The sequence below is a fragment of the Juglans microcarpa x Juglans regia genome, chromosome 7D (genome assembly GCF_004785595.1).
Source record: "Juglans microcarpa x Juglans regia isolate MS1-56 chromosome 7D, Jm3101_v1.0, whole genome shotgun sequence".
Taxonomy (NCBI): Eukaryota; Viridiplantae; Streptophyta; class Magnoliopsida; order Fagales; family Juglandaceae; genus Juglans; species Juglans microcarpa x Juglans regia.
This window is the reverse complement of record NC_054606.1, coordinates 21,038,812-21,154,244: the sequence shown is the minus strand read 5'-3', so window position 1 is coordinate 21,154,244 and position 115,433 is coordinate 21,038,812. Positions and strand designations below refer to the sequence as shown.

Here is a 115,433-nt window from a genome sequence, read left to right as displayed (position 1 = left end):
AATTCGGAGATCAACTTGGTCGGTTTTCTCTTTGTGACTTTTGATCCTTGAAATCAGTGATCTCGGCAGTGTGGATCTGAAAGAGAACAGGTAGAGAGACGCTTAAACGATGCCCTCGAACATGGATTTGGGCCGTCAGATCGAGCATATGATGGAGTGCAAGCCATTGCTGGAGGCAGACGTGAAGATGCTCTGCGATCAGGCGAGGGCGATTCTACTTAACAGGAAAAACAAGATTTAAATGCTTGCTGTTAACTTTAACGAGCAAAAATAAAAATAAAAATGTTAAAACAAGAATTTCTGTCTCATATGCTTTTTATATATATAAAGAGATATATATATATATATTATCAAATTCAACTCAGAATAGCGTACGTTATTAAAAATTGATCTTTGAAAGGCTTTCAGTAATATCACTGAATCCACAAATTAATACCAAACACATTTTATAAAACCAAATGGCAATAAAAACAAAATAGGCAGCCAACGTAAATATAAAACCGCTTGAAAAATTTCCGCGCAACTTAAATGCACTGAACATAATGAACGTACGTTTAATACCCAAAAAGTTCATAACATTCGGCTTTACTTCCAAAAACTCAAAAGAAAAAAAAAAAGGTTGAAGCCAAATATTTAGAAAAACAAAAATATTATTTTCTAAAAACTTGACCCCTACTAATTTTTAGATTTAAAAAGAAAATTTCTTTTCATAAAAAATATACACCTCACTCAAAAATCACATATCTAAAAATGGAATGCTATTATTCCAATATGAAAAAATGGAGTGCTATTATTTTTTTTATTCCATATCTAAAAAAGACACAAGCATGCGTGCCAAAATATTTAAAGAATAATGCAGATAAAGAGAAACATTCTATGTTTTATTTTCAATATTCAATTTAAACATTCCATCAAAACATAACCCTTGCCCACAAAAACTTCATTTTTTGTAATTATATGTTGATCAGATTCTATAGTTTGTTTGAAACCCATTTTGTTGAGTAAAAAACTCGACATCAAATTCTTCCTCATAGACAGTATATAAAGTACATCTTTGAGTATCAATATACATTCAGAGGTGAAATTCAGCTCAACCTCGCCACTCCCAAGAACCTTGGTTTTACTTGAATCACCAAGCATAATAATCTTATCTTCTTCAAATGAAGTAAAATTTCTTAACCAATTTTTATCATAGCAAACATGCCTATTGGCACCAGAATTTGCTCACTACCCTTCAACAAATTGAACCATGTTAATTTCTGTAATCATTACTACAAATGACTCCTCAGTTACGTTAACTTGATAATTATTTTCTCGCTTCCAGAACTTAGAAATTCGAGCAAGCGCCCACTTTTGCCACAGACAAAACAAGCTTGATTTTGTAAATAGTGTCATTGGTTCTTATCATTTTGACTTTGAAAGCTCTTTTTGTGAGGTTTATTAAATTTTTTGAAATTTTTTCTTTGCAGCTTTAAATGACTATTTCTTATATTTTGACTTTTGGGCAAGCTATCATTTTCAGAAATGAAGTTTACATTTGTTATGGAATCCTCATTGCCATTTGAAACACTAAATCATCTTGGCCTCTAACTCCTCCTCTACACAAATACTTTTGAAACTTCCTCCACGAAGGTGGTAGCTTGTCGATGATGCCACAAACAATTAGATTGTCTCCAATTTTGATAATTTCGGATCTAACTTCTGCTACAACCATTTGAAAATCTTGTGTTTGCTCTGCAACAAATTTTCCATCTATCATTTGATATCGAAAGAAGTGACTTGCCACATATTTCTTTGTTCCAGCTTCTTCCGTATCATATTTACTATGTAACACTTTCCAAATTTTCCTTATATAGATGTAAGTAGTATTGTAATAATCATAAAATTGATCCGTAAGATAATTTAAAAGATAACATTGACAGTTATTCTCATATTTGGTATATTTTTCAATCTTTTCTTCGTGAGCTTTCACTTGTGCTTCATTCATGTTCTCGATAGTGATCTTGCTAGTATTCTTTGTTGTGAGAACATAAGAAACGTTGAAAAGGTTTAGATAGAAGAGCACCTTGCACTTCCATCTCTTGAAATGAGCTCCTTTGAAACAGAATGACTTGTTGAGATCTCTAATATTTTCCGTAGATTTTTCAATTGTAAGCTCCATGTTGAATTCTCCTTAAAATTATTGATGAAATACACAATAATATAATAAAAATTGAATGAAATTAATATTCAAATGAAACCAATTTGAACTAAGGTATGGAAACATTGCTCTCTTTAAGGAGATTCAAGCACTCTGCGGTGTACAAAATCTTAAATTAACCGGTGCAGCAGAATTTCTCTTGATTTGACTTTTCAAAAATATAATAATCCAACTGATCGTCGTATGACTCAAACCTATTCTACATAAATGATTGAGTCTAAAACTTCACTCAAAAGAATCTCTCTCTTTTATCTAGAAATACACTCAAAAATATTTACTCACTAAATTTATTTTTCTTATCTCACTTCAGAGAAAGTATATATACAGACAAAAAAAAAAAAAACCGACCGACCTGCACGTAAAACGGGGAAAACAATTAAAGCAACCAACTTAAATAACCCTCTTTAATAACCCTTCAAAACCAACGTTCTTCCGAAAGAAAAAAACGGCAACTTAGTAAATCAATGAAAAAATAAATTGACAAAAAGTTGACGTTTTACAAAGGAAACGGCAAAATAGGCCATCAAGAGTAATAACGACAGCCAATCAACAGTCATTTTAATAAGCACTAAAAGCTAAACGGGTTGCGTACGTGCATCTAAATTCAAGAGAAAATAAAACCGAAGCAAGCAACGGTAATGATCTCTTAAATAAAATGTTATCAATAAAAAAATTATTATTAAGAAATACCAACAAAGTCCTAATCTGAGAAAAAAAAAAATTATACTTATCATTTCTAGACCATACACATGCTTTTATTTTTTATCTTTTTATTGTTTTCTCCTAACAAGTGTGTGGTGTAAAATTGATGAGTAGAATTTTTCAATATTATAACTTCATGTTTCTCTACAGAAAATATTCCTTTAACAATTTAAAAAGAGTGACGAGTAGCATATATAATTCATTGAAGCCAGTCAACAACACCCTAGGCTGGGGTATCAGTACTTGGTTTATATTTTGTTCCTAGGTTTTCTGGCTATATTTTATATTGAGTCGCGCTATACAAAAATTTCACATTCTACATATTACTTAAAAATATATGATTTTACTTTTTTATCCTCATAAATCTAACTGGCTATATTTTATATTGAATCGCGTTAACCTTACTTTAAGTGGTGCACAGAAGTGTAAGGCTTATCATGTTTAAAATTTTTCTTTTATATTAGTCGTGAACCCATGCAATGCTCTAAAATAATTAAAATAAAATAGTTAAGAGATAAGAAGGCAAAGAGGTAAATAATGATGCGTCAATTAAAATGAATAATTTTTTTTTCTTTATTGAAAAAGTAAAAATTAAATGGTAGAAGATATAAGTGTAGGAAAGTTAAAGATGCAAAAATCAATAACCACGGTAAGAAAACAAAAAACTTATCTCATTGAATTAGGTCCCGTTTAGATAGTAAAAATGTTTCAACTCATTACAATTTTTTAAAAATTTTCACACAAAATATAATAAATAATTCAACTTTTTCAAATCTTAAAACAATAATAATATTAAAAAATAATATTCTAATAATATTTTATTCAACTTTCATCTAAAATTATCTTCACACACACTGAAAATTCATCTAATCCCCTGGTATAAATTAAACAAAGATTCCCTAGGGATATTAGCTTAATTCTTTTTTTCTCTTTTTTGGGAAAAAGAAGGAAAAAGGTAAAAGTTCTTTTATTGGTTGATCACACAGATAAAGAAAATTACTCCTTGAACAGGAATAGATAGCCCATTTATGCTAACCACCACAATTCAGCACCCATTCCAACCTCACATTATTCACATGAATGAGTTTAAGAGAAACTAACTGAATTGCTTGGATTGCTAGAGTTAATCGTTTCCCTTTTCCCATGTATATATCCCTCAAATCAACAGTTGTTTTTCCCTCAAAGCAATGCCCCCCACAGCCACTGATGGCAGCATGACAGTTGATAGCAGTTGTCAAGGAGTTTCTCAGTCCTGCAACACCATTGTGTTGTTAGTAACTTCACTCTCTGTGCCTTGTGAGCAGCACTTCTAATTATTATAATCACAGCCGAATATTTATTCTCTCGGACATTCTTAAGATATCTGAGTAAATCTTGTCTCCTCCAATCTCTGCACCAGTGGCACCAGCAGCAACTCGTAAAACGTCTTCAATCAAAGCAACATTGCCCATGATGTCGACGTGCGCACCACTCTCCATACCCCTCCCCTCAAGTAGACTAGCCGGAGGCTTGTGCCGGTACTCCCTTATGTGTGTTGCCATGCCAGATGGGTTGAACCGGGTTCTTCCTCTCCAGCCTTTGGCACACATGAAACCAGCACTAAGAACAGGCACGCTTTCATCACCATCCACAAAATATACTCCACTTTTCAAGCAGCTGCCGTCATCTCCCTCTGCTGAGCTATCAATCCTGAAAGGAATGTTCTTGCACTTTTCAGATGGTGATGATTTGTACACATATGCTCTTTCAGTCGGGATCCCAACACCATATAAACAGTATATCTCCATATCAGGAGCATCAGGAAGCCTGAAGCAAATATACAAATTACACGCCATTGGCCAAGTTTAACCAAAGATAATGTAATATTATTAACCATAGTTTTACCGAGTGTTTTGTGCTCCACTTGATTGAGAAAAGCGTAACAAAATAACAAAGTTACTAAAGAACAAAAAGATTTGTCCATAGCTTTTGGAAGGGAGAAAGGTGGCGTTGGAGGGGAAGAAGAGAGAGGAGGAGAAGTATTAAGTCAAGAATGTGAAGATTATTAACCAAAGAAATACATAAATCTGAAACAATATGTTCTAGTTAAGATAGTTACAAATAGTTTATGGATCGATTACACATGCCAAAGATGGATTGTGTATGTTCAGTGCAAAAAGGCATGTATTACTCAAAACACTTTTCTGAAGTGGAACTTTTTAATCGTTACTTTTCTGAAGTAGAACTCTTTCAAGGATGATCATACGTATACTCACCTGGTCTCCAGTGGATTGGACCAGTATTTGTAATGGTCATATTTAGGATCATCAAGATTCTCGGAGATCCCATGAGAGAAATGAGCCTCAGCGCGTTGCATCATTTTTGGAGCCACAGACCGGAGTAGATCAAAAAGAGTTCTAGCTGTGTAAGCCTTATTTTCTGCAATTTTTCTGATCCTTTCCCTGCTCATCTCATCATACTCAGTCCACACCTCTCCACATAATGAGTTGAAATTAGTTGAGGTATTTGTGCGTGGAAATTCCTGCTGATGAACCATTAGCCTCATATTTATGCTAACATAAGCAAGAAAATTACAATAGTACTCTTTGATTGAAAGAGAGCATCCAACAACAAGGGCATTAAATTGGGATTATCCACAGTCACCATAATTTAAAAAAAAAAAGTTTTAGAACTTCCAAATGTGTAAGTTAAATTTAGCAAGCAGTGTATTCTATTTTTATTTGCTTTGGGGTAAATGAAATTTTCTGTCCATTTTGTTCTCCAAGACATACTTGACGCACACATATAGCCATTTGAATTGTCATGAAATGATATGCTGCCCTCCTTTCTTTAAAAACTGGAGTTTCAGAGGTGAAAAATTTTCAACAAGTCACTGCACGGTGAATAAGAGATTTTCGGCTGATTTCAGATATATAAGCAGTGATAATCAGGTATAGGTAATTAAGGAAATTCACATATACAATGTGTAAAGAAATCATTAACGGAAAAGGGAATACAATGCCGAGAACAAAATATGAATAACGACAACCTCCAAGGATTATTACATAAACTTTTTTATAAGGCAATCTTACACAACACAGAGAGGGGCGTAACCCAATTACACAAGACGTATACAGTAGGAATGACCCAACTAGGAGATTGTTACACTCAAAGTAGATTGAGGTTGTCCCTCAAGGATGTCTTTAGATGTAAACACAAGGCAGAATGATTTATTTTAACCATAGGATTTGGATACTATGCAACTGCTGGACCACGATTTTGTCTAAGATTCTCGATAGTGTTCAATTTCATCACTTCTAAATTCTAGAAGTAATTCCAAAACGATGAGGGGAGGCAGAGGTTGTCAAGAAAAGAGGACATATTAAAACATTTCCTGAACATTATGTGGAAACCGATACGCTATTGTTGTGTTCTACACAAGTATTCATACGATTTAGCATCTCTCACTAGTTAAGATCTTGATGTCTGTTATTCTAACACGTGATAAGAAGGAGAAACTGGTCATGTAAATGCTACCAAAATAAGAAAAATATGCATTAAAGCCTCAGTAATGCAAGTACCAATCCAAGCTCGATGAAAAAGGTGAACAACTTATGTTAGGTCCTCTGAAACCGAGAAAGCAAATGGGCTTTCAGACAGCAGGACTAAGACCTACTCTCACATCCAAATAGAAAATGCAAAAAGGCTAGAATAGAATACGAATTGTTAATATCATCGAACATCCTATTATATTTCCTCACCTTGCAAGCTCAAGAAATACTGTAGTGTACTTAGTATTTAAAGTAATTCAACAGAAAATCTGAAATATAAAAAAGAGAGAGAGAGAAAGAGTGGTACCTTTGAATCAAAAGTAGATAGCTGTGAAGAAGGTAATTGTGATGCTACCTTTCCAAAGGAAATAATTCGTCCATATTTCACAGGATCCTTCAGTTGGAGACTTCTCCTTCCATTACTGTTGTTCAAATTGTTGCCACTCATGGAGGCCTGTCCTTTTTTCGCAAAACTAAAACCATGCCCTTCCTCAGCAGACCAATCCAAGTTACCCCAGATTGTTTCACCACCCTTAGGCAACAATGAAACGATGGAGTCCCAAGTTCGAGAAACCCGCATGATATGTTCTAAGGTCTGAAGACCAAGAATCTCTGAATCTAAAAGACCCGGAGCAAAAGTTCTGCAAGGGATAAAGAGTCAAGTCCAATACAAACTAGAACAGATTGAAATTTTTCTTACTGAATGCGTGGACATTATATGGAAAACAATTTGCACACTTTTTCTATTTATATTGCAATTTTCATGAGTTTACTTCAATACCTATAAGATTTCAGCTTGATAATTTTTTTTTAATCTGCTATATTTGTTAACTATTGAAACTATGCTTTGCTGTATACACATCCTCTTTTATGCTGTATATGGGGCCATAATCAATAGAGTGGAATCCTGTTGTCTCTTCATATAAATTTGAGAATATCCATTCCTTCGAGGGAATGATGAAGAAGTTTGCATCAACTTTAATAATACGGTTTATATAGCTCACAAACATCACAGGTAAATCTACATGGTTAATCACTTGCATGACTTTACATTATAAGAACTGCTGAGAATATATTATTGTAGTCAATTTTCAATATAAAAAATGCCAACTGAGGGGAAAGAGTGCAAAGACGAACCTGATAAATGCGATATCTTTGGCCTCAGATGAAAATATATTACTAACTGCCTTTGGAACACCAAGAAATGCTGGACCAATATTCATGATTGCTTTAATATGCTTGGCACACCAACCTGGACCACCACCTCCCCCTGTAGGAGGAGGTGATTCTACCCATTTCAGGAAATGGAGAAAATATATAACCCCCATAGAATGGGGTACCACTACCACTTTCTTATAGCCATTGGTTAGATACATAAGCTCAATTTTGCTCTTCAATCTACTAAGAGCTTGGTCCCGGATCTGCTTTTCCCCAATTAAAAACTATGTCAGTGAAACTCAGCATTAATCTTTCTGTTTTTAATTGGTAGTAAATGGCTATGAAAGCTAAGAGCAACATATACAGAGGAAAACAATATAGTAAGGTGTGCTTGGAGACAATAAGGTAATGGAATGATCCATTGCCTTTCCTACGGAGTTTTAAAAACACAGATTCCATTTATGTAAATTTGGAGGAGCAACTAGTGTAGCCATAAGAAACGTGCTTATAATTGGAGTTCCTAGTTAAAAAAACTAACATAGGTTATCGGACTCGTTAAAATTGAGTTTTCCATATGTTAATGTTAACAGAATAACTCTCATTCTTTTCTGCTGAAACATGGCTTCATACTAAAATCAAGAAAGGTGCTCTTATTTTTCCATATCATGAATGCCACAACTACTCTACTCTTGTTAAGGCACTAGCTGCTGCAATACCAGATCAGAAGAATAAGGAGGAGGAGCTCGAATATAGTCTAGAAGATTCTGGACTGATTTTGAAATAACAGAATTTGCTCAAGTGGTCCCAAGTCTGTCTATAAATTCCAAATGAAATTTCTGTAAATGTAATTTCCATTGCTTTGAGACAGTCTGTATAAATAGGGCCTAAAGGATCCTCGTAGTGTATGAAGGAAAATAGATACATGCAAATTCTTTCAGAGTAAAATAGTCAAATGAAGCCTTTTCTCAAACACCTAGTCTGCGTCCTTTCTATTTTTCTCTTTCTTGGTCCCTGAAAGCTTTACCTTATTAATGTTGAGGAAATGTAGCTATTCTACTGAAACATGGCTTCACATTAAAATTAAGAAAGGTGCTCTTATTTTTCCATATCATGAATGCCACAACTACTCTACTCTTGTTAAGGCACTAGCTGCTGCAATACCAGATCAGAAGAATAAGAAGGAGAAGCTCGAATATAGTCTAGAAGATTCTGGACTGATTTTGAAATAACAGAATTTGCTCAAGTGGTCCCAAGCCCGTCTATGAATTCCAAATGAAATTTCTGTAAATGTAATTTCCATTGCTTTGAGACAGTCTGTATAAATAGGGCCTAAAGGATCCTTGTAGTGTATGAAGGAAAACCGATACATGCAAATTCTTTTAGAGTAAAATAGTCAAATGAGGCCTTTTCTCAAACACTTAGTGCATCCTTTCTATTTTCCTCTTCATGGTATCAAAGCTACCATAAAGCTCACGCTCTCTCTACTTCTCAGCAAATCAAATAGACACTCAAAAAACTCCCAAAAACAACCCCGTCAGCTCCACCACCACCCCTCAACTCCTCCATCCTCAGCTCTACCTCTCACTTTGTCACTCTTAAACTCACTATCAACAATTATCTCTTGTGGAAAGCTCAGATTGTACCCTTCCTTAAAGGCGATGGCTTTATGGCTATGTCGATGGGTCCATTCCCATGCCGTCACCTACCCTTGATGATCATACCAATCTCGAATACACTCGTTGGCTTTTACAGGACCAACTCATAATCTCAGCCATCAACTCCTCCTTGTCCGATACAGTGCTAGCTCAAGTCCTTGAATGTACTACTTCACATGAAGTTTGGACTACATTACAAAATATCTATGCTGCCCAGTCCTCAGCTAATGTTATCCAAACACAGTTTCAACTTGCTACCCTCAAAAAGGGTTCTGAAACCATTTCGGAATACTACCACAAAGCAACCTCTCTAGCAGCTTCTGGACACCCTCTATCTCCTTCCCAACCTCTCTTGGAGCTGCTGGACACCCTCTATCTCCTTCCCAATTTTCCATTTATTTGTTGGCTAGCCTTGGCTCAGATTATGAGTTTATTGTCACTGCTATTACCACACGCCCAGATCCTCTTTCCTCTCATTAGATTTACAGCTATTTGCTTAATCACAAATCACGCTTAACTCACCAAACTCAGTCATTACTTTTAGGTACTAGCCTTGCAGCTCACGCAACCAGCATTAGAGCACTATCAGCACCTAGTTACTCAAACAGAGCACGCAATTCAACCCAGCGAGGTGGACGGAGTGGAGGGCAGTCTTCAATTTTTTTTTCCAATCGGCCAAACACACGACCCTTATGCAAGTCTGTCAAAAACTAGGCCACACTGCCCTCTCTTGTTACCATTGTTTCAACCAATCCTATCAAGCTTCTGCCCCTACCTCACTCGCTGCCAACTTCATTGCTCTACCCCCTGTTACTTCTTCACCAAATCAATGGTTCCCCGACATAGCAACCACCAAAATATTCTGCACCATATCGTGACACTGATCAAGTCAGCATTGGAGATGGCTCCACTCTTCCTCTACAAAATATTGGTTCTAGTCATCTCAACACTCCATCTGGCAAATATCTTCTCCATAAAATTCTTCATGTTCCTTCAATTGCTAAGAACTTACTCTATGTGAATCAATTTTGTTTAGATAATTCAATATATTTTGAATTTCACTCTTCATTTTTTCTTGTGAAGGATTTACGCACACGGGAAGCACTTCTTCAGGGTCACGTTAAAGATGGCCAATATGTTCCACCAATGACTTCGACTGCTTTGGAAGCTTCCAATTCTCGCCATTCTACTGTTCCTCAAGCCTTCCTTGGAGAAAGGACCACCCCACAAATCAGGCATGCTTGTCTTGGGCATCCCTCCTCACGAGTCACCTCAACTACACTTAGTCAATTTCAACTTCCCGTTAATAGTAAAGCGGCACTGCCATCTTGTCCTGCTTGTTCACAAGCCAAATCCCATGCCATCCCACACCCCTCTTCCCCATCTAGATCTCATAAGCCATTTCAACTTCTTTTTCTTGATGTATGGGGACCAGTGCATGTGCTGTCCTCTTTCGGATGTCGGTTTTATTTTTATATAGTTGATGATTTTCTAAATACATTTGGATGTTTCCTATACAATCTAAGTCTAATGTTTCTTCTATTTTTTTGACTTTCTTGCGTTATGTTAGTAATACATTCTCCACTAATGTCACTTCTATGCAATCAGATTGGGATGGAGAATTTCGTCCACTTCACTCCCTACTTGAATCTCTTGGTATTACTCATCGTGTTACTTTCTCATGCTCAAAATGGTAGTGTCAAAAGACGCCACCGTCACATAGTTGAGACCGGATTGTCTCTTTTAGCCTGTGCTTCCGTTCCTCACAAATACTGGGTCGAAGCCTTTCAAACCGTAGTGTTTGTCATTAACCGCATGCCCACACCAATCCTTCGAAATTTCTCTCCTTTTCAAACCTTATTCAGCCATCCACCAGATTACAAGTTCTTACGAATCTTCGGCACGGCTTGTTGGCCCAATCTAAGGCCTTTTAATCGTCACAAAATTGACTTCCAATCAAAACTTTGTGTCTTTATGGGCTATAGCTCAGATCACAAAGGATACTTATGTTTGCACTTACCCACAAGCCGCACTTATGTTTCCAGGGATGCTAATTTGTTGAAACTGAGTTTCCTTTTGCCTCTTTGCCCATTTCACCTTCTCTGCCTAACCATGCCTTTACTGGACCCTCCTCCTCATGTGTTCTCGTGTCTAGCCCACTTTCTTCCAGGCCCATCTATCCCAAATACCCTAAGCCCATCACACAGACCACCTCACTTATCTTTTTCCTCTCCCCCGTCGACTTCAAACCCGAACTCTCCCGAATCCTCTCTGCCACCAACCTCTCCAACTCATAACTCCCTCTCAATCCCACAATCTCCTTCACCCGAATCCCTCCCACATCCTACTTCCTCCCCTGACTCCAACTCGGCACCGTCTTCCTTTGTTTTCCCATCCACAAACATCCACCCCATGGTCACCAAATCGAAATCCAATGTTCACCACCCTCTCCACAGATCTGATGGTACCATACCTTGGCCACCTCCCAAGCCTTCTCTTTCTCTTATCATTTCTCCCTCAAATGCCATACCCAAGGAATCCTCCTTTTATACAGAGGCTTCTAAGTACCCTGAGTGGCGAGCGGCAATGGTTGTCGAGTTCCAAGCCTTACTTCAGAATCACACCTGGGTTCTAGTTCCTTCTTCTTCAAATCTGAACATACTTGGTCCCAAGTGGGTCCTAAAGACCAAGTGTAAGGCTGATGGAACCCTTGAGCGACGCAAGGCCCGTCTTGTGGCCAAGGGCTTCCATCAGCAACCTGGACTTGACTAAATAGAGAACTTTAGTCCTGTAGTCAAACCCGTAACCATCCGTCTTATTCTTTATCTTGCAGTTGCTTCCAACTGGTCGTTGCATCAATTGGACATCCAGAACGCTTTCTTACACAGGACCTTGAAGAAGATGTCTACATGCAGCAGTCGCCCAGGTTTGTAAACCCTGATCTTCCCTATCACATCTGTAAGTTGAAAAAATCTATCCAAGGTTTGAAACAAGCCCCTAGGGCATGGTTCTCTAAACTGACTGATAGGTTAAATTCTCTAGGTTTTCATGGTTCAAAATCTGATTCGTCATTGTTTATTCTGCAAAATGCTTCTGATTGTCTCTATGTTTTAGTGTATGTCGATGATATTGTTGTTACTAGTTCAAATCAATTGCTCATTTTTTATTTCATCACTGCACTTGGAAAGTATTTTCTTGTAAAGGATATTGGTCCTTTACTTTTTGGGTATTGAAGTCACTCGAAATTCCATTGGTTTATTTCTCTCTCAGTCTAAGTATATCTCAGATTTGTTAATTCGCACTAATATGCATAAATCCAACTCTGCTCGACACCTATGTCCTCCACTATTAAACTCACTGCACTTGAAGGTCCCTCTTTTGAGGACCCTCAACTCTACCGTAGTGTAGTTGGCAGTCTTCAATACTTGGCCTTTACTCGGTCAGACATTTCATTTGTTGTTAACAAAGTATGTGAATTCAAGTAATATCCACGGCTTCCCCACTGGCAGGCTGTAAAAGGATCCTTCGTTATCTAAACCTTACACAGAATTTTGGTCTAAGTTTTCATTCCTCTTTTTCATTAACATTGTCTGCTTCCTTTGATGTTGATTGGGCCGGTTGTCCGAATGATCGTAAGTCCACTAGGGGTTTTTGTATTTATTTTGGCTCTCATCTTATCTCTTGGGGTTCTAAGAACATTCTCATCCGGTTCCCTAAAACATATTTTTTCCTAAATTATAGGGTATGTATTTGGGAAAAACCCGAAATACAAGCTCCATTCGGTTCCCCATTTTAGGGAAAAGGTTTGGGATGTGAACAGTAGCGCTACTGTTCATCCCCTAAATCACTTTTTATATAAATTTTATAGGGAGTAGTTAAATAATTCGAAATAAAATAGTAGAAATAATAATAAAGAAAGAATAGATAAATGATTATTTTAATAGAATAGAAAAATAATAGGAAATGAGATGTGGGAGGTTTTTTAAAAATGAGTAAAATTTAGGAGAAAATTATAGGAAGTGTGATTTCTAACTAAAATTTAGAAAAAATTATAGGGAATCAGATGAGAATGCTCTAAGAAACAGCCCACAATTGCTTGGTCTTCTACTGAAGCTAAATACAAGGCAGTAGCTACACTACGTGTGAGCTTCTTTGGCTGCATTCTCTCTTAAAAGAACTAGGCATATTTCTTAGAGATCCACCAACTTTGTGGTGTGACAATTTGGGCGCTACCTACTTAACTGTCAACCCTATTTTGCATTCACGCACTAAGCATATTGAGCTGGATTATCATTTTGTTAGAGATCGTGTGGCTGCTAAATCTCTTCAAGTTTCATTTGTGTCTAGTAAGGATCGACTTGCAGATATCTTTACCAAGCCTTTATCTTCAGCTCAGTTTACTCAACTACAATCAAGCCTCACAATTTGTGCTTGAATCGCGGGGCACTGTTAAGGCACTAGCTGCTGCAATACCAGATCAGAAGAAGAAGGAGAAGCTCGAATATAGTCTAGAAGATTCTGGACTGATTCTGAAATAACGGAATTTTTTCAAGTGGTCCCAAGTCTGTTTGTAAATTCCAAATGAAATTTCTGTAAATGCAATTTCCATTGCTTTGAGACAGTATGTATAAATAGGGCCTAAAGAGTCCTTGTAGTGTATGAAGGAAAACAGATACATGCAAATTCTTTCAGAGTAAAATAGTCCATGAGGCCTTTTCTCAAACACTTAGTCTTCGTCCTTTCTATTTTCCTCTTCGACTCTCAGGAATGAAGTGTTTTCGGTCGGTAAAATGGTAGGAAAAAAAAGCATAACGAAAGAACAGAGGGAACTTAATATATACCTCTGTATTTTGGAAAGACAGCCTCCAATCATAGGCAGCCATATGCAAATTCTTTCCCTCATAGCCTACTTTTGCCAAATTCTCTATCAAGACAGCCCAAACAAAATAACCAGGAGCAAAATAGTCGGCTGAAACCAGCCCTGGAACCGCCCGGACCCGAATACCGGGCGGATCAAGTCCTGTCTCATTGTTCAATGATAGGTGCTCCAACCAACACAAAGGCCTGCAGTGGAACCCAATTCCAGATAAGTTCACAACTTCATTCTAAAAAGATTCCCAAAAAGCACAAACTTCCAAAATCTATGATGCAATCTTATATTATTTAATTCGATAATGAAATGCAACCTCTTAAAGATTTCGGAAAAACTCCCAGCCCAAAGCCGCTTTCTAAACAGACCCTCAGAGCAAGGCCTGCCTTCCCAAAGCTCTAGCCCACCAGTAACAATGCCGGGCACCAGAACTACAGGGTGAAGCGCGGTTAAGCCTTCGCGCTTAAGCCTCGTTCCAGGCGATTCAGGTACCTGAAAGCCAGGCCATGTAGCTGGCAAACAGTGGTACAGAAATAAGAGAAGCCACCAAGTTGTACACATATATCCAATCATCCAACAACAGTAATCTATGCACCTCCATTCCTTGGGTTGCCTCTTCTTCTTCTGCTGCTGCTCCCTCTTCTTCTCCACTACTAGAGTCTTAACCTTGGGAACAATACCGTCATCTTTCTTACCAACTTTTGGGGTCACATAAGATTGAAAACCCAATGAAGAGCACTTCACAGGCTCCACATAGCATAGCTTGCGAAACCGAAGAATGGAAGCCATGAAATACCAAAACAACTTATAGTTCACCAGTACGAACACGAACAAGACCAACCCATTAAAGGATTACAAGGAAGTGTGTGAAATGTACTGACGCATTGGGGTGGGTGGGAGGGGGAGAGTTGAATTATATTGCAGGAAGTGGTTATGGGCTTGGCCGCTTGAGAAAGCCGTTACAAAGCTAAGCCACGTGGTTGAGAAAAAGGAGAAGATAATGGGTGTGGTGTCTGTGGATGAGCCTCAGAAACAAACAGTCGAAAGGAAAAACAAGAAGAGAAAGAGAAAGCAAAAGTTACTTCGCAATCTCCTTCTACAACCACCATACTAAGAGAGAAAATGTGTTTCGAGCAAATTGCAGTGGTGGATGAAAGATTTAACAGACTGCGCACACCTAAACATTGCTGGGTTTTTCACAAAGACACTTGTCTTGGCCTTTACATGCAGACCTTTATCAGCTGTCACCACCATAGACGTTTCCACATAATTCCTTGGCCTTCACGTGGATGCCCGTCTAGTCTTTCTTTTACACATACACGCACACTCTTTCGGGACAAAACAACAGGGTGACCAGTATAAATGAGTACAGAGAAGAAGTAGAAAATCCTAGGCTGGGTTGCGTTCAAGAAGGAAATGGTAAATTCCAGAGATGGGCTGCGTTTTTTTGTTTTGGGAATGGAGATCGGTGTAACTTTGGAAAGTGGAGGTGAGACTTTGAGAAAGACGTCTACGTTTACCGTAGCGAGAACCGGAGAATCCAAAGGTTGGCGGGGGCATGGGTTAGTGCAACCCCAAATAACGGGGAATAAGGCACACTTTACGAGAAACACAAATTCCCAAATTTGTCTATATTTACTCCGAATCTTATATAGCATACTAGGAATTTCGAGAGTACTAAAAAAAAAAACAAAAACTAAATGTATTATAAATAAAAACTAATTATTAAGATATTAAATAATCCTTAACTTTTCATTATAATTCGTTTACTCATTTATGAAAATAAAACTCTAAAATTTACTTGATAAAATTCCATCACACATTTATGCTTATAGTTTGTCTACCTCTCTTGTTTATAAAATCTTATATCTTAAAGTTGAATTCATTCTTTTTAACTCCAACCACAGAGTTATTATATAAAAATAATCTAAATAATTTGACTTGATATAATTTCTTATATTATAAATTTATTTTTATTATAAAATATATCTAACAAATCTGACAATAATTTATAATTTGTTATATGTAATTTAAGTTTTATTTATTTTTACATATGAAATGATTGAGTTAGATTAAAATTAAAAGTTGAATAAAATATTATTAAAATATATTTTTTTAATATTATTTTTTTAATTTAAAAAATTAAAATTTTATTTTATTTTATATAAAAATTTAAAAAGAATTATAACAATTACATAAAATAAGTTGTGAGAAATGTCACAGTTGTAATTTGGCGAAATTTGAGCCTTTCACATCTAAATTTTGGACGTTATCTACGAGTTATAGCCGTGTCAGGACTCAAATCTCTTGCTGCAATTTCTTTCTCAAATTTGAGACAGATTGAGATATCTCATAAAATGAGATGGATTAAAATTAAAATTAAAAATTAAATAAAATATTATTTTTATTTTAAAATTTTAAAAAAATAAATTATTTATTTTATTATATTTTATTTAAAAATTATAAATAATTATAATAATTAAATAAAATAAAATGAAATGAATTAAAAAAGTAAAAAATTTTGTTATATATAAATAAATTTACTTACTAATCTATATATTAATATTATTATTTTTATATTTTAAATTTAAATTAATATTATTTTTAATTAATTCTATCAAATGAAAGCGTGTATTAATACGGAACAGTTATGTTGAAGCTTAGATTTGGCCTTTCACATCTAAATTTTGGACGTTATGTGATGGTAACTGGGAAACTTTTTTCAGATTCCTGCTTTGGGACAATGCTCCTATATATAGAGTAGAGGTAGGCTGCTGCCAGCAATGACGCTGGCGTGCCGTTAACATAAATTTGTCTTTTTATATTGTTTTAAGAGAATATATGTAAATATTTTTAAAAAATAAAAAAAAAATTATTCATATAATAAAAGTCACTTTTTAATAATTAAGTAAAAATATTAAAAGAGGGACACTACCGTCACCACTCCTAACTAACATTGGGGCTACCGTGTGTAGTTTGGAAATTTTTTTTTGTATTTTTTTATATGTATTTTTTTAATATTTTTTAATACTTTTAAAAAAATAAAAAATAAAAAAATAAAAAAAAGCACAACGATAGAAACCATTGATAGAAATAATCAGAGCATTCTCATTAGATTAATTAAAGTTAAAAGATATTTTTTATGAATGTAAGAGAAATTTGACTTTTAGACATTTCATTCACATAAATCTCTATATTGAAATAATTATTTTTTTATTATATAACTATAAAATAATATAAGATGAATTTAATTTTAGTTATTCACATTAAATTTTCACATTAAATTATATATTTATTCATTATATAGTAATGAATAACTAATAATTTTAAAAATATTAAATTTTTTAATTATTAATTTATTTTATTTTATCATATTTTACTATTTTATTTATTATATATTAATTAATAATCATATTCTTATTAAATTAATATATTAACTCAAATTAATATATCATAAAATATGTAATAAAAAATAAAAAGATAAATAATTAATAAAAGATATATTTAATATATATACAGTAATTTTTAAATTTTAAATTAAATTTTAAATATTTAAAATTTAACTAATTTATTATTAGTATATTTTATTTTTTAATAATTAAATATTTAATAAATTTAATTTTCCACTCATCCAACATAGCGTTGTTAAGAGTAATATTATTCAAACGAAAATGAAAGAAAAAGGAGCGATTTGACAGAGGCACGATGTTTAAGGAAAAGTAGACGGTGGATATGATTGCGTTTTCTGTTTTGTATCTTCTTCTTTGTCATGGAGTGGACAAAGAAGAAGCAGAGGACCAACAACGTCGGTGGGTGGCACTGCCAGCCGGGCGTTTTTCCTTTTCCTTTTCCTTTTAACAAGGCAATAATTTTATTGAAAAATTCAATTGGGATATAAATGGTGAGAACTGAAAAGAGATGTTAGCAAAAACATCAAAATACACATGCCTTCGGAAATTCATATGGGTTGGCTCAACTTGTAAAACTTTTCGTCTTGTTAATTCGTTTAAGCAAGGTTTGCATTTAAAATTCATTTCAATTCTTTTTAATTTATTTTATTTTATTATTATAATATTATAATTTTTTAAAATTTTTACATAAAATATAATAAATAATTTAATTTTTTCAAATCTCAAAATAATTTTCTTAAATTTTTATATAAAATATAATAAATAATTTAATTTAATTTAATTTTACTATTCACAAACCATCTCAACTCATTTATGAAATCAAACTACTCCTTAATATTCGGATCATACTCGGTAGACCGAGATTTCTTATTGTACTTACAAGAAACTTATTGCTAATGATTTGTGTGCATTCCGGAGATTTTTTTTTGGATACTCGGTGTCAATCAAAAATAATAATAAAGACAGCACAAGGGAAAAAATAAATGATCCTACTACTCTGTCGCTCAATGTGTATTATTGGGCATGCCCTTGGTACAAATTGTATTTTTTTTCTTTTTTCTTTTAAATAGTTTTTAAACATTTTTAAATACTTAAAAGAACAAAATACATCAATTTACTAGTAGTTACTCTGTAAATCATTAAGAAACAAATTAAAAAAATAAAATATATGAGCGAGCGGTCAAAATGAGAGCCAAAACCATGGGGCATACTATCATTTTCCAAAAAGAAAAAAGACAGAAAATGTTACCCTGATCAAGTGAAATCAGATCCAGGTTCATCATAATTAGACCTTGTTTGGATATTAAGATGGTTTCATCTCATCTCATTACATTTTAACATTTAAATACCATTCAAATATACAATTTATTAAAAAGTTATATTCTAACAATATTTTAACTTTATAATATTTTGATTCAATTTTTTCTCTATTATTTTTCAAAATCCCATAAAACATCATGACTCAAACTATTTCACTACTGTTCACAACCATTTTATTATTATTCACAATTTTCTTATCTTATCTTATTCTCCAAATGTCCATTTTTCCTTTTCTTTTTCTTTTTTTTTTTAATACCTTTCCAAGTTTTTGCAATTTAAGTTAGATTGAGCTAAAACAAATACAATTTCAAACTGGAGGAAAAGCAAAGAGTAAAAAGATGAATACCAGTCCTACTATCTGAAATTAAAAGGAAATAAAAATAAAAATGAGAACGAGGAAAATATATTTTAAAAGCTACATCTTAATTGCGATTGAGTACACAACGGAAGCCCCTATTTATAAAAATATTATTATACAACGAATGAAAGCATAAATTTATTATACAATGTTTGACCTGTTTTTAGAATTTCATACCACGAGAATCAATTTATAATTTCACCACACCTAAACAATAATAATGTGATTTTTTCTAGTTTTGATCTATGATAACTTTGGAACTTCTCCACAAGAAATTTAGCTTTTATGCCAAAAGATTTCACATTTATTAATTAGATAAATTATATTTATAATTTTATAGTGTGCAAGCTACGTATACTCTCTTTGAGAAAAATTAATAAATTTGAAATTTACGTAAAGAAATTATGTTTTCAATGGTGGACTCTTTATTTTTTAAAGGGAGTGCACGCTATGAAATTTACATATTCAAAAACTGTATCTAGCATTACTCTTTTTGGAAAAACCAAAATCTCCTCTCGAACTATAGGCCCACCTACACGACCTAAAAGCCTACAAGCCCAAGAGAACAAACCCACAATAAGCCCCGAATGTCTTATGGGCCACCCATTTCGAATCCATGGCTCCCTATATCACCCTCGGCAAGGGATCCAATGGATTCTATATCAGTAGGAAAAATTCAAATAAATCATTGATGATTAAATAAGACTAGATAAAGAGGGGGATTCATCACCAGCCCAAGTCTAATTCAAATCAGAGATTAGGTTGTTACAGGGACTAGAACAACCACCCTCCCCTGCAGTCCCTAGGCCTCTATATATATATCGGAATATGTGCACCAATCAAGTAAGTAAATCTGACTTTTATACTTAATATTCACGCTAATCGATATATCTGACTTAGAAATCGAAGGTATTCTAATACTCATCAAGTCTTTCCTGGTTCTCTTATTGCAAATTTATATAAGACACATGGGGTGCGGAACACGTCTATAATATTTTTAATTAATTAAAAAAATGATAAACATAATAGGATAAAAGTAACAAAAAATTTTATTTTTACCTTTTTTTTCTTTTTTAATATTTGAGGTTCGGAAGGAATTGGGCCCATTTTACGAATGTCCTACTATGAGATGTCAACTAAAATAATAATAATAATAATAACTACTTCAATGATTACTGTATCTGGAAAAGAAAAGGAACTCGTTCTTTTTCTTTATTTATTTTTTTGGTCGGTAGGAAAAGAATAAAAATCTGTTTGGTTGATCTTTCGATCGTGGAGAATTTATGCAGTTTTCTCGCTCCTCTTCTTTTAGAGCTATTTTTCTGGACAATCTTTCCAAGAAAACTGTCAATACATAAAAATGGCCATGTTTGATTTTGATCAAGTGAGTTGTAATGAATTTGGGAAAATGTAAACACACAATTATTTTCACAACCATGCTTTAAATTAATGATATTTTGTAAAATAATCTATGAAAGTATTATTATTTTACAAAAATTCCCCCACATAAAAAAAAAAATATAAGAAAATAATTGTGAAAAAAAAAAAAAAAAAAGTGGGCATGTCTATCGCTACTCGTTTATTTGTTAAGCATTTTTCTTCGGGAATGGCATTTGTTACGGTAAAAAAAGAAAAAAAAAAAACAAAAAGAAAAGATAGATAATGGTATTTTGAAGTGGAAAGCAGTCATTTGCGCAAGCTCTGGCCCAAGGACTTCCAAATACCCACAGGGCCACAAGCATGGCCCACTCGTGCTTAACTACAATGTCCAACTACTTCCAAATATCCACAAGCATGGCCGTCGCGGAATAAATGTTCTCTAATTAGATTTGAGTACTGCAATATTTATAAAAGAATTACATACAAGTAATTATATAAAGAGTTTTATTATATATAGTCACTTTTATTTACTTCTTGCATAATCTACAAATGTGATTAGTCAAAGTACTTATTTTATATTAAAAAAGTGACGCGGCCAATCATATTAATTAAGTGTGCAAGAAATACGCAAAAGCGACTGGATATAAAATTTTTGTTATACAAATTGACATATCTTTATATGATTTATCGAATTTACTTTATAATAAAAATAATTTTACAATTTGACAAATAATATAAAGTCACATTAGTTTGTAGGATTACTTTTATATAATCCTTTATAGCTATAATATTATTAGATTTTAGTAAAAGGATTTCGTTTTTAGTACATGATATAAAACCTCTATAAAGACAATATTAAATAATATAAATCTTAGATATTTAGTTGGATATCATGATATTAAATAGAATAGAATACCGAATCAGATTTTAATTCAATACATAATATAAAATTACCATTTATTGATAAATTTAAATAAATAAAAATATATAAATTTAAACATTTATATTTATCATAACATTAATCAATTGTCAAATAAGATATTATGATTTTATTTTCATTTATTTTCTTATATTACGCATTGTAACATTCATATTGAAGTGGTTGGGATTCCGCCGCTTTTATTAATAATTTTAATTTTTAGTAAATTATGTTTAATCATTGAAGCGAGGCGCTGATCCAAACGATACGTTAACCCAGCTTCGACCACCCAAACGCCACCCAATCAAAAGTCAAAATTCCGCGTAAATTAAACTGCCAGCCACGCAGTGTACATGTACAGCCATCAGTGCATTGAGCGCAGTTTTGTCGGTGCACATAAGAAAAGTGCTGGAAGGAATTTGAGACAGCTCAGCACTGCTGTGCGACCACCACGCTTCCGACAGAATATCGCCACCAACACGCGCTAAAGAATCGCGTGTGATGATAGCTCGAAGCCTCGATTGATTGTTTGTCGGTGCTGCTTCTGTTGTAATTGGCAAACAACAATGATACATAGTTTTTTTATTTTTTACTCGAATACCGTTTTTCTTTAAGCTATGACACAATTTCAATCTGATATATAGAATACAAACTAATTATTACTTTTAAGATTCTTTAATACATAACTTTTTTTTATGATTAATATGGTCTAATCTATTATTGTAATTCTTTATAGATAAATTGTCTGAAAGATAATATTTTATTCTAAGACAGATTTAACAAACATCACATTCTGTCATAAGACAGAATTAAACAACTCTACACTCTGTCTAAAACGGAGTTTATGATACACTCTATAAACAAAAATCTAAAAAATTATTATTTGTTTAAATCTAAAACAAAAGAAATAAAAGAAAATATAAAAAGATATATGAGAAAATAACGAATTATAGTTTAGAAAGTTGTAAATCCGCATTTTCAACCTTAAAGAAAATAAAAAAATGTAAACACCGACACTGTGGTGGGCGCGTGAGGGATACGTGTCACCCTAGAAGTATAGCAGAACGTCAGGTTTGAAGAAACCGATGACTCTGGTTCTAGAAAAACTGCGTGTTTTGATGATAGAGCTCCCCTTGCGGTGGCACGTGTAGCTCAAGCACTACTGCGTTCAATGAGATTCTTCGTCCGTCTGAAGGATCAGCACCTTGAGAATTTTGCAGTGTGGCGCATGGTGGTCACTTAGCTCCAGAGAATAATAGATTTGCATTTCGCCATATTGTAAATGAAAAAACAAATAAAACCAAAAAAATAAAAGAGAAAGGGAGGAGGGATGAGGAAGGAAGGGAGGAGCCAAAGCTCCAACCCTCATTCTCTAGTCTGAGTTTTTTTAGGGAGACGATTGTATAGAGAGAAAAGGGAGAGAGCGAGAATAGAGTTTTCTTACTTGAATATTGTTAGATATAGTGTTAAGTGCGTAAACGTCACATAATTTTTTATATATATCTTGTATTTATTTTATTTAAATTGATTACACGACGCTTGTCCATTCTATAACTATAAATTTCATTTTTCTTTATAGTCGATCATCCTAGCCCGCATATTTATTTGACGTGGATTTTTACTTTTATTTATTTGTTTTTTTTTTATATAATATAGAAGTGTTGAATATAATTTTTATAACGATATATATAAGTATTAAATATAGAAATTTAATACAAATCTTTAATAATCGGTATGGGTCCCACCCTTAGCCACGCTGTATATTTTCCTTTCATTTAACATATTATTATATAATATATTATATAAAATATCGTGGATAAATCATTTTTCTCTTTTTTAACAGGACAAAACTTTGCTAAGAATCTTGCCTTCTTTGCATCTATTCGTACCTGTTGACTTGAAGAGTCAGGGAGAAGCTTCTTCCATTGCGTCGATGCTTGCCCCCCACCCTTTTATTATTTTAAGAAAAATAATTTAATTATTATTGACTTTAGTTCCCCTTTTTATTAAGATGTTAAAACGAATAAAATATATGCAATGTCCCGCGACTTCAAGGATATAATATTTAATAAGAGACAGATTATAAAATTAATGATTGTTAAAAGAGGTAAGAGTATAATTAAAAATATCTACCCTTAACTTCACACGTATAGTTTTCTAGATCTTTTAAAGTGTTTTCATACGAATGATTAACATTGTAAATATTTTTAAAATAATAGGCAAATTTGAGACTCGCGTAACAAATCAATTTTTAATAGCAAAGCCCACTATTTTTCGAAGGAGGTCTTGCACATTCTAGAATTATTCTTTTTAAAATATTAAATAGCATTTTTAATTAAATTATCGAGATTATACCTTTTTAACTATTTTTTTTTTTATTTCTTTGCTATTGGATCCGGTAAATAAAATAACTATTTGTAGGCTTTTATTTCATATACCCAGTATATCCTTCAAGTTGATCATACAATAATGAAAAACTAACGATATTTTTGTTTTATTTATAATTATAATAGGTATTATCAGGGGTGTAATCCGGTCGGTCCGGAGATGGACTGAATATTTTCGGTCCATCGCTAGACCGGACCGGAACGGACCGAATACTTATAGGGACCGTCCAATTGGTCCGGCCTAATTTTTTTTTTAAATTAATTAATAAAAAAAATTATTAAAAATACTAAATTAAATTAAGTGATTTATTAATGTGGATTATGTAACAAGCTCAATAAAAAAATATTTTATATGGTCAATGATAATAAATTAGATGAAAATTATATTATTAATTTATATAATTATTATATAATTAACTAATTGATATTATATATTAGTTAAATCATAGAATATTAACAAGTGTTAATAACATATTTAAAATTATATATTGTTAATAGTGATAGGTTAGATGAAGATATATATAAAATATTGTTAAATTTATAGAATATTAACAAGTATTAATAACATATTTAAAATTTTATATTGTTAATTATACAATTATTATATAAATAATATATATAATATTGTTTTTATTCGGTTGGTCCGGTCCGAGAAATCTCTACCCTGGGACCGGATCAAAAATCGAAATTTTTCTATTTATTGGACCGAACTGGACCATGTATTTTTTCGATCCGGTCCGGTCCGGACCGAACCGGTCGGTTTCTCCGATCCGGACCGACCGGATTACACCCCTAGGTACTATAACAAATGGTGGGTTGACACACCAAATTTGCATATAGAAAAACTCTTTAAAAATAAATGAATAAAATCCTTTAAATAGCTACAGGAAAAGAAGGCATGAATTTTTTTTTTTTTAAATTGTGTTCGGTTATTGAATCAAACTTAATTCATCTAAAACAAATTATTGACGGGACCATTACTTTTTTAACTTTTTATAAAAAAGTTAAATTTATTCCAACTTATTTCATACATTTTAACTTAAAAAGTTAAACTATCTCAACTTACAAAAGTTAAACTCATCTTGATGAAATTTATAAAATATTGTTATAAACGTATCCATAATTGCAATTAGGAATGAGCCTTGCTTGCGAAGATGGCGGTGAGTAATGTTGCATTTGTGCGATGGGTGGGGGAAGTCTGGTAGTGCGGGACATGTGAGTGGCTTTGTACCCAATGAGCTGTATGTTTGTAATTGAAGCTCACGTGGGTCATTTTTCCTTTTCTTTTAGACATTGCATTTGCATCGGTTTGTTGGCGACCGACACACGCACGCACCCTTTCTATTTTCGTATCTACTTTATGTTCCCTTAATTTGAATTTTTGAACAATAGTTTTATTTTTATATTGGCTTATATCCGATAAATAAAATATAAATATTCGTATATGGATCCGTGTTTACGGGCAGAGAAAATGTAAGACAAATTTTGACTAATACTACGTATAGTCTTGAGTTGTGTAAATCTCATATACTCATTTTATTTTAAAAAAAAAATAAAAAAAGATAATGTTTTCATGTAGATTCTAGATTCATCTAAATTTTTTTTAAAGAAAATACGTGGAACTTGCACACTTTAAAATTTTTCATGTGTGTTATGTCTCCTTGAATTGACATATTGATAGTATTCTTTATATCTTGAATTATATTCATAATACTTTTATACATTAGGAAAAAATGTATAAAAAAAATTAGGTAACTATTGCAATTCTTGTTTATCTCTAAAGATGAATTTCCAGAATTGTTTGTTAAGACGAAACCGGTCCTCAAACGTCTGTTTTGGTATCTAATCTTTTAAATTTTTGGTAACCATCTTGGATAAGGATAAGAGATCTCAGTATAGGAGTAGCCACATTTTGTATGAGGACACATTAGAAGAGGTTGTTTGAAACATGGACGTTGCTTGTCAGATCGCAACTCCACCACACATTTCTTTCTTAACCTTCTATTAGGATATCTCATACTTATAATTTTATGAATTTGATCTTGCATATTTGATTCATACGCTCAATTTGAGTATCAAGAGTCGCAAAATGTAAGCTATAAAAAAGTCATTTGAAAATCAAGTTACGCTCCTCTCTCTAAAAACTTTATCTAAAACTTTCTCATTTCTCTCTAAAACTTCCTTCAAAGATCCGGCTAGAAGGGTGGGAGTTTTGGCTCCCTTCCCCTCCCTCCCTCCCTCCCTCTCCTCCTTCATCCCTCCCTTCTCTTCTATGAGGTATTTTTTTTTTGTGTATTTTCAAGCGAAATAAGAGAGAATCACAGATCTAGGTCTTCCCGCCGCCCACAGGCCAACACGCGCTCCCCATGGTGTTGCCCAGCCGTCGATCTTCAAGACCACTGAATGCGGCACCAAATGGAGCGGCGAGAAGCCTGCACGCACGGGTCGAAGTTTCGGCGTTGTTCGGCGCGTGGCATTCACGCACCACCGGGGAGTCCTCTGCCAACCCCAGGCGCGGCGTTTCTGGAATCTGTGAGTCCGGGATCTCTAAGGTCGAATGTCGATTCTCTTCCCAGAGTGGCGCGTGTAATGCACGCGCCACAGCAGCCTTTGTGCACTATTTTTTCCTTTTTGTGCAGTGTTTTCTTTGTAGTTTCTTTTGTGTAATGTAGTTTCTAGATTAATAAAAATCCAAAAAAAGTAGTGCCTTCGGACTTTGGTCTGAATGGAGTTGTAGTCCTCCCTCCGCGTTGACGGGTTTTGGTGAGGTTTGGTATACCCTACCATGCTTAATTGGGGTATGGGGCTTTGTAACCTCTGCCGTGGACAGAGATGGCAGTTTCTCTAAGATTTAAGTCTTTAGAGATTTACCGTCTGGACTAGACCATATCAGTCACGAAAGTGTACTGAGAAGTTACTAATGATTGTAATTGGCTTGTTTGTTAAGTCAACTTTGTAAGTCCTCTCTTAATGAAGGGTAATATCCATTTTATCCAAAAAAAAAAAAAAAAAAGTCATTTGAAAAAAAATATGTATTTCTTTGCTTAAGGACCTCTGAGCAAAAAAATGGATTCAACTGATCTCAGATGATCTAAATTAATATATGAATAATAGTATTTTATAGGTACTATTGAGATGTATTTAAATATATAAAATAGATTGAGATATGAGTTTGAATATATGCAGTAAGTTGAGAAATACTTACATTTTATAATGAAAAGTTAAAAAAGTGACGAGTCTAATCAATGATTAGTAGGAGATGAGTTGAGATAGTTTTGACACCCAAACATACCATAGTTGTTTGGGAACTTAGAGAAATTCTCATCTCATCTTAAAATTTCTTATAATTTCATTCCCCATTTTCATTCAAACACAAAATAGTTCTTAATTTTAAATCTTCAATTTTTTTTATCTAACAATTATCTATGTTAGGAATAAAGTTGACAAGATCAGCCCATTGAAAACTATTGCTTATAGTAACGGAATAGATAAAGCTAATAATCTAGCCTAGAGATGGAGCCAAGAATTTAGCTAGAAATTAGGCAAGTTGTCTCGAGCTCCCAAAATGAAAGTGCTTCCTAAGGTAAGTGAGAGGAGCTCATTTGAATAATGAGATGAATTGAATAAAATATTATTAAAATATTATATTTTTAATATTTTTATTATAAAATTTGAAAAAGTTGAATTATTTATTATATTTTATATAAAAATTTAAAAAATTTGTAATGATGAGATAAAATGAGATATTTTTATATCTAACGGTACCTTAGATATTTTATTATTTTTTTAATTTTTATGTAACATTATTGGCAAGAAGGACAATACGGGTATTCCAGTTCCAGTTCACATGCCAGCATAAAGAAATAGTGACTATAGTATAGAGAAATTTAGGAATGTCATATTATTTCTCTCTAATTTTTCTTTTACGAAAGAATAAATCTTCACAACTTCCAAACACATTACACTCTATATATTTTTTTTAATTTTTATTATTTTTTTCTTTTATCAAATATTTATTATATGAATAATGAATAGAAAATTTGAAATAATTTAAAAAGAATAAAATTAAAAAAATATTTAAAAATTTAAAAATTTTAAAAAACATGAAGTATAGAGTATGGTGAAGATTGTATAGCAAAACTCTTTATAAAATTATTTCTCTACTGTGTTTTATACGGTAACTTATTATTTTTGAAAGACCCATTAAAAACAAACAGGGGAAACTCGATTTGCTGGGAAAAAGTAATCAGAGAATTAGTATTTTTTAACATAATAATTGGATAAAAAAAATGTTATTTTCGTCCTAGATTCTATCATCCTTATTCACACTACTTGTAGTATATTTTAAAGTGTCTTTTTTACTTAAATGATTGACGTATAAACAATTAAAATGTATTACATTAATATATATAATTGGAGATAACGTTATATGAAAATATTATTAAGATAAAGAATCAAGTATTAGATTTTATTCAATAAATTTAAGATAACATACCACCAAACTTATACATCATCAATAATTCGAATCGGGTTAATAAATTAGCACTTACAATGACTTGTTTACTTGGACAAGAGTAGATGACAACAACACTCTTGACAACGTTTGATCGAATTTAATAAATTCTCTCTTCTAAAAAAAAATAATAATAATTCTGAACCTTTGAGAAGAAAAACTAGTTAATGGCTGGTTTGGATAAAAAAAAAATAGTTAAAAGTCGGTTTGGATTCAAAATGATATAATTTTAAATGAAAGATGAAAATTAAAAAAAAAATATTATTAGAATATTATTTTTTTAATATTAATATTATTTAAAAATTTAAAAAAATTTAAAAATTTATTATATTTTACATAAAAATTTTAAAAAATTAATAAAATAAGATCATACATTTTCCGAATACAAACTGACTCAATATTTTCATTGCCACTGAGCACGTGGCGACGTTAAAATGCGAGTATCGAAACTTACATGCGAGAGTACTCGAGAAAAGAATCTCTGGTTCAAAAAAAAAAAAAAAAAAAGGGAAAAAAAAAAATATCCTTCCCCCTCCTCTGCTTTAAATAATTTCTCTCCATTCCCTCCCGAACCAAATTCCCGCAAGACCGGTTATCTTCCTTTTGCACTTCGTTTCACCCTCGGCGCACGTTATACTACACCGCACCGCTCGGAGAGAGAGAGAGAGAGATAGAGGGAGTGTAAACCGATTAAGAAAGAAGTAGAGAAGAGAGTGTTATTTCGGAAATGGCGTTGGCGCGGGTAGATCTGGACGGGAACCCGATAAAGCCGATGACGATATGCATGATCGGTGCCGGAGGGTTCATAGGGTCCCACCTTTGCGAGAAGCTGATGGCGGAGACGCCGCACAAGGTTCTTGCCCTCGACGTCTACAACGACAAGATCAAACACCTCCTCGAGCCCGCCGGCTCGCATCCCTGGTCCGATCGCATCCAGTTCCACCGCCTCAACATCAAGAACGACTCCCGCCTCGAAGGCCTCATTAAGATGGCAGATCTGGTCCCCATTCCCACTCCCTCTTTTACTCTCTGTTTTTTTTTTCTACATTTCAATCCCATATCTTGCAAATTCTTGTTTAATTTCGTTTTTCATGAATTTCTTTTTTTAAACTTTTGTTTGCATTTGTCGTAGACGATAAATCTGGCTGCGATTTGTACTCCTGCGGACTACAACACGCGCCCACTCGACACGATTTACAGCAATTTCATCGATGCGCTCCCTGTGGTACGCGTCAATTGAGATATAGGAACGAGCATGTTCTCGGCGCGGTTCTTTGTTTATTCTGTTTTCCTAATCAATTGGCATTGATTTGTCGTTGGTACTTTGTTACTTTTACGATGATTTGGTTGTTATAGTGGTAGGATTGATTGAAGGCGATGTTCGTGATTTGATTAGGTTAAGTACTGCTCAGAGAACGGCAAGCGTCTCATTCACTTTTCTACTTGTGAGGTGTATGGGAAAACGATTGGGAGCTTCCTTCCTAAAGATAGCCCTCTTCGTCAGGTAGCCTTTCGCTTTCTTCTCGGATATAATTCGGATCTTTGATTTTTCTTACTAATTTTTGTGTGCGAAAATCTTCCTTTGTGTAACTCAGCTAGTTTGACGTTCAGCATTGCTTGTTTTTTATAAATCCGTCAGCGACATCTCTCTTGCATGTCTATATTCCAAGATAAATCAAGATTTGAAAATATCTGTGTAGTAGTGGCTGATTATCAACATTGTGAACACAATAGTTAAGGCTAATAATTAGAACAGCTGCGAATGACTGGGTAGAGGTTTTCTGTGGTGGTAGTGATCGAAGGTCTTTTTGTTAGCTTGTCTATTTGTCCATTATATCTTTTATGTAAAGAATGTTATATATACAAAAGCATGATCTATGCGTTTTGTATCTAAACCATAGAATTTCAGCTGATCTCGTTTAGCTACCAATTCATTTTTCTTGCGTAGTGACAGATCACTTCCCATTGTCGTAGTGGCCCCCCATCTTGTGTGCCTTGCAAAGTTTTGCTAATGTATTCTTTGTTTTGTCGATCTGCATCTTCCCAAAAGCATGCTGCTTGTGACTTCATTTTGTGGGGGTAGGGGTTGGGGCTAGTTTGATAGCTGAATGCATTGCATCGTTTCTTAAGGTAGTAGTAGTCAAGCATCATCCGCTTCCAAAATGTATGAAAAAGTTAACGTGAAAACATAATGGGGTGTTCAATTCCTTCAGGTCGATCTGGTCGGATTAATGTTACAATGTTATCCTGATTTAACGATGGAGGTGTAGCTGTTATTGTGTCATGTTGTTGTTCAGGGTTATTGGCCGATAATGTGAAGATAACATTTTCATTTCTTTTCTTTTTAGAGTTGAAGGGCCTTGGGGAGGGGGGGGGGGGGGGGGGGGGGGGGGGGGTAGTGTTAAAAGGGCATTTTTAAAGAGCGCCAATTAGTCTAGTCTTATGGGAGCCCATTACAGTTGCTTAATGGTTACCTCGACATTTTTGGTTGGTCCAGATAAACATCTCAAAGTTTAAATGCCTAGATATTATCAACCAATAATCCCCTCTTACAGGAAAAAAAAAATATTTGCAACTATTAGATTCATGATAATATATTGAAGTGCTATCCCTGTTTTATTGATAATTAATAAAATGATTTTGTAAAACAATTTATTGAATCCTTTTAGTATTTTGTATCTTATTCTCCTTGTTTGCCATGGGCTGAGTCTTTGTCTCCAATCTGTTATAGGATCCTGAATATTATGTTCTTAAAGAAGATGCCTCCCCATGCATTTTTGGTTCTATTGAGAAGCAGAGATGGTCCTATGCATGTGCAAAGCAATTGATTGAGAGGCTGATTTATGGTTAGCTATATTTTCCATGACCTGGCTACTTTTCAATCGGTTTGTGCAATGTATATTTCTGACTCTTCTTATTAAATGCAGCTGAGGGTGCAGAGAATGGTCTCGATTTTACAATTGTGAGGCCCTTCAACTGGATTGGACCCAGAATGGATTTCATACCTGGAATCGACGGTCCAAGTGAGGGTGTTCCAAGGGTTCTGGCGTGCTTTAGTAATGTATGATATGTTTCTGCCGCATTTTTGTCTCCATTATCTTTCAAGGGGGAAGGAAGGTCACTCATTTCATTTGTTATTTGCTGTAATTATGTCCTCTTTTCTTCTCAATGCAGAATCTCCTGCGTCATGAGCCACTCAAGCTTGTGGATGGTGGCGAATCCCAGAGAACTTTCATTTATATAAAGGATGCAATCGAAGCTGTTTTGCTGATGATTGTGAGTCCAATATACGTCGTCTTAAATTTATTTGGCATATAAAAAAGGTGGCTGAGTTGTGTATTTTTCTCCCTTTCAGGAAAATCCAGCTAGGGCCAATGGTCAAATATTTAATGTTGGCAACCCTAACAACGAAGTTACAGTTAGGCAGCTTGCTGAAATGATGATTGAGGTGAAGGGTTGTGTCAGATACATATATAAATATATTCACGTCTGATGAGAATATGTTAGTGGTTTTTCATGCTTTTTTATTTTTGGGGAATTAAAAGTTCAGTACCTGCAATATGCACAGGTGTATTCAAAAGTAAGTGGGGAACCATCTCTGGAAGCACCTACTGTCGATGTGAGCTCTCAAGAATTTTATGGTGTGGGATATGATGATAGCGACAAGAGAATTCCCGACATGACCATAATCAATAGGCAACTGGGTATTGACTGTTTTCTTCTCTTTTTCTCTTATAAAAAAGCATTGAGATTTAGGAGCATTGTGACAGAAGGTAATTGGTTATAAATTCCAGGTTGGAACCCCAAGACTTCTTTGTGGGACTTGCTTGAATCAACACTCACCTATCAACATAGGACGTATGCCGAGGCGGTTAAGCAAGCCATTGCAAAACCAGCTGCCAACTAAAAGCAAAATGGTGTTTGGTGGCACTTAAGAAGTGGATTCTTTCTTTAGATTGCTGCTGTTTGGCAGGTGTTACCATTCTTTCCAAGTCCATCATAATATAATATACGATACATTTTTTTTTTTCTCTTTCTTTCAAGTGTCGGTAGTCAATAGCTGAAGTAGCTGAGGAATGTGTGTTGGATGGATATCTCCGGAGAAGAACTTGGATTCTGTTATGAACATTTTAATCATACTACTACTACTGTAACTGTCAGTAAAAGCTTGGCTACGGCATGCTGCTAGGGGCCATTATACAAGGAAAGCTGCTTGCTGTTTTCACTTCCTCTATAGTGGGTATGCTTGTCGTTCCCCTAATTTGTCACTTTAAGGATGTGTTGTATTATTTATTAATTTTATGCAATCAATCACTTCTTTTGGTTGCCTTCCACTATTAGCGTTATTTTGTTGAGGGAAAAGGTTTGGTTGGTTCATGAAAGGGAAGAATTATCACCAACAATTAATTTGGGTTTTAGCAATTAACCATATATTCGGTGCGCTTATTAACCATAAATCGTTACCAATTTTTTTTCTCCATTCTTGTTGGGATAATGAAATGATCTCAATTACAATATTTTCAAATTTTTAAACAAAATATAATAAATAATTGAATTTTTTCTAATGTCAAAATAAAAGTTATATTCAAACAATATTTTAATAAACTTTCAATTCTCATCTTAACTCAATTCACTCTCCAAACCTCCCTTAATGTTGTCAAAATGAAAGAATAAAAACTCACCCTTTAAGCAACTCTAGAGGTTCCCAAACCAACAAAGCAACTTAAAGAGCATGCAGACGCTTGTAAGAGCATCTTTATTAGCTTGATTAAATTCATCTTTAAAATTTAGATAATATCACATTTTTTCACATTTACCTATTCTATTTAAATTCAACCCCCACATTGGATTATCCATTCACTCTCTATATAATAATAAAATATTATTAATTTAATAATTTTTTTATTTAATTTATTTTTATCACATTTTGTATCTCTACCAATTAAATGTTAATAATAATTATATTCTAATTAAATTAATATTAAAAAAATCATATTTTCAAAAGTCATTTAATGCTAATAATAAAAAATATTTGATTAAACTCATTTAAAATTCTATCTAAATTTCTTAATTATAAACCAAATAGTATTTTTGCTTGAGTGAGAAACTAATATTTTAATGTTTGTTTGGAGTGAGAAATTAGTATTTTAATGATTGGTGAATCAATTGTGGTTTTCCATATTTGGCCAACCACTGTAGCAAAAGTCTAAATTATTATAGATTTACCCAATTTAATGTGGGATGTTTTTGACATCAATTATGCAAATTTTAGCCAACCTCCTGATTTGGCCAAGTCAATAAGGATGCTCTAAAATGTAAATACATCATCAACCCCCGACAGCTACTTTCTTTTCTCCTCAACTTGTGGGTCCGTAACTCGGCGTAAAGAAATGTAGGAAGAGAGAAGAAGTTCTGCATTATTGTTACAAACTGCACGAGGTGCTCATATATTAGATTCCTCACAACCGACTGGCGGTGATGGTGGATTCCTACAATTATGGGATCGGGATGGAAAAGTCTTCTTGTAAGCAAGTTCGCACACCAAACCACATACTGATGCTGATATGTAAGACATTCGTTTAATGAAATAGTGTGAATTGAAAACGAAAATGATTTTCGTGAGACAGGACATTTTTCTTCTCTCAAAATTTTTCTTTCAATAAAAAAAATCATGTCAGCGTCGGTATGCTATTTGGTGCGCCAAACCACTTGTATTTAACAAGGCTTTTAGGGAATACATGTCATGCATAAAACTAACATAGTAGACATGAATAGATAGTGGCCCACATGGGCTTACAACTATATGGACTTTTAAGAGAAGAAAAATATTATTTTAAGGCATCTACACCACACATCATCTATATGTTATAATTTGATTTGTAAGATTTAAAATAAAAAATTTATCTTTTACGTAATTTAATTATACTATATGAATGATATGTGATGCGGAGACCTTAAAATAGAAATATGGGCTTACTACTTGGAAAAGAAATGGACTGAAAGAAGATAGTGGCAATCTGTATTCATTAGCCCTGTGGGCCGCGAGGCCGAGACAGTTTTGCCAATGGAAATGGATTTTTATAAAAATAATAACTCCATAAAAGTACGCACGGTGGGACTCGAACCCACAATCTTCCGTTTAGAAGACGGGCGCCTTATCCATTAGGCCACGAGCGCCTTGACTCAGCTGCTTAAGCAGTAATATTTTACTTAGAGCAATTCTACTCATCATCCCTGCACATGATTTTCTTTATTTTTTATTTTTTCTTATCAAATTTATGGTGTATGAATGATGAGTAAAAGAACCAATTAGTTTTTAAGGAATAAAAAAAAAAAATGTAGTGTATGAGATAATGAGTAGCAGATCTCTTATATTTAACCTAAATATATAAATTACAAATCATACATTTTGTGGATCATAAACAACCTATGGTGAACTAATATATACTCTTATCCCTACTTAGGATGATGATGCCCTCTCCAAGATTGTCTAAAAAGAAAGGGAAAAAAAAAAAAGTAACACATCTTTTGGTTGAGTATGGTAAATATATTTACTCAGGAAAAAATGAGAAAAAATAAATTAATAAAAATAAAACTTCTTGCTTTGACAGATGTTTTATCTAGAAACAAATAAACAGATGTTTGTTTGCTGGAAACCTCGAACAGATACACAGAAACTCATATTGACAGTGGCAGAATTCACATTCTATTGACATATCATGCATATTTGTAAACTTTGCAGTAGTTGGTAGCCGTTAATGATCTGATAGGGGAATTTCCATTTACTGCTTTTAATATTTTAATTGAAGATATATATATATATATATATATATATATATATTCTAATCAACATATGCTTATTTGGTTTAACCTGCTCTCTTGACTTTCCAGCCTAAGGTGGTGGAGTTTTCAAAAGTTCAACGACCATTGTCCATTAATTGCCTGATTCATCATGCCTTTTGGTTGAATGACTTATTCAAATAAGAGTAAGACATATATCAATTGGTATGATTTAGACCTAATTCTAGAACAGGTGTATGGATAATATGAATAATAGATGTGAATGGAATAATGAATTGTGCAGACTAATATATATTTTTCTTGATCAAGGCTTATTTGGAAATAGATTTCATCTCAAATTATCATTTCATCTCATCTAAACTCATTCCCAAACATAATTTAAATACAAATATTTTCAAACTAATCATTACAACTTTTCTAAATTTTAAACAAAAAATAAAAAACAATTCAACTTTTTCAAATCTTTAAACAAAAATAATATTATAAAACTATATTCTAATAATATTTTAACTTTATAATATTTTTCATTTAACTTTTTCTCTCTCACTTCTCAAAATTCAAAAAATATTCAACTCAAAATATCTCATTACTATTAAAAAATTATCTTATTAATATTTATAAAATTCTCATCATATTTCACTCTCCAAACGAGCACTTAGAAGTTGGTGTGGAGCTATTTGGCTGTGGGGCTGTGGTGGAATCGAGTCTGAGGGTCGTTTCTCGTTTCTTACATTGTTTTTCCAATTGATATTTGAAAGGGTTGAGGATGTCATGATGTTGGTGGGATCCCCTTATTTTAGTACATGAGCACTGCTATCCATTTGCCTTTACTTCTCCAACACCACACACGGGGTGATGTGACATTTTATTTTATTTTATTTTTTTCTTCAAGTAAAACGAACGTTTCACTGAATTTCTTCCTCCACGCGCCCATTTGAATTTTTCCCCTCCCTTGCGTCGTCTCTCTCCCGCATTGCCCCTCTGCCCTCCTTTGGCTAACTGTGCTTTGTTCGTCCTGTCACTATGTTGTGCTGCTGCCGATGCTGACTGACCAAACAAACTCCGATCGTCCGCCACCATCTCGCAGGTGACGTTTCTCTCTCACTATACATGGTGTTGGGTTATTTTTGGAGTTATTTTACAGATCCTCTTTTTCTTCCAAGTGTTTGTGTTTGTTTGTATAGAAGTAATGACTGAGTTCTTATTGTATTTGTCTGTCCTCTTTGTTTGGGTTTTCCTTAAAATGACAATAAAAGCAGTCTATTATATGCAATATCTTTGTTGAAATGCAATTTACAGTTTGGGCTCAAAGAGACCTATCCACACAATTCTTTAACAAGTATCGCAGAATAGATGCAGATAATTGAACTTCTGATCAATAAAGGGGCACTATCAAGTTTTACAACTAAGCTCCTATCCAATTCTATCTCAAATATAAAAAATTTGAGAAGAGATAATTATAAAAGAATGAAGGAAATAGAGGTGGAGTAACCTGCAAAATGTTGAGAAATCGTGAGCATAAAATTCAAAGAGTGAAGGAAATAGAGGTGGAACCTGCAAGATTTTGAGAAACCGAGCGCGAGAGGGCCAGAGAGTGAAGGAAATGGAGGTGGAGTAACTTGCTAGTGTCGGTCTAGATGTTCCACGGTGAGCGAAGGTGTAGAGGAGAGAAAGAGAACTCGCCTAGGGAAAACAGAGGCTTAGCGGGTGTGGAGCCTTTTCTCGCACGACGATACAGCGGATCTGAGCTAGGGAAAACAGAGGCTTGGTGGGTGCGGGTCCTTTTCCTGCATGGCGATGAAACAAACTCTGAGGTTTTGGAAATGAGATTTTGGTGGATTACGGACAAAGGGAAGTGAGGGAGATGTGGAGGAAACTAACGGGGTGGAAACTCTCTGAAGGGACTAACCCCATTTGGGTGGGAAGTGAAAAATCGTGACGGGCCGACCAGACCGAGTTCGCCACGTCACAGTGTGTGGTGTTGGTAACTTCAACCGGCTTAGGAATAGATTTCTTCTTTCATACATTTAGCAGTCCAAAAAAAAAAAAAAAGTAAAATAAAGCCTGAGTAGGTTGATATTTGAAAATAAGGTGATATTCTAACATACTAATCACACATATACCGGCTGTTAATATGGATGAAGGACTGGAAAGTATGATATTGGTGAAATGGACTTGTTAGGTACAAACGGTTTGGCGCACCAAATCGCGTACCACATCAAATTGCGTATCAACACTCACATAACTTTTTTTATTAAAAAAAATAAAAGAAAAAAATTTTTAAGAGAAGAATAAGATCCTCTATTTTACGAAAATCATTTTCATCTTCAATTCACATTATTTCATTAAACAAATGCTTTACATTTAATATTGGTGCGCGGTTTAATGTGTGAAATCGATTGCAAGAAGACTTTTCCTTGGTGAAAGGGATACCAAATATAGATTGATCGTCGGGATACCGATGCTATATCTATCGGACTCATATTGTAGAAAAGCTCTAATTTCCGTATGGTGAGAAGTTTCTTGTGCTAGATGTATAACAAATGACTGGTACAGAGTTGCAGAGCTTTCATGCATCCCACATACGTTGCATGATGGGAATATCATGTAGATTTTATAACCTTACCTTTAGTGTTGTTCGTTTAATAATTTTGGCTCTACACTTTATTCTATTTAATTAAATATTACACATCATGTTGAGCCCATTCATTAAGGAGTTGGAATCTGGCCCAAATGTGAAGGGAGTGTTAATATATAAAAATAAAATCTCATTTTTTCCATTAGTTTAAGTTTTTGGGACAAGTGGTGATTGCACATGGTATCGAAACAGAGGTTCTGAGTCTAAACCTTGACTTTACACTCTACTTCATTTAATTAAATATTCCACGTATTGAGCCACCCATTGAGGGGAGTGTTAATATATAAAATAAATAATAAAATCTATCTATTCCCATTAACTTAAACTTTTGGGATGATTGGTGATTTTACATGGTATCAGAGCGGTTCTAAGTTTGAATTTTGACTTTTCATTCTATTCTATTTAATTAAATATTTCACCTATTGGGCCCACTCATTGATGATGAGTCTGGCCCATACACGAGAGGAGTGTTAAGATATAAAAATAAAATTTATCTCTTCCCATCAATTTAAATTTTTAGGATAAGTGGTGATGTTGCATAAACCCCATATACGTATTTAATTAATCTTAATTGGATGTGCGATGGAACTACATATTGAATCATGAAGTTAGTGCTTAAGTCCTATTCATTCTGCGCTACACAAAACATAATATCATTCATTTTACTCACATATACTTGACCTCTCACTTCTTTGGGTCATCCTATGATAATGATAAATGCATGTTTTTGTTGAAATTAGAGGCGGTTTACATATGTAAGATGAAATAGACAAGCACTATATATATAATATTATATATATATATATATATATATATATACACACACTTTTCATGTCAAAAACTCTCTCAATTGAGTAATACAGGAGATATTCAAGAAGATAGTGGCTGCTTTTGCAGATGTAAAAGGAGCACCAAACTCAGGTAGTCCTCCATTTACTTTGTTTTCCCCTTATCAAACCTTTTATCCTCTTTTAAATTTTCAATGCCAAGTAATATTTGAAGCTAATTACATAAGAAATTGACCAAAACACCCATACCCACGGATAGGGGGTGTCCCTATCTCACCCCTGAACTCCAGCACCACCCCCACGGGTGGGATGCCGAGGGGCGGATTGGTCCCCCACGACTGTTCACCCCACCTTGTCCAACGCCCACCTATAGTGAAAAGCAACTAGAAAAACATAAAAAATATCAAAAACCACAAAAAATCCACATAATCACATATCCATCCATAACAAATAAGAAATCAACAAAAAAAAATCCAAAACAACCAAAACAATAACATATATGAGCAAAGAACCACAACCACGCTTGGAGAATGAGGAGAAAAAAAGTGGAGGAGAAGAAGAAGGTGAGGAGGAGGAGGAGGAGAATAGGAGAGGATACTCAGTAGAGAACGGGGGTGGTCGTGCTTGCGAGAGGGAGAGGGAGAGAGACGAGAAGAGGTTAGGTTTTATCTTAAACCAAACCTTGAAACGATGTTGTTTTATTAAAAAAATTATTTTTCTTTAATATATATATGTATATGTCTATATATGGGCTAGGCTAGGTGGACGAGATAAACCTCGTGCGAGCATGGGCCCGATCCGATTCGACCCGAACCAAGCCTCGCCCCTAGCTCTGCCTGCCCCCCTCCCCCTCCGGTTTGAGTAAAGGGACTTCGGCCCGGCTAGGTGGATGTCCAACATGAGGGGTTGGGTGGCAGGTGGTGGTGCCCCGCCGGTCCTAGAAAAAAATATCAAACTTATTTAATTATTTAATGTTTAGAGCTAATAAATTATGTCTTTTCACATAAATTTCCACGAATAGTACAAAACTATGATGTGGGGAAGTGTCCAATTACAAAGACAAAAAAATATGGAGGGGGGCCAAATAGGCTTCAAGAATTAATATAAGTTGGTGAAACTTTCTATCGTTGATTATCAAGAGGACAAAGGAGAGACCACCCCCCATAATGCCAGCCATTTTGAAGAGTTTTTAGACGTACAATCATAGCAAACATCTACAAACGGCAAAAGGATAAAGACAAATGTTTTAATTGTAATTGGGCCAACTTTTGTCATGCTTTCTCTTGACTCCATTTGAGAGAGAGTATGATTCTCCATCGCTTCTGTTGATTATAAAGCTCTACATTTATTATAGCTAGCAGTACTGGTGGAAGACAGATTTTTTTTTTTTTTTTTTGTCCTCTTCAAAAGGTAAAATTCATTAATAAAATGTTTAGTACAATGGACTGAAAGAATAAATACATACTAACTAATAAAAAATTATGATGATGGATCTTTATCACTGTAAAAATCCAAGAGACATGATAAAACTTTGATCAGAGTATGCTACCATACTAGTGAAAGACAATTACTGAAAATAACCATGAAATTTGAAGAAGATATATTTAAAAAATATAATTTATAAATTGACGTGATTAAATATAATATATTAATATTATAATCTAATGTATTATATTTAATTTTTTTAATTTATAAAATTATATATATATAAATAATTTGTTTCTAAACCAACTCTTTCTTTTTGTTAATTTCGTGTATACTGCTGCAGGCAAAATTCAAACATTGTATTTGACAACAGCTAGAGGTGTTCTCTAAGTTATAAAAAACAACATCCATTTGTTAAAATATTCTTAAAAATAAATAAATATTTTTATTAAAATTTAATTTATATTATTCACAAAAATTTTTAAGAAATAAAAAAAAAAGGAAACCATGGTAGCCACCACTGGTTTTTTTTTTTTAAGTTTTCAAAAAATAAAAAAAAATATTTTTTTATAAGAAAAGATAATATTTCTAGTTTTTTTACTTTTTTTTTTTAAAATAAAATGACACGTGACACTCCTTACCACGTCTTATTTTAGAGCAGTAAAAGATTCTGCAAGTAAATGATCTGGATATAAGAGTCTATTCATTCTCAAGCTAAGACTATCTAAGTTATTCTGTGAATAATAATAAGATATTTTGAGAATAACAGAAGAACTAGTATCCAAATCTAGCTTAAGACTTTTCCTTCCAAGTCTCTAGCAATGTCATCAATCCCTATCCTGCATTGTTGCTTTGCAATTGATATCCCAGTTAATCTTGACAAGGTGCCTCCCATACACAACATCCCTTTACATTCTTCAACAAATAACTAGGTTTGATGCGTAAATTTTAACACACTATTTATTGTGTGACCTTTTATATTAATAAAAAAAGAGAGTGAAAAATTAATACTTTTTATGTAATTTGATATGACAGATTTATCTGTCATATTAACAGTATATTTGTTACATTAACTATATACTTCGGTTAGCTGGCCACATTTTATTTTATTAATCTCTCTCTTTCTAGGCCATTTTTTTTTTCCATGTTTTTCATTGTTGCTCAAATCCACACCTCACCGTGACACTTTGTTTTTTTTTTTTTTTTTCAATGCAAAACTCAAACAGAACCCATAAATTAATAATTGTTTAACTGTAAAGCACTAAATTAAATAGAGCCACGGCTCCATGATAGTAAAGTATGAAACAAAGTCTCACTGTTACAAAATGCAGCTTTACAGCATGAGGCTTTGAATGTCAGACTCAGACTTATCCTATTTCGGCAGTGCAAACTGCTTGCTGACCCCGGGTCTTGTCCAGGGATCAATGGGGAGCTTTCTGCAGTGGTTGAGGATTTTGTGTTTTTGATTGCCTAAGTTCATTATCTCGTTCAATAAACCTTAGCTACAGTGGTTTCAATGCTCTCGTGCTTCACCAATTGAGACACCAGTGTCCCGAGCATGGGTATTCGGTCACCGGAGGGTCGACTTAACTTCCTGAACTTGGTCATTCTTCTTTAGAGAGAGAATGAGAGAGAGAGATGTGAATCTTGAGATGGTGACCCTTTTCTCATCTACTCTCCAATGATCCAAATCCTGACTCATCTTGTGGTGCGTGGGCCTCATGCACACCACACATCTCTCCCAAATAATCTCTAAGCTCACCTCACGAACTTCACACCGACCCATGCACCTACCTACCCTGTTCTTTTGATAAATTTGTTGTGAATAGTTATGCAAACACACACTAATAATGAAAAATAAAATAAAAGCATACGACGCACATTATAATAGTTTGACAAATTATTTACGTTCACAAGAGTTGTAAAAATCTTATTAATTAGAAAAGATTACAATCACTCAATCTTAACTCATACTCCCTATAATTTTTTACTATTTCACACAATATGCACTTATTAAAAAATTATTTTATTACAAAATATGGTTGAGGTCGTACAAGATATGTCAAAATATGACATATATATAGCATACGGTGTTGGAAACACTAATTTGACAAAATTGCATACTTTGCTCGAGCGATATATCGAGCGTGCTTCGAACGAACGACCAAATTAACATTAGTTCGAGTGGGGTGTCGAGCGAACACTAGTATTTGTGTCTCGGTCGAGCTTACTGTTGAGCGGGTGTCGAACGAACTCTCTGACTTGCATCTGCTCGAGCTCACTGTCGAACAGTCTTGAGCGAACTCTCTGGCTTGCCTCTATTCGAGCAACTAATGACTCTGCTCGAGCAGTGTGGACCAGACTCCACAATACTCAACAATTCTCCCACCTGGAGACTGGTACACCAACTGCATCCACTGTTTTAAATACCGTACCGTACCGACCACTGGTCCAGTACAAGTATTATGTATATTTCGTACCAGCCTATATTTCGGCCCGTACCGACCGATATTTCAGCCTTCAATTTTTTTTCTCATTTTTTCAAATTACAAGTTCATTTTTTGACCTCCAATTCAGACTAAACTATTTATAATTTATATATATATATGTATTTATATATAATTTATTCATATATAGACTATTATTTTGGTATATAATTTATATATTTATATATAATTTATTTATATATCGACTATCCCGAAACGGTACCGGTACCGAAATATTTCGTTCAAGTGCCTTGATGGGTACGGTGTCCGATACGGTATTCACAACATTGACTATATCACCATCTGCCTCAAACATGATATTTTTCACATGCCAGCCATTGTTTCCAGCCAAACCCTATCATCTCTGCAGCTCACAACTCCCGTCTTCAAGCTAGAAGACGCACTGAAGTCAAGCCCGACTTCAGTCTTTCATATACATTGCCCTTAGTCAACACATCCACATGGCGACTCACAACTCTCACTGCACTAGGAGTATCCGATCTCGAACCAATCTTGGCAACCTTAGCCAACTTTCCCATACTTTTATGAGGAACGACAAAGCTGACTCCCTTTGGCTTCCTCACATGTTTCGAGTGATCAAGCTTGCCTTTTTGCACTCTTGTATTTTTATGAACATCATTGGACCATGATGTTAAATACAAAGAGTTAGATATCTTACCGTGCGCTAAGACCAACCCACCCTTAGTGATATTTCAAACTCCTCTAGAGAAGCTACTATAAAATCGATGTCATCAAATTGTCCCACAGAGATCAGGTTTTTCTTCAGATCTGAAACATGTCTGACTTGCTGTAAAGTCCACACTCTCCTGTTTGGAAGTTTGATGTGCACATCACCCACTCCCACTACATCTAGTGCCTCTCCATCAGCCGCATATATCTTTTCAAAATCATCAGCAACATAATTCTGCATGATTTCTCGATGTGAGGTGCTATAGAATGAATGATTGACATAAATTATTGCATATTTTATATATCTAGAATCCATATATTTAAATTATTTTATTACATTATTATTAGCTTTAGATGAAAAATGGTTAAGATACATAAATCGAAGTTGTAATTTAAATTGATTTATAGCATAGTTAATGCTTAATTTTATAACTTGTGATTTAATTGGACAATATTTCTTCACATGCACAACACATTTGTGATATTCTATTCTTTATTTTTATTTTATTTTATTTTATTTTTATTTTTATTTATTTATTTATTTTTCTTTCCAAGTCAAAAAATGCAAAAGTATGAGAAAAGTCAAAGAGGTACCAAAAGACAAGTAAAAAATGCACCAACTTTCTCTTGGTGTTTGGATGGAAGCAATTTTGGTTCTCTCTCAAAACGCACGCCGTACGGAAAAAAAAGAAAAAAATAAGGACTTTTTCAGTTTTAAACTAGCGCTGGGGCTTTACACTTTGCTTTGGAGACATAAGAGGCACGAGGTTTTTTTTTTTGGACTTTTTCATTTGGAGGCTAGGGACGGACGCAACGGAGGGAGTTATTATTTCATTAGGTTTTTTTTTTTTTAATGTTTTGGGACGCAACACGAATATTGAGCGCCACACGTTGAAGAACCATGAAGGGTCCAACTGCTGCTGCCCAGCCTCCTCCACTGCTTTTCATCTTCATCTCCATTCATTTGGCTTACTATTTTCTTTCTTTAATCTCTATTTAATTTTAGTCTGAATTTTATAGTGTCTTTTTTAGATTTTAAATTTAGAATCATTTGATTTTGGATATTTTATTTTCAGTATATTTAAGCTTGATGTAGTTATTTTTCTTACTCTTTTAAGCTTTCGTTTAATAGTGATTACAATTTCTATGTATTGATTTTGAGAATTTGTGATTTGAATACAAGGATGAACCCTAGAATTTTGATTTTGGGGCTTTTCAATTCTCAGTTCGTATTTTGTCAATTACTTTATAATCTAGTTTAATTATTTGATTAGTTTTATTAATCTCTTAATTCCATTGCATATTAGATTGATTAAAGTTTAATTAGGACTTAAATCATTTTAGTTTATTTAATTGATTTTCTGATTAATTTAGATTGTTTAACTTAGTTGATTTATTGATTGTTAATTTCAATTTGTTAGTCTTTTACATTTCATTTCGACACTAAAACAAAATCTAAAAATATGAATCTAGTCCATAACTAGTGCCATTTTCATTCTCTTTGCACTCTTCCATTCATTGCACATACTACCACTTTTATTTTCTCTTTGTGAATATTTTCACCATTTTAAACGAGTTTGATTTTAACCAATTTTTCCTGAGGAGATAATTTAAGAATTTATTCCTAATTATTACACGACATCCTCTTACACTTGGGACAGCCTTCATGCTGCTCATTTTTTAGTGAGTTAATGATGATTCTGAATCCAACACCCAATCATCAATCGAACTGCGTGCTGCAAGAAGTAAGGTATCATGAATTTCTTCTGCCACTACATTCACAACATCATCCTCAGAACTTTCTTGATTCCTGTAGTTTCTCTTGATGTGACCCGGCTTGCCATAACTCCAGCACGTGATCTGCTCCCTAGATCTCATCTTGCTCTTTCCTTTACTCTTGGAGTTTGACCTGTCATATCCTTTACCCCAATTGTCAACAATCAGGACCAATCCAGAACCCGTTGACTCACCTGAGTCTCTCTTACGTACCTCTTAAGCAAGCACCATGCCACGTATGTTGTCATAGTTCAGTTTTGTTTTGCCGGCTGAACTACTCACAATCATCCTCATAACCTCCCAACTATTTGGCAACGATGCCAACATAATCAACACTCTGATCTCATCATTAAACTCAGTCTCTACAGAAGACAGTTGATTTATGATCGTATTGAATTCATTCAAGTGTTGGGCTATAGACATACCTTCTGACATCTTCAGATTGAAAAATTTCTTCATCAAGTGCTCTTTATTGTTCACAGATGACTTTTCATACATACCTGACAAAGTCGCCATGAGATCCACCGTGGTTCTCTCCTTACGGACATTGTGTGCCACTGCTCTCGACAAGGTCAGCCGAACAAGCCCTAGAACCTGTCGATCTAATAGGGTCCACTCAGTATCATCCATGTTCTCAGGCTTTTTTCCTAACAGTGGAAGGTAGAGCCTATTCCCATAGACATAATCCTCAATCTACATCTTCCAGTACTTAAAATCAGTGTCGTCGAACTTTTCGATCCTGTGTGTGTTCACTTTATCTCCAGCCATCATTCTCTTTCAAATCCTACCTTGGCTCTTGATACTAGTTGTTATGATATGTTATGCAAACACACACACCAACGATGACAAATAAAGTAAAAACAACACAATCAACACGACGCACAATTTATATGGTTCGGCAAATTCCCTATGTCCACAGGAGCTGCAAAAATTTTATTAACTAGAGGAGATTAAAATTACTCAATCTCAACTCACACTCTTTAGGATTTTTTGCTTTCTCACACAACAAGCACTTACTAGACAATTATTCTCTCTCAAAATATACTTAAGGCCGTATAAGACATCAAAATATGACATATATATAGCGGTGTGTTGAACGCGCCTCGAGCGAATAGCCAAATCAACATTGGCTCAGCGGGGTGTCGAGCGAACACTAGGATTTTTGTCTCGCTCGAGCTCGCTATCTAGCGAACTCTCTGACTTGCATCTGCTCGAGCTCACTGTCGAGCAGTCTTGAGTGAACTCTCTGACTTGCCTCCACTCGAGCTGCTAATAACTCTGCTCGAGCGGTGTGAACCAGACTCCACAATACTCTACAAAACCATAATGCGAGAATAGCAAAAGAAAGAGTAGAGAAAAATTATCACAAGATTTATGTAGTTCGACAATATGTCTATGTCTACGGAACTGCAGAGGAATTTTATTCAGTAAGAATATGAAGTACACAGTGAAAAATGCAAGTTTCTCATTCCTTTCAAGTTGTTCCTCTCTCTCTAGGCATCTCTTTCTGAAGTTTTTCGTACATAGTAAAAATATATATATGCATGACGCTATGAAAACCTATAGCATTAAGTTTTTCGAATATTCGCTCGAGCGCAATTCTAGCGAACTTTTGTCAAGTATTCCCTTGAGTGCCAAGTCAAGTAAGACTCGAGCAAACCCTCGGGTTGAGTTTCGCTTGAGCTTACTGTTAAGCGCCTATTGAGCGAACTCTCTGCTTGGGCTTCACTCAAGCAAACTCTAAGGTTGCCTCAGCTTGAATATAAAACCAGGCTCGACACTCAACATGTATGCCTCCTCGTCACTGTCCCAACCTCCTGATCCCAACCACCACATCCATGCCCATGTACCATACATGCCAATGCTGGCACACATGGCCACCATATGTCGCCGCAGTTCCTCCTCCAAATCAAGCCCTCGACCCTACACTGCCTTCCACACATTATGTTCATCCTATGTTATGTTTTCTATTTGTTTGCTTTTTGTGTAGGTGTTTGAAAGTTTGATTTGTTGGTGTTTGAGAGTTTAGCTCTCCCATCACTTTTCGAAATCAAGCGGGTTTCTTTTGCTAGGAAAAGATTTTTGTCCATATACCCTATACAATAATGCAAAAGGTGCGGGGACAAAAGATCTCTAATTAGTGTCTCGGTGCTCATCTTCCTATTGTGGAATCTTCTTGCAATAGAGGCTTGTCACACGTCGATCCTGAGGTGAAGAGATCTACGAAGGAAGGTGAAGTATGAGACTTGGAGAGTTAGAAGAGAAGGAAGTTGAGTTTTGAAGTTAGTTAGGGTAATTTGGTCGTATGGGCATTGGGCCAAGATTTAACAAAAAGCCTGTTTGAATATTAGTTCGTTAGTTAATATTAGAGTTGTTTATGGGTTAGTCTCATGGGCCTGCGAGCCCATAATTGGTATTGTCTTTCATCTTGTAATTAGTAACAGTCAGGTTGTTTTTGGGATTCTTCCCTTTTCGTTAGTATCTATTTCACTATAGCCCTAGTATGGGTTTGTTATGCCAGATTTTATAATATTCCTATTTTCTCTCTCTGACTGTTCTTTCTTCTCTCTCTTTCTTTCTCTAAATTTCCTAGAAGAGCCTACCCTCAAAGCAAGGCAACCCATTCCTTTTCCTGTATTCACCTACATCATCCTCCATTACAGATTTATAGTGTTACAAGTGGTATCTAGAGACTCGTTCCCAAGTGACCTGTAAACAAAGGAAGCAAGAAATGGTAGAGGATACTAGCCTAAATCTATTACAAAAAGGTCTTACATCAGTAAAAAAATCCACAGAATCACAACTAAAGAATTTGGAGACTGAAATGTTGGCACTCAAAAGGCAATCAGACTCTGTCATGCAGCAGTAGACCTCCCTGACTGTGGAGTTGTAGCGGAAGAACAGTGGCTGGACCCACAGAGAATCATCTTCAGAAGGCCAGAACCAACAGCTGGTACATGTAAAACAAGGAGGTGAGCCTCCTCCATGTTCGGTAAGGCTTGACTTTCCAACCTTAATGGTGATGACCCGAATGGATGGATATATAAAACAAACCATTTTTTTTTCATACTATAATACACTAGCCCAACATAAACTAAGGCTAGCCTCCTTCCATATGGAGGGCCAAGCCTTAGTTTGGTTCCAGGATCTTGAGGAATTAGGGCTTTGAAGGATTGAAAGGGTTTTACTAAGACTTTATTGGTGAGGTTTGAGTCATCTTCATACGATGAGCCCATGGAAGCCTTAACGAGGTTGAAACAGACCAGCTATGTAGAAGAATATAAGTCAAATTTTGAGTCACTGTCAAATAGACTCAGGGAGCTGTTGTAAGGGTATAAATTGAGTTGCTTTCTCAGTGGACTCAAGGATGAGATAAGGTTACCTGTGAGAATGTTTCATCCAAACAATTTGTTGACAACATATAGTCTTGCAAAGATTCAAGAGGAGAATGTGGGCATCAATAGAAAACTTCATAACACCCATGACACTGGGATCCTGAAATTACCCCTTGTAGCAACAAATAACAATATTAGATCTAGTTCTAAGGCTATTGTCCTTGTGCAAAAGATCAAATCACAACAAATGAAAGAAAGACGTGATAAGGACCTCTGTATTACTACGATTCCAAGTGAAATCTAGGTCACAAGTGCCAACAGCCTAAACTATTTCTGATAGACGAGGTAGAGGAGGAACCAGTTGATGTTCCCTTATTAGTGCAAGAAAATGAAAGTGATGAAATACTAGACTTGACCACCAATCCAACCCAACCTGAAATTTCTTTTAATGCACTTATTGGGTCCCTAAGCCCTAAGACCATGAGAATTAAATGGAGGTTAGGAAGTCAAGATATAGTGGTGTTGGTCGATACTGGCAGCACTCACAATTTCTTGGATCTTTCAATAGCTTAAAAAAAAGGTTTGAATGTGAATCATGAGGAGAAGACGAGAGTTAGGGTGGCCAATGGTGAACTTAAGGGTCGTGAAAGGAAATGTATTATTGTGAGAATTTAAATGCAGGGTCATATTTTCACCAAAAATTCTTATGTACTAGTGCTGGTGGGATGTGATATAGTGTTGGGGGTACAATGGCTGTGTGAGTTGGAACATATATTGTGGAACTTCAAGGAATTGTCAATGTAATTCCAGTATGATGGGTAGACAATTTGTTTACAAGGATTATGTCCTTCTAATTTAATTGAAAAGGGGGAATATAAATAAGAATAACAAGTTGGAAAAAAGGGTATGTTATTACAGTTTGTTGAAACCAAAGAAGAGAGGTCGTCTAGGAGTATTCCTAGAGTTGTACAGTAGTTACTTGATCAGTATAAGGAAGTTTTTGGTGAACTAAAAAGGTTATCCCCACCTCATATCCAAGATCATGCTATTACTCTTTGCCCAAACATTAAGCCTGTTTCAGTGAGGCTTTACCGTTACCCTTATTTAAAAAAAAATGAGATTGAAAAAATTGTAAAGGAGTTACTGAGTTCAGGGGTAATAAGACCTAATACTAGCCTCTATTCCTCCCCGGTGTTACTTGCGAGAAAGGCGGATGGGACATGGAGAATGTATGTGGATTACCGAGCCCTGAACAGTGTGACCGTTAAAGATAAATTTCCAATTCCAGTTGTGGAGGAGTTGCTAGATGAGCTCAATGGGTATAAGTTTTTCTCTAAGCTGGACCTACGATCGTGTTACCACCAAATCTAGGTTAAGTTTGAAGATATCAATAAGACAGCTTTTAGGACTCACGAAGGACACTATGAGTTCCTTGTCATACCTTTCGGATTAACAAATGCACCATCTACCTTTCAAAGTTTAATGAACGGCATTTTTAAATCATACTCGAGAAAGTTCCTGTTGGTGTTTTTTTATGATATTCTAGTGTACAACAGCTCACTGCAGGAGCACATAGAGCATCTAAGGGTGACTCTAGAGGTGTTGAGACATCATGGTTTGTTGGCCAAAATGTTAGTGCAGATTTGCCACTTTTGAAGTGGCTTACTTGGGGCATGTGATTTCGGCTAATGGAGTTAAGGCTGGCCCAGAAAAACTACAGGCAGTGGAAGATTGGCCATTTCCTACCTCAGTGAAGTCTCTAAGAGAGTCCTTGGGCTCACGAGATACTATAGAAGGTTTTTTAAAGGTTATGACAGTCTTACAGCCCTCTTACTCACTTGTTAAAAAAAGACCAGTTTGTGTGGAGTGAGGAAGCTAAAGAGGCATTCCAAAACCTAAAAAAGGCAGTGACTTAGCCTCCAGTGTTAATTCTTCCAGATTTTTCTCCACCCTTCACGATAGTGTGTGATGGATCGGGAAGTGCTATAAGGGTCATTCTTATGCAAAAAATAGACCAATATCATTCTGCAATAAGGCCTTAAAGGGAAAGGTGTTAGTTTTATCAACTTATGAAAAAGAGCTATATGCATTGGTGATGGCAGTGTAGAAGTGGAGACCATACTTATTGGGGCAACCTTTGTGGTGAAAATCGATCACCAAAGAAGTGGAGACCATACCTATTGGGGCAGCCTTTATGGTGAAAATCGATCACCAAAGTCTTAACTATTTGCTGGAGCAGAAGGTAGGTACCCCCATGCAGCAGAAGTATGTGTCTAAATTGATGGGTTACAATTTATTAATAGAGTATAAAAAGAGGAAGGACAATGCAGTGGCTGATGCACTGTCTAGGAGGTCAGAAGGGGAGTCTACTAAGGAAGAAATTGTTCTAACTGCTATTTCTTTGCCAACTTTAGATTGGTTAGAGGAGATTAAACAAAGGTATCGTGTAAACCCAAAAGTGCAAGACTTACTACTGAGATTCCAAAAGAGAGACTTACCCTTCACTTAGGCAGTGGGGAATGGGCTATTGTTCTATAAAAGCAGGTTAGTGATTGCTGAAGATTAGACATTCAGGCAAAGGCTCCTACATCTATTGCACATTAATCCCATTGGGGGTCATTTAGGCTATGATAAAATCCTGCATAGGGTCAGGAGGGATTTCCATTGGCAGGGTACGAAGTCAGATCTTAAACAATTGATTGACACTTGCCAGAGTGTAAAAGCATATTAGTCCAAACCTAGTGGCTTGCTGCAGCGACTACCTACTCCCTCACAACCATGGTCACAAATTATTATGGATTTCAAATAGGGCTTACCTTCATCCCAATGGCTAAATTGTGTGTGGGTTGTAGTGGACATGTTCACAAAATATGCACATTTTACTCCCCTAGCCCATCTCTTCATTGCAAAAACAGTAGCCTAGTTGTTCAATCAAAACATCTTGAAGTTGTATAGAATGCCCCAGTCAATCATTTTTATATGGACAATACATTTACCAACTTTTTCTGGCAGGAGTTATTTAAGATTCAAGGGGTTAAGCTAGCCTTTAGTACTGCCTATCATCCTCAAGTGGGTGGGCAATCAGAGGCAACAAATAAAACATTGGAGAATTATCTAAGGTGATGTGCTGGAGATCGGCCTAAGGATTGGGCCCACTAGATTCCCCTAGCTGAGTACTGGTACAATACTTGTCAACATTTCTCAACCCGTGTAACCCCATTTGAAGCTCTTTATAGCTATTCCCCACCTAGACTGTTGATCTACACCTATAGGCTAGCTAAAACCGAAACTGTGGAAGAAAACCTAAGAGCTAGAGATCAGATGTTCCAGTTATTAAAGCAAGATTTATAGAGATCACAAGACCATATGAAAAAAATATGCGGATCTGAAACGTAAAGAACAAATTTTTCAAGTTGGAGATTGGGTGTACTTACACCTTCAGCCGTATCAAAAGACATATGTGGCTTGCCGTCGTAGCCTCAAGCTAGCATTGCGGTTCTACGGGCCTTTTTAGGTTACCCATCGAGTCGGAGAGATGGCTTACAGATTCCAGCTGCCAGATATTGCAGCCATTCACCTTTTTTTCACGTCTTTCGGTTAAAGAAGAAGCTTGGGAGATAGATTGTGGCTATCTCAACCATTCCTCCCGTGGATTCCAGCAGATTACTCAAGTATGAGCCCGAGAATGTGCTGGATCAAAGGATTCGCAAGGTGAAGAATCTTTCTCAAATTGAGATCTTGGTTCAATGGCATGGAATGTTTGAAGATGATGCGATGTGGGAACCATATGAAGCTATCAAACTCTCCTTCCCGCACCTTGTGGACAATGTGCTCTAAAGGGGGTGGCTATGTCACACATCGATCCTAAGGTGAAGAGATCTACAAAGGAATGTGAAGTATGAGAACTGGAGAGTTAGAAGAGAAGGAAACTGAGTTCTGAAGTCAGTGAGGGTAATTTGGTCGTATGGGCCTTGGGCCAAGATTTAATAAAAAACATGTTTGAATGTTAGTTTGTTAGTTAATATTAGAGTTGTTTATGGGTTAGTGTCATGGGCATGCGAGCCCATCACTGGTATTGTCTTTCATCTAGTAATTAGTAACTGTTGGATTTTTTTTGGATTCTTCCCTTTCTGTTAGTAATTATTTCACTATAGGCTTGGTACGGGTTTGTTATGCCAGATTTTATAATATTTCTATTTTCTCTCTCTAATTGTTCATAGATTTATAGTGTTACAAGGTTTCACATTCTGATCAATGGATTGTTTCATCATCTGTCTTCACAATAAACAACCACGAAATTAGATCAATATTTAGTATCATTACTTGATTAGATTTTTATTTCTACATTATATCATCTATATTGAGTTTTTGTTGGCATCCTCATCCCTCCTTATTAGAATATTACTTGTATATATATATTTTTTATAAAAAATACTTTAGTTACAAAAGGATTGTATAAAATTAATTTTATAAATCGACGTAATTTGATGTAATTTGTCAGATTATAAAATTATTTTTATTATAAAATAAATTTAATGAATTATATAAACTCACGTTAATTTATAAAATTATTTTTTTATAGTTTATCTATGGACGTAGAAATACTTTTTTTTCATTTTATAGTGAAATTATCTTCTTAATAAAAAAAAACCCTTAATTGCGGTTGCCAACTTTAAAGGGTAGAGGTGGACAGTTAGTACTGAGCAAAACTAGTTCCACGGTGGCAGTGGCCAGTGGGTCCAATACTCCACTGGCTCCTCTCCTTATTACAGCCAATCCATGGCTTTTCTCCATTGTTTTTCTTTCCTATTCTCATTTAGCTTCAGAGTTCTTTGACTCACTTCTGTTTCTTTCTCTTCAAGAATCCTCTTGCCCCCCATTCTCTGTTCCAACCAATCTAAACCCACGCGGTTTCAAACCATGATTGCGCCAAGGTGTTTGACAAAAAGCGTGAGACAAACATCATTCCTCGGCCGGTTCCTTATAATTACCTATCATTCCTCGGCCTGCTGAAACCCCTACACGGCTACATGCCCCTTTCCTCTGGCCCCGTCCCTCACACGCCCACTTTTGTTTAAAAAAGAGAGCGCTTTACCGGTTTGTGCTTATTTATCTATAAAACCCTGTTTTACATTACACCCACCATCGTTAAACACGCTTTTTGCTTCGCCGGTTGACGTCGTGATCCGTGCATTCTTTTTCTGTGGCACCAACGAATCCCAAAAGAATTGTTTTTCCTGTTGTTTGGTTTATTATTTTGATGGGCACGCAAACTTCCTAGCTGTAAAGGCCCACTGTTGCCGACACTGCCCCAGTTGACTGAGTGGGACTCGGTTTCTGTTCTGTTCCTTGTTGGCATCTTTGTTTCCTTTTTTTTTATTGGAAGAATAATTTCTAGGTCTCCAACCAGAAATGAAGAATTGGACTTGGTAGAGAGAGAGAGAGAGAGAGAGGGTCTCTCCTTCCGCTCAGCCATGGCTCCCGCAAGGAAGGTTTCTGAGTTTCGTCGAGAAGGCAATGGCTGGTATTCACACTTACAAACTTACTTTTCATAAGCTTTTGATTGGTAACTTCATCTGATAATTTTCCGTATAGTCTAATTCTTGTTGATCTTTTTTTATTGGGTCCATGAATTTAGAATTCATAACAGCCTTGTGGTCGAAATCAAGTAACACAACAAGTTATGGCTACAAAAATTTATTACCGGTTTTGTTATACAAGGTCCTTAGAAGAATAGAAAGAAGAAAATACTTGATTTTTTGTGTTGATAATTGGTGAATTTCATGGTCTTGGCAGGTTCTGCAATTCTGGATTGCCTAGCGATATTACTGTTGTGGTTGAGGGCGTAAACTTCCATTTGCACAAGGTATCCCTACCCCTTTGCTTTTATGGGCGTTTGTAAGAAAATTTATCTTGTTTCCGTTGCATATGTTTATGTGTATTGATCGTTTCCTGATTCTCTAACTTCTTTGGTATATCTGCTTAAGTTTGAGTCTTTCTTGCTAATTATTCTGACTGAATATAGTGTTCCGACGATTAAATCATTGAATATTGATGTCATTTTTAAAGACACATTTTTTGTTTCACCTTTATATATATTAGGGAAATTCTGAAAATGGAGAGAAGTTTACATTCTTGTTAGGGTGGGATTTAAGAATAGTCTCTCTTATACAGCTATCTCTGTTTGAGTTGAAGTTCTACACCGCAAGTGACATAATTATTTGAAGCTTTTGTTGAAATTGAATCCTGAGGAGGGCCTTCTACCTGATTTGTATAAGAACCTGCTTTGTTTCATTGTGTTGGTTTTGTCATATAATCCCTCCAACTCAATTTCTCATTATTTGGCTGCTTATCACTTTTGGGTCTGGGAGTCTCAAGCAGCAATTATGGAATGCACATCAGTGCATGGCAGTAATTATTTCCATCAAAGACCGAATTGATTCGTGTATGTGTGTTGCATCTCTCAGCATAAGTTGCCTTAAAGCGGTCCTGTTATAGTTCTAAGCCTGACTCCACATTTAAAAGAATATTTTCTGACCCCTTTATATGGTAATTAGGTGGCACATCATATTTTTTTGAAAAATTGGTAAATTATATATTATAGATTTTAAGGGCTGAGAGTTCACTAGGGGCTGAAAATTCTTAAATTAACTCTTTAAATAAGGTAGAAAAATTAAATTATATTAAATTAGAAGTTATTCTATCTTCCTCTATGTTAAAAGTTGCAATCCACTATATGAAAACTGAGTTCTTTACTTCATTTTCAACCTGCCAAATTTTCATCTAAATCAACTCTTACGAAGTACCTTGTGTTACATCTTAATTTCTCCTCTGTGAGGTCTAGCTTCCATCCCTTTGTCCCTTGGAATCCATGAGTCCTGGATCTTTTACTTGGACTTAATTCGTAAAAGACTTGGGATAGATAATCAGGTTATGAATTGGGCAACTATGCCATTTGGTTTTCTGCAATGACTATAGTTATTATGCAGATTGGAATACTTTTGGTATGGAATCAATTATGCCCCCCCCCCCCCCCCCCCTCTCCTCCCTCTCCCAAACAAAAAGGTCTTGCTTTCATCAATGGGGATGAATGTACTTCCCTTTATTGCTACTGATGTAAACATTGATTTTATAACCGGTTTAAGCTTTAAAGTTGGGTTTTTATTAAATAAGACTACTCAAAAAGTCGCTCAAGACTAGCTCGGTCAAACTCAAGTTTGACTCGGTTTGTTTATTAAATGAACTGTTCGTTATGATTGATTTTTTTTTTTTTTATAAGCAAATAAGAGTTTTATTGATGAGAAATAGGCATAGCTCAAGTTTACGGGACATATACAAGAGCAACGCCTAGGCATGACTGACCAGAGATACAGGAAATCACAAACATTTAGACTATTGAAATATATTACAATCAACCAATGGAGTAAAGTGTTAAAAACGAGAACTCTAAGCTCATCCATTAAACGATACAACTCATATAAAGCTCGGCTCGACTTGTATAAGTTTGGAAATTTTTTTTTTTCTTTTTTTTAAGTAAGTTTGGAAAATTTCATGTTTATTATTTACTTTCAAAAAAAAATTTCATGTTTATTATTTTAATTTTGCAACGAGACCATTTGAAGTATTTCAAAAGATAAGAGAAATAAAGTTCCTAATATTTTGTATGTGTTGCTTGAGGTCATATGAATATAATCATTAGCATGTTTATATATGGATAGTTACCAAAATTCTAAATTTGTTTATTAAACTTTGTAAATAAAGTTTTAAGATATGATGTAAATAATCTATTTTGTTAAAATTAAGTAGCTTGAGAATAAGCTTGAATTTGCTTGAATAATAATTGAGTTATTTATAAACAGAAAATGTAACTTGGTAATAAGCCCTTGCTCGACTCATTTGTGATTAAAAATTAAATGAACAAGGCTTGACCACCCACTACACGTATGAACTCAGCTCATTTAGACTCCTACTTTAAGGCTATAAGCTTTACTCATAAAAAAAATCTGTTTGAGCTGTAAAATGCTGGAGTAGCTTAGTTCAATCTACTTTACATATACATGTATGTGTGTATGCATCTTCAGTCTCTTTTTGCTCATGTTTGATGCATGCACTTGCTTTTATGAGTTTGGGAGTTCTTTTTTTTTTTTTTTTTTTTTTTTGGGGGGGGGGGAGGAGAGAGATGAGAGGGAAAGCACAAAGGACATTCAGATCCATGCAGGTTAGTGGTTCACGGTTAGTTGTAGGCAGTATGACTGCTTTGAATTGACGCGTTTTTCCATGAGGTCAATGCAGATTGGTGTCACACAGTTGGTCCGTTAGGTCCATGTTTTCAACAACAGGGAGATCTTGGTTAAGTGATTCTGCTCTCTAGATTTAAGTTGTAGAGGTCATTGAAACCTTTTACACAAGGGAGCTTCTTGGTGTAATGGTGATACTCCCCATTGATTGGCATATTCTATTTCTTTGACATTTTTTTTGCAGTTAGTTTTATCTTTGTTACTGTATAAAAGTACAATTAATGTCCTAATCCGTACTGCAGTTGAATCAATATGCTTGATTCTTCATGTGTTCTTTATTCTTCATTTACAATGTTCTCTTTGTAGCCTATACATTGGTGTTCAGTTGAATTTAGATATGATTATAACAATACGTAATACTCCAGTTTCCTCTCATATCAAAATGTGGGAAGATGGCAAAAATACATGACGAATCCCAAAGTACCCATGAGAAGATTTTTACCACAGTGCTGGAAGAATTTCCTGGTGGCCCTGACACTTTCTTGATTGCAGTTAAGTTTTGCTATGGTGTCCGTCTTGAAATGACACCAAGAAACATAGTAATGGTATACTGTGCAGCAGACTATCTTGAAATGACAGATGAGTATGGAGAAGGTAACTTAATATCTAAGTCAGAAAGTTTCTTTCATAAGAATATACTTCGTAACTGGAAAGATTGTATTTTGGCTCTTCAAAGTTCTGAGCCTGTCATGTCAAGGGCTGAAAAGCTCCAGATATTGAGCAAATGTTTTAATGCTCTATCTATGATGGTTTGTACGGATCCTAGTTTGTTTGGATGGCCCATGATGATGTATGGTAGTTTGCAGAGCCCTGGGGGAAGTATCTTATGGAATGGAATAAACACAGGGGCAAGAATTAGAAGCTCAGAATCTGACTGGTGGTTTGAAGACATCTCATATCTTAGTGTTAGTTTGTTTGTGGGACTTATTAAGACAATGGAAGGAAGAGGTATAAGACCTGAAAACCTAGCTGGTGCAGCAATGTACTATGCCAGAAAGTACCTACCTGGTCTAGGCCGATGGCAGGGTGGACAAAGTGGCAAAACCAGGACAGTTGCAAGTTTTAGCTTGACACCTGCTGCGGTGGATCAAAAGGATCTATTGGAAAGCATTGAGAAGCTTCTGCCAGCAAAGAAGGGCAAATCCTTTTGCCGTTTTTTACTGGGACTTCTTCGTGTTACATTGATATTAGGTGTCACTCATACATGCAAGGACTCTTTAGAGAAGAGAATAGGAATGCAATTAGAACTGGCAACTCTTGATGCTCTTCTGATTCCAACTTATTCTGATTCTGATACATTATATAATACTGACTGTGTTGAACGGATCATCCATCATTTTATGTCTTCTGAGTCATTTATAACATCATTTTCTCCATCATCATTTGACCTGGAAACCTCACCATCATCTGGGCCGTTAAGAAAAGTTGCAAAGTTGATAGACAGCTATATTGCAGAGGTTGCTTCTGATGTGAATCTGAAACCAGGAAAGATCCGCTCTATTGCTCAGGCCCTCCCAGAATCTTCAAGACCTTTGCATGATGGGCTATACAGAGCACTGGATATATATTTCAAGGTTTGGTTTTACTGGACCAACTGTAAAAGTAAAAACTTATCCTAAATTTTGAGGTTTATAACTGCTAATGACATTATGCAGGCGCACCCTTGGCTTTCCGAGAAGGAGAAGGAAGAACTCTGCAATGTCATTGACTACCAGAAACTATCCATTGATGCCTGTGCTCATGCATCCCAAAATGAAAGGCTGCCACTTAGAGTTGTTCTTCAAGTTCTGTTTTTTGAGCAAATGCAGCTAAGAACAGCGCTAGCTGGTTGTCTCCATGTACTGGACACTGAAAGTGCCCCTGCAGGTCCTTTGACTGTCCCAGGTGACATGGCGGGCCAGATTGTACAGAGGGATGGTTGGGTAACAGTAGTACGTGAGAACCGGGTTTTAAAGGTTGATATGGAAAGGATGAGGTCTAGAGTCGGGGAACTTGAGGAAGAATTTAGTAAAATAAAGCAAGAGATGAAAAAGGTGACAAAATCACATAGTACCCTTAGTTCTCCTCGTTTGGTTGTGAAGAAAATTGGATGCAAGCTTGTTCCAGGATCCTCGGATGCTCAACCAGATGCTGTTGAAAGCACTGGACCCACTCCAAGACCGTCACTTGAGCAGTTGCGTCTTTCACGCAATTCAAGACACCGGAAAAGCTTCTCTTTGTTTTGAAGGCATTATTAGTAAGGAAGCTGATTATAACTTGTCAAAGAAGAAAAACAAGGAAGCTGAGATGATGGGATTTTCATACATAGAGGCTCTTTGGTCCCGAATGTGCGAGGGAAAGGGAAGGAAAATGTTAAAATTTGCTTCTGTTTTTTAGCATTTTTTTGACTGATTGAGCATTTTCCTTTTCTTTCCTCCGTTTGAATCTGGCACTATTTTCAAAAGGGCAGTTGAAAAAAGAGATCCCACTCTTGCACCACAGAATTGTTTCTTGAGTGCTTGGCAGTAGACTGTAAAATTGTTTAAGTTCTCTTTCACCTTTCATAGGTTAGGGGTTGGTCCTAGGCTCAAAGAATGAACCAGGAAGTGAATACTTTGCCATTGAAGATGAAATACTGGTCCCATCTGAAACTTGGACACATACTGTGGATTCCATAGAAGTAAATACACCAAGTCACAGTTATATATGTTATTTTGTATTTGTTGCTTACACATTTACAGCACTGTAAATCAAGTTGTAACTCTGCCAAGCATTGGGAAGATAAGTAAAGGTATGTGTTTTCATTGTCTGAACCTGCAAATGAACGTACTTCTGATTATCTTGTTTATCGTTTGGTTCACCGACAGAAATGATTTTAAAGTGCAGCAGCTATATATGAATATATTGATGCAAATAAGGACAAGAGAAGGCTTTTCATAGGCTATGGGAACGACGGGCTTCTTATCCATAGGCTTCTTCCAAGAAACTTGAGTTGATTGTAGGGATTGGGGAATGAAACGGGATGAAAATTTTACGAATAATAATAAGATTATTTGTAAATTATAGTGAAATAGTTTAAGTTAAGTCTTTTTTGAGTTTTGGAAAATGAGAGAAAAAAAATTAGATAAAAAATATTATAAAATTAAAATATTGTTAGAATATAATTTTTTTAATATTATTTCTGTTATGAGAATGTTGAATTATTTTTTATTTTTTGTTTGAAAGTTTGAGAAAGTTGTAATGATTAATTTGAAAATATTTGTGTTTGAGTAATATTTAGAAAGTAGATAAAATTAGATGAGATAAAAATTGTTTTCAAACATTCCCTAATCTTGAGTGAATTCGGCTTCTAAAGTTTTTCTGAATTAGACTATCTTTTATTTTCATTTTTTCACATTAGGGGGAGCTCGTGCGTCAACTTGTCTCAGAGCATTGGCATGATTTCATGAAATTGATCTCTAAAATTTGATGAAAAGTATATATTTTTCATAAATCTAAAATCTCTATAACTATAATCTCACATTCGATTAGCCATTAGATTGGTCAAAATAATAATATAATATTATTTTTTTAATAATAATATTTTTAATTTTTTTTTTCATATTTTACAATTACACTAACTATATGTTAATTAATAATTTAATTTAATACTTAAATTATTGTTTCTCAACTTAAACATACTGTGGTTTAAAATTGGGAAATAATAATTTAAATAAATAAAATAATGATTATAGAGTGTGACTAAGGGGTCTTCAAATATGGAGATGAATTTAAGGGTTGCATCTCATCTCATATCATATAATTATTATAATTTTTCTAAACTCTCATATAAAATATAATAAACAATTTAATTTTTTTAAATATCAAAACAAAAATAATATTAAAAATATATATTATAATAATATTTTATTTAACTTTCAACAAAATATTTTATCTAATCTCATATAAACTATGTAACCAAACGATACTTACGTATACTTAAATATACAATAGCTCAAAGTTAGAAATTTATGTGTATATCGGATCCAATGCAGTGATTTGAAAGACCAACCTTTCAAATTTTGATGTAAAACAGCGTTTGAATAGACTGATGCAAGTGCTCTCCCCTCACCCCCATACGGGAGTGGTTGACCACCCATTCTAATTTCTATCCAACTTTCTTTTTTCCAATTTAGTTTGTATTATTTTTTAGGGTTAATTGTAACATCAGTATATTAGTTTTCACTTTTACAAATTGAGAATTAAGTTTTTAAATTTTGTAAAAGTGATACTCAAACTTTAAAAATCTCGCAATAGGCCAATGCCTAATTAAGAGGTTTTTTTTTTTTTTTTTTAATTTTTTTTTAATTTTTAATTCGGACATTAATTTTGTAAAAGTTGAAAACTTAGGTCTCAATTTCAAAAAGCATGAAAATTCAAGTACTAATATTTTAATAATATTTTATCATTTCAACTAAACTCAATTCAACATCCAAACTCAATCTTAAAGAACTGATGATATTGATGGGGATGTTCATGGTCTTGTGCCATCAATAATGTGTTTGATTTCTGCGAAATGGAAAATTGCATGTATCATGAAAAAATCCTAAAAACTTCTTGTTATTTGTGTTTGTTTGCACGAATCTAGGAAGAAAAAAGTTTTAGCAACAAAAAGATCTTACAAAAGTTAACCATAAACGAACGTGGCTAAATGTAGTACGATTGTAAAATTATTTTTATTATAAAGTAGATCTAATATATCATATGAAACTATATCAATTTGTGAGTTTACTTTTATAAAATATTTTTATTTGTACTACTTTTGAAATTTGAATACCAACTGTTTTTTGAATCCTTTTTTACAAATGATAAATAAAAAAGGGCAACATGCATTTCAATTGTCGCTTTGGCCGAGTGGTTAAGGCGTGTGCCTGCTAAGTACATGGGGTTTCCCCGCGAGAGTTCGAATCTCTCAGGCGACGGTTTGGTGGATTTTCCACTTTTTCTTTTTCCCTAGTTTGCTAAGATCTCATTGGACTTACCAGTTTCAGCTCACTGGACTCGGCCCCATTCAATCCTAACCCATCCGCCTCTCTTCCCTTCAAAAACCTCGACAAAACCTTCGTAGAATTTCATTGGAAATTCAACCTTCAGCTCCCTGGACTCGACCCCATCCAATCGCCACTCATTCGCCTTGGCCTTCGTACAAAAACCTCGACAAAACCTCCGTCTCTCTCAGACCTCTTTTGAACATTTTTCTGGCCGCCGGCATTTTGACTCATAGATTTTTGTACGCGGCCCCGACAACATGTCGCTCTGTTCTCCGAGCTTCAACCTCGCGCGTGTTTGCACCTTGTGGGACGACACCACAGCCAATCCAACGCCGCAATGCCGGATTTTGGGATGCTCGCTGAATCCTAGTCTCGATTCCACGAGTCATCGACCAAAGATGGTGGCTTTCCGCATTCGAGAACATTATTATCCGGCCCAGAACCGCGGGTTCGGGCTTCGATGCATCGGGTCGGAGTCCGTGGCGAAGGGGATCGCGGGGTCGGAAGAGGGACAAACTGGTGATTTGAAGGAGGAATTCAGGGTGGGGGGTTATTATGAGGCAAATATTGATGGTGGCGGAGGAGATGGTAGTGGTGGTGGAGATTCGTTTGGAAATGGTGGTGATGGAGAAGACGGCCGCGGTGGTGGCGATAACGACGAGGAGAAGGAGTTCGGGCCTATATTGAAGTTTGAGGAGGTGATGAAGGAGACGAAGGCTCGAGGGGTTGAGCTTCCTTCGGATATGTTGGAGGCTGCCAAGACGACTGGAATTCGGCAACTACTTCTTGAGCGGTATTTGGATTTGCAGGTGCATGCGCGATTAAAGAAAGATTGGGATCTTGATGTGTTTTAAGGCTCTATGATAAAGATTTGTGGATTGAATGGAAAAGACAATACGTAGATTGAATCCAGATTTTCGTTTCTTCAATTTAAAGCTGAATAACTAATATTTGATGTCTGTTCATTTTCATGTTTCCAGGGGTCTGCTTGGCCGCTAGGCCTTTTGATGAGGTACTGCTCTATGCTTCGTAACCGAATGCTGGCTGATCCTTCGTTTCTTTTCAAAGTTGGGATAGAGGTTTGTCTCGGGTGGATTTTTTTTTTTTTTTTAATTACTATTTGATGATGTACTGTCTATGTTTCGTGACTGAATGCTGGGTGATCCTTCTTTTCTTTTCAAAGTTGCGACAGAGGTTTTTTTTGGGGTGGATGTTGTTTTAATTCAAATCAGCAGAATTAAATAATCCTTAGAGTTTGTAAAATTGTTTACGCATTAACCCACATTAGAACATTAATCAGTCAGTTGGTGTGTCATCTCGAGCAGTTATGTGGTCTGATTCTGTTTTTGTGGCATGTGCGTACCAGTGCTTGATTGGTGTTTAAGGCTGTAAGCACTTCAGATTGAATGAGTGCATATTTTAGGGTCTTGGAGTTGTTTTCAAGTTTATCGTGTTAATGTAATGAAGAATTCTTATTGTTTATCTGGTGTTATGCAGATAGTCATAGATTCCTGTTGTGCAACATTTGCGGAGGTTCAGAAAAGAGGGAAGGATTTTTGGTCAGAGTTTGAGTTGTATGCTGCAGATCTTTTAGTTGGTGTGGTTGTGGATATTGCTTTGGTTGGTTTGTTAGCACCTTATGTTCGATTTGGCAAGCCATCCACATCGAGGGGTTTATTTGGACGCATACAACATGCTTGTGATGCTCTTCCTAGCAGGTTTTATTGCATACTGGCACTGTGAAGTTTTCCATTTTATGAGATCCAGCTAAAGTTTAATTCTCTAGTATTATTCTGGACCTGTATGTTATATGTCCAATATACTTATTTCTTTGGCCCTATTCTCCTTGCTGCTGTGGGCTGGATAAGTTTATATACTAGATCAGTGATTGTTTAGTAGATATAAAGTGCAACCAGTTTAGTTTGCTTTGGTTCATATCTTTTATTGAAGGCTTGGGCAAAAGATTTGGATGGGTGACAGCTGGGGAATTTATTAACAGAAAGGAAGCATGGTAGTTTGGCTGAAAAAGAAATCATAGGTACCACCACCCCAGGCAGAGTTTGTGAGCTGTGTAGGCTACCATTTCGCGTAATTGCTGTTTAGAAGCTAAGGTGTGGAGTTTATGGGAGAGAGATGATAATCAATAGAAAGCTACTACAATATACTCTAAAGCATAAGTTAAGAAGGAGAGTAGTGTTTTGCACATTCAAGTAGTGAACTGGATGGACTCGTAAAAGAGCACTGTCCAAGGTCTTTAGATTTTGTCGTAACTACTACTTATTAAAAAAAAATTGTTGTCATAACTAAAATGGTTAAATCCTGGATGCACTTACCTCTCTGTTTCATTATAATGTGGAAGATCTTATGTCATGGGTTGAAATCAGGAAAAAAAAAAAAAACCAAAGATTGAGAGATGGAATCTAATCAACCAACTATGGGACCCACAGAGGCCATGCGGGGCCCTCTAAAATATTTTTCTTCGTGTCTCTTTTGGAGAAAGTTTTGAAATTGCAGTATTTCTCATTGCTCTTCTTGCATGAAGCTTTAGATGATTGCGAGTGCTTCACTCATGGAAATATATTCCCCTAATGCAGTGTTTTTGAAGCGGAAAGGCCAGGTTGTAGCTTCTCGGGAAAGCAGCGGATTGCCACATACTTCTATAAGGTATCATTTGTAAAATGAGCTTTTTGAATAACTGGAAACTAATTAGTTGCCTTCGGGACTACTTAAAACAAATTAGTTGCCTTCTGGACTATAATCTTATGGGAAATGCTCCTGCCAGGCAAAAGATGGGGTTTGAGTTCTTGGCTTTCATTGTGATATCTCCTCGGCAAAACATATTACTATTATCTTCGATCCCTGATAATATAGTTTGCATATTCTGGATACAGGGTGTATTATATGGATCAGTTGGATTTGGATGTGGTCTCATTGGCCAAGGCATTGCAAATATGATCATGAATGCCAAACGGTATGCTTTTATCAGGATAACTCCTGTATCTTTTTCTGATTATTTGTCATACCTCAAACTTTGTTGCTTGGTCTACGCTCTATATGAATATGTCGTTACAATACTATGATTTTATGTCTTTTCATGAATTCCTTGTATCTCTAAACTAGCATGCATAGGCATTGCTCTTATATATGTCCCGTATACTTGGGCATTTGCCTTCTTTTGATTAATAAAAAATTGTTTACCTATAAAAAAAAACTACTATGATTTTATGTATCAATAGAAATGTGATAAGAAAGGATTGATTGGGCTTTATCTTCTCCCATTTAAAATTTAAGCAATTATTTCAAAATACATCCTATATTGACAAGACTCTCTCTCTCTCTCTCTCTCTCTCTCTAAGATTTCATGTCAATATCTGGCGTGAGCAAGCGATTTGTAAACTGCACTCGCATGATGCTGATATTTCTCACCGAGTTTGCTCTTGATTGTTTCTGTAGTTTCTTACACACACAAATGCCACAGCGGCGCTTTCTTTACTACAGCTCACGCCGGCTTTTAGAGATTTTTCCTCTTCCATTATGTGCGGCAGATGTTGCCTCCTCAGAGAAGAAATAGAAAAGGGACATGCACCTAGATTTGAAATTAGATGAATTGCTGTCCCAAAATCTGGAAGCTAGTTTTGTTTACCCCTAAGGTTCCTTATTACCAGAATAAGACTAACCTGTAGAAAAGTAGAAGAAGATTGTTTTCAACATGCCTGAAAGCTCAGTTTAACCAATATTTGTAAGACTGGAAACCTTTCTTGGTGACATCTGGAAGATGGTCCAAGAAGTCGACCAATTCCTAAGCCCGGCTACTAGGTCACCATGGAGATCACATTTTAGATTATATCAAAAAAATTAGTTACATATGAAGCCATGTCAATTTGTGGGTTTACTTTTGTGGGATCTCTTTGTGCCTGTAGTACTTCTCAAATCTTGTTCATACAATTTGTTGGAATAGTTGTAGATAGACAAAAAACTATTGACCATAGATCAATATAATTTGGAGTGTTAAAAAATACAAGATGCCAAAAGTATTATCTGCTTCCACCATTCATACTTCTTTCCACGGAGAAAGTTCATTTGAAAAATATGAATACGACATTTCCCTAAGTGTGCATATGCTTAGAGAAGTACTACAGGCATAAAGAGATCCCACAAAAATAAACCCACAAACTGACATGGCTTCATATGATACGTTAGATTTACTTTACAGTAAAAGTAGCTTTAGAATCTAACGTACTAGATTAAGCCACGCCAGTTTGTGGGTTTACTTTTCTAGAATCTCTTTGTGGCTAAAGCATTTCTCATAATAAAAAAAAAAAAGAAAAAAAAAAGCATTTCTCAGAAGATTTTTACCTTGGGGATTTATTGCAACAATGGAAGTTCTAAGATCTTCCTTTTTCTAGTTTCTATTACACCCAAGATGCTTAGGTGTTTTATCTAATGAATACGTGTAGGCTATTAATTTCACTGCCTTTTACCCTCGTTCTTTGAAGGAAGTCATAACTTTCCACCTTAATTGTATGCCTGATCAGGAGTTTAAAGAAATCAGAAGAAGACGTACCCGTGCCTCCTCTTGTGAAAAGTGCTGCTCTTTGGGGTAAGTTTTTCATTTTTTTCATATTCCAATATTTTGTATTATATTTTTGTCCTAACATGACCAAACTCCAGACAACCATGTCCAGTGGTCTATGTGCTTCTGTGAATGGCTTTCTGTTTTAGTTAGTTGCTCCAAGTATGAAATCATGGTGTTAGATGTTTTCCATGAGGATGTTCTTTGTTCTTTTTGGCTTTTGCCATCAATCTATATTTATACCAAAGAGAGCGTAGATACAGTCATCATCTCATCTTCTGAAGCTGTATTATTGTTATAATCTCTTTATTATAATATTTCGAATCTAGATATATGCACTTTTGGCATTATGTTTGGTGTGCTCCTCAACTTATAAAAATGACTTGTCATGTATTTTATAGCAAAACACTTTTAAGTGTTACCCCAGTTTTGGAGGAGAATATACTGCTTCTGGAATAGCTTATAGCTTGCGCTCCTTTTTCAGGTGTGTTTCTTGCTGTGTCTTCCAACACTCGCTATCAAATCATAAATGGACTGGAGCGTCTGGTTGAAGCATCATCTTTGGCAAAGCAGGTTCCACCAGTTGCGATGGCTTTCACCGTAGGCGTGAGATTCGCCAACAATATTTATGGTGGTATGCAGTTTGTAGATTGGGCTAAATGGAGTGGGGTTCAATAGCTCTGCCTGAATCATCTAGATTGCATAAAATGCTTCAGAATTTTAAAATATTAAGGGCAGGTTCTTCAAGTTTTGCCATTAGTTCTGACTGGAAGCTTCCTATTTTAGTTTGGCTTCCTATCTTACAAGAATGATAAGTTATGCTTAAATCATCAAGCAATAAATCAACCTCTCTTTCTCTCTCTCTCTCTTTTTGTGGCCTTCTTTATTACTTTGTTTTCACCTTTTTCTGTTATAATCAATCCTACCAATAGGATCTGAGGCTATAAATTTTTGCCGAACTGTGTGAATTGGCTGAACCTAGTCAGGAAATTTGTCTGAATTACGATAATTAACCGTGCTCCAGCCTGCTGCTGTGAGCCTGTGACGCTGTATATCTTTTGCCAATTAAATTAGCGTCCCATAGCAAGAAAATCACTGGAAAATTTGGAACAAGAGCTACAAGTATCAAGCTATATTTGAGCACCTTTATTTTGGTGAGAATAACAAGCACGTTAAACCAAAACTAAAGAGCTAAATATGATTCTGCGCTTTAAAAGCTCTCTCTCTTTCTTTTTTTCTTCTCTCTGAAATTAATGAAAAAGTGGGTGTCTTCGAGCTGATTAGCAATGCCTGTCCCTGGCATAACATTCACCTTGAATTGGCATGCCAAGAGGCCCACAACTGCCATGATAGCATCTCGTTACCACCCAGCAACCACAATGCCCTACATGATGCCAAAAGCCATTTCAGATTGCGAATAGCAACAACACCAAGTATTGGAGTTCATGAAAGAAACGCAAGCATAATGTCTGTCTGTCTGCTGCCAGCACCTTAAGTGGCAACAGAACCACCACTAACAACAGTCAGTCAGCCACTGAAGAACAGCCTCACTCGCCACCATTTATAAAATCAACACGACCATTTACTACTGCTCAATTGGTAAACAAATGATCCATGGGCTAAGTGATCCGTTGAATCTGCTTAATGTTTTAATCTCAAGAGAATTTTATAAAACTAAGCTAAAAAATTGACGTGGAATATGTAGTCATTTTTATTGTAAAATAAATCTAACGTATCATATAAAGTCACGTTAACTTATACATTTATTTAAAATCTCTTTACGATTGAAACACTCATCGTGGATGATTGGATAATAATGGGTATATTCTTTGAACTTTTAAGATAAAAGGAATGTAAATCCTATGTACATGGGTTTTACTAGTTGTTTACTTATATATTAAAAAAAAAAAAAAGATAAAAGGGAATGTAGTTAGGAAAAGAGAAATGAAAAATTTATTAAAAATAATTGAGAGTCGATTTAATTAAGAGGCGAAGCGATTTAATAATAGTAAAAATAAATGACAAAAAGACGGTAAAAGTAATAGATGGAAAAGGAAAATGAACGGCAATTGGAATTTTTATGGGAGGTGTGGTAAATAAAAGTCGTCTCCGTGCTCTCTGTGACGGCTTTTCCAATTAAAATTTCAACAGTCCAACTTTCTCTTTCTCTCTGTTCAAAGGCATTTCGGTTTCGAATTAGAGGAGCTGATCTTCTCGACCATTGCCCCTTCTGTTATTGTCGCAGCCTTAGATCCGAACCAGCGAGGACGGAGGATCTAGGATTGGGAGCTCTTCAGGAGGCTCTCTCTCTCTCTCTCACACACACACACACTCCCTCCGTGTCTCGCTCGGTGTATGTGTGTGCACGTGCGAGGCTTGATCTGAGTGGCGATGGCGTTGTCGGGCATGCGAGGGCTCTCCGTATTCATCAGCGACGTCCGCAATTGCCAGAACAAAGACCAGGAGCGCCTCCGCGTCGACAAGGAGCTCGGAAACATCCGTACTCGCTTCAAGAACGAGAAGGTTAGGGTCTACGCCGCCTATGCGTACCCACTTTTATGTTTCTACTTGTGCATTCCAATATTTTGCCGCTTCTTTTCTTAGAATTTTGCGTATGCTTTGTTTAGTTGCCCGTCATTTTCGTTTATTAGGCTAGGATTCTGGGCTATTTGCGTGTCTGGTTACCTGAAAATGTTAGAAACGAAAGGAATTTTGACTTTTGGGACATTTATGAGCAAGCTTTTCACTCAGATAAACATCATTCAACTACATGGCGACATGGCGTAGTTAGAAGGAACTTCTAAGTTTTTTTATTCCCTTTCAGGTAAGGAAAATTTAAATTTCTATTCTAATTTACTTCCTTGAATTAGTGAGCGGCTGAACATTCATAGCTTCTTGATAGTACCTTCTCTAGTATTTTGAAAGGGATTTGCTGGCATCAGCCGTTAGAGAGCCGTTGCTTTCCAGGCTAATTCCAACCGTCTTTGGAATGGCTTTCTATTACGAGAGGCAATAGGGACTTAGTACCACACTCAGAAATGATCGGTAATATGCTTTCATAATATTAGCTAATTAGGACTTGTTTAGTGCTAGCATTTAATTTTGTACACGAGGATTTCAAAAGATAAGCATGATACTGCGACATGCATTTTCTTTCCGCTGGCAATGAGATGGCAAGATTGGCATATATAGTGTGATGTTGAGATGTACTTAAACTGTGTATGCTGTCCACTGATCTCGTAATATTAGATCTGTTACAGTACTCATCGAAAAGAAAAACAGAAAGATCAGTTCTGGTATGGTAAAGAAATCAAATAAGAAGGGCAAATACTTCCTAGTGTGTAGGAGTTTGCTGTTTGGGAACATGTGTGGTCAGCATTGCAACTGTGTCCTTGACTTTGGATTCAATGGATGTGGGAAGATAGATACTGCATATGATTGTTTAGGCTAATTTATGGGAGCTGGGTTCTCTCCTCACCAAGTGTCTAAGTAATTGGGCTAGGTAGATTTTATTTATATATACCATAGACATTCTTAAGACTGATGATCTTGTTTTGAAGGGTCCACATTGAATGAGCTGATAATTTAGGACTTTCATGGATGCTACTTGAGGGATTAAGCATGAATAAATTTTTATCTTCACGTCCTTAAAGATTTTAGTATAACTAAACTACCTTAGTTAAGCCCAGAAATCTGTTCTTGCTGGGATATATCACAAAACTGGTATGTGGTTTAGGAAATGTAATATTTTCATATTTCTTGTCCTGTTGTTGTTGTTTCAGTAATATTCTGGACGGAGATGTGATGTTGAATATCCTCAACATCCTAGGAGGAGGTGACTTGTCCACTTCCAGACCCACTAGTCAAATTATGATTATCAGATGCAGTCAATTTTAGAAGTTGTGTAAAGTTCCGCTCCATTTAAAATTTTATAGAGACACCCATTAAACCTTCTTAAATCTCTTAGGCCTCATTTGGTTTCACAGATGGCCTCAATCTCATCTCATCCCATCCTATCTCATCTCATCTCATCTCAACTCAACATCCAAACTCCATTCAAACACAAACATTTTTCAATTTTAAATTTTCAAACTTTGAACTTTTTCATCTAATCATTACAACTTTCCCAAACTTCCAAACAAAACACAAAAAACAGTTCAACTTTTTCAAATCTCAAAACAAAAATAATATTAAAAAGTTATTTTCTAACAATATTTTAACTTTATAATATTTATATTCAATTTTTTCTCTCTCATTTCCAAAAAATCCATAAAACAACTTAACTCAAACCATTTCACTACTATTCACAAATTATCTCACTGTTATTTACAAATTTCTCATCTCATCTCATCTCATTTGTGTAACTAAACGAGGCCTTAGTTGTGGGATTAATGTTTTAGTGTGTGGTAAGGTCACTAGCCAAGTGATTGAACTAATGGCCAAATATGTGTCATTACATCAATCATTAGGATTTAGTCATGAAAGAAAAATGTCTACCTATAGCAAATGCACTGTTGGACTGCAAATTTTCACAGCCCCTTGGATCATATTATGTTGAGGAAATAATATTTGGTCAAAAGAGGTGTGCTTGAATATCAGCATTGGGCGGTGTTTTTTTTTCTGCCTTTGGTCCTTGGACCTAATGGGATCTGCTCCCATAGGTCTATGGTGGAGGAAGTTCTCAGGTTTAATCTTGTAAGGGTGTGTGTTACTCCTAGAAGGAAAAAAAATCATTTTTGTGCAATTGCATTGGATTGGGTTCCCTTAAAGACTATTGCATTGTGCTTGCCATCTTTTTGTTTAGTTTTTTTGTATGTTTTTCATTTATCCGGGATTAGTCGGGACACTGTTCTTGGACCCAGTGCCACTAAAAAAAATATATATATATTTTATAAGTATATTGCCAATGCTTTCATTAAGGGAAAGTAAACTTCATACTCCATTCTTACCACCAATGAATATCTAGCAGCAAGATAAGGTCTAGAGAGTTGGTCTACTATGCAAAATTGATTTGGAAAAAGTATATGGTTATGTCAACTAAGAGTTTTTGTTGTACATGATAAGGTGTGGTTTCGAGGAGAAGTGGATAGCTTATTGTGTCTCCACGGTGAACCTCTCAATCATTGTAAAGGACTCCTTTGTCTCTTCTTGCAACACCCCCACCTCTTAGGTATAGGAATGCTATAAAAACATGAACATTCAGCATGTACTATGCATTATTCATTAACTTGTCTTTCACTTGCATTATGGCCAACGTTCTTTACTTTGTGCACCAGTCCCACTACCTATGACCACAATAGGAACCTCTTAACTTGCTCACTTCGATCCCACTGCCTGTAATTACAAGGGGAACAACTTAACTTGCTCATTTTTTATCCCAATGCTTGTAACTACTAGGGGAATCGCTTAACCTGTCCATAACTTTCTTTAGTCTCACTACCTGTGATCACAAGGGCAATCGCTTAACATCCCATAACATGTCTTGGTGGACCACACATTTACTCGTGACTTTGTGTGGCTTGCACATCCACCTGTAACTTTACAATGGGCCATTCAATTAAAGCTTCATTCATGACTAGTTATCGTTTTTTCGTAACATATGCAATAACATGTGAGCTAATATGACATTTGTAGTAGACATGTACATTAGATTGCATATCTCATATCATGGCATTAATGTTAAACTTGCATGATATAAACTCAAACATGATGTAAAAGTATTTTTAATATCATATTATAACATTCATCATATCATGGTATTTGCAAATCATCATCTCAGGACATCCATAAATTATTTTCATCATAGCGTCTGTACATAAAAATGGGCTTTGAATGAAGGGTTTTACATAACATAATAATTTAAACAACATTTTTCAAGCAATAACCAAATGTTTACCACACACATAAGGGTATGATCATGCTACTTACCTTTTTGTTCTAAATGGCAATTAACACGTTGGTTATCACAAATTTCAATTTTCAGTTGATTGTATGCTATCTGGGCCTTCTTGATTTTTTTTTTTTTTTTTTTTTAATTATAAGAAGTTTTATAAAGACAAGTAAATAGGCATGCCCAAGTACACATGAAGTATACAAGCAGAAACACCTAAATACAAGCTAGGAGCTAGGAGCTAGAAAAAGCTAAAAGAAAATCATGGAGATTATCCCCATTCAATACAAGAACATTCGCTCAAATACATAAAGTTCGAAAGAAAAACACTATGAATTCTCCCAACGAACTTTCTCTATCATCAAAACGCCGAAAGGAAATTCCTTTCCAACCATAAGCACCACATCAAGCATAGAGGAATCATCTTCCAAATAGTAGCAATGCAATGACTTCCCATAAACCCTTTCCAGCAATGCGAAGAATCATCTTCTTGATTGTAATGCTGCTCCATTTCCTATGACGTGTCCAGGCCTTTTGTTAGGCCAATGCCATGTGGGAGGGGGTATTATTGAGAAGATGGAACAAATATTGGTGGGGTGGAAGAGGTTTTTGTCAAAGGGTAGTAGAATTACCCTAATAAAAAGGTTCTTTTGTCAAATTTTCCCACATTTTTATGTCACTTTCCTCTCTTGTATTTGACATCGCAAATCGCAGTGAAAGCGGCTGTCTTCACTTGGGTGCTGGCATCAAGGAAAATCCTCACACTGGATAGTTTAAGGAAGTGATAGGTTAAAGCGATAAATTGATTATGTATGTGTAAGAAGAATGAGGAAACAATGGATCAACTTGCTATTACCTTGTGATGTAGCTAGTGCCCTATGGAAAATTATTTTTAGCCCTTTTGGGTTGGATTGGGTCATGCCTCAATGGGTGGTGAATCTTCTTTAAGTGTTGGAAAGGACATTTTTGCAGCCAACATAGTAAAAATTTAGGGAAAATGACCTTGATTTGCATAATGTGGCACATCGGGCTGCCAACAGTGGAGCAAAGTTTCTAGGATTGTGAGAAGACCGAGGTGGAGCTTAAGGATTTCTTTTTTTAGATCCCCTTATCATTGGATGATGTCATACTTGCGATAGCTTTTTTTACTCATTAATCAATATATCTTATAACAAAATGTTCACCATGTTATGCTTGTTGTTTATTATATCTTTTTTTCCTATAGTGCCCTTGTCAACTTGTTGCTGCCTGTTTCACAAAATATTGAAAATATTTAATTTATACAATTGAGTTATTGATGGTATGGTTTTCTAATTTTTTCAACAGGGTTTATCGCCATATGAGAAGAAGAAATATGTTTGGAAAATGCTCTACATTTACATGTTGGGTTATGATGTGGATTTTGGTCACATGGAAGCTGTTTCTCTAATATCTGCACCAAAATATCCAGAAAAGCAGGTAACTTGATCTTTTGACTTTATTGTTTTAATGACATGAACTCATCAGTTCTCTGTACATGTTAATTGTTTCTCACATAAGTTGAATAAATTAAATTCTTTTTATAGGTATATTGAGTAAATTAAATTAAAGTAGCACCTTGGTTTTACGCCACCTATTCTTAGAAATATTTATACATACATGAACATGCCAAATTGATGAAGACTTGGTAAAACCCCAGGTCCAAATTTAATTGCAGAAGATAATGCATATTTAGTTTTGGTATCTTCATGGCTTTCTTGTATTGTTTGACTTATGGTCTTCAGAAAGCATCTTTCTCGTCTCATATATGGTTTAATATTCCATGCTAGTAATATATTACCTTGTCCTATATGTTCCAAAATAACTTCATTCTCATCTGTATTGTTGCTTTTTACTTATAAAAAAAAAATTATGCTAAAAATGGCTGCAGGTTGGGTACATTGTGACGTCATGTTTGCTAAATGAGAACCATGATTTTTTAAGACTGGCGATAAACACTGTGCGCAATGATATTATTGGTCGCAATGAGACTTTCCAGTGTTTGGCATTGACTATGGTATGTGAGTAGGTATTTTCTATTTGCTATTTGAAATGTTTAAAATTTTAAGAGCTTGCTATTAAGCTATTTGCTTTAAAGTATTTGTGATTATGTTAATCTATCCTCGTTTATTTGCCAAAAGTACCACCTGTTTTTCTTTACGAAGATTCTTAAGGAATTACTTGAATTGTAGCACGTATCTTGATGCACATTTATCATTTGTAGATGAAGGATGTCATGCTTGATGCTTTAAACTCAATGATACTCTTTTCTGTGGAGATTTTTTCTTGCATTATTCCAAGATACTCTGTGTCCAATCTGTTTCTTTTTTTTTACCTTTTTAATGATGTGGAACCTCACCAAGGCTGCCCTTTGAACCCACCTCTGGGTAGTAAACCTGGGATATATTACCCCACCAGTTAGAACAGTGCATCAAATGATCCATCATCCAGGTAAATGTAGTGCATGATCAAACACTAAATGTCAGTCTACAACTCGTCCCAAGCCCTTACTTTGAACAATAGGCTACACCCTGATGGGTTTGCTGTGATACCCCATATGATAAGAATAAGGGTAGGTGGTGTGTAGGATCCCACATTGCTTGAGAATTAAAAGTTGTTGCTCTTTATAAGGTTTCAATGGGGCTCCAATTGTATCATTGATTAGTCCTTTTGGAATATAGGCCATGTGATTTGGGTCTTCCATTGGGGCGTTACAAATGGTATCAGAGCCTATCTCAACCAGAAATATGGGACTTGAGCCATGCCACCTACAACAGACAAGCCCGACAACGACCTTAGGAATTTAAGGGAGGGAGATTGTGATACTCCATATGATAAAGATAAGGGTAGGTGGTGAATGAGATTCTACATTGCCTGTGAAGGAAAAGCTTTTCCTCTTTATAAAGTTCTAATGGGGCTCCAATTGTATCATTGACTAGTCTTTTTGAAGTATAGGCCATGTGGTTTGGGCCTTCCATTGGGGCATTACATTTGCTGTCCAATTTCATATGTTTTATTAAGGAGGGTTTTGTTAGTATGTGCTGTAGCAAGTGTATTATTAAATAAATAAATAAAAATACACCCATGTAAGTGTTGCTTTACTTGATTTTTTACAAAAGCAAGGGAGCTTCTTTTCACCAAACAAGTCTATTTTGAACAATGGCATTGGGATACGTGGTGTATATATGGGGTATTGACTCTCTCTTGATGTTTTATTCATGGACATATCCAAATAAAAATTTAAACATGATTCAGTGTGTTGGACAAATCCTTGACTCGGTTCTAATTGCAAATGAAGTGTTGGACGGATGTCTCAAATCCCGAGAACTTGGGTTAATCTGCAAACTAGACATGGAAAAAGCCTATGATCATATCAACTGGAAATTTCTGCTCTATTTACTTGAAAGATGTGGTTTTGGAGAGAGATGGAGGAAATGGATAGAGTTTTGTATCTCAACAGCTCGATTCTCTATCTTGGTGAACGGTTCTCCAGCGGGCTTCTTTAACTCCTCTTGTGGGTTGAGACAGGGAGATCCGCTATCGCCATTACTCTTCCTATTTGTCATGGAAGCCCTCAGTAAGATGATTGTAGGTCTTGTGGAAGGCGGCTCTCTCCACGGTTTCCCGGTGGGGAATGGTTCTCTTAATATTTCTCATTTGCTGTTTGCTGATGACACTCTTATTTCTGTGGAGCAAATCTTGGGCATATCCAATCTTTGGGGCTCTACTTCTTTGTTTTGAAGTCGTTTTGGGTTTGAAAGTTAATTTGGCAAAGTCTCAGATGGTGCCAGTGGGTAATGTTCCTGATGTGGCAACTCTAGCCTCTCTCTTGGGGTGTAAGGTATCTTCTTTACCTCTTCAGTACCTTGGATTACCATTGGGTGCCTCCTTCAAATCAAAGCAGATTTGGGATCCAGTGGTTGAAAAGGTGGAGCGTAGGCTGGCATCTTGGAAGAAGTTGTATTTATTGAGAGGTGGTAGGCTTACATTGATTAAAAGTATTGTCTCTAACCTACCCACCTATTTTTTGTCATTGTTCCCACTCCCAGCAAAGATTGCCAACCGTATTGAGAAGTTACAACGTAATTTCTTGTGGAGTGGGTTGGAGGATGAGTTCAATTCCATCTAGTCAATTGGAACACGGTATGCATTCCAGTTTCTGGGGGTGGTTTGGGTATTCATAATTTGATGAAATTCAATCAAGCTTTATTGGGTAAATGGTTGTGGTGGTACCAACAAGAACGGGGGGTTTTGTGGAAGGCTGTTATTGATGCACAGGTTGGGGAAGCATGGGGTGGTTGGTGCTCGAATGAGATACGTGGTTCACATGGGGTAGGGTTGTGGCAAAACATTAGGAAGGGTTGGGAGATTTTTAGGAGACAGACACATATTGTTGGGTGATGGCTCTCGCATCAGATTTTGGCATGATAAATGGTGTGGTGAAAGTTGTCTCAAAGACACCTTCCCCGCTATTTTTGAGTTAGCACGAGTAAAGAATGCAGCGATAGCGGACCTTTTGGCTTTTTCTAATGGCTCCCCCCAATGGAATGTGGACTTCACTAGGGCAGCCCAAGATTGGGAGTTGGAGGTTATTTCAGACTTCTATGCAGCTTTGTATTCAGTACGTATGACCGAGGGTATGATGGATAGGATGTTTTGGAGCCCTTCCAAAAAAGGTAAATTTACGGTCCGATCATTTCACAGAGTTTTATCAGACCCAGGTAGGCTCTCATTCCCATGGAAGAGCATCTGGCAGACCAAAGCTCCTTCAAAAGCAGCTTTTTTTGTTTAGACAGCAGCTTTGGACAAAATTCTCACCACGAATAATCTCAGGAGACGTCTATTAATGGTATTAGACTGGTGTTATATGTGCAAGAAAGATGGCGAATCTGTTGATCATTTGTTTCTACATTGTGAGGTGGCTAGGACTCTTTGGGATGATTTTTATACAGGACTTGGTTTATCATGGGTTATGCCCGGCAGATTGTTGGACTTTCTAGCATGCTGGAGAGGCCTTCGTGGAAATACACAAGTTGCAGCAATATGGAAAATGGTCCCTATATGTATGTGTTGGTGTATTTGGCTGGAACGAAATGACAGAAGCTTTGAAAACCAAGAGTTCCAATGGAGGAGCTGAAAGTTTTTTTCTTTAAAACATTGTTTTCTTGGGCGGAGGCTATTGTTTGTAATGGACTTAATGTCCATGATTTTCTTCTTTCACTTGTAAATTATAGATAGGTATTTCTCATGTATACTTCCTGTGTACTTGGGCTTTGCCTATTATTATGAATAAAACTTCTTGATTACTTATAAAAATAAAAAAAACCATAAGAAACTTGAACTCATTGGAAATTATTAGTTATTTCACAAAATTTTCATTAAGAAGGTTTTCTGGTTAGGGTGGAGGAATGGTGGAGTTCTTATCGCTTTGAAAGCAACCAGGTTATTTTTTGGAGTGTCAACTAAAGACCCTGAAAGCTAATTTAAGGACCTGGAACAAGGAAGCTTTTGAAGAAGTAGAGAGACATATACTGCTACTTTTGAATATGTTTTGTGTCTTTGATGCCATTGAAGAAGAGAAAGGCCTTGCAGTTGAGGAGAAGGCAAAGGAGGATACAACTATAAAATACTTGGAAGAGATTACCGGCAAAGAGGAAGTGACCTGGAGACCAAGGACTCTCTAGTTGAAGGAAGAGGACAAGCGTATGAAATTCTTCCATTAGGCGGCCAATTCACACAAAAGAAACAAAACCATCGACTCTTTAAAAGTTGATGGTACAGTCTCTTCCAATATTCAAGAAGCGAGCAATAACATTGAACAATTCAATTAGCAGCTATACACGAAACAATGTAATTAGAGACCCAAGTTGGATGGCTTGTTCTTTGATTCGTTGGGGTGGGGACCAATTGGTTGGAGGGGCATTTGAGGGAGATGAGGTGCATGAGGCAGTGAATTCTTTGAATACAAATAAGGCCTCAGGTTTGGACGGTTACACCATGGTATTCTTCCAAGCTTCTGGGGTGGTGATAAAAGAATGATGTAATGAAAGGTTTTCCATGATTTCCATGCCAGAGAAAAATTTGTAAAAGCCTTAAATACGGCATCCGTAAACTTTTTCCTAAAGAAATCAGGGCCTATCAATGTTAAATACTTCCAATCGATTAGCCTCAAGTGGTATCTACAAAACTATGGCCTAGGTACTTACTAATAGGCTAAAAGCAGGGTTAGGAAATATTAGATTCCATTATTATCATCAATGAATGCCTATATAGAAGAATAAGAGTTGGAGAGTCAGGATTGCTATGAGGGTAGCTCGAGCCAAGATAGATCCAAAGTTAAGGGGATAGTATCTTCTATATGAAGCCCAAAATTGTGTCTTGGAATGTTCATGGGCTTAACGAAGTCAATAAGCGTCTTCGTATAAGAAATTTGCTTCGTGATTGGAAGGCGGACATAGTATGCTTACAAGAAACCAAGTTGAAATCTATTTCAAGAAGAATTGTGAGAAGTATTTGCAGCTGTCCATTTGTGGATTGGGTGTATCTTGCATCGAATGGGGCTTTAGGAGGAGTTTTAATAATGTGGGATAGAAGGGTGGCGGAGAAAATGGAGGACTTCATAGGAGAGTATACAATGACATGTTCCTTTAAGAGTGTGGAAGATAATTTCTTGTGGGCTTTTGCAAGTATATATAGGCCTAACTTAGACAGTACCAGAAGATTATGATGGGAACAATTAGCTGGAGTATATAGCTGGTGGGACCTTCCTTGGTGCTTAGGTGGTGATTTTAATGTTATAAGGTTCCCAAGCAAACGTTCTGGAGATAGTAGGCTGCAACCAACAATGACAAAATTTTCAGAGTGTATTTTCGACTTGAATCTGGTGGACCTTCCTCTCATGGGGGGTACTTTCACGTGGTCTAATGCTCAAACTTGGTCTCGATTAGACAAATTCTTAGTCTCACTGGAATGGGAAATGCATCATCCGGATGTTTGTCAAAAGAGGTTGCCTCGCATTTGTTCGGACCATTTCCCCATCTTGCTGGATTGTGGTGGTATCCAAGGAGGGCGTCGGTATTTTAAGTTCGAAAATATGTGGCTGAAAACTGAAGGCTTTGTGGATAGGGTAAGACAATGGTGGTCCTCATACCAGTTTCATGGCACCCCCAGTTTCATCCTTGCTGGAAAATTAAAAGCTTTAAAGCACGATTTAAAGCTTTGGAATACTCAATCCTTTGGAGACATAGGGGAATGTAAGAAAACCATGTTGGAAGAGTTACAGGAGTTAGAGAGGATACACGAGGATAGGGTTCTTGCATCAGACGAGATATCTCGGAAGACAGAGTTGGTTTTAAAATTAGAGAGGGTAATCTCTTTAGAGGAGATCTCTTGGTGCCAAAAATAAGTGCATTGTGGTTGAAAGAAGGGGACCGAAGTACAAAGTTCTTTCATAGAGTAGCTAACTCTCATAGGAGAACTAATACCATTGAGATGCTAAATATCAATGGTGAGGATTGTATGGAGTCTCCCATGATTCGGGAACATGTTGCTGATTTTTTTGAATACTTGCTTATAGAGCAAGAGGGGTGGTGGCCCAAGCTCGATGGACTAGCGTTTGAGTCTATCGAGCCGCATAATGCCTCTTGGTTGGAGGTCTTTTGAGGAGGCAAAGGTTTATGGTGTGGTAAGAAGAATGGTCAAAGACAAAGTACTAGGTCCGGACAGCTATTCAATGGGATTTTTCCAAACATGTTGGGAGGTAGTGGAGGATCTAATGAAGGTGTTCCAAGAGCTGTTTTCAATTGGAAAATTTGAGAAGTCTAAATGTCACTTTTATTGCATTGATTCCTAAGAAGATTGGGGGCATCGGAGGTAAAGGATTTTAGGTCCATTAGCCTTGTCAATGGGATGTACAAGATCATCTCAAAGGTGCTTGCAAATCGCTTAGGGGAGGTATTGGGGAAGATCATTATGAAACCACAAAATGCCTTTTGTAAGGGGTAGGCAAATTCTGGACTCAGTTCTTATCGCAATGAATGCCTGGATAGCAGACTCAAATCTGTTTCCACAGGAATCCTATGTAAGCTGGATATGGAGAAGGCCTATTATCACGTAAATTGGGACTTTCTACTTTACTTACTAGGGAGGTGCGGATTTGGGGAGAGATGGTGTTTGTGGATCAGATGGTGCATTTCAATGGCAAGATTCTCAGTTTTGATAATTGACAGTCCAATTGGTTTTTTTAGCAATTCGCGAGGCCTAAGACAAGGGGATCCGTTGTCCCCATTCCTCTTCGTCATTATTATGGAGGCACTTAGCAGGATGTTATCGGCTTCGGTTATGAATGGCTTTGTAGCAGGCTTCTCGGTTGGTGACCCCAATAGGGGTATTATTAACCTCTCTCACTTATTGTTTGCAGATGACACACTAGTATTTTGTGAGGCAGACCAAAACCAGCTCCTGGCACTGAAGGCACTTCTACTATGTTTTGAAGCAGCATCAAGTTTGAAAGTGAACTTTGATAAATCAAAATTAGTGCCAATTGGTAGTGTTAGCAACATTCGACAATTGGCCAGTACGCTTGGATGTAAGGTTTCTTCTCTTCCCATGGATTACCTTGGATTCCGTTGGGGGTTGCCTCAAGGGCTATATCAATATGGGATATAGTGATCGAGAAGATAGAACGTAGATTGGCAGAGTGGAAGCGGCTATACTTATCGAAAGGTGGCCGGATTACCTTAATCAAGAGTACTCTTTCTAACTTACCAACATATTTATCGTCTCTTTTTCCAATTCTAGCTAGTGTGGCGGCCCAAATTGAAAAACTTAACCGTAATTTCTTATGGAGTGGTGTAGGGGATGAATTCAAATTTCATCTAGTCAATTGGGACAAGGTATGCACTCCTATCTCCTCTGGTGGATTGGGAATTAAAAATATGAGAATTTTCAATCCGCTTTACTTGGAAAATGGTTGTGGAGATATAATATGGAACCGGAGGCCCTATGGAAGTCGGTAGATGATTGTAAATATGGTAGCTTGTGGGGGGGCTGGTGTACTAGAGAGGTGAGTGGGGTATATGGAGTGAGAGTTTCAAAGCACATTAGACGAGGGTGGGGGGTTTTTATTAACCATACCAAACTGATGTTGGGAGCGGGCTCTAGAATTAAATTTTGGAGTGACATGGTGTGGAAATAAAGCCGGACTCCTTTCCTTCTGTTTTCCGGATTGCATGTGCTCAAGAAGCTTCAATGGTGGATCTCATAGTGTTATCGAAGAGGAAAATTCTATACACCACACTACCATCCCATTTTTATCCCACTATACATGATGTGGCACATTTATCACCATTGAATGATCATTTATTAGACGATTCTTTATCATCTAATTGTGATAAATATGACACATCTTACATAGTGAGATGAAAGTAGGATGGTGGTGTGATGTCTAGCATTACTCTATCGAAGATCAAGTCCAATAGAACGTCCTTTCAGTAGGGCGGCACAAGATTGGGAAGTTGGTAGCTTCGAGGACTTGTTTAGCCTATTGTATTTTGCGAAGTTGAGTAGACAACGAGCTGATATGTTGTGGTGGGTACCGGCAGGTAAGGGTACATTCTCGGTTCGATCCTTCTACAAGTCCCTCACACACTTGCCGAACAATCAGTTTTTATGGCAAAGGATTTGGCAGAATAAGGCACCTCCCAAGGCAACATTTTTTACTTGGACAGCATCCCTGTGTAAGATTTTGACAACATATAACCTAAGGAAGCGAATGGTTATTATACTAGATTGGTGCTACATGTGTAAGAAATCCGGCGAGAGTGTGGATCACCTCTTACTACATTGTGAGATTGCTAGAGCGCTATGGAATGAAGTGTTTGGCCGAGTAGAGTTAGTTTGGATAATGTCTGCCACAGTGGTTGAGTTTTTGGCCAGCTGGACACATCCAGGAGGTATTCCACAAATCAAAGCCGTGTGGAAGATAGTACCTATCTGTATTATGTGGTGCTTGTGGCAGGAGCCAAACGACCAGACGTTTCCTCATTAGCAGAACTTAGATCTTTATTTTTTAAAACTCTATTTCTATGGGCCATAGCTGTAGACTCTATTTTCTTGTTTCTAGATAGATCTTATCTCTTGTATACCATTTTGTGTACTTGGGTTATGCCTATCATCATTAATACAATCGTTTATTTATCAAAAAAAAAAAAAAAAACTTGGGGTTTCTGCTATACTAGTAGAGGTGTGGCTTTGGGGAGAAGTGGCGCAGGTGGATAGCCTATTGTGTCTCCACAGCGAGTTTCTTGATCCTAGAGATGGGCACCTTGACGTGTTTCTTCAATAGCTTCTGAGGACTATTGGAGAATGGTGATAGATACGAGTATGATAGCTCTTGGGGTGTTTGGTGTTCTCATGAGGTTAATGGGACCTTCAGAGTTGGACAATAGAAAAACATTAGTAGGAATTTGGGGGGAGTTCTCTAGATGTCAAATATGAGGTGGGAGATGGTTCCAATTCAAAGTAGTGGCACGAACTGTGGTGTGGAGCCCAAGAGGGCCTTCTCTTGTTCAAATTGCAAGGGAAAAAGATGCTACGGTGGTCCACAATTTACAAAATTCAAATGGATCTAATCACTGGGAAGTGAATTTTGTTAGAGCAGTGCATGATTGGGAGTTGGACCTATATGGCCTCTTTCCTTGTCTTACTAACTAGATTTGTATAAGAAATGGGAGACAATACAAGATGCTTTAGACCCTATTCAAAAGGGGGTGGTTGAAGTGAAGCCATTATATCATGCATTGTATTCTCATGAACAGTATCATTTCCCGTGGAGAAGCATTTAGAGTAAAGCTTTACTAAGAGCATTAGCATTGGCTTGGCCAAATGCATCTTCAAAATTTAGTTAATATCACATTTTTTTACATTTGCCTATTCTATTTAAATTCAATCCCCACATTGGATTAGCCATTCACTCTCTATATAATAATAAAATATTATTAAATTAATATTTTTTTATTTAATTTATTTGTATCACATTTTATAATTCTACCAATTTAATATTAATAATAATTATATTCTAATTAAGTTAATATTAAAAAATAAAATATTTTCAAAGGTCATTTAATGCTAATAACAAAACATTGAGATTAAACTCATCTAAAATTCTATCTAAACTTCTTAATCACTAACCAAATATCTAGCAATTAACATACTAATTTCAATGTCAATAAAAAATCTGCACCTACAAAACACCTACATAAACACCTACAAGACATTTTAAGATCCTATGCAGAAATTCATACAAAATTTATGCAGAAATTCCTATGCAAAAATTCATACAAAATTCAACTAGAAATCAAGTCGAATACCCATTTCCTATCAACCGAATACCCATGCCGAATACTCCTTGGAGATGAGTTATCGAGCAGAAGAAAGAGATAGTGGAGTAACAAAATTATGCAAGAAAGTAATTACAGATCGGAAGAGAGAGAGAGAGAGGAGTAAGAAATTAATATTTTCATGTTTGGTGAATCAATTCTAGTTCTCCATTTTTAGCCAATCACTGTAGCAAAAGTCTAAATTATTTTAGACTTGCCCAATTCAATGTGGGGTGTTTTTTACATAAATTATGCAAATTTTGGACAACCATCTCATTTGGCCAAGCCAATGAGAATGCTCTAAGAATGACGGTATTTGCTTAGGGGGTGGCTGTAGGGAAAGTATTCATACTACATAACTTAAATGATGGGTAATGGTGATAAATTGGTGTTGCATGTGTAAGAAGGATAAGGAAATAGTGAATCACTTGTTAGTGCATTGTGAAGTGGCTAGTACTCTTTGGCAAGTTGTTTTCAGCCTTTGTGGGCGTTGCCGTGATGATTGGTGGATCTTTTTCTTTGCTGGAAAGGTCAGTTTGGTAACACATACAGTGAAAGATTATGGGAAATGATTCCAATTTGTCTATTGTGGTGCATCTGGAGGGAGAGAAATGATCATAGTTTCGATAATTCCAAGGAGAAAATGAAGGAGCTAAAGGAATTCTTCTTCAGATCTTCATATCATTGGATAGGTACACTGGAAGTATACATTAGAGATACTTATCTAGAAAGAATAAAAAGATCAACAAAGTCTAAAAACTAAAGTTCGAAAAAAGTTAAAATTGCTTGTTAAGAAAATGATCTTATCAAAAATTTATGATGTCACAGAAAAACTGTTGAGATCATGATAAGATCCCCTGCACCTTTTTATATTCAGATTCTAAATTTTCCTACTAATCACTTTTTATTAGCACTAGATGTCTGGGAACAGCGTCCCGACTAATCTTGGGGGTGCATAGGCCCTTGGCAAGAAGTTTTTCACAAGAGCACTTTGGGTAATTCAAAGGGAAAATCCACCAATCCGATGGCCCCTAGAGATTGTTTGCACCCAAGGGGATTTGAACCTTAGACCTGGGAGAAGCATATACCCCCAAGCCCAAGGCCTTACCACTTGAGCCGGTTTTCCTAATAATCACGGGGGTTTGATACAGAAATTACATCTTTCTTGGTGAAATTCTGACAGCATTTTTGAAAAATACTTCCTAAGGTTAAAGAAATTTCCCTTGCAAGTGTGCAATTTGTTTCGATTCAATAGAGCCGTATTTTAACGATTTAGATTTGGTTAGGTTCATACAAGGTTTGCCTTATTGTTTTCCACTACCTAACATTGAAGCAAGCATCCTATCTCCTGGTTTATCATTGCCTCTAAGAAAAATATAGCTACACCACTGAGTTCCTTCCCTTCATTGTGTACCCTTCCTTTCTCTTTTCACAATATTTGGTTACTTTTATCTGTACCTGTTTTCTCACATACTTTATATTTTTTTTTTATAAGTAATAATCTTTATTGATGTGAATGAAATTAGGCGATGCCCAAGTACATAGGAAATATACTAAGTGAGGCACCTAATTACATTCTAGTAGGCTAGAAAGAAGATAAAAACTCATGAACATTCCCTCCCTTCAATACAATAGCAGAAAACCACTGGAAAAGAGAGAATACAAAAAAGTTCCAGATTTCCCCCACTGCACGCTCCTTGTTATTAAAGCACCTATCATTCCTTTCCAACCATAAACACCACATTAAGTACAAAGGAATCATCCGCCACACGGCTGCTAGTTGGACACTACTATGAGGTCTATTCCAGCATGCTAATAGATCCACCACACTCTTGGGCATAGTCCAACTCAGCCCAGCTCTACTATGAATACCAGCCCAAAGCTCCCCAGCCACCTCACAATGTAAGAGCAAGTGATCTACCGATTCCCCACTCTTTTTACACATGTAGCACCACTCCGTGATCATCATACCTCGTTTTCTTAAATTATCAACCATCAAGATCTTCCCAAGAGCAGCTGTCCAAGTAAAAAAAGCAACTTTAGATGGCACTAATACCTTCCATATACTCTTCCATGGAAAGAAAGTGGGTTGTAGGACTGTCAAAACCTTGTAGAAGGATTCAACAATAAACTTTTCTTTCCTCGTGTGAGTCCACAACATACGGTTACCCCCTTTGGCCCTAGCTTTGCTGAATACAAGTAACTGTAAAAATCTGCCAGCTCTTCTAGTGCCCAGTCCTGAGCATTTCTTGTAAAAGTGACATTCCAAGTGACCATCCCATTGGCACGACATAGAACTTCTGAAACTGGAGCTTGCTGATTTCCAGCCAAATTAAAAACAACTGGGAAAGCCATGCAAAGAGGACTCTCCCCACTCCATACATTGAACCAAAAGCGGGTACGTGTTCCATCAACCATCTCAAACTTGAGATGTTTTTCAAAGGTGTTCCACCCCTTCTTTATGAATTTCCACAGGCTTACTCTGTAAGACCCCCTACTCTCCTTAGAGCACCATCCCCCCCCCACACACAACCATACTTATGATTAATAACCTCTCTCCACAACGAGTTCCCTTCCATATGGTACCTCCACAACCACTTCCCTAAGAGTGCCTTGCTAAATACACACAAATTTCGCACCCCTAACCCCCCATTCGCCAATGGACAGCTCACCCTTTGCCAACTCACAAGGTGAAGTTTGGATTCCTCCCCCATTCCACCCCACAAAAAAGCTCTAAACAACTTTTATATCCGGTTTGCCACACCCACCGGTAATGGAAATAGAGAAAGATAGTAAGTGGGAAGGTTGGAAAGAGTGCTTTTGATAAGGGTTAATCTCCCCCCTCTCGATAGATATAGCTGCTTCTAGCCCGAAAGTCGTTGCTCAACCTTCTCTACCACTCCATCCCAAATACTCTTTGCTTTGAAAGACGCTCCCAAGGGGAGTCCAAGATATTTCATAGGGAGAGAGGCAATTTTACAACCTAGTAACTCCGCTAAAGAGGCTATATTATTCACCTCCCCCACCGGAACCAACTCCGACTTCTCCATGTTCACCTTGAGTCCTGAAACAGCTTCGAAACACAACAAAACTGCCCTTAAGGCTTGAATCTAGCCACTGACAGCATCACAAAAAATGAGCGTATCATCTGCAAAAAGTAAGTGAGAAATGGAGCTGGTATTACTATTGCTGCCCACTGAAAAACCAGCAAGAAATCCCTCCCTAACGGCAGTCTCCACCACGACTCAATGCCTCCATTACAATAACAAAAAGGAAAGGAGATAGCGAGTCCCCTTGTCTCAAACCCCTTGAAGATTGAAAAAAACCACAAGGTTTTCCATTTACTAGGACCGAAAACCGAGTGGTTGAGACACAATGTTTAATCCATTCACACCACCTATCCCCGAAACCACATCTTCTAAGCATATAGAAGAGAAATCCCAACACACATGGTCATAGGCTTTTTCCATGTCGAGCTTGCAAAGAACCCCCGGGATGCCCTCTCTCAACCGACTATCCAAGCACTCATTTGCTATCAACACTGAATCCAGGATTTGCTGACCCCTTACAAATGCATTTTGAGGTTTGGATATGAGTTTGTCCATGACCAAACTCATACAATTAGCTAACACCTTTGATATGATTTTATATATCCCACCTACCAAACTAATAGGCCGGAAGTCTTTCAATTCATACTTTATATGATGGTACATCGATTCCATTTTCCTGGAATGTGGTTTTTAACTCTAGATTAACAATACTTTTTTTTTTATCAGTAACTCTAGATTAACAATACAATGCTGTTAGTTATTGTTTTGGTGTAATGAAGGGAAGGATTCATTACCATACCTTGCAAATATGTAGAAATTGAATGTAATATTCGAGCATCTTGGGATGTTTCTGATGACCGTACTTGTTTTATCATTTTCTTAATATGTTTGTACTTGTTCTGTTACCTTTTTTAGTTGTCTGGTATTCTTACTATTTGAAATAACTCGGAAAGTATTTTTTTTTTTTACCATTGATGTACAAGAATGTCTAATATTTCATAACTCGTCCCTGAAACATTGTCTTCTTTTTCATCAATATGATATCGTGCTCTTGTTGTGAACTCAAAGTTATTGCTGTCATGACTTACCTCATGTCTTCATCTATCTAGGTTGGCAACATCGGCGGGAGAGATTTTGCTGAGTCATTAGCCCCTGATGTTCAAAAGCTACTAGTAAGAGAACACATGTTTTTTAATATTTTAGATAATATTTTTAGAAAATGATGAATTTAACCAAGTCTTTTGATTTAGATCTCTAGCAGTTGTAGACCGCTTGTGAGGAAGAAAGCTGCACTCTGTCTGCTGCGCTTGTTTAGGAAAAATCCCGATGTCGTCAATGTTGATGGCTGGTTGTGTGAATATTCCTTTTTCTGGAAAAAGGCTGTTTTCATGAGATAGGTTTACTTGTGGTTACTGAGTAGTCACTTTTGCCATATGTCTTAGGGTGGATCGAATGGCACAGCTATTAGATGAACGTGATCTTGGTGTCTTGACTTCATCTATGAGCCTTCTCGTTGCCCTAGTGTCAAATAACCATGAAGCATATTGGAGTTGTCTTCCAAAGTGTGTTAAAACATTAGAGAGGCTTGCCAGGAACCAGGATATTCCCCAAGAATACACTTACTATGGTATCCCATCCCCCTGGCTTCAGGTTTGTCTTCTTATTTTCCCACCTCAAGTAATTGATGGCAAATTAATGCATGTTGTGCAAGCATATCTGATTGATGCTACCCAAGACTGGACTGGATGGATAAAATGAAAACTGACAAATGTTTAGAACTCTGAAACTGGTTGCAATGTAATCCGATTAGTAGTCCATTGTTGTTTGACTGGTTGATAAAGACTAAGTTGAAGAATAGAAATAGAAGAAATATTAATACAAGCGATCTGGGCCCCCTTGCTTTTTTGTTTTGTTTTTTTTGTTTTTTTTGTTTTTTTTTTTAGAAGTAATTTGGCCATCCTTGCTTGTCCAGTAGAAACTGAATTGACCCGTTGATATGTAGGTGCATACCTATCTATGTATGCACATAGTGATGTATGTAGATATTTATGATCTGCAAATCCACTGTCATAATGAGTCCAAGAAAGTATAAATCTATACTATGCTTTCAGTTATGCTGAATAGATCCGCCCTTTTTGGTGGCTCATACTTGATGATGGATCTATAAAAATGGTATCATTCAATTTTATCCAACATCCAAATGCAATAGTTGTAGTATTAGATAACATTTGAATTATTGTTGGAGAAGCAATAACGAAAGTGGAGATTGACATTGTTTTATTGAAGAGGCTGCTTATTAATTCTTTATGCTGAAGTATGGACGTAGTTCACTTTAGTTTTGCGGTTGATTAAAAAAAATTGTTTGATTTGGAGATAGAAGAGTAAGAATTGTGGTGGTGAAGTGAGAGGGTGGATCATTGATGCTTGATCATCCATAGTTGGTCATGTATCTGATATCCATAGTCTTCATCTGCTGTTCTGGCTTCATTTTATTTTACCTTTCTGTAGATTGTTTCTTTCCTTATATAACTTTTAGTGAGTACCCTTGTTACATTACCTGTAGTGAAAAGAAAAAGAACAGCTCCTCACATATATTATATACTTCAATGAAAATTTGTTTTTTTTTTTTTTTTTTTTTTTTTTTTTTTTTTTTTTTTTTTTTTTTTTTTTTTTTTTTTTAATAGTTAATGTGAAAAATTTATTACCATGAATAGGCAAAGCCCAAATACACAGGACGTATACAAAGAAATACCTACATCACACTAGAAACAAAAAGAGCCTAAAGAAAATCCTGAAAATTATCATCATTCAATACAAGATCCTTAGCCCATGAACCCAAAGTACCAAAGAAAAAATCCCTAAGGTCTCTCAAAGAGCGTTCTTTGTCTTCGAAGCATCTTACATTCCTTTTCAGCCAAAGACACCACATCAAGCACAAAGGAATCATCTTCCATACGGCAGCCACACGAATTCTCCCCTCAAAACCATTCCAACATGCAAGAAGATCAACCACTTCCTTCGGCATCACCCAAACAATAACCGTCTGACCAAAAATCTCATTCCACAAAGACTTTGCCACCTCACAATGAATAAAGAGATGATTTGTAGATTCACCAATCTTTCTTGCACATGAAGCACCAATCAACCACACACATACCACGCTTTCTTAGATTATCCGTGGTCAAAATTTTACCAAGAGATACCAACCAACAGAAGAACGCCACCTTAGTAGGTGCCTTCACTCTCCAGATGCTTTTCCAAGGAAAGTCAAAACCACAATGACAGGTTAGCACCTTATAATATGAACTAACCGAAAACCTGGAATTTCCTGCCTGATCCCACTATAATCTATCCTCTCTTCCCTGTACAACCTTTGAATTATGAAGTCTTCCCAAAAAATCAGAAACTACATTCACCTCCCAATCATTAACATCTCTAACAAAATCAACATTCCATTGAATGTTATTATACAAACAAGAAAAAGAATCAGCTACCACAGCATCTTGATCCCCAGCAATCCTAAATAAAGAAGGAAAATCAATCTTGAGAGCAGAATCCCCAGACCAAATATCATGCCAAACAGAATCCTTTTCCCATTCCCCACCTTAAATTTAATATGATTAGAAAAATCCCTCCAACCGTTCCGAATGGACTTCCACAAACTCACCCAATACACTCCTCTATCTTCATTTGAAATTTTGAAGTGAAATTTTATTTTTCAGAAGAATTAAAGCAAATAATCTTTTCTATTGGATGACTACAATTTCATGAAAAGCCCACTTCTTATTAACCTAGAATGGAAATCTTCTCATTATCGGTATATTTGTGTGATATGATTATGTTACATCTATCTTAGTTTACAAAATTTCCATTCTTAAGAAGTAACTTTTTGCCTGTGATTGACACTTGGTTACATGAATAGGTTGATGTATTAGCAAGTTCGTATTAATGCTTGTGAGCACTTGGTCAACGCAGGTTAAGACAATGAGGGCTCTTCAGTATTTCCCAACAATTGAAGATCCAAATACCAGAAGATCATTGTTTGAGGTTCTGCTTTTCTCAAGGGAATTGTGTTTTCTCTTTTTACATTCTGATATATCAAAACCTTGAGTCTTTAATTTCAGGTCTTACAACGGATATTGATGGGGACTGATGTTGTGAAAAATGTAAATAAGAACAACGCATCACATGCTGTTCTCTTTGAAGCTCTTGCTCTTGTAAGTTTACAGCACAAATATTATGGTATTGTATGTTTTAAAATGGTTTCTTGATCGTTTAGTGTTTTTTTAATTGTTTTTACTGTCAACTTGTGTGCATATTTATGGTTCATTTATATAGTCACACAAACACAAGCACAGGTTACTGTAACATTTTCTCTACACAAACACTTGTGCATACCCACATAGACGAGTGTGCTTGTGTGGAGACAATGTTACTCTGGTGAAATTTTGCTGAAAGTAGAAAGAAGGATGAAATCTTTGAACGTTCAGTATTTTTCAATTGTCTTTATGGAAACGAATTACTTTGTGCGATTCTTGGGAAACCGATGTTTTATTTCTTGAAACGTTTCTGATCTAGAACAGAACAGGTGCATGCATGCATATATATTGGACGTACCCACTTACAACAACATAACTATGCAAAGTATGCATGTTACGGATAAGTGAAATCATACGAATGTAGGACCTCTCTCTCTCACATACACATACCTACAAATACTGGCAGTCCACATGCATTTGCTGGGAAAAAAGAAACAAAAAAAAAAAAAAAAAAAAAAAAAAAAAAAACAGAGAAGTACAAGGATACTGAAGGAGTGGAGCTTCCTAACATTTAAAAAAAATATATATTTGGGGAAGGCAAACACAACCATGAGATTTAGTCCATGACCCTCACCTTCTTATATTTTTTTTTTGGGGGGTGGGGGGGATTATTTTTTCTTAACCTCTGTAACTTTGCTTGTAGAAAAGAATACAATTTTACTCATCTTTAGCATCTATTGTGGCTCTCTTACCATGTTCTAATTGCCTCATCTCAGGTCATGCATCTTGATGCCGAAAAAGAGATGATGTCTCAGTGTGTTGCCCTTCTTGGAAAGTTTATTGCTGTTCGCGAACCAAATATTCGATATCTTGGCTTGGTAAGTTGTGAAACCTATGAGGCATCATAGATTTCCACATTTTCTCTGTCCTCCCTGTTGCTTTTTCTGTGTCTCCCTTTAAGGCAACCTATGATCGATTACATATGAAGACTTTCTGTCTAAACTTAGAAGGGTAAATTCAAGCTACTTTGCGACTGCATAATTTGATGTTCACATTGTTCTGATGCAGGAGAATATGACCCGGATGTTGTTGGTGACAGATGTGCAAGATATCATCAAAAGACACCAAGCTCAGATCATAACCTCATTGAAGGATCCCGATATCAGGTTAAATTTAATTTGTTGTAGTGTTTTAGTTTCATTCTGAGAATGTTAGAAGTCTTGACATTGTCGCTTATTCATTTGCAATAGATTTCGTTTTGATGTGGTATGGACTCTATCTTTGCAAAAGAATTTCTGTTTTCATAGATCATGTTAACTAAAGAGAATTATGGTCAATTATGGTGGATGTTAGCCTCCACCTAAAGTTGGGGAGATTAGGATTTCCCTAGCTTGAGTGACCTATCTTAAAAAAAGAAGGGTTTCCCTAGCTTGACCGTGCTTTTTGTGCAGGTATGTATGTGTTTATATATTTCTGAAATCTATATCGCTAACTGACATCAATATATGCCTCAGTATTCGTAGACGTGCTCTTGATTTGCTTTATGGTATGTGTGACATTACAAACGCAAAGGACATAGTTGAAGAATTATTGCAGGTACGGCCAATGCTGGATCTGGACTATTTATTTTGTACATGATAGACAGTTATCAATATATATATATATATATATATATATATAGACAGTTCTGAGAAAGTTTCAATCTGAAGTCAGTTTCATTTGTTTTCAGTATCTCAGTACAGCAGACTTTGCAATGCGTGAGGAATTGTCACTTAAAGCAGCTATTCTTGCAGAGAAGTTTGCCCCTGATTTATCATGGTAAGCAAGGTTTTTTGCGCAAGCAATTGTGTAATATCCCAAATTGAGTATAGGAGGTGGTGAATGAGATCCTGCATTGCTTGGGAGAGAGAAGTTCTTGCCCTTTATAATCTCATTCCAAAGGATTCGAATTGTAATATTGACTCGTTCTCCTCGAGTATAGTCCCATATATGGTTTAGGCTGTTCTTGAGTTGGTACTAGTCAATTTTGAAGCTTCCCTAGAATCACTTATAAAGTCTAATATCAACTAGTTGGTAGCCAATGTGGGACTTGATACCCATGATTACATTTCTATCTCACCCACCTTTTTTTTTTTTTTTTTTTAAGTAAAAGTATATTATTAAAGAATGGGCAAAGCCATGTTCGGTACAATGAATGCCCTAACTACGTAGGAGCAAAGGATACAAGGAAGTTATGGTGTTGGGGTTAATTATTTTTTTTTTTCAATGTGGGGTTGGGGTGTTATAATCTCCCCCTCCTACATTCCCAACGTCCTTGTTAAGACCATATCATGCAACAAGCTGAAATGGCTGGCCTTTGAACTTGACTCTAATACTATGTAACAACTTGGAATAAACTAGCCACATCTACACTATAACCCCAATGAGTAAATTGAGGTTTTTTGTGTGATTGAATCAAAAAAATATTGTTTGATAATAAACAAGTTTCTAGAGCATCTTGCACTTTCTTCTGTAATATTTTTAGCCTTTAACTAAATATTTGCAAGTAAAGGTTTGCCATTCATTTGCTATTACGTGCATTCTGAATCTTGTACTGATCACGTCGTGCTATTTTAATGGGGCACAGGTATGTCGATGTGATTCTTCAATTGATTGATAAGGCTGGGGATTTCGTTAGCGATGACATATGGTTTCGTGTTGTGCAGTTTGTTACAAACAATGAAGACCTACAGGTGATAAAAAAAAATATATTTATAATATATGCTTTGTTGCTTCTGTTTCTGTTTTCTTTTGGATGGACGGCCTGTTTCTAATAAAATGTTTCTACTTGTATTTCAACTGAGATTTCATGATTTGATCAGCCTTATGCAGCAGCAAAAGCGAGAGAGTATCTTGACAAGCCTGCTATACATGAGACAATGGTGAAGGTTTGTATACTGTTTAAGACGTATAAAAGCTTTCATGATGGTAATTTTTTAGCTAGAGTTATACTTTTTTTTGTGCTCTGTTTTTTCCTTCGCCTCTATAATCCATAGCTTGTTGCCAATGTTCCAACTGTTGAAGAATGCTTTATAAGTATATACACGAGAGGCCCTTGCCAACCCTAGTTTAAAAATTAAAGTTTTTTTGTATATCTACTTCAGGAAAAAAAAAAAGAAAAAAGAAAGAAAGAGAAAACTGTGATAATGGATTGAATGGTCATGACTTTCTTTTATCACTAGATAATAATGCATAGGTGATTTTCTTGTATATGGTCATGTGTACTTGGGCTTAATGATGACGATAGGCTTAATGAAGAAGCCAGAATTCGTACCTACAACAAAATACTTATCCTAGTTACGCATATCCCCCACAAATGAACATGATTTATTAGGGAGTTCCAGTTTCATATCATGTCACACAACGCCTATGAATTTTAATCAGTTTTTCTTCTGCGTGTTGTTATGTACCACCATATGTTGGTTAATTTTCCTCATTGACCTTTAATAATTATTAGAATGATTGGAAACTGAATTAAACATCTCTTATACATTCAAAGAAATTTTTGTTAGGGCAGATGTCTAAATCTATTTGGGATTGGCATATGTGCAACAGGTCAGTGCATATCTCCTTGGAGAATTTGGCCACCTTTTGGCAAGACGGCCTGGGTGTAGTCCTAAGGAATTATTTAGCATCATACATGAGAAGCTTCCTACTGTACCGTAAGGGGCACTCAACGTTACCCCTTGTCTTCCTAATTTTCGGTTTTCATTCCTTCTAGTATATCTTAGAATCCATTATTTATTGCAGGTCTTCTACCATTCCTATTCTTCTTTCTACATATGCTAAGATTTTAATGCACACTCAACCCCCAGACCCAGAACTACAGAATCAGATTTGGGGAATATTTAACAAGTGAGATTTTTAGCCGTGCATCTATTGTCTAAAATGTTAAAAAGTCCTGTAGGTTTCTTTAACATACCTTTTCATGTAGATATGAGAGTTGCATTGATGCTGAGATACAACAACGAGCTGTGGAATATCATGCCTTGAGTAGGAAAGGTGCATCTTTAATGGATATATTGGCTGAAATGCCCAAATTCCCTGAGCGACAGGTACTTCTGCTGTGGTTTTTGTTCAGTGACACTATACTTGTAGTTTTGTTGGATGAGTGATTGCTTGAAGGGTTTTGGCACTAACTTTTAGGATTCTCTTTAAAATTTAGTCTGCATTGATCAAGAAGGCTGAAGATACTGAAGTTGATACTGCGGAACAAAGTGCTATAAAGTTGCGGGCCCAGCAGCAAACGTCAAGTGCTCTGGTTGTAACTGACCAGCGTCCTGCTAATGGGACACCATCCGGCATCCAGCTTAGTCTGGTAAAGGTGCCCAGCATGAGCATTAATGAGGTTAGTTATTCCTTTTCATTTTTTTTTCCTTTAATTCCATTTTGTGTGTTTTCCTGAACCCTACCGTTGTTAACATGTCTCCCTCAATAATTTTGGAATCTTAGGATTGAATCTATCATTCGTTAATTTTTTTAATTGCAATTGATGTATGTTTGATTATCTTGATAGGATCATAATATGGCGGAGCAAGGGCTGTCACATGAGAATGGAATTTTGAGTAAAGTAGATCCCCAAACTCCTTCAGCCGATCTCCTTGGGGATCTATTGGGCCCACTGGCTATTGAAGGCCCTCCCGGTACCGATGTCCAGTCTCAACAAAATATAGCATCTGGCTTGGAAAATGTTCCAAATACAGTGGAAGCAGCAGCCATTGTACCTGTTGAAGAGCAGACAAATTCGGTTCAGGTACAAGTGACTGTTATTATGAAACTATGTATTGCTTCTTTTTTTATTTTTTGATAGGTAGTATGTATTGCTTATTTGAAGAGGTGAGTTTAATACTATTTCATATGCAGTGAACTCTATTGTATAAATAGGAATATCCATCAATATTTAACATAGTCTACTGAAATGTAAATAAATTGAGTATTGCATTCCTCATGCTTGATGCATTTGTTTTTCAAGCAGTCTTGAGCAAGCCTTTTAGTGAGCCAACCTCGGTTGAGCTTTATTAGCTTGCGTTTTTTTGTAAGTAATTATATATACTTTTTTGATGAGTTACCATTTTTGAAGAGTTCAATATAGTCAAGCTGACTAAAAGGTTTCTCAAGATTGGTTGAATTGCATTACAAAAGCTAGAGGCTTCCTGTGTTGTCCCTGATAGTGTCCAATGAGCGTAGCTTAACTTGTTTTCTTCCCAAATAATCTGAACTCCCAGTAAAAATTTTTATCCCATTTTCTCCAAGGCTACCCAAAGTTACTGGTTTCCTTGTAAGATTGATATGTTCTTAGAAAGTCCGTGTTTGTTGGGTTTAAACTGGCCTTATCAGCATCAGAAAAACATGATCTAGTCTCACCTGCTACGTGCTGTCAGATTGTGATGTCCTTGCATTGTGCTTGACCAAAATTTTAACAAGCTAACTCCATTATTCAATTTTGTAGCCGATAGGAAGTATTGCTGAAAGGTTTCATGCTTTGTGCTTGAAGGATAGTGGTGTTCTATACGAGGATCCTTATATCCAGGTTTACTATAAGATGCTTCTTTTGTAGCATTTCTTATTTTCCGTGCAGGTTTTAAAAGTTTAACGCTTCAACAAGAACTGAGGTAATTTTGTTGTTAAATACTACCCCAGATTGCATTAAAGCAGAGTGGCGAGCACATCAAGGACGAGTTGTTCTTTTCTTGGGAAACAAGAATACTTCTCCACTTGTTTCTGTCCATGCTATAATATTGCCTCCGTCCCATTTAAAGATAGAGCTCTCATTAGTCCCAGATACTATTCCTCCCAGAGCGCAGGTGAAGACTTTGTAATTCTTGCAATGAACCACCACCTGTTGGCTTATCTATTGTCTACTCTTATCTTCTGTTCTTTGTGTTAATGCCCTTCACATTTGTTTGCACTTTTATCATTTTGTGTTTATAGGTGCAATGCCCTCTTGAAGTTGTGAATCTCCGCCCTAGTAGGGACGTGGCAGTTCTTGATTTCTCCTACAAGTTTGGTAACAATATGGTACTTCTTACACATGCCATTTTGAGTTTTTTTGCCAATAATGAAACACAAAGCTAGGTAATATCGTTGACTTATTTGTCTTGTCATAGGTCAATGCCAAGCTTCGCCTTCCGGCTGTCTTGAATAAATTTCTTCATCCTATATCAGTTTCTGCTGACGAGTTTTTCCCTCAATGGAGATCGCTTTCAGGACCACCTTTGAAGCTCCAAGAAGTGGTATGTAAAATTTGCCCTCTTTGGAGTTATAGTAAAATTTTATTTCAACGAAAAGTTCATTCTTTGTTATTATGTTCTTCTTATATGCTTATTACTATTTTGCCTTATACAATGGTTGGAGTTCTCTATTGGTATCAAATTTGAATTGATGGTGATGAGATGTTAGGTATTGTCACCACAACCTGCATGTGAGGTGGGACAATTGACTCATCATCTCATTGCAGGGAAAGGGTGAAAAATTCTTAAGCACAAGCTGTACACTAGTGTGATGCGCTGGAAATTATTAAGTTTTTAATTCTTTTATATTTCCCTACCCCTCTCATAGGAAATTATTAAGCTTTTAATTCTATTATATTCCCCTATCTCTCTCATATTCATGAGAAATACTTTTCAATTTGTATACACTCAGAGACAACTTCAATTGCTGGGCTTGGCATTGGAGTCTCAGCATCCGCAACTTTTTGCACAAAAAATATGGCCACCAACACCACCAATATTATTGCAAAGAGTTTCATCTCTAAGAGGGAAACCGGTTTGGAACCTTTCACGACCACCCAATTAGGTAGGTTTTCAAGAAGAAGCTACGGCGTTGTTTGGAGTAGTATCAATGACTTCAAAGATGACAATCGGCTGTTTCTCTCCGAGATGACAACAAAACCAAAAATGAAACCTTAAATAGAAGATCTAGATCTGCAAAGAAATAAGAGGAAGTGTAATAGACTTCCAATTAAACCTGGAAACCAAATGGCCAGGAAACTGAACAACCTGGAAATTGAACAGTGTTTAAGGAAATATATTAATGCTGAGATGGTCATCTAATTGTTTTAATAATCTTTAATAACCTGAAAGCCGAATAGTTTTTAGAACCTTGAATTCAATGGTTTGAAGGTAAAATTGAACTTCAGAAAATAAAAGCTTGTAATTGACAAGAAGTGCTAGAGACGGGAAGTGCAAAAGACAGCTAATAAAGTGGTTAATAAAGAGTGGAAGTTGACAGGAAGTACAATTGATGAGTAACAAAGTGGTAATAAAGGGTGGAATGGTAAATGTGTATGTATTATAATGAAGGAATAATAAAATAATTAAAAGTAAAATTAGAATAGACAAATGATGAGGTGGCGCAATATTTTGCAAACAGGATGCTTCAGCTTTTATATGTTGTAATAGATTTACAATTATCCCATTTATTCTCGTGATCAGATGTTGGGGAATATCACTCACCTGGGGACATATACAAAGAGAAAACCCTTGGCTATGCCTATTCCTCTGTTAGTATTAATAAAATCTCTTCTACCTATAAAAAAACCACTCACCCTAATATGCCTTCTTCTCACTGTTTAAGAATAAAAGTGAAAAAACTTCAACGTATGGGAATCAAATTATTGTCAGTATCCAGTGTTGTTCTTTTTGTGTATATGCAAATCCCACATTGCAGTATCGTCTCTTTCTTTAGCTACTGTGTTCATCATATTCACAATTAGCATACTCATGTTTTCATGCAACTGTGCAGGTTAGAGGCGTAAGACCAATGCCTCTCCTGGACATGGCAAATTTATTCAACAGTTTTCGGTTGATGGTATCTCCAGGACTTGTAAGTAGCTCTTAAAAGAAAAGAGAAAAATGTTGAATTTTTCTTGCATCTCAGTCGGTTGTATGGAGCTTTTGATTGGTTATTTCTCTGTTATAGGACCCAAATCCTAACAATCTTGTTGCAAGCACAACATATTATTCAGAAAGTACGAGGCCCATGCTCTGCTTGGTAAGCAATGTCCATCCAGTTTCAGCATTCAACTTTTACATTTTTATTAACGATTCTTATCTAGTCCATAAGACTTCAAGTGAAATTGAAGCTGTCTGGTCAATATTTGGAGAAATAAAGTTAAAGAGTATCTGTTTATACAAAATGCACAAGTGGAATAAATAATGAGAGAGAGATACTTTTTTTTTGCAAGTACTTTCTTAATACTCCATGCGGATAAAGCGAATGTTTGTGATGTTTAGTTTAATGTAGCTTGTAGAAGGTTGCTGTTTTGAATGCCTTTTCTTTTCTGATGAGCAGGTTCGAATTGAAACTGATCCCGCAGACAGAACCCAGTTGCGAATGACAGTTGCTTCAGGGGACCCAACATTGACATTTGAGTAGGTGTTTTAATTTCCTGGTCATGCGCCGCTAACCTGAGTTTTTATACCCTAGGTGAATTTTTCTGATCGCTAATGTGCAGGTTGAAGGAGTTCATCAAAGAACAATTAGTTAGTATTCCTATAGCCTCACGTGCTCCAATGCCAGCAACACCTGCACCTCCAATACCTCAACCAACGAGTCCAGCAGCAGCACTAACGGATCCTGGAGCCATGCTGGCTGGTTTACTGTAACAAAGGTGAAGGGTGAGTGAAGCGTGACGGTTGTCATTATACACTTGTAAACCTGTTTTATACAGCTGAGCCACCCATATGTGCCTCAAGCTATGTGGTGGATGAAGAAATCAAAATGCAAGGGCTGGCGGAATGATGAGCTAATTTAGTAATCGGCTGAGTGGGATTTCCATGGGGGCGGTCTCGGGATTTTGAGATTCTTTCTGTGCAAAAAAATTGTGCCTTGGTGAGGTTTTTCTCTTTTTGGGGTGAGGGTTCTTTATTATTATTATTCTTGATTTTTTTTTTTTTCCCCTTCCCAGTAACACTGGATTGGTTTCTGTAGCATAATATTTTACCTCATGTAAGATAGTTTGCATGAATTAGAACAAGTTGTAACAGTTTGCATTTGTTTGTTAATCCATAGTAATATTCTTAATAAGAGCAATTATTATTGGACTGTACAACAGTGCAGATGTGGTTATTTTCCATTTTTACTTCTCCCTTTTGTTTTCCGACACGATTATGCCGCAAGAGATTATTAATACAGAGATGAGACCTCTACTACCTCATCCAAAAAAAAAAAAAAAAAAAAAAAAAAAAAAAAAGACCTGAATGGTATCAGTTCTTAGGGTGTTGGAGATTCCCTATAGCATTAGCATCAAAACATAATTTAGGAGGGAAAAAAAAAAAAAAAGAAAAATGGTTCGTATCAGACGTGAAAATATGAATTTGAAGTCCAAGCTTATGTGGTAGAAAGAAATTGAACCTTCTAAGTTTTATTCGCTGCAACTGCGGGTAAGGTTTCTTTGGTGCAAACAGATACATGCGAGAGAGAGAGACTACAGAGGGCTAAATCCTACCCATGAGCATCCAGTTACATTTACTCGGCCAATCACATCACACCGTCTTAAAAATGTTATTTTACAATAGTAAAACTAGAAGCCTATTGCCCATAAATTCGCTACTTTCCAACCAAACCAATGCTCAAGTAATTCGAAGTTATTGACCCAAACTGATTGCAAAATTTTATATATAAAAATATATATATATAAAAATAAATCTATGATTTATACAAGCAATTCAATGAGACAAGCACAAAAAAAGGCCTGCTTATCTTCCAAGATAATTGGAATACTTCTGTAGTTTGTAAAATGATGCAACTCCCCGTAATTGGTTAGGGAACAAATTAACCATTTTAAATAGTAATTTGCGACCTCCTATCATGATCAAACCCAGCAATCCTACATTCAAATAGCCAATCTTCCAAACTTACCAATGAGAAACTGGATCATCAAAAAAAAGAGCAGTTGTCAGGAAGCAGTAGGAACTGCTAGGCCATTGAAACATCGGCCATGGCATTAACAAAATTTCTCCAAGGTTCAACAAGAATGGAGACTGAACTTTCCCATTCTCATCTTTCCCGTCATCAATATTGCCAAATGCGGTTCAGTACGCAACTATCTCACCTGAGAGATCTCCCTTCGAAATTGACTAGCTAAGAGCAGACTATAAAACCAAAATCTTGAAAGAACAACTAGATTAGCTACCGCCACTCACGGCAATTGCCACACCTCCAACTGCCTTCCCCAGATGATAATTCCACCCAAGGTGAGCAGTTTCTGTGTATCTGTAACCCACATATCTCACAAGAAACATCAGGGGCTGGTTCTGTATGCAAACACTTCTGACAATGCACCATATTAACAGTAGGGTTTGCAGAATTTTCAGGTTCTGAATGATTACTTAAAGTATCCGCCATTCTATACTGTTCAGGGACTTCTTGTGAAATTCTATCAGAGGGATTTTCCAAGCACCCTGACCAATTCCCAGCTGTATCAACTCCATCAAATGGGCCAACGTCATCAGACTCCAGCAACTCTGTAACAGTGAAGTAGGTTTGGGGTTCAAATTCCATATCTTCATAATTAAAACCTTGATAGTCTAACATCATCTCACTTTCAACATCCCACTCCGCTTGAGGAGACGATGCTCTCTGTGTAGGTTTCAAGCTATTCACTTCAAGGTGTGTGGATAGTTCAGCATGAGAAAGATTACTTCCAGATAAGCCATCTACATCCCCCTCACGCTTCACTTGCCTCCTGACAGGAAGTTTTTGCGGCCCTGGCCCAGAAGCAGTATTCCATTCATCCACTTCTGAATCATGCTGTGTAATTAACTCAACTCTGGAAAGAGAGAAAAGAAGAGGATCATATTCCTGTTTTGATGTTTCCGCCATGGGAAACGATGGAGTCCCAGGTTCACACTCTACAAATTCTCGTCCCAAAACTTCCCCTGTGAGAAGTACCGATTTTGCAGGTTCACACTCAAATTCAGAAATCATTCCAGAATCAGAGTCTCCTCTTACATGCCCTTGCTTCATATCCCTTGAGCGTGTTTTCTTGCCCTCGGGCAGATTGTCTTTAAGGTCCGCATAAGGACACAATGGTGACCTTATCCTACGACACTTGCAACACTTGAAGCCTGTTACATCGAAAATTTTTGACTCTTCAAGTTCGACAGCTTCAGCATGGTACCATTCTGCCAGGGAGCATAAACACAATGCGTCAAAAAATAACCAAAAAAAACAACAACCCACCCACACACAGAAAGTAAGATGTAAAGTAGGTATTTCAAGTGAACAGCATGAAGCACACAATCAAGAGTAACTTACTTTGGCAAATTTCACAGCAAATATACATAAGATCAGACCTATATGGCTTATGGCACAAGTGACAAACAGGTTCCAACCGATGGACATCCAAACTTCCCTTCAAAAGAATATTTTTAAGCCTGAAATCAATGCCTGTGTCTTCAGAGTTTTTCTTCTTCCATATAACACCCAAGAACACGTCCGGCGGCGGCTTTTATTTGCCAAACTAGAATTAGAAGCAGTGTGCTTCAACTCAGAACTAGTATGTTGAGTTCTGATAGATGCTAATGATTGATTATTACATGCATGCCTTCTGCCCTTAGTGGCTGCAGTCAAGTTAGGGCAATCTCGCCTTTGCAATGCCAGGGGAGTGCTCGGAGATTCATTACTGATTTCTTTCTGAACAAAATCCTTTGCATGGTAACAGTGCTTGCATGTAATCAAGAACTCAACTTCCTCATTCATACACATTGTTGAAATCATGGTACAGCCTTCATGACAATAACCTGACCACAATAAGGCACAAGTTACAATCATTGCTCAACAAATCATCTAAAAAAAATTTGCAAGATTTTAAACAACAGGAAAGATAAGGGCAAAATTTACAAGGTAATTTTATGTACATTTGTCAGATGCACTCGTAAAATTTGATGAGTTACATACTATCCTATCAGATTCAAAGAGGAAAAAAATTCATTTTAAAAATTTGACATAAAACATTCTGGATGGGAAACATTATGGCTCAGTTAAAGCACCTTGGCATGCACCGCACTTGACCGCATTCCTGAAAGTCACATCAGGGAAAAGTTAATCAGCTTGGACTAAGTTGGTGCAGACTAGAGAATAAAAAAATTGTAAAAATTAAAACAATGTATAAAATAATTACCCAATTAAAACATCCAGCTGACACGAGGAACAAGAGCACACGTCCAATTTATCTCTCTTGCAAATAAGATAGAAAAATATATCTCGACGGGAAGCTTTCAAGCGCCTTCTTTGTAACTTGATTGATAAATCCAAGGGCTCCTCACCAGAGAGCAAGGGTACTTTATCAGAACTTTCTTCATACTCTTTGATCAAGTATAAAGGAATGCGAGATTCAGAAAACCAATACTTGTCTTTTCCATCTTGACTTTGCTCAATCTCAATGACATTCTTCATGACACGTGAAGGAAGATGCTTTTGGTTCCCAAAAGCAACTGCATATCTGATCTTGTTTTCCACGATTGTTTTAGCACAAATGACAGCATTTCTGAAAGCAGAAGCTTCTGTATCTAGTACCTTTCCATCCTGAAGGTTCTGCTCAGGCCGAAGAAAATCACTCCATCTCAAATGAAAGTCCAAGTATCTGACCTGAGGCGAATTCCAATTTTATACTCAAAAAGTTGCAAACTTATAAAGATAATTCAAAATTGCATAAGACCTATAGAATTTGCTAAATCAAAAGAAAGGTTGGCAGAGATAGCAACAAAAAAATAAGATAAGAACAAACCTGAAATGCAAGCTGTGATGCATTCTTACTCATTTCAACAGCAGCTCTCCAAACCAACCGCCTGCTTCTTCGAGGAATCTCAGAACTATCAGCATAATCAATGCCAGAAATCTTTCTCCAACCACCTAAGGAGCCAGAATATGATTTACACTTTTTTCTTTCCCTCAATTTCACAAATGAAACAACATATGAATTAAAGATGCTTATTATAATAATGGAGCATTTACTATATGGTGTTATAATGATTAAAAAAATGCTTAGAATGAAGGGAATTACTAAAGGATTGTCTTTCAGGAAGGGAAGACCTAAGGAGTGCTAGTTACCTTGGCGAGCTGCTTTTTTGACCACCAAGCGTGGCAAAATTGCTTTCTGAAATATAAGCTTCGATAGCTTCCCGCCTTGCCACCAGACAAAACTTTGGTCAAGGCAACCCTCAGCTGTCACTTCAGAGGCAGCAGACTGCTTTCTGCTTCGCCTTCCACTAAGTCCACGTTTCTGTGTTGTTGCAACAGTGCATGTTGCATTTTGAACCATAGAAGAGTCAACTAACGAACTATCCACCAGTTTAACCCAGTCCCCAGAAAGAGCAATGATGCTAATGTGTTCCTCAAGCTGCAAATAAAGACAGATTACGAACCAAACTATAGATGCCACATGCAGAAACATGCCTATAAAGACATTTTTCAGGTAAGATTTCACAAAAAGTACAAAGAGGCACTGTGTCGTGCCCCAGATTATGAAGGATGGTGAATGGGATTTCACATTGCTTATGAGAGAGAAGGCATTGCAATCTATAATGATTCCAAGGGGCTCTAACTGTAAGACTAGTCTATTTTTTTTATATTATCATTTTACTGGAATTTTTTGTTACACATGCTCGAGAGGTGTGGACTTGGAGCAAGATGGTGATTTTGGATCAAATTTTGCATCTCCACCGTATGTTTCTCTATCTTGGTGAATGGTACCCCAATGGGTTTCTTCGGAAGTTTGAGGGGTTTGAGGCAAGATGATCCCCTATCTCCATTACTCTTTGTTTTCATAATAAAAGTTTTTAGTAAAATGATCTCAAGTATTGTGGAAGGTGGATTTTTATCTCGATTTGTCGTAGGGGATGCAAGAATCAGCACACTTGAGATGACTCACCCCTTATTTTCAGATGATACTCTTGTCTTTTGTGGGGCTAGTCATAATCATATTCAAGCCTTTCAGGCTCTTTTACTTTGCTTTGAAGCGGCTTCGGATTTGAAAGTGAATCTCGCCAAATCAGAATAGTTCCAGTTCGAAATGTTCCAAGTGTTTTAAGCTTGGTCAATATTCTGGGATGCAAAGTCTCCACCTTGCACAGGAATGGAGAGGAATGGTCGGAGTTTTGAGGATCATTAACGGATAATGGACGAGATTAAAATTTTTTTTCTTCATACATTATTCCATTGGTCAATTGTAATTGACTTTAATGGCATGAACGTACATAATTTTCTTGTATCTTTAGACAGTCATGCATAGGTGTGGTTCTTATATATGTCCTGTGTACTTGGCTTCGCCTAATTTTAATAAAATTCCTATTTACTAACAAAAAAAAAAACATGCATATTCATTTAGACAAGAAAAGTTGTGTTACCATGCCAAACAGGCCCACCCAAAACTATATAGGCCAACTAGACTATAAATCAAAAGTACATCAAAAAGCAAGAGAACTTACTTCAAGTAACAGAGCCTTTATTGCACGGCAAGTTGAAGCGTGCTCTACTTGTTTATGCCATTGCTTTCTGTAACTAGCACTCTGAAAGGGACCAACGATCAGACCATGTAAACTCTCCTCCATGTATAAAATGTACGATGCGATGCTGGCAAGATTCCTTTCTCCACTATTAACGGGACGAAGGCCCGCAAGGATCTTCATAGCACCTTTTGTGGCACTCAGGCAAGCATGGTTTAACATGCATCCCCTCTTGCTTGAAATAGAGGCCTTACAAGAAAGACACCAACCACACCTCTCCCTTGGAACCTCCACAAGCTTCTTTTCAGAACTTGGCCAGAAGAAACGAGAGGCTGTTAATGAGAATGCTTTTGCCTGTAAAAAATTGTTGGAAGATGCAACTTTCCTCGAGTTTTCCGAAGCATGACCCTCGGAAACCCGAGTTTCCTCTGATGAAAGAACAGCTAGTTTAGCAGAGGCAGACGCAGCAAACTCTCCATGCATGTAATTATTGATGTATGCTTGAGGTTTATGGAAAGACCCCAAGTATAAAAAGTCAACAACTGAATTGTTGTCACTCTTTCCGGAACTTGCTTGATTACCTTCTTTGCTTTGAGAGACCAAATTCACAGGAAAACACATACCATTCACATACCTAGTACAACTTCCATTGCTGTTTCTGGAGGTGCATGTAGTAAGGTCTACTGCATCTGATCTGTCAACCAAACTTTGGTGGGTTAAGTCAGATGTATTGGCTCGATGTCTTTTTGAACCATTAGAAATTTCAGACTCAATTTTCATCCTCTCAGTTAGGTTCATATCCATAAGTGTGCATTCATGTTGCATTCTGTCACCACCACCATGAGATTCAGAAAGTTCAGTCCGAGTATTCTCATCTGAGGCCTTGAGACATGATGTTCCCACATTATCTGTGCTGCTTTTGTTTTCATTATACACAAAATTCCCTGCCTCAAGCATATTAGGAACTCTCCCTACTTCCTTGCCAGGAGGGAATAAGAGGGTAGGAAGTTGTGCATTATCCTTTATATGGGCCAAGTTTATACACACTTCATTCATTATTGGAAGAGGTAAGACACTTTCAGGAATAGACCAATGGTGCAAAATTGCCTTACACACCCCAAGTATAAAGATGTATGTTGCACGGATGAACAAAGAGCTTGCAGGACCTTTGGAATGTCATTCTGATTGTAATATTTGAAACATGGTTCTGTATCTATAGAATCCCTAAGCCTGCGATAATCAATATTGTTGATCATAAGCCCATGAAAGGGTTGAAGAGAATTTCAAAAAATGAGGAGTCATTCAAAGCAACACATAAAGATGGAATTGAGATTTTTTTAAAAATAAAGTTTGAGATAATGTGGGGACTCAAGAACTAAAGTTAAAAAACCCAGTGATTCATAAAGCAAGAAAACAATTATGATTCTAATACAAACAAAAAGGTTCAACAAACATTCTGTATAGTGTAGCTAACAATAAGGGGGCTAAAACAAAGATGTTGAGAACATACACCAGTAGGTGGTCGCAAGCACCCAAGAAGATCCGCTCATACAAATCGATGCCAAATATTTCTGCACCTTTAAGTGATGTTCCAATTGCAATATTCGGTGCAATCTTATTAATAGTGCACTCTGGACAGTACCAGAGCCCTTCCGGTATAAACATTTTCATCACACCTATACACCTTGAATGGTATGCTGATGGGCACCCATCACAGCAAAGCAAGGTCCCATCCATGCCACAAAGCCGACATTCATCACTATTTCTATCCACATCGACATCAGCAGCATCCACATTGTCTTTAGTACCTTTGAAACCTGAATAATTTAAGTTACCCAATGACTTTGTGTTGTGGGTTTCTGCAATAATCTCCATAGCTTCTCTGCCCTTGCAAGCAGAAGTTTTGGAATATCTGGGGTGGACCCTTCTAGGCCCATTTTCGTGAGAATTGGTTGCTTCTGTGTCATAATCTAATCCAACTTCTGATTCTTCACGCATGTCAATCTCAGCTCTTATCTCAGCTGACTCCAAGACATCATCACACAGTATTTGTAAAACCATTAACTTCCTACCTGCAGGTAGGCAATAATACTCCCTAACCAAAACCTCATCATAAAATCCTCTCCACTTAGGTCCCTTTGTGTGTCCCATAATTGTTAAATAGTGGACCAGGTAAATGGGCCAAGTCAATGTATCGAGCAAGCTCCAATCAACGCACCTGAAAGATAAAAGGGGGAGGCAAAAACTGAATTTCTAAGAATGGAAATTAGCAATGGAAGCACATTTCACATGTAGTTTTAATATTAAAATACAGGTGTACGTGATGATGTTAAAAAAAATCATGTTTATATTATATAATAAGATGGAAGGGTGTGCACAAAAATGGAAATCTCACACAATCACTTAAGATATACAAGCCAAAATCCTCATCCCAACATCAATTCCAATGGGCAGACCACTAAAACCTCTCTGTTCAATTGCTTGCCAACAGGAAGGTAACAAAACTGCGCATTACCACACAGCTTGATTGAATGGAATAGATGCATCTGGCACAATTTGAATCCAGTATTGTATGGACCCAAATGCAGAAAAAACAAACCTATTGCACCTTCCTTAGCAACCAACTGTAACAGCTTGAAAAATTACTTCTAAGATCCCCTAAGGAGAGGAATAACAGTGTGCATAGTCAATTCTACCAAAACATCCTTTGCACGAGAATGCTAACACAACTTCATTAGAATTTAAATTGTAACTTCAAGATACTGGTTTTCTCAGCCAAAGACGTAAAGAGATGAAAACAAGTACATCAAGCATTTTGCTCGTGAAAAAAGAATAAGTACCTCAAGCATTTCGAGGCAAGCTCCAAGCCATCCAATGAGAGTGTTTCAAGATGACGCCTCAATGCACGCATCAAAGCAACGTGAACAGCATCCAACAATGTGTTTGGAACACAACAATTAAGCGACCCAACAAAATCATCTAAAGAAAATGGGCTCAAAAACAAGGGGATGCTGAAGGACCGCAAGAAACCATAAACAGAGAAAAGATTGGAAACATATTGCTCCGGCACACCTACAGTTCCTGAAGAAGGTGGCAACTCCGGTGGTGGGATGGGTGGGGTCTCTACATTGAACCCCAAATCGCCGTCCCTCGCATACTCACTCGAATCACTCGAAGAATCTTCATAGCCTTCAAGTTCGCCCCATCATTTTCAATTGCCACCCCACCACCCATCTCACTTAATGTGGATGTATCAATCTTATCCGCTCCATTTGTCAAGCCGTACCCTTCCTTCTCGAATTGGCTCTTACTGTTTGCACTAATTTTCGATAGTAATTCATCTAACTTCTTCTTCCTTCTAATCAAATCAGCGTCGAAGTCACTATCTCCCAAAATAAATCCACGAACCTCGCCGCTATCCAAGTCCTCGCAGTCCCCGTCCTCGTAATCGACCCTATACAATCCCTGGTCGTAATGCAAAACTCTCCCAAGAAAAACCCCACTGCCACGGAATTCCTTCAGCACGTACCGCCCCACCAAAGCCACGGGTCTTCTCTCAACGGCCTGGTTCTTGGTGTTGGGGCCCAGAGCAATGTTTTCGTCCTCGTTTCGCCTCCGTTTCCTCGGCCTACCCCTCGATCTCGCCACAGGAGGGTCCATTATCCGAACGATTTAGAGCATGAATCGCCTCGGACCTCAAATCCGAACCCAATCGCAGCCAATTTCAATCTCTATTTTTCACTATTCTTAAAGTGCTGCAAAAGGTAGGGTTTTTGCAGCCCCTATAAACCAAAACAAAAATGAGACCGGTCAGTACAAAATCCAATTAATTAATAATCCCAGAAAAAGTCGGTTTGGTAATTGAATCAAAGCGAGAAAAAAATATGATGTTCGGATTGATACAATGCAAATTTTGAAACTTATTGTTGGGAGATTAATCGAGAATACCTGATTAGGGTTAGAGAAGATGTCTATGCGGCTATTTGGGGTAGAGAGAACGGGAGAGATAGAGTCGAAGCCCTAATAGGAGTGAACAACGACCTCTCTTCACTCTTCTAGCGAGTTGCTGTGTAACGTTGACTCGGAACCCGCTCACTGAGTCCGAGTTTGTAGCTTGAATTTCAACCCGTTTGAGTCATAATTCACTCGGCTTTTATATTTGCAGTCTTGAAAAGAAGATTGCGTATATAATGTTATTGTTGAATAGAGATAAAAAAGAAAAAAATTATTTTAAAAAAAATCTTATTATAATTTTAAAAATTTTGTAAATATAATTATATGAATCTGCATGAACAATCTTTATTTAGAGTCTATATATAAATTAATTCTTTTAATAATAACAATAATACACGATCTTTTTACCTATTCAAACATTTAAAGTTTTAATTAAAAATAATGATAAGATGTGGGCATCCTCGTAATGAAACCCCTTGGTAATTTATACTATTTGAAACCAAAAAATAAAAATAAAATGAACAGTATATAGTGATATTTGTAATTTTAAAATATGTAAGGTTCGTGTACTTTTTTTAAAATAGTGAATAAATTTAAAATTTGCATTAAAAATATATTTTTCTAATAAGGGGCCCATTTTTATTTAAAGAGAATGTGCAGGACATATACCCTATAATTGTAATTTATATTTAGTATTACTTTATTCAATAATCTCCACTGCACTAGAATTTGTGGGAAGTGATTTTAGCTTTTGTGTTAAAAAAAAAAAATTGTAAGATGTGCTTTTAATTGTGTTTTGTAAAAGTAGTTTGGAAATTTTGAATAAAAGTTTTTCGAATTATATGTCGTACTTGAATTTGTGAAAATAGATTAAAGAAAGTAACATACTATTTGAATATAGATTTCAATATATTTTATTTTAGTTTTTGTAAAAAAAATAATAATAATTTCTCTATTTGTTGACTTTTCATTAAAATTTAGGCAAATGATTAGATAAAAAATTGAAGAATTACTTTTTTATAGATTGAAAAATGTTTGGTTTAAAGTTGAGATTTATTTTTTAAACAAGGAAAATTATTTGTACAATCCTATAGTGTACAAGTTTTATGCATTTTCTTCAAAAAAAAACTTAGATAAATCTGAAGACTGGGACACATATGAAACAAACTCATTTTTAATGATATCTCTCACTTTTTTCAAAATAAAATGCATAGAATTTGTACACTTTAATACTACTTTTGAGTAGTGAGTAGGGGTGGGTAAAAACTCCTGCTACTTCAACTCCGATAAACATTCGTTCTGACTCCGATCTCAATGTTGGAAGATTCAGAATTTGAAGTTAGAGTTCGAATTTGGATAGGATTCCGTAGTATTGACTCCGACTCCGATTGATATAGTTCAAGCAACAATCAAAGTCAACGAAAATATCAAAAAAGAAAAAATCTTCCACTTCAGCTACATTTTGTTTTCCCTTTCCCTTTGACTTAAAATAAAAAAAAAAATGATAGAATTACTATTCTTCTATTACTCATTTTATATTTTTTTTAATTTTTTATTTTACTTAATAGTTAAGAAAGTGATTATTAATAAAATTATATATTTTTTATTTTTTCTTAATAGTTAAGGATGTTAAAAAAATACTTAAAAAAATAATAAAAAAATAAACTATAAATAATAAATAGACAATAATAGAATAGTAACCCATCATTACTCTCTACCCTAGAATAAAACATCAGGAACAGTTTCATATAATATATTAAACGAACAATGTGATGAACGGAAATATAAATAAAAAAAATAAAAATCCCTGCGCTAGTTATACGACGCGGAGAAAGAGCGAGTCGACTCTGAGTTTGTCCCAGCCCAAGAAATTTCAAAATAACCCCAATTTAAAACACGCTTTGACACTTTGTTTAAAGAAGGTTCATTTAGGTACATACACAGAACTCAGAAGTCCAGAAATTAGACCCAAAATGGCGGGAATATTTTCCCACTTAATGCCATTTTCCCGCCGGTAACTTCGATCTTCAAACTTTTTTATAGGCAACGGCCACATTACAGTTTCTGATTTTATATATATATATATATATGCAAAATTTTAACCCCAAATGGATGGATGTGATGAGTGGATATTTAGATGCAAATTATTCGAATAATAAGGAATTGAAAAATAAATTGCTTAACTAAAGATTTATAATTGAATGTTCAAGTTACTATACAAAAACATGCATGTTTGCTTAATATTACTTGCGTTAGAAAACTATTATATAACTCAAATCACATATAGATAAATTTAAGATGGTTGTAAACTTGGATGTACAATCTATAACTACCCAAGTTACATAAAATAAAATGATTCATTTTAAATTTTATGTTCAAATGTTAAAAAAACAATCATGCTAATGAATTGAATTGAATAGTATTATATGTACTTACAATTTAACGTATAATATTTATTTTTTCAATTTTATTTTTTAATTTTAAATTGAAATTTTCAAATTTCAGAATTTTAAATTTTGAAGTTTTTTTAAAGTACACGTAGTATTTTTCAATTGAATTTGATACTCGTTTAATGAAAAAGTTACTAGTTCCATCAATAACACAGAGTAATGTCATAATTCATACATATACAAAATAATAATAATAAATAAATAAATAAATCTTAAGAAAAAGAAACATTTTACTAATTTACAATCTTTTAAGTACCCAAGTTCAAGTGTTTTTTAGATGGAGCTATATTTAGTTCCTCAAATTCTTATGATGTGGGTGCTGTGTTGCGGGATGACACGGGCTATATGAACATGGCAATGTCTAGAAGAGAGTTGGGTATACATGAGGTGGAGGATATAGAAGCACTTATTGTTCTAAAGGGTTTGCAATTAACTTTTCACTTGGGTATTTGTCACTTGATTATAGAGGGGGACTCACTTGCTGTAATGGAGGCTATTTGCCCAAGGGGGGAGGATCTAAACAAGTGCAGTTTTTTAATTCATGAGATGAAGAAGGTACTGTCCAGTTTTATTTCTTTTGAGGTTCTTCATGTTGGTAAACATGGCAATGAGGTTGCACGCATTCTAGCTCAATAAGCACAGTTTGTGGATGATACTTTACAATGGTGAAATGAACCTCCAGATTTTATTCGAAGTAGTCTTGCAGTAGATGCAGCGGGTTTTTTCTAATAGCTGCTGTTTATTAGTTGGTTGTTAATGTGTCTATGATGGTATATTATGTATTGAACTCTGTTTCTATGCATGAATGCAGAAGCTTTTATTTTGGAAAAAAAAAACCAATGCATACAATAACATAAATAATTTTATTTGTAGTCATACAAAATTAATTGTATAGTTTTGCCTTCTTTATGTCCTGTTTTTTCAAATTAATTAAAATTAAAACACAAAAAACAAATATAAAGTTAAGTTCCTTCTTCACACTTTTTTTTTTAACTCATAAGAAATTTTAAAATTTAGAAAAATAATATTTATCTCAAAACTTTAAAGAACATTAAAAATCCTATAGGGCGTGCCCGCTTCGCCCATCTACCCTCGAATAAATTACTCACTCAACGTTGTCCTCCTCTTTCTTTCTAAGAATGTTGGTTTGGCATTTAAGCATCCTCAAATAAAAAGGTTGATCATTCTTCATAGGGTTGGGCGGTGGGTCTCCATAATCTGATCCGCTTGACCTATAGGAATAATGGGCCTCGGTTGAGCGGGCAAATTTCCTAAAAAAAAATAAAACAAACGGCCGGAGGGTGGGTTGGGCTTTAGTCTGCCCGTTTGATTGTGTGTGTGTGTGTGTGAAAAAAAAAAAAAAAAAAAAAAAAAAAAAAAAAAAAAAAAAAAAAAAAAAAGAAAAAAACCCTATACCTAACCCACTTTCTTTAGTCCCAATCACCCATCACTTTTTTCTCCTCCCAAGTCTTAGCTGCTTATTTGTCGTCTTCATCTTCTTCTTCTCCAGCCTGTATTTGTCTTCTCTTTTTCTACTTCTCTACCTATCATGTTCTTCTTCTTCTTCTTCTTCCCTGCCTTTGTCTGTTTGCTTATTCTTCTATCCTCCGTCTATCTTCTTCTTCTTTGCCTGTAAATTGAGGACATGGATGTGCTACCCGTCCACAAGCAGAGGGATGGAGTCTTGAAAGGGACAGGGGTGGGGGTGTTATCCACCCATTGAGGGTGGATAGTAGCTTTAATTCTTCATGTGTTCTCTATTTTAGGAAATTGTGAATAATACATTTTGTATAACAAATATCAATCCACAATATTTGAAGCTATTTGACTTTTATAGAAAATCATGAATAATATCAATCCCCTATTTTCGAAGTTGTAACCTCCTATAGTGTCCTATTTTCTATGAAAGGAAAAATATATCATTTAAAAATTCTTCAAAGGTGACTTACTTTTATAAACCCTAGACCTTAACTATAATACCCAAGCCCAATGCTTCTTAAGCCCATTTTCTAAAAAACAAAGATGCTCAAGTACTAGTGCGCACCTAAGTAAAGGTTTATTTTTATCCAATTTTGAATGTAAAGAGCCTTATATATGTCCATAAACCCTTATTCCCTCTGCTTTCTTCCTCACCTTTCTTATTCTCCTGCTTTTCTTTTCTTTCAGTTGATGCCCCATTTCTCTTTTTTCTCCAATTATGAGTTCCTTATTTTTTCAGATAAGTTGTTTCGGCTAGTATAAAATTGAACCTGGATTGTATGCAAACAATGTTTTTTTTTTCAAATAAGTAATATGCAAACAACCTCTCTCCTTTTATGGTGAAGCAAACAAGCATTTACAGCAATTTTGAAGGAGTCTCACTCAAGTCCTGGGCCAAATGCATTTGAACTTCCTCTCCCCTTTATGGTGAAGCAAAAGTTGTCTTGCTAGCGATTAAATAAGCCTTGGTGCACAAGGCTCACTCTATTAAGAAGGTGACTCCTTACTGGTTCACAATGCTCTCATAGATCTCTCTGTTGAAGTCAATTGATCCATCCTCACCATTATAGAAGATTGCAGAAATCATCTCAAACTTCTCAAAGATTGAAAATCAATTCATGTCTCCCGAAGTGCCAATCAAAAGGCACTGAGCTTGCTCAGAAGGTTGCTAACTCACCCATGTGTAATAGCATCACCTAAGATTCTGTCATTCACGACTCTATGTATTGGACCCATACAAGGTTTGATCCCCCTTAGCTTTTCTATACTATCTGTATTAGGCTCTTTGTTCTTTTTAATATATTGTTTGTTTGAGAGAATAAAAAAGTAGTATGCAAACAACGATTTGAGTGATCCTTTAATTTTCCTTGTTCGCATAGTTGAGTTGGATGGTGATTTAAGTCCCATCTCTGACTCTTAGAGTGAGAGTAGATGTGGCATTTTAGAGAGGGAAAGTTTGTTGGGAGTCCAGTGGGGTGGTAACGGCTTTTTGGAGGGAATCTTCAACTGGAAATCGATGGCAGTGACGGGAGGAGATATTGAGGAGCTGGAGGATTTGTGGGAGAACCTAAGGCTGACGGAGGAGGAGAGCTCGATGATTAAGCTAGGTGGGATGGAAGAAAGGATGCGAGAGAAGGGGGAAAAGTCTGTTGGTAAAGTATGGCTTGAGCGTCCGATAGGGAAGGAAATAATGGAATCCACAATGGCAAGTGTGGAGGGTGAGCAAACCATCGAAGTTCCAGGAGATCGAAAACAATGTCTTCATCATCTATTTCTTGACCCATGCAGATAAGGCGCGAGTCATAGAGGGAATCATGTGGTTATTTGATAACCACTTGTTTACCCTCAAACTATTTTATGGATTGGCTCAATCACAGACTATGGCATTTGAGACAGAAGTGTTATGGGTACGGATGCATAACATGCCTTTGGGTGCATGAATGAGGAATGTGGAATGAAGATTGGGAGCTCAGTGGGAAGGGTTCTGGAGGTGGATGTCTCCGAGGATGAAATTGGATGGGGTAGATCTTTGAGGGTGAGAATTAAGATTCTACTACTGCAAGCAATAGCGCAGGGTCAATTGATATTAGTGGAAGGAAAGAAGGTACGAGTGAAATTTCAATATGAAAAATTGCCTCGTTTATGTTTTGATTGTGGTTGGTTAATTAATGGGGGATCTGGTTCTAGTCAAGGGGGTGAGAAAAAGGAGGAGAGGTCCCAGTTTGGGTTGTGGTTGCGTGCTGAGAAAT

At 36.1% G+C, this 115,433-nt stretch overlaps 6 protein-coding genes and 2 non-coding genes across 9 annotated transcripts; 5 read left to right on the top strand and 3 right to left on the bottom strand.

Moving 5' to 3' along the window:
* Positions 1-3,850: 3,850 nt before the first annotated feature.
* Positions 3,851-15,217, bottom strand: LOC121239775 (putative phospholipid:diacylglycerol acyltransferase 2). Of its 2 annotated transcripts, none has more exons than XM_041137097.1 (6): positions 14,432-15,217; positions 14,087-14,309; positions 7,570-7,853; positions 6,740-7,073; positions 5,158-5,423; positions 3,851-4,708 (listed from the first exon to the last, which is right to left on the bottom strand). In XM_041137097.1, exons 1-6 carry the CDS (start codon positions 14,902-14,904, stop codon positions 4,225-4,227), a joined length of 2,064 nt encoding a protein of 687 aa, XP_040993031.1. In that variant the 5' UTR covers positions 14,905-15,217; the 3' UTR covers positions 3,851-4,224. The 2 variants fall into 2 exon arrangements, with proteins under 2 accessions (XP_040993031.1, XP_040993032.1); XM_041137098.1 differs by having other exon boundaries at positions 6,788-7,073.
* Positions 15,218-28,944: 13,727 nt separating this feature from the next.
* LOC121239727 (UDP-D-apiose/UDP-D-xylose synthase 2) lies at positions 28,945-32,736 on the top strand. The gene is made up of 9 exons (XM_041137031.1): positions 28,945-29,402; positions 29,535-29,627; positions 29,799-29,906; positions 31,134-31,248; positions 31,330-31,463; positions 31,577-31,678; positions 31,758-31,850; positions 31,971-32,106; positions 32,197-32,736. Exons 1-9 carry the CDS (start codon positions 29,130-29,132, stop codon positions 32,307-32,309), a joined length of 1,167 nt encoding a protein of 388 aa, XP_040992965.1. The 5' UTR covers positions 28,945-29,129; the 3' UTR covers positions 32,310-32,736.
* A 1,770-nt stretch (positions 32,737-34,506) lies between these two features.
* On the bottom strand, positions 34,507-34,579 carry TRNAR-UCU. Its single transcript has one exon. It is a non-coding gene; the product is annotated as a tRNA-Arg (tRNA).
* An 18,499-nt stretch (positions 34,580-53,078) lies between these two features.
* LOC121239330 (BTB/POZ domain-containing protein At3g44820) lies at positions 53,079-59,430 on the top strand. The gene is made up of 4 exons (XM_041136556.1): positions 53,079-53,865; positions 54,138-54,207; positions 57,004-58,212; positions 58,294-59,430. Exons 1-4 carry the CDS (start codon positions 53,816-53,818, stop codon positions 58,861-58,863), a joined length of 1,899 nt encoding a protein of 632 aa, XP_040992490.1. The 5' UTR covers positions 53,079-53,815; the 3' UTR covers positions 58,864-59,430.
* A 2,066-nt stretch (positions 59,431-61,496) lies between these two features.
* On the top strand, positions 61,497-61,578 carry TRNAS-GCU. The gene has a single exon. It is a non-coding gene; the product is annotated as a tRNA-Ser (tRNA).
* Positions 61,579-61,588: 10 nt separating this feature from the next.
* LOC121239876 (protein RETICULATA-RELATED 1, chloroplastic) lies at positions 61,589-67,080 on the top strand. Its single transcript, XM_041137231.1, has 8 exons — positions 61,589-61,698; positions 61,803-62,456; positions 62,628-62,726; positions 63,145-63,365; positions 64,242-64,311; positions 64,539-64,618; positions 66,183-66,247; positions 66,705-67,080. The coding sequence occupies exons 2-8, from the start codon at positions 61,905-61,907 to the stop codon at positions 66,896-66,898; spliced, it is 1,281 nt and encodes a 426-aa protein (XP_040993165.1). The 5' UTR covers positions 61,589-61,698; positions 61,803-61,904; the 3' UTR covers positions 66,899-67,080.
* A 1,301-nt stretch (positions 67,081-68,381) lies between these two features.
* LOC121239179 (AP-2 complex subunit alpha-1-like) lies at positions 68,382-99,899 on the top strand. Its single transcript, XM_041136335.1, has 27 exons — positions 68,382-68,743; positions 73,437-73,568; positions 74,020-74,145; positions 87,666-87,728; positions 87,807-87,904; positions 87,999-88,206; positions 90,532-90,603; positions 90,681-90,773; positions 91,592-91,693; positions 91,884-91,981; positions 92,330-92,411; positions 92,545-92,633; positions 93,442-93,547; positions 93,677-93,742; positions 94,410-94,516; positions 94,605-94,709; positions 94,789-94,909; positions 95,020-95,202; positions 95,371-95,607; positions 96,304-96,384; positions 96,467-96,658; positions 96,786-96,872; positions 96,962-97,087; positions 98,598-98,678; positions 98,775-98,846; positions 99,147-99,226; positions 99,310-99,899. Exons 1-27 carry the CDS (start codon positions 68,612-68,614, stop codon positions 99,458-99,460), a joined length of 3,090 nt encoding a protein of 1,029 aa, XP_040992269.1. The 5' UTR covers positions 68,382-68,611; the 3' UTR covers positions 99,461-99,899.
* Positions 99,900-100,458: 559 nt separating this feature from the next.
* Positions 100,459-109,000, bottom strand: LOC121238821 (DDT domain-containing protein PTM). The gene is given in 12 exon segments (XM_041135856.1): positions 100,459-101,980; positions 102,114-102,284; positions 102,287-102,598; positions 102,848-102,876; positions 102,979-103,445; positions 103,585-103,709; positions 103,908-104,196; positions 105,284-106,419; positions 106,422-106,531; positions 106,812-107,519; positions 108,142-108,496; positions 108,499-109,000. Coding segments are annotated over 12 exon segments (5,160 nt in total). The 5' UTR covers positions 108,962-109,000; the 3' UTR covers positions 100,459-100,985.
* Positions 109,001-115,433: the final 6,433 nt, after the last annotated feature.

What these genes read in the sequence shown, in the direction of transcription:
- LOC121239775 (XM_041137097.1), bottom strand. Translation starts at nt 14,904, where the DNA reads ATGGCTTCCATTCTTCGGTTTCGCAAGCTATGCTATGTGGAGCCTGTG. An exon ending in AAAGATATCGCATTTATCAG is followed by an intron (nt 7,074 to 7,569) that starts GTTCGTCTTTGC and finishes TATCCCTTGCAG; the next exon opens with AACTTTTGCTCCGGGTCTTT. An exon ending in TATCTACTTTTGATTCAAAG is followed by an intron (nt 5,424 to 6,739) that starts GTACCACTCTTT and finishes GTTCATCAGCAG; the next exon opens with GAATTTCCACGCACAAATAC.
- LOC121239727 (XM_041137031.1), top strand. Translation starts at nt 29,130, where the DNA reads ATGGCGTTGGCGCGGGTAGATCTGGACGGGAACCCGATAAAGCCGATG. An exon ending in TCATTAAGATGGCAGATCTG is followed by an intron (nt 29,403 to 29,534) that starts GTCCCCATTCCC and finishes CATTTGTCGTAG; the next exon opens with ACGATAAATCTGGCTGCGAT. An exon ending in CATAATCAATAGGCAACTGG is followed by an intron (nt 32,107 to 32,196) that starts GTATTGACTGTT and finishes TATAAATTCCAG; the next exon opens with GTTGGAACCCCAAGACTTCT.
- LOC121239330 (XM_041136556.1), top strand. Translation starts at nt 53,816, where the DNA reads ATGGCTCCCGCAAGGAAGGTTTCTGAGTTTCGTCGAGAAGGCAATGGC. An exon ending in CGTCGAGAAGGCAATGGCTG is followed by an intron (nt 53,866 to 54,137) that starts GTATTCACACTT and finishes TGGTCTTGGCAG; the next exon opens with GTTCTGCAATTCTGGATTGC. An exon ending in CACTGGATATATATTTCAAG is followed by an intron (nt 58,213 to 58,293) that starts GTTTGGTTTTAC and finishes GACATTATGCAG; the next exon opens with GCGCACCCTTGGCTTTCCGA.
- LOC121239876 (XM_041137231.1), top strand. Translation starts at nt 61,905, where the DNA reads ATGTCGCTCTGTTCTCCGAGCTTCAACCTCGCGCGTGTTTGCACCTTG. An exon ending in TGTGATGCTCTTCCTAGCAG is followed by an intron (nt 63,366 to 64,241) that starts GTTTTATTGCAT and finishes CCCCTAATGCAG; the next exon opens with TGTTTTTGAAGCGGAAAGGC. An exon ending in GAAAAGTGCTGCTCTTTGGG is followed by an intron (nt 66,248 to 66,704) that starts GTAAGTTTTTCA and finishes CTCCTTTTTCAG; the next exon opens with GTGTGTTTCTTGCTGTGTCT.
- LOC121239179 (XM_041136335.1), top strand. Translation starts at nt 68,612, where the DNA reads ATGGCGTTGTCGGGCATGCGAGGGCTCTCCGTATTCATCAGCGACGTC. An exon ending in ATATTCGATATCTTGGCTTG is followed by an intron (nt 91,694 to 91,883) that starts GTAAGTTGTGAA and finishes GTTCTGATGCAG; the next exon opens with GAGAATATGACCCGGATGTT. An exon ending in ACAAGTTTGGTAACAATATG is followed by an intron (nt 96,873 to 96,961) that starts GTACTTCTTACA and finishes GTCTTGTCATAG; the next exon opens with GTCAATGCCAAGCTTCGCCT.